Here is a 144179-nt window from a genome sequence, read left to right as displayed (position 1 = left end):
AAAATAGCACAAACATTTTGTTTATCACTTGGAAGTGCACCAAACGTTGACCTGTAGTTCTTGTGCAAGCACGTCTCTTATTTCCACTAAATAGTAGGCCATGCCTATCTAGGACAGATGGACCCCGTCATCCCGGAAAAGGTGGCTCTCGCTACCCGAGATGCTCTCATGTCGCAAAACCCCAATCTTCATAACCTTACAAAAAACTTGCATGGCTTTATTTAGTTTTCTCCTGGCCTTTTCGACTGCTCCTTGGGACCTGGCCTGCCGCCACGATTGTCTGTAAACAAACTCAGTCCAAAACACACGAGTGGTCGGCCAATTTATCCTCAAAACTGTCAAGTCAAGTTGCATTTGCTTGATGAGCGTGAGTCCTGACCTTTTAACCAAGTCATTCTCACCCAGATGTATTACCAGTTGATCCGGGCATCCTCGTACGTGGAACATTTGCGATAGAGTAGGAAACAAATCAACCCACTTCATTCCTCCTTTACCCTTCCATACTACCTCGTGCGTCGCGCTAGGGATACCCAATGACCGTCCATAGACCTGCTTCTCCCCAAACAGGGCTGCCCACTTTATAAACGAATGTCCCACCATCCAGGTCTGTTTCTTAAACTTCGAATTTGCACCCCGCACTGTACCTGGAATGAAATGAAAATTAGACCCACACAACCTATCAGTTTTTTAAAACTGTGGTAAATAAATAAATAATACCCTATTTTTGGATGAATGAATGAATAACAGATAGCTCAATAAAATAAGAGTCAAGATTCGAGGTAGTAGGAGTTTCTGCAGGTTTATTACAGCATAAGGACAGGATCAGGACAACCTGCATAGGAACAGGATGACAGGGGAAAAGAGGCCCGGCAGCTGCCGGGGCTTGGTCTGGGATGAGCGCGCTAACATTCAATAACAAGACATTCATTTATATACATAACGCAAACACATAGCATTACATTGCAGTAGGCGTAGCAGTGGGTGGAGCAGAAGGCATGACGTGTAGCAGTCGCGAGAGATAACAGTAAAAAGAGGTGTAACTGGGAGTTTACTTAGACATGTGAAGTAAAACGTAACAGAATATGTCATGAATGGGCGGACACATAGGAGGGGGCTACCTAAGGAGCCGGGACCTCTAACCTAATGGTGCGCGAAAACTGGCAATGACGTGTTACTAGGAGAAGCTGGGGGCTACGAACTCTGTGCTAGGAGCAGAGACTAGAGTCTGGAGGGTCGGAGCGACATGTACCTAAACCCTATCTGGTATCTAATGTTTAGGGAACATGTTGATATAAACTAGAAGTCATGAGGGGAGAGGCTAACTTGATTCTAAGACTGGACCATGCATTATTCTACATGAAATGCGTGATGAAGAATACTAAATGACCATTAAATACAGTATTTCTCTAACAGGGAGACGAGAAGGCTAGACAACGACGGAAACTATTGATGCAGTTCAGTAGCTTAGGAATGCAGAGGAGGAGGACTGAACTGATAGCTGGAACTATAACATACTTTTGACAGACTTAGAGGCAGGGCCGGGCTGCACCGGGCAGTGCGAGGCAGGAAGTAAGTGAAAGGTCGAGGATACAGGTGGGGGCTGTATCGCTCCTCAGCGAGGCTTTCAGGAGACAGGAGCTGAATCCAGGGTCCGGGCCCTTTTGAGGCCTAGAAACGGGGACTTTATAATGGAATAACGTGCACACTGAGAAACGTGGCAACATTATTTTACATAGGCCTGATATTCGTAGTATTCACGAGGACTGGAAACTAACATATTAGAGGTGGACACAACTGTAATTGCGTCATTAATCAGAAATGGGGAATAACATATGCATATTGGTCATGCATACATAACATATGATGGATGGGGCGTAGGGACACAGAACATGGCAAAATTTACTTTTCCACATTCCCTCCTTGTCACTACGTTTCCATCAGGAAACATCAATATTCATGATACCGTCTATCATTTCATACAGTACCATTTGCTCGTCTCGAATTGTCTTGGAACGGGATTTAGAACGGGGCTTGGGACTGGGAATACAAGAGGTAGCACACATGCTGCAAATCGCAGGGCCACATTGTATACAGAGGCAGCAGCTAAATATGATCGCTACTGCAATACCTAGAAAGGACAGGACTTTCCATCCCCATGCGGAAATTACATTCCAGAACCAACCGGACCATGTCCAGGTGCCTGGATCTTGATGTAACAGATGGGCAATTTTATGGAGTCTGGTTATAGCTGAATAAACAGACGGCGCGTTATTTGGAATGAAAATGCAACAACTGGATCCGAGAATTCTACAGGCCCCGCCCCTATCGGCCAGTATGACGTCAAGGACGAGACGATTCTGTAAAACGACAATTCTCATAAAGGATTGTTCTTCAGTTAAGTTACCTAGAGCAGAGGCAGTCTCATCTACTACAGCTTCAAGGGTTCTTGTTAACCTACGAATTAACTTACTATTTACAACTGTACCTAAATAAGGGAAAACACCTTTATCTATATCAATGAATTGCTCTGCGGCGGTTTCAGTATAATCGACAATCGGGAGATTTCTCTTGTGTCTAGTGTGTACTAAGAAAGAATTCCTATGATAATCAGGTGGGGCTAGAAAAACAGGTGGCAGTAGGAAAGCAATGTAACAGGTTCCCTCCCAATCGAGGGGCAGACGGACATATGCAGTTTGACCACAAACAAAATAAGAATGACGTGAAGCTATAAAAATAGATTTCCTACTGTCACTATACTGGATAACAGTAGTACATTCACTATGACCTATATGTACAGAACCATAACTACGGACACATAATTCGCCTTTGACTGGTAGTACTGAAATAGCGGGTGAGTCTGGAGTAGTATCAGACTGAACATTCAGAACCATGAAATTCGACGAATAATTTCCTAAATTATATACTTCATTTTCTAGATCTAAACCTGTTCTATGGGGGAAACCTTGCTTGTCTGGGAAACATGTACTGTTAAGAAAAGACATATCTGTTGAGGATGACGTTAGCGTAGACCATGCTCCACACGAACCATTGTGTGAAAATGGATAAGGAAACAGTGGCAGAACTCCCTTCGATGTCTGGAAAGGGGGGAGTCGACCACACACCCAACAATTAGTGGCATTGCTGGTCTGGTGTGAATAATGTAACATACGGATGAATGTGTTATTACGCATGGCGAGGCGGTATGAATATTCGTGAGGAGGCAGATCACTAAACGTGTGCTCTACTGTAGCATGAGCAGACATATTCACATGAGAAACTGGTAAATACAGATAGAAAGCATAGCTGGTGCAAGAAATCATTATGCTGATGAATAGTATGAAACTCAGAAAAACGATACATTGCAGTGAACTTCGACTGACTCTCTCACTATGGGGGTCTATTTTATACATGTCAGAAACAGTCTAACCGTTTCACCTAGGGGAGGACTTATACAATCAAACTGGCTGACTTATTAGACCTGAGCTTTAACTTATACTCCTGTTGCGGAGTTTTCTCTACCAAGGGAGGGGTTGTAATAAAGTCTGGTGCGGGACAGTCCTTTAAAACAATGTTCTGGCAATCCTTCGAATCCGGGGAAATGTTCTTGGCAATGTCTTTGAAGTCTGGCTTTGGTCCTTTGAAAAGTTTTACATGAGAGAGGTGGACCCACCCCTTCCTGCCTTCTAACTTGACGGCAGTTCGGGTGGTCAAGAGGACCTGACGTGGCTCCTTCCAACGTGGTTCCAGCGGACTTGATCTGTCAAAATTGCGGACCATCACCAAGGATCCTGGAACGATCTCGTGCGGTGCCACCTCTGTATTGTCTGGAAATGCGGCGGCAACCTGTGAACGACATGAGTTGAGGGCAGACATCAAGGAAGCTAGGTAATCTGTCAGCATATTACATGAAACATCGGTAATACTTCGGGGTCTAGGAGTACCCCACATGTTAGGGGGGCGGCCGAATACGACCTCATACGGGGACAGACCTGATCTGGAATGTGCGACCATACGCATGTAAAATAGAGCGACTGGCAAAGCTACTAACCAGTCCACACCCTTGTCTTTACAGATTTTTGCTATACGGATTTTCAGAGTCTGATTATGTCTCTCGACTAGTCCAGCTGCTTCTGGATGGCGTACACAATGGAACTTCCACTGGTACCCTAACAACAGGGAAACGTGTTTCATGAGTTCGGATGAGAATGGCTGACCATTATCAGAATATACGACTCTAGGGAGTCCGTATCTAGGGAAGAATTCACGAACCAGCTGCTTGGCAGTGGTCGCGGCTGTGTAATCTGGGACTGGATATGCTTCTGTCCACCTGGACAAAGCGCATACAACTACAAGGACATACTTGAAACCTCGACATCGCTCCATCTGAATATAATCCATCTGGAGGACCTCAAAAGGGTGGTCAGGGGGCTGGAAACCACCTTGTTCCACCGGGACACTTTTACCTGGATTAAACTGGCAACATATCATACAGGTACGGACTTTCTGCTTGGCTGCAGCTCGTAAATGCTTGTTGAACCAAATGTTCTGGATACTGTCTAACATAGCTTTTTCTCCTAAATGTGCTGGACTATGTGCGGTATTGATAATAACTTGAACCATAGAATCGGGGAGAAACCATGTGGCTCTACCCTTCGTTAACCATCCTTGATCTGTCTGGACCCCTCCTTGTACAGACCATTTCTTGATTTCATCGGGAGTAGCATGTGACTGAATATCTATGACATCTTGTGTAGGGTCCTTAACTGTCATGCATGTAATCAGATCTGGAGTATGTGTCATGTTTACTGGAATGTCTGGTGTCTGTGCTGTAAGCTTGGCTGTGCGGTCTGCTAGATCATTACCTTTGGGAAATAATGTCAGTAACTTTCGTATGTGCTTTGCACTTCATGATAGCAATAGATGTCGGTAAATGTATGGCATCTAACAGAGCTTGAATAAGGAGACCATGCTGAATCTTGGTTCCATGAGAAGTCATAAAACCTCTCTCCTGCCAGAGCACTCCGAAGTCGTGTACAACTCCGAATGCGTAACGTGAATCTGTGTAAACATTAACCTTCAGGTTCTTGGCGTGTATACAGGCTTGTGTCAGAGCAACTAGCTCTGCTGCTTGAGCGGACAGGGTATCAATACGGTGTGTTTCAATAACTTCAGTGTCAGTAGTCACTGCATATGCGGCGACTAGTTCTCCTGTACTAGTTCTCATACATGAACCATCCACATAAAGTGTCAGGTCAGGATCTGGTAACGGAATGTCTGTCAGGTCTTGTCTTGGCTTTGTCGTAACGTTAACTACTTCCACACAGTCATGTGTGTCTGGATTTGAATTAACTGATGGTAACAGTGTAGCAGGATTCAGGACATTGCAGCGTCTAATTTCTATGTGTGGCTGGAACAGTGTCAATTCATAACCTGTTAAACGTGCAATTGTCAAGTGCTGAGTTTGTGTTCGGTTTAAAAGAACTTCTACTGAATGTGGAACTTGTACTGTCAGGGAATGTCCTAAAACTATGGAATCACTTTGTCTGATAGCTAGTGCTGTGGCTGCAACTGACTTGAGGCACGCAGGCAACGCCTGGGCGACTGGATCTAATGTGCTTGAAAAATAAGCACAGGGCTTGTATTGACCTGCTTGATCTTGTGTGAGAACAGATAATGCTGTACCTTTGCGTTCTGTAACGAAAAGTGTAAAAGGCTTACTGTAGTTCGGTGTAGCTAGAACTGGAGCTTGGCATAGGGCTTTCTTTAACTCGTTGAAACTAAGTGTATGTTCAGATGTCCAAGGGAGGACAGTCGATACGGCTGCCTCCTGTGTCGTTAACTGTATCAGTGGCTTGGCTAGAAATGCATACTGGGGAATCCATTGTCTACAATAAGAAGTAAGGCCGATAAAAGCACGTACCTCCTTCTGGGTTCTGGGCTGGAGAAGATTCGCTATTAACTGGATACGGTCGGGTGTCAACTGCCTACCCCTCTTGGACAGCAAGTGTCCTAAGTATACCACTTGCTGGACACAGAATTGAAGCTTTGAAGGTGACACCTTGTGCCCCATCTCGGCTAGAAAATACAGAACTGTAAGTGATGCTCGCTCGCAAGCACGTTCAGAACGGGCTGTGATCAGTAGATCATCGACATACTGGAGCAGGGCAGTGTCAGTTGGCATGTGAATATTGTCTAGTTGTCTCTTGAGTGCTTGACTGTAAATACTAGGGCTTTCTGTGAAACCTTGAGGAGCGCGTGTAAACATATAGCTCCTTCCATTTAAACAAAATCCGAAAAGAAACTGGCTGTCTGGATGAATTGGAACACTAAAAAATGCATTCTTGAGGTCAATAACAGTGAAAAACATGGCTTCGGAATCAATGGCAGTTAACAGGGAAGAAATGTCTGGAACAACTGGATACTGAGGAATAATACATTTATTAAGCTCTCGTAAATCAATCACTAATCGATATACTGGGGGTGCATTTGGATCAGTACGTTTCATGACTGGAATGATCGGAGAATTGCATACATTGGAGTCAGTTTCTACAACTACTCCTTGAGCCATGAGCTCGTCAATAATTTTGGATAAGGCTGCTACAGCCTCAGGTGGCAATCTGTACTGTCTGATTCGGGGTAACACTACACCTGGTTTGAGAGTCACACGATAGGGTGTGATTTGCATGTAACCTACATCAGTTGGACCTTGCGCCCATAAATGCTGCGGAACATTAGACAATCTGGAATCAAAATCTCGTAATACATAGTGACCCTTAAAGTCACGTAGGAACAGACGTATTCCCTCTGGGGAACAGCAAATAACTGCACCTAACTCTTTCAGTGTCTTAATACCTAACAGATTTTCTGGACATGCCTTAGTAAGTAACAGATCAGTAGTACGGGACAATGGACCTACTTCTAGAGTAACTGGCTGAGATATTTCATTAACTATGGGTTTTCCTGAAAATCCAAGGGAAACATTTCTTGAGCCTGAGAGCGGAGCCCCTGGAACTTCGGCGTGACTAATTGTGGTCCTACTTGCCCCTGTATCGATCAGAAACTTTCTGTCTTTCCCTAATACTTGACCGTGTACATAGGGACCTTCTTGGTCTACAGGTATCTCGATGAGAGGCAAGCCTACCTCCCTCTCTAGGCTGTTTCATGAATATGACTGGTATTCTGGATACTCGGACTGTGCATACTGGTACATCTGCGATGTAACGTGCTGTGTTGCAGCAATAGGCTGCGGTACTGTAACTGTCTGTGGTGCATTCTGTGACTGAAGAATCTGTGAAACTTGTTCTTGTCTAGGCGGACGTGGTCTTTCTTTAGTCTTACCAGTAGCTATGTTATGTTTCAGAACTGCACACTCGTTTATAAAATGACCTGGCTGTTTACAATAATTGCAGTTCCCTTTAACGGGAGCCGCAGGATGACTGGCTTGAATCGGACCCCTCTTCTGACTGTCTTGAGGAATAGATTGTGCAACTAGCACTTTCATTTTCGTGTCTTTCATACGTTTTCTTTCGTGTTCTTGCTCTTCTCTAATTCTATTCTGGTGATACTGGAGCATCTGGAGCATCTGGGACGGAGTATTTGCTTGCCAGGTGCTTTCGACTTTCAAAACTCGGTTTTTAATTTGTGGACTTGAATTCTCGACTAATTTGGTAACGAAAAGATGAGGGTATGACTCACTACTTGTCTTAAGACCACTATTAATACTGAAACATTTCTCAAATCTAGAATAAAAATCACTAATGTCTTCATCTTGTTTCTGTTTACAGGCTGAGATGGCATCCCAGTCTTCTTTTCTAGTTGTCAATAATCTGGGTAAAACTTGAATCAATAATTCTGGTAATTCTTTACATTTATCTCCAAGACCGGTACCTGGTACTCGTGCCTTGTCTTCAGCTTCTAGAGCTGTCCAATCGATCTTTTTCTCTCCCACCTCCCATTCTTTTTCCTTTAACTTTTCATACACCCCTGCGGGTAGCAGAACCTTTAACATTTTAATGACATCTGGGTACGTGTATTCTCCCATACGGAGCATGTCTTTTAATTCTCTATGGAACCCTGCTGGATCTTTGTCATGACAGGGAATTAGCTTTTTCATTTCGAGGAGTTCCATCTTTGAAATCGGAGTGTATACAAACACTCGTTGCATTTCGCCACCCGTCCCTTGGACTGGGTGGACTTCTCGTAACGGATTCTGTCTGTCTATGTAGAATGGTTTACTTTCTGGGGGTGAGACGTGAACAAAATGCGGGTTCAGGAACGTTCTATACTTGTGACGCTGTTCTAGAATAACACTAATTAAATCGGTACCTAGACCTCTCCATCTGTACTGGAGTAACTCGTTCAGGATATCGTGTAACGGGCCTGGATCAGAGTGTTGACCCTCATACTGAGTAATGAGGTGTTGGATCATATACATACCCACCAGTCGTTGCTCGGCTGGGGGCAGTTTCAGAAACATTTGTGCCACTATTTCGTCTGGAAAAGTGGTAGAATCAGTAATCCATCGGACTGCTGATCGGGCTAATTCTTGTTCATGCATGGTGCTTAACTCGCTATAACCGACTCGTGATTTCAGAATGTGATCGGTAGCTTGAAATACTTGTTCTAGAGAACAAGGCTCTCGTTCTGGTGCTGGATGATGAAAAATAGACTTGGGTTCTAGACGTAAATGGCGATCTGGAAATCTGGATTTCCCTACATACGCTATTCTGGCGGGATTCTCGTCTTCCTCTTCAGGATCAGAGATACTTTCTTTCTCACTTACTTGTGCTGCTTTACGCTGTTCGTGTAACCTTACTATTTCTTTACGAATTTTCTTGTACATACTTTCCATGGCACTAATGGTCTTGTGCTTACCCTCGGCTATATTATCACTCCACCTTGTTAAGATTCTCATTTCGGCGGGATCTTTAGACGGGTAGTCTTGTTCTCTTATTAGACAATTGATCAGGAATTTTAATATCATGAGCTGAATCTCGGCTTTCCTTTGAGACATAATCTCGCCAATACTTTCTGGATCATCCCCTGTACGGATGAAACGATATATTCTGTCTAGATCTTCTTTCATATTTGGTAAGGTGACTAGATACTCGGTCACCCTTCTTACACGTACGGAATATAAAACCATATTATACTCGCCTGGGACTGTGTCATAGACACATTCGGCAAGGGCTTGTCTGATTTCTGTAACAGACTTATTACTTTTAGGAGTACGCTGTGATGCTTGAGCATGTAATTCGAGTGCTGATAAACGTTTGTGTGGCGGCGGGGTTTGAGGAGGACCTCCTCCTGCGGCCCCTAGACTAGAATCGACGACTGACATTCTTCGTGCTTGCAGGGTCGGTAATTGTAACGTGGGCTGAACTTGTATGGCAGGCTGACCCGGGGGTACCGTAACAGGTACTCCGGTGTCTGGAGGAACGGGAAGTGCCTGATTTACAGGGACTAGCGGAGCGCGAACAGGATTTGCATATTCTGGAACTGTGTCGTCCAAATAGGACGAAATAAAAATATCAGCTGCGGTCGGTTTGTGACGTAGCTTGGTCGGAACTAATGGTGGCGGGAAATTACTGGGTGCCTCTGGGGTCGCTTTTGGCGAGACTTCGGCAAGGAGAGGATACATACCCTTAATAAGGGCATGCCTCTGTCTGTCTGACTGTTCGGCTTTAACTTGTTCACCTATCTCGATTAATTCTCTTTCTTGGGTTCGTTCTTGGGATTCTCTACTTAACTCTGACTTTCTGACTTCCTTTTCCGTTCTTCTATGCGCTTCCTTACGCCATAACTCGATGGCATCTTTCTGTGACTGTCTGGCTTTCTTTTTCCATAATGCTTCTTCTACTCGCATGATACATTCGGCATCCCATGTACCCGATACGGGCCATCTATACTTTTCTTCTAACTGTTTGGTATACTCTACCCATAAATCTAGATACAATATGGCGCTTATGCCATGTTTCTGATACATAAAGTGACCTGGACTGTCCCTAGGCGGAACAGGAACTGCTGCTTCCAGCAGACCCTTTCTAGTTTTTAACTGACGTAACTTGGAAAAGAGCGGCATTCTAAACTTGAATCGGAACACAATACAATACACGAAAAACAATAACAATTGGGGAAACAATTCAGGCATACCACGACATTGGAAATACATTAAACAACATTATAAATAACAGTTCGAACAGAATACTACCTGAAAATACTGAAAACAGAACAGAATTCTCGAGAACGGAACAGACTAGAGTTACTGGATGCACTGCTATAACAGTACGGAACATACCGGTCCCATAAAGGAACACATCAAGACCCGTATCCACCTAGGTGAACACTTCGTTTGTGAGCTTGGGTACCACCAACCCACGGACCAGAGTCAATTTAGACTGACCCTGTCTAGACACTACCCCAGCAATGGTACTCACCGGGCAGCACGGAACGGAAGGCCTCGGACGGGACTGGACTACGACGACGAACTTCGGACTTCGGACTTCAGTTACGGGTGGACCTCCGGATACCTCGGACCTTGAACTCTCGGCTTGGGCTCTGGTCGGGACTCGCCGCGTTCCTCCACCGTCTCGTTCGGATGCTGGACCGCCTCCTCCGTCTCCTCCGTGGGCCTGAGGGATACTTGAAGCAGAAATATCTGCCAGGTGCACGGTATGGTTCCGTCACGACTGCAGAGGGTCAGGGGGTCGGCGTGGCTTCACCGACGCGTGGGGAAAGGGCAAGTCCCTATTCGGGCGCCATTATGTGGTAAATAAATAAATAATACCCTATTTTTGGATGAATGAATGAATAACAGATAGCTCAATAAAATAAGAGTCAAGATTCGAGGTAGTAGGAGTTTCTGCAGGTTTATTACAGCATAAGGACAGGATCAGGACAACCTGCATAGGAACAGGATGACAGGGGAAAAGAGGCCCGGCAGCTGCCGGGGCTTGGTCTGGGATGAGCGCGCTAACATTCAATAACAAGACATTCATTTATATACATAACGCAAACACATAGCATTACATTGCAGTAGGCGTAGCAGTGGGTGGAGCAGAAGGCATGACGTGTAGCAGTCGCGAGAGATAACAGTAAAAAGAGGTGTAACTGGGAGTTTACTTAGACATGTGAAGTAAAACGTAACAGAATATGTCATGAATGGGCGGACACATAGGAGGGGGCTACCTAAGGAGCCGGGACCTCTAACCTAATGGTGCGCGAAAACTGGCAATGACGTGTTACTAGGAGAAGCTGGGGGCTACGAACTCTGTGCTAGGAGCAGAGACTAGAGTCTGGAGGGTCGGAGCGACATGTACCTAAACCCTATCTGGTATCTAATGTTTAGGGAACATGTTGATATAAACTAGAAGTCATGAGGGGAGAGGCTAACTTGATTCTAAGACTGGACCATGCATTATTCTACATGAAATGCGTGATGAAGAATACTAAATGACCATTAAATACAGTATTTCTCTAACAGGGAGACGAGAAGGCTAGACAACGACGGAAACTATTGATGCAGTTCAGTAGCTTAGGAATGCAGAGGAGGAGGACTGAACTGATAGCTGGAACTATAACATACTTTTGACAGACTTAGAGGCAGGGCCGGGCTGCACCGGGCAGTGCGAGGCAGGAAGTAAGTGAAAGGTCGGGGATACAGGTGGGGGCTGTATCGCTCCTCAGCGAGGCTTTCAGGAGACAGGAGCTGAATCCAGGGTCCGGGCCCTTTTGAGGCCTAGAAACGGGGACTTTATAATGGAATAACGTGCACACTGAGAAACGTGGCAACATTATTTTACATAGGCCTGATATTCGTAGTATTCACGAGGACTGGAAACTAACATATTAGAGGTGGACACAACTGTAATTGCGTCATTAATCAGAAATGGGGAATAACATATGCATATTGGTCATGCATACATAACATATGATGGATGGGGCGTAGGGACACAGAACATGGCAAAATTTACTTTTCCACAAAACAACAGCAAAATCATTTTCTAACATAACGTTTGTAGCTGCTAGATTTCCATCTGCCTATGCGTTTTAGCACATCCACACCTAAACCCAACCTGCCAGCCTCTGTAGCCGCCCCTATCCGAAAAGAGTGTGTGGCAAAAAACTGCGGGTTTTCCCCCATAAATGTCAGCGCTTTTCTTAACACCGCTAAGAATTGAGAACTTGTAATCTTCCTCCCAGATTCATGTATGAAAATCGGTCCCCTCTGAAACTTGTCCCCAGAAGCAAAATGAACCCACTCTTGCACCGGGCAACAATCTGCTACCCCACTCTTGCTCAGAAAGACCCACGTCCCTCGGCCTAGCTGATCAGTTTTCGACCTCCTCACCCAAATTCCCAATCTGTGTTCTCTTACCGAAATCTCAGGACTGGATAAACCTGTGTCCTCTCCCACCCCCAAAACTTCCGACACCCTGAAAGCCCCAAAGAACATCCAAATCATAGCTAACCTAAAACGCCCCACCTCCCAAAGATCATAACAAATTAAACCCAACTGATCTAACAACTTCTGCAATAAGTCAAACGTGATGGGAGCTCGCGGCTGCTGAACAACACTTGACCCCCTCTGTACCCCTTTCAACATTCTTCTAACTAATTGGTCCTCAACCGGGTCAAAACCCCAGAACAACTGACCGTAAAATGATAAACCTGACAGTTTTCCTGCTATGGTTGTATGTGACAAACCTTTATCTATGAGAGTCAAAACAAAATCACAGATACTACCTTTGACCTTCCCCACTGACTCAGCTCTGCCCAAACTCTGTGTGTACTGTACAAACTCTTGACACACCTGCACATAGCTTCTTCTTGTCGAAGGGGCAATGGACTATCTGACGTATCCTCACTCCCCTAGGGCCCATATGTTGTGCGGCACTGATGTTTTGTGGAAATCTGCCCCTGGCGCCAGCTCGCGGAACTTCTGCCACTGAAATCGGGAAAGAGCATCAGCGATGGAGTTATTAACCCCTGGGACGTGTTTAGCCTTAAACATCATGTTGAAACTCAGACTTAAAAGCATAAACATCCTCAGTAGTTGCAACACTCTAACATCCTTAGCCTTTTGGTTATTTATCAAGTTCACCACTGCCATGTTGTCAACATGAAATAACACTGACCTGTTCTGAACTTCTTTGCCCCACACTAGCAATGCTACAATCAGTGGAAAGAGCTCCAAAAAGGCTATGCTCCTGCCTTGACTCTTCCAATGTACTGGCCAACCCTCTGCACACCACCTGCCTTCCCAGAAGATACCAAAACCATTGGATCCCGCTGCATCTGAGTATATTTGAACATGCCAAATGAAGTTGTCATCCACAAACTGTAAAGGTACACCATTAAAATTGTCCAGGAAGCACAGCCACACTCGCAAATCTTCCTTGATGTGTTTCGTCACTCGCACTCTGTGGTGTGGGAGATACGCTCCCGATAAAGCCATGCCTAGACGTCGACAAAACGTCCTCCCTGCCCTCACCACCCGGCAAGCAAAGTTCAGATAACCCAACAAACGCTGCACCTGCCTCACTTCAATCTTATTGGTATCCATAATCGTGAGGAGAAAAGCCTTAATTTCACAAATTTTACTCCGTGGTAGGCGCGCATACATCTGTGTGGTATCCAACTCTATGCCCAAAAAGGTTATGACTGTATCCGGTCCCTCGGTCTTGTCTGGTGCTAACGGGACCCCCAAAACTTCGGCCCATCTCTGAAAATGCATCAATGCCTGTTTACATTGCCCAGTGTTTGCTTTTCCTACGAACAGAAAGTCATCTAAGTAGTGACAACTGACACTCTCAGGACACGTCTGGGAAAAAATCCATTGTATGAATGTGCTGAACATTTAAAAAATCGCACAAGAGGCCGCACAGCCCATTGGCAATACCTTGTCGCCAAAATAATGTCCTTCAAAGAACATTCCTAATAGTTTAAAGTCAGTAGGGTGAATTGGCATTAAACGAAAAGCAGATTGAATATCACATTTGGCCATTTCAGCTCCCTTGCCCATTTTCGTCACAAGCTGCATTGCCTCATCTACTGTTGTGTAGGATACTGATGTGTCGACTTCTGATATAAAATCATTGACAGATCCCCCCTCTGGCCAGGATAAATGCTGTATCATCCTATATTCTCCAGCAGCTTTCTTGGGAATAACTCCAAGAGGGGAGACCATCAGATTCGGCAAAGGGCAATGCCGGAAAGGGCCCGCTATTCTACCAACTTCGATTTCAGTTGCAAGCTTCTTACGGACCACCTCCGGCAATTCCTTCGCCGAACGTAAATTGTCAGCCCACCTCTGGTGCCTGGGTCCCTGGTATCCCAGTTTAAAACCTTCTTGAAACCCCCAGAACAATCGAGCTGCTGAATCAGTATCAGGATATCTATTCAACCAGGGCACTAAGTTGTTCAATTTAATTGGAGTAGGCGCCTTTCGGGAAAGTATGGAAAAGGGCACCTCTGCCTCTTGTTGCCCAGCCCCCCTGCTCTGGGAACCACTGCTGGTCACCGCCTCTGTACCCACCGAAATTCCCTGCCGGTGCATTACATTGCGTAAGCGGATGCCGTCCCCCACAATGGGAACAGTCGTGTTTGAAACGGCATAATGGCCTGTTGCACATGCCCTTGTTGTAATTCCAGCAGGCTCCTGTACCTGAAGAGAAACCTCTTCCCCCTGTACCCGCTCCGAATTGAGCGGGACGCCATAGAAAGGGCCGGTATGGGACTGGCAAGCCACTCGCTGTATGCGTCGTAGCTGATGGATGAGACGTGGACATCCATTGAAGCCACAACTCTGAATCCACATCACCCCAAGGCTTTTCTACACAGATGCTAATACGAGCTCTAAATTCCTCGTCATAATTCAGCCAAGAGTATCCACCAAAATGTGAATGTGCCTTCCTAACTATGTCCATATATTTGTACAAGGCCACAGATCTTTCAGGATACCTTTCACAGTAGATGCTCGCATAAATCAAGAAAGCTGAGGTCCAGTTCTCAATCGTGCGAGGCACCCTGGGACGTCGCGCCAACTCCCATTCTTCCTCTTTTGACCCCTCTTTGGCCTGTAGATCTCGGTGAAGCAACTTGAATATGTCCACAAACTCGTGATTCCAAATTCGCTGTTTAGTTTTTTCTGATAAGTGGGAACCCAAAGGCATCGCCAGACCCATATAGGGAAGCTTCTGCCTAACATTAACAGTTACTCTTTGATCGGACGCCGCCTCCTTCGTATTCCCTCCCACCACGACCGGTAACTCCTGGGGTTAATCTAGCGTGCCTGTTGCTGCACTGGACGGCAGCTTACCTGGAACTGCCGCGGTACGCGGTACCACAATCTTTCTGCCCTCTCCTCGCCCCACCAACTCCACCACAGGTAGTTCCCTGACATTCACTCTGTCGCTCCTTCCCTCATCCCACACTGCCCACCATTGATGCTTACCGCATGGTAGCTGTCCTGTCCGCCGCTGTAATTCCATCGGAGCCATCCGCTCTTGATAGTCCCGTGGTGTCACATTTTGAACCGAAGAGTCCGCACTTGACCCCTGGAACAACAAAGAAGAATTTGTTGCCCCCTCCCCAATCCTGACCTCTTTCCCCACATTGCCCCCAACACTTTGTTTTGAATTTACACTCTTTTTGCTTTTCTTGAAATTCCTAGCCTGACTCCTGGATGCCTGACTAAACTCACCACTCCCTTGAAAACCAGCACTAGTCCCTGGGCAAGCCCCGTCTCCCACCCCCCCATCAAACTGGAGAAGTGGAGAAGTGTGGCTCAATGGTTAGAGCGGCAGACTCTGATGCAGAGGTCTGGCCCGGGACCAGGGTTCGATTCCCGCCTCGGCGGGTCTTGGGCTCAATTTCCCCGGACCTGATAATTCTCGCCTCGGTGCCTAGTCTAATCATGGGTCCCACTCTGTGACTCTGGGCAATAGCTTGCTTAATCTCCACAACGGCCCCAGCAGCGCTGTGGATGCCTGGCTTCACCTTGTGGGTGCCCAGGAGTGGACATTTCACAGGAAAGCCAGGATGGGTTCCGCAGCGGTATGAATACAGCGCTACGAGGCCTCCGGGTAGAAGTGCGCTATATAAAATACAAACATAAACACACATAAACTGTGACCAAATCAGACTTGAACTTCGCTCTTGAGGCCTATCTGATCGCACAAAATCCGCTCTGGATTCGCTAGAGTAAACTTGATCAAGCTCCCCAGTATACCTTGACACTATAGGGGCAGCCGCATTAACAAATGGCCCATTCAAAGAATTCACCATTTGCGCTTCAACCATGTCGCTCTGTGCTCTCGAGTTAGCCACCTCTCTGGAAACATGGCGCACATCTTGTTTGTCAGTGAACATTGGGCGCTCCACCCAAAGCAACTGACCGTCTCCGCTCTCGCCCCGCGCGCTCTTCCTGTGTGGAATACCATATGGTGAAGGGCGTGCACATGGAAAAACATATCGAGTGTCCCATTACCCGGCGTCTTGATCCCTAGACAAAAGTCCATGTCCTTGATCCTGCTCGCACTCTACTTCTGAGTCAGTCTCTTCATAATATTCTTCTTCTACCTCAGAATCCCTCACATCCTGAGTCCCCTGACCTGAGCCATCTCGCTGACCTGTCTGATGCCCCACCGCCGAATCCAATGGAGGCTTCCTCGCTCCAGTCTCCACCACTCTTGTCAACCTGGCACTATTCTGAGGTATAGGGATAGGAATCAGCTGAATGAGGGGGGCACTGGTGGGTTGCGTGTCATAAACTATTTCTTCTTCGCTGTCGCTTGAATACGCCACTAAAGAACCCAACCCACCTCTCGTGATGAAGTTCTGACTGGCAGAAATCTGCATATAGTCCTTGCCCGTCGCATCCCGCACGGGAAGACAGCTAAAGGGGTGGGAAAGTAATGCCAACCCCTGTTCACCTATTCCGTCTTGCGTAAGGGCCACCTTCTTAATCGCTTTTTCTTTCCCTTTTCTCTTCGGTGCTACCTGTGTACCCTTCGTAGCCGCTCCTGAAGGTACCCCCGCCACCTGCACATTTACCTCAGCTCCAAAGTCACTTGCTGCCTTCTGCCGTGTGAGGGAAGACGCTCTTCTCTCCTCTGTACCCCTTTCTGTCTCCACAGTTCTTAAGGCTGCTTCCGCACCCGCGCTCAAGGACCGAGCTCTCACCTTCTTCTTCTTGACAGAAGCCGGTTGACAGGCTTCAATGGCAATTTGAATCCCTTTTGCCGCTTGTCTCCGTGGTGGGCGCTTCGGGGGAAGCATTTCCTCAAGTGCTGCTTGTGTCAGCATGTTCTCCCTGCCTTCCTGCTGTGTTACCCTTAAGGCAGCTATTAAATTTTCACTCATATCCATTTCTCCCCTTCAACAAAAACCTCCCTTTCTCTCACTAAATACACTATTTTCTACCGTAATATCAATATAAACACTATCTACGCTCACTATTCTGTTTTTACTGAAAAAACGCCCTCTCTATCTACCTACGCCTGCTCTCCTCACTAAAAAACGCCGTCTAATCTGCCCTAACGCTCTCCCTGCCTCGCGCTCCTGGACCCTACCATCTGTGCAAAAATCCGCAGGGGGAGACTTCTCGCGCCGCTCGCCCCTGCGGAGCCAGAGAGGATGTGTCCTTTGTCAATTTAGGATTATCGCGTGGCGGTCTAAATAAATGAGAGAACGTGAAGGAGATCATCTCTGGATTATAAAGATGGTATGGTGAACAGACATTGAAAACTGTGTGGTGAGTTGGGATATTAGCACTGAGGGGGGTTTTTCTATAAGTTGAGGGCTCTTATCATATTGAGAGAATTTTAATGGGCCATGGAGAAGTCGATAGGCGAGCCCTGAAGCCATAAAATGCGTGCTATTAATAGATAGAGAATGGCACGACTGCAGAGAGTGTTTTTAGAGGAAACGTAGCATATGCATTACATGCGTGCTTTAAATAAAATTGGGCCATACATAGCGGATAGTACATACGGAATAACAGATATTTTGTGCGCATTTAGGGATCTCCATAAGTCACATAAGATTTTTAATTGTAAGAATTGTCAATATATGAATGACTCTTCAGTGCCCATATTTGTAGGACTGAACTTATAACGGGTGGTTTATCAATAAACAGGCTCGGAGCCACTATGAGTATTATAGTATGTTGATGGGAGAGACAGTAGTGTTGAAAAAGGAGTCAAGGCATGTATTCAGGATACAGGTATGGTGACTGATTGGTGCACCATATTACTATAGATAAGAAATTTTGATCAATCCTAGATTCCACATGAATGGGACAGTTAAAAAGCGGGCTTAATAAGAATAAGATATGGGATATGTTAATGCGGTGCTTGTATGTCTGGGTCCGTCAGCGCCTGTAGGGTCCATATGTACATAAACAACCAGAGAATAGTGAGGATTAAAAATGAGAAACATGTGTTGTTATGTTTCCAGGATAGATGGAACTTATCATGGCTCCCGGATTGACTATATGGTGAAGGATCAACAAACAGACGTTTCATATGTTTGAACCTTGGGAATTGCATTGTAGCTGAATCTTATATTGAGGTAAGATTCAAATGTATATATCCATGTGGTTGGTGTTCTTTGGAACTATGAGATGCCCTACATGTAGTATATAAAGCATAAAACATAGGACATAAAGACCATATTGTTTAATTTTTCTTACAGAAACATTGGAGTTTTTAATCAAAAACAAGCTGCGCTTACAACTGAATAGTGCATGATACGCCAGCAAAAATGTGATCAGGCGTGAATAACACAATGTCCATGCATGGATGTAAAGATTTAGGAACATAGTGACACACATTCAATCGGTATTTGCTTGTAATAAACATACAGGGTTATTTTGTGCTTGGAGTTCACATGCCCATTTTCTTACACCTTTATCACTGATGGGTTATTCTTTACTGACGGTACACAAATTAGCGTTCAATGCGATTCCGTGGCGGTGGTCTTGTTTTCCTTAGTGTGCAACACAATTAAGATGATATTATGGATTTTAGGAATGAACCTTAAGAGAAGCGTGGTACGCGTTTGAGCGGTGCTGGTGGTCAGTACTTATGTTTTTAAAGCATGGAAAGATGCATGAAAAACACACTATGTAACTAAACACATGTATATTTTTTTATATGTTCAAAAAAGTAATTAGAGTGTGTAGATTATAGCTTGTGTCTTTCTTTTCTATGTTATGTATGACGTACAACCTTGAGGAAGCCTCAATACAGCGAAACGCATGTCGGCTGTGGATCATTGTCGCATAAAGAAATAAAATTTGGATTTTCAACATCATATGGCTACTGGAAATGATAAAGTCGATTATGAGAAAGAACAGTGATGGATAAAGAGTGCTAAATTGCGCAAAGGATAAAGTGACTATATATGATGTGCACTGGTGTATTATTCTTTATATTGTGACTTTCTGCGACAATTTTTGTTGTGCAGGAGGTCTTTGTGGATGCTCTAGGTGGATGCGCATCAAACACCATTGTGGCACTCACTATTGAATGTGTTGATTTTGAAATTCTGGTTGAAGTGGACTTGATTAAGAGAACGTAAATTGATGTGCAGGTCCTTGTAGCAAATCCACCCTTTTGAGTATTGTGAATGCTAGGGAGGCTCTTGAGTGTCTAGAAAAACCTATTCACGATTTTGACACCAACACACAATCAGGCAAATTGGACAAATTCGCCAAAGATCAGATTCTACGACAAAAACATATCCTTACCTGCAGGAAGATTATTACAAACAGGACACAGAGAGAGCATATCCTAGGAAAGGACGAGGGGATTACTGCGGTTTCAGGAGATTCACCACCTGTTCAGACTCCTCAGGAGCAAGTAGCACAGGCAGTTTCTCGGAACAACCAAGTACAAGCTCAGGCAGATACATTCTAGGCTATCGGTGCCAGGAATAAAACCAGGCCCCTTTTTTAGGGGAGGGGATTGGCGACCACCAGAGGGAGGGGTCATGGGTTCAGGACCAACAGAGATGCTGATGATGGAGTGGGGGTCAAAACAGGGCCCCGAAGCAGGTCCACTTCCAACAGGAGAGTCACAGGGACATTTAGACACGGAGACAGCACTACCAATGGTAGCCATAAATAAAACCAACCCTGTCATGAATCAGTCTAAATATGAACTATATGAACCTGAGCAGCAGGTACTTACTAAACAACTATCCTTTGTTCCTACCAGTCTGCCGAATTCCTTTAACCTCAAATTAGAACTTCAAAACATTTTCAAAAAAATATGATTACCCTACTATTTGAATAAAGTTCCAACACTTCTAGCTCCCTCTAATACAGGGCTGCAAAATCTGTCTACTTTTACACCACCCATACACCTCATGTTCCTTAAAATAATTGCTTATGAACAGGAAATGATGCAAGATGTGATACAAATAAGCTCCCAAATGAAATATGTTAACTACAACATCTCTAAGGGAGAACGCAAAGCTCTGAGATCGTTGAAAGCTAATAAGGATATAGAAATAAAATCAGCAGACAAAGGTGTTACACTAAACTCACCTCTCACCCCACCAAAGAACTTACCAGACTTATCAAAGCCCTACACGACCAAGGCCCGAGCTACCTCAACAACCGGATCAACTTCTACACTCCCAAGCGCCTCCTCAGATCAACCAACCACGCCCTCGCCGCCGTCCCCCGAATCCGAAGAGCGACAACAGGAGGAAGATCCTTCTCCTACCTGGCCGCCAAGACCTGGAACTCACTTCCGACCAATCTGCGCCTGACCCAAGACCACCTCTCCTTCAGGAAGAAGCTCAAGACCTGGCTGTTCGAGCAGTAGCGGCACCCCCCCCCTCCCAGCGCCTTGAGACCCTACGGGTGAGTAGTGCGCTCTACAAATGACCTGATTGATTGATTGATTGATCAAAGCTACCAAGGACGTGGCACTAGAGGAGGGATACATCGCAGAATTGGAATATGATTTTCTTAACAAAAACCCTGTGCTGAAGCCACTAACACCTACCTTAGAGACATCATGCAAACTATTAGTTTAGTAGACAAATTAGCTTTCAAGCCTAAGAAACAACTTTTGGGTACTATGGACATTGTTTCGCTATACACCAGAATACCCCAAAGACTTTCCTTAGAAGTGATACAGATGATTTTAGACAACGGACCTCAACCGGCATAGGTCCCCACCAACTTCATCTTGGTACTATTAGAAATCGCAATGATGAAAATGTTAATATTTTTCCAGGTTGATTTATTTTTGCAAAACAAAGGTGTTGCACCATACATTATATGGATAACTATGAGGACAAGGTCATCTTCAATGAGAATAACCCATACCACAACAATATAGTGATATGGAAATGCTATATTGACGATGTACTCTTAATTTGGATGTGCAATGAGGGTGAAATACAGGCTTTCCATAGTTGGCTGAATGAGAAATCACAACACATAAAATTCATGATGTAATATAGCCCCACTAACATCGAGTTTCTTGATATCACTATAAAGGTAGATAAGTGAGAACTTTACACAGCACGTTTTAGAAAGTGCAGTGAAAGGAACACCCTTTTACACCTGTTAGCTCCCCAGAAACCTATGGGACAATCTTCCCTATGGGCAATTCCTTAGGTTACAAAGGAATTGCTTACAGAAAACAGATTATTTTCGAGAATCAGAAGACCTACAAAAAAGATTAGCAGAATGGGGCTATCCTCAGAGTATGCTGAGAAAGGCCTTTTAGAGGGCATGGTATAACCCCAGAGAAACACTCCTAGAGCCCAGGACTTAGGTCAATAAAACCTTAGATAGAATGATCTATGTCACCATGTTCTGCACAAGAGGTAATGCCAAACAGTGGATTGTAAATAAAAACTGGGAACAGATATCTGATGATGTCGACATGAGGGATCCACCCATGCATTCTTTTTGGAAGGGAAAAAGAGTGACAGATCACATATTCTGTTCCTTCCTTGAGACTCCCCCGCCACCATGATTATGCTCACTGTTGTCAGATAGTTGGACACTTCAGATGCGGCCACTGTAAAGCATGTGATCTAACAATTGAAACAAAACTTTTTAGTCACCACGAACAGAGAGTGCTGCGTAAAGATCATACTAATTGCAACAACACAAATGTGATTTATGCTATCTTATGCCCTTGCGTCCTACTTTACATTGCTCCGACACAACAAAAAGTGAAAACCCGGATACTTCAGCACTGTAGAAGGATACAGTGTAAAGTGCAAGGTGCCCCGCTGGTTGATCATTTTCATACACTACAATATTCAATTGAGAGCATGAAGTGGTTAGTCCTGGAGAATATGTCTTTAGGGCTGAGGGCTGGTCACCTAGGGGACACGCTGACTCTGCATGAATGCAAATGGATGCATCTGTTGGACACAGTGAACAAAGGTTTGAATGAGCAAGAAGAAACAAAAAGACAGCTTTCCCAGCTTAATACAGGCCAAATACCTTCAGCAACAGTCTCAAATGAGCGGCATGTACCTTCCTGTTTTTCACGAAACTAGGGGGTTTGTCAGGCATCACCATGGAATTTTCTGATGCCCTTATGGAGGCAGATATGTCCCCTTACCTTGCGACCTTACGTTTAAGTATCCGACATGAGGGAATTCAACGATCCTTTGTCTTGTTTTCAGGATGATAACATACATTGTTAAATTCCAAGGCCTTTGATGGTACACAAGGTTTTCTCATAATTGCAATCATTCTGGGCTTCAGATCGTTGTAACAGTGAGATATAATTCAGCACCATTTTACAGGTCAACAATATTGATTACACAAACAATTTTGTATTTGTGATCAATATTTTGTTTATAAATGCTATAGTATGCATTGTCCTCATTTTGTCATCATTAAAAGTTAGATTTTTTTATACGTATATTTTATTTTTTTATAATTCAAACTAATGTGGCCTCATTAACTTTTGAGACCCAAAATCCCGTACAGAATCATTTATGCTTCTTTCACTGTTGTTCCGTCACTGTGTGAATGTGCGGAAACACCCCTTTTCCTGAAGCCGGCCAATGCGTGACTTGACAGCAGATAGCGACTGTACCATTAGTAATTAGGTGCATGCACGCCGACTGGCCGGCTCTGTCACATTTACGTACATTTTTTTCGGGAAACTCTCAGTTAGATCCTATTCCCTTGGAAGACATCTTGGAAATTAACCCCTTCTATGCTAATGACGGCTTTGTTATGTTCCGTCATGAGCACAAGTGCAAATGTGCTCATGACGGAACCATTCCATCATGAGCACACTTGCAAAAAATCCCTCTGCTGTAAACAGCAGAGGGATTTCCCATTGTTTTCTTTTGACTTGGGAGGTGGAGAAGAGCTTCCCAACCTCCCAAGGCATAGTTTTGGTTTTCCTTGCAATGACGATCGTGAGCATGGCGTGCTGTCGTCATTACAATAAAAAGTTTCAGTTTCACAGTTTTGGTGCTCGTGGGGCTATATCAGCCCCCCAAGCACTGACATACATGAGAGGGGTATCATTGGAAAGGGAAGAATGTCCTCTTTCTAATGGTACCACTCCCTAGTGGATTCCTGCTTGGTGATCTGCCCAGGAGGGCGATCCCAAAGCAGGCATCTGCACACTAACAACCAGGGAGGGGGGATCGACCCCTTGAGCGATCCTCTCAAGCCATACCCCCCTGGACTCCCCTGATTATCTAGCTTTCAGAAATGTGTGGCTTTGGTAGGTTTCCCTAGATGGCCACCGAGCCCAAGGCCAAAAACCCAGGTGCCCCATTGCAAAACAAGGTATTTTTCTGATAGGTAATTTTGATTTTGAGGTCTCCTCAATATGTTTTGGGCCCTTGCCTGTCGCGGGTACTTGGTCCACCCATGGAAGTGAGGTACCATTTTTATCAGGACACCTGGAGGAACGCTGGGTGATAGGAAATTTGTTTCAGCCCGCTGATTCCACTACTTTCCCTCACATACATTTTGAGAAAAAGAAAACAGTTTCAGCTGAATTTGAGGTTTGCAGGGCATTCTGGGTAAGACAATGTTGGGGGGTCCATGCAAACCAAACCTCTATGGACTCCCCCGGGTGTCTAGTGTTCATAAATGTGGGTTTGGTGGTTTTTCAAGATGGCCGATGAGCCTGGAGCCAAATTCGCAGGTGACCCTCCTTGCAACATCAGGTTGTTTTGTGATAGGTAATTTGGATGTCCACTTAATATGTTTTGGGCCTTTGCCTGTCGCGGGTACTAGGCCCACCCACACGAGTGAGGTACAAATTTTTGGGTCGAGCCTTGCTCGAATTTTAGTAAAGTTTTTTAAAAAGTGCTACCTACTAGAGGCTTTGGCTGGCCTGAAGCATGAGTGCACATGCACATGCACGCGTGCAGCCGCCATTTGTCTCCTCCGTCACGGGTCATTACATTGCTTTCCCCTCTGCTTCCGTCCGATCACTTTAACTTTCACTTTCGTGGCTTGGCTTGTTTTTTTTCTTTTGCTTTCAGCACTCAGCTTCATTTGTGTCTTCAGCATTCAGTGCACGCTTCCACCAGGCACACACACCACCAGCTGTCAGTGCACGCTTTCACTGGGCACACACACCATCAGCCATCAACGCACGCTTTCACCGGACACACACTGCCAGACGTCATTGAATGCTTCCACAAGGCACACACACTACCAGCCGTCACACACTACCAGCTGTTGGTGCCTGCTTCCACCAGGCACACACCACCAGATGACAGTGCACGATTTCACCGGCCACACACACCACCAGCCATCAGTGCAGACTTTCACCGGGCAAACACACCACTAACCATCAGTGCACACTTCCACCAGGCACACACACCACCGGCCATTAGTGCACACCTCCACCAGGCACACACGCCACCAGCCATGACTGCACACTTCCACCAGGCACACACTACCAGCCGTCAGTGCACGCTTCCATCAAGCACCCCCACCGCCAGCCATCAGTGCACACTACCACCAGGCACTCACACCACCAGCCATCAGTGCACGCTTCCACCAGGCACACACACCTCCAGCCATCAGTGCACACTTCAGCCAGGCACACACAGCACCAGCCGTCAATGCACATTTTCACCAGGCACACACACTACCAGCCGTGGGTTCATGCTTCCACCAGGCACACACCACTAGCCATCAGTGCATGCTTTCACCAGGCACACACAGACTACCAGCCATCGGTGCACACTTCCACCAGGCACACACACCACCAGCCGTCAGTGCACACTTTCACCAGGCACACACACTACCAGCCATCACACACTACCAGCCGTCGGTGCACGCTTCCACCAGGCACACACAACCAGATGTCAGAGCCGCTTTCACCAGACACACACACCGCGAGCCATTGGTGCACGTTTTCACTGGGCCCACACACCACCAGCTGTCAGTGCACGCTTTCAGCAGGCCAACACACACCACCAGCCGTCAGTGCATGCTTTCACCAGGTACACACACTACCAGCCGTCGCATACCACTAACCTTTGGTGCTTGCTTCCACGAGGCGCACACCACAAGCCATCAGTGCATGCTTTCACCAGGAACACACACACCACCAGCCGTCGGTGCACGCTTCCACCAGGCACACATCACCAGCCATCAGTGCACCCTTTCCCCAGACACACACACAAGACCAGCCGTCACTGCAAGTTTTCACCGGGCACACTCACCACTAGCCGTCACTGCACGCTTTCACCAGGCACCCACACCACCAGCCATCATTGCACACTTCCACTAGGTACACGCACCACCAGCCGTCAGTGCACGCTTCCACCAGGCACACGCACCAAGAGCTGTCAGTGCATGCTTCCACCAGGCACACACACCACCAGCCGTCATTGCACATTTTCATCAGGCACACACACCACCAGCTGTCAGTGCACGCTTACACTAGACACACTCACCACCAGACATCAGTGCACGCTTCCACCAGGCACACTCACCACCAGCCATCACTGCACGCGTCCACCAGGCACACACACCACCAGCCATCAGTGCACACTTCCACCGGGCACACACAACACCAGCCATCAGTGCACGCTTTCACCGGGCACACACACCACCAGCTGTCAGTGCACGCTTACACCAGACACACTCACCACCAGACATCAGTGCACGCTTCCACCAGGCACACTCACCACCAGCCATCACTGCACGCGTCCACCAGGCACACACACCACCAGCCATCAGTGCACACTTCCACCGGGCACACACAACACCAGCCATCAGTGCACGCTTTCACCGGGCAAACACACCACCAGCCATCAGTGCACGCTTTCACCGGGCAAACACACCACCAGCCATCAGTGCATGCTTTCACCGTGCACACAAACCACCAGTCATCAGCGCACACTTTCACCAGGCACACACACTGCCAGCCATCACACACTACCAGCCGTTGGTGCATGCTTCTACCAGTCACACATCACCAGCAGTCAGTGCACGCTTTCAAAAGGCACACACACACCACCAGCTGTCGGTGAATGCTTACACAGGGCACACACACCACCAGCCATCAGTGCATGCTTTCATCAGGCACACACCCCACGCCGGCAGTGCACTCTTCCACCAGGCACACACACCACCAGCCATCAGTGCACGCTTTCACCAGGCACACACACCACCAGACATCAGTGCATGCTTCCACCAGGCACACACACCACCAGCCGTCAGTGCACGCTTTCACAGGACCCACACACAACCAGCTGTCAGTCCACGCTTTTCACCGGGCACACCCACCAGAGTTTCTTGATAAATATGTGTTCGATGCCTGGGAGGGAGTGGGTCGAGTTTCCTTAAGCCATGCTGATTATGCAGGTGCAGTGCATGAACTCCTGTGTGAGTAAGTAATGCTGCATGGGGCTCACTCACTCCACACTTGTAAATTGTGCCTGCACCAGGCTTTTTCTCATTTTCAAAGTTTGGCGTATGCGCACAGCTAGGCAGCCCCCACACCCCCGGGAATGACTGCTCCCTACAACCAGAATGGAAACAACATTCAGAGCAATGAAAACAAGTTCATTTGATGCAAAAAGCTGTTAACAAAAACCATGTCCAGCTATTGTAGATTTGCAACTTAAACAAAACAGCAACAAAAAACAAACTAGCATTGGCATAGCCAATAGATCGCGCTTTTTGGACGCTATAAGTATTTTGTTATGCAGCAGAATATCCTTGGTGCAACAACACCAACTGTTGCATGGCTAAAGACTTATAAGGTCCCAAATGCGAGACCTATTGGCTATGCCAATGCTTGTTATCTGAAGACTTTGGGGAATGTGGGAGGGCGGAATTGTGTGGATTCCAGAACTCTCTATCACAGAAATGTGAGGAAAATGTATTTCTGGGACAAAGTTTGAGGTTTGCAGGGGATTCTGGGTAACAGGACCTGTTTAGAGCAACACAAGTCACCCCTCCTGGATTCCCCTGGGTGTCTAGTTTTCAAAAATGTTTGCTAGGTTTGCTAGGTCTCCCTAGGTGCTGGCAGAGATAGCGTTCAACATCTACACCTAGGCACTTTGCCAAAAAAGGATGAGTTGTCACTGTGAAAATGTGGTGTGTCCACGTTGCATTTTGGGCCATTTCCTTTCAAGGGCACTAGGCCTACCCATACAAGTGAGGTATCATTTTTATCGGAAGCCTTTGGGGAAAGCGAGGTTGGTGAAATGTTTTGGATCCATGCTCATGGCGTGGTCCTACCCCTCCCGCATGGCGGGCCCAGGATGATATCCGCCCTTCACCAGACCTCGGGCGGCCCCTTCGGCCCAATCCTGCACGCCCCAACCCCACAGGGCCGGCTACCATCCCGGTCCACCAGCGCAGGCCTGACCCCAGCGTAGGCCCATCACGGCCTCAGCACGAGGCCGTGCCCGACTCCATCTTGGACCTGCCACGTCACAACCACGTGGCCTCGGCCCCAGCCCAGGCCCCAGGGAAGCCCCGACATCGAGGCACCAAGATCCACCCAGGTGGTCGAGTAGCCACTCGACAGATCACGGAGGAAGGGGAGTTTCGATGGGCCTCCAGCCGTCCCCGGACGCCTGGTATCGATCGCCCTCCGGCCTCCCTGGGCGCTGGCTCCACCCCCCTGCTGGGTGTCTGGACACCATCATCCCGGCCCCTCTGACCCCCAGGCGCGAGGGTCCGGACTTCAAAGACCTCCAGACCTATATCTGGGGCAACCCTGGATTAAGACTTCAGTTGTATCCTGGACTGGAAGCCCTGCTGACGCTGTCACTGCCGACACCAGACGAACTCATCCGTAACCCGACGACCTTCTGAGAGCCTGCTGGCGCTGCCGCGGCCTACCTTGCTGAACCTTCCGAGAGCCTGCTGGCGCTGCCGCGGCCTATCTTGCTGATCCAATCTGAGAGCCTGCTGGCGCTGCCGCGGCCTACCTTGCTGAACCTTCCGAGAGCCTGCTGGCGCTGCCGCGGCCTATCTTGCTGAACCATCTGAGAGCCTGCTGGCGCTGCCGTGGCCTACCTTGATGAACCTTCCGAGAGCCTGCTGGCGCTGCCGCGGCCTATCCTGTCGAACCATCTGAGAGCCTGCTGGCGCTGCCGCGGCTCGAGCATCTCGGAACCCCCCAGCTCGAGGATTGAGAGCTGTGCGTAGGGTATCCCTTCCTCCGCCCAGAGTAAGACTGTCCCGCTACCTTACCCCCCTTTAAGAGACTTTCCAGATCCCTCGATCTGCTTGTACATACTGCCAAGAACCAGCAACCGTTTATTCCCTATAAAAGCTTGAGAACGTAACTTCTTGTGTGGTGTCCATCTGTAGTGTAGTGATTACTCTGCTGTACGATCCTAGGAGAGGACCCTCATTCAGGAGGCATCTCAGCAACCGCTCGGCTACTCCTCGACGGAGAGGTGGACCTAGGGGTGGTCAGTCAGACATCTTCTGCCTCGCCCGGGGACGCCTTTCTAACATTGGTGGCAGCGGTGGGATCCGAGCCCACGCAGATCGTACAGAGAGTAATTCGCTCACTACCAAGAAAAAACCACTGCAACCATGAGCACAGAATTCCAGAAAGAGAAAATGGAAGACTACAGTCACAAGGAGCTAAAGCAATTCTGCAAGGACTTAGGCATCGCTACCACTGGCTTAAGTACTAAAGAAGACTTTAAATCGGCCCTGCAGGCCTGGGTGGACGCCGGCGAGGCGCCACCCCCGAGGGAAGATAACCCGGGCCCGAACTGAGGCACGGAGGCTGCGACGAACCCAGCGGGAGGGAGACCCGCAAACCCAGACACGGGCCTCTCCCACGAAGATGCCAGAGAACGAGAGAAGAACCGGCTCCACGAATTGGAGCTCGTTCGACTCAGGCAAGAAGGAGAGATCCAACTGGCAGAAAGGAAGTTAGCCCTCGAGCAGCTACGGCTAGAAGGAGACCTAGAAGAAAGGCGAAGACAAAGAGACCTCGAGGAGAAGAAACTCCTGCTCGAGCACGAGCGCGTCCTCAAAGAAATGGAATTTAAAGCCAAGGCAAACGAGACTGATCGCTCCGGGGGAAGACCTCACCTCCCCCGGGGGACACAAAGGTGCACATACCTAAGGATGTCATCAAAGAGTACTATAAGAACGACGACATCCAACAGTGGTTCAAAGCCTACGAGGTCGCCATGACCGCCCATCGAGTACCCCTCAAGGACTGGGGCGCCGGCCTGTGGGGGAAGTTTATCAACGAAGGAAGAGACGCCCTGCTAGAGCTCCCCGTCGACGAGATGACCTCGTACGAGCACATGAAGACCGCCCTCCTCACTCGCTATGGACTCACCCCCGAGATGTACTGGCAGCGATTCCGAGACTGCAAAAAAATCCCCGGTACCACGTGGGTGGAGTACGTGAACTATTACAGCAGAGCCTTCGAGGGGTGGACTCGGGCTGTCAGGTCACCACCTACCAGCAGTTGGTCGACCTCATTCTGTGGGAACATCTATCCAATAACTGCTTCATCGTACTCCGGCAACACCTCCTCGACAGCAAACTGACAGAGCCACGAAAACTCGCTGTCGAGGCGGATAGATGGGCGAGCACCGGAGTCGGCCGGGGTCCGATGGAAGACTCCGGCCGGGGATTTCCGGGAAACCACCGACCCCGAGGCGGCAGAGTAGGCCAGAGCCGGGGACGAGACGCCCCCCAGGGGTCTTCCCCTGCCTCCACGTCGCCACCCTGGGGCCAGAGAGGGGGCCCCCCAGCCAGACCAGGGCCCCGCCCGAATGTTACGTGCCACAGATGACAGCGACAGGGTCATTACGCGAATGACCCCCTCTGCCCGATGAATCAGCGACCCGGCACCACAGGGCACCTAGCCCGCCAGATAATGGCCGCGGCCCTGGGTGAAGAAGGTAGTGAGGAAGAGGACAACGGCCCCGAGCAGGCCGAGTGGGAGCCCGCCGCCATGACCTTAGCCTGCCTGGGGACTCACGACCTAATCCCCCGAGGCCCGATCCCCGGCAACACCCAGAAGTACCGCCAGTGGGTCACCATCAATGGTCGCCGAACCGAAGCCCTCCGTGACACTGGAGCCAGCGTAACAGCAGTCCGCTGCCATTTGGTGACCGCCGAACAGATCCTTCCTAACGTCCTGTGCCCAGTCCGGTCCGCAGATAACTCAGAGACTTTGTGCCAGATGGCCCGCATCCACTTCAAGTGGGGGGGAGTGTCGGGCATGCTAAAAGTGACTGTCCGCGACGACGCCCCCGTGGACTGCTTCCTTGGGAACGACCTGGAAAGTTCCCCCTGGGCAGGCGTCGAAAGAAGAGAGCACCTAGGGATGCTAGGCCTTCCCGAGTGGGTCTGCGCGACCACCCGCTCCATGTCCGCCCGAGCCTCCACCCCAGCGGGGGAAGCTTTGACTGAAGAGCCGGAGTGGCCCGCACCGCCGCCACCCGTCATCCCCGAGGACCCTGGCCTGGAACACGGCTCCCAAGAGCCCGACCAAGAAAACCTCCCCGAGCTCCAACACCTCCCCGAACTCGCGCAATGGCGCCAAGAAGGGGGTCCCACTCGCGAACAGTTCCGGCAGGAGCAGAAAACCTGCCCCTCCCTTGAGGGGGGTCTGACAGCAAGCCGCTACTCAAGCCGCGGGAGACCCCGCGGGGTCCCACTGGGTCTATTGGGACAACAACCTTCTCTACAGTGAACAGAAGATTGCCGAACTAGGGGCCAGCCGGGTGCTGGTCGTGCCCCTCCGATTCAGAGACTTCCTCCTAAACTTAGCACATGATGTGCCCCTGGCCGGGCACCTGGGGTAGGACAAAACTTACAGCCGCCTGGTGACCCATTTCTACTGGCCGAAAATGCGGAACGATATGCATAACCACTGCAGGACCTGCCCGACCTGTCAAGCCAGCGGAAAGAGCGGGGGGAAGGTGAAGGCCCCGCTCCAACCTTTTCCCGTGGTCACCACCCCCTTCGAGCGAGTGGGGATCGACATCGTAGGGCCCCTGGATCCTCGCACCTCGCAGGGGCACCGCTTCATCCTCGTCCTGGTGGATCATGCTACCCGCTATCCCGAGGCCATCCCCCTCCGAACCATCACGGCCCCCGTGGTGGGCCGAGCCCTCATGAGCATCTTCTCCCGAGTCGGCTTCCCTCGGGAAGTCATGAGTGATCGGGGCTCCAACTTTATCTCGAAGCATATGCGGTCCCTCTGGCAGCAGTGCGGGGTCGCCTATAAGTTCACCACTCCATATCATCCCCAAGGAAATGGGCTAGTCGAACGATTCAACAGGACACTGAAGGGGATGATCAAGGGCCTAGAGGAGCCCCTCCGGCGCAAATGGGATGTCCTACTGCCTTGCCTCCTGTTCGCCTACCGAGAGGTACCCCAGAAGTCCCTGGGGTTCAGCCCTTTCGAACTCTTGTACGGGCACCCGGTCCGAGGCCCCCTCAGCCTGGTCAAGGAAGGCTGGGAGACGGCAGTCCGAGATGCCCCACCTGATGTCTACCGGTACCTCCTGACCCTACGCAATCAGACTCTGAAGTTTCGGGAACTTGCCGAGGCCAAACTGGAGGCTAGTCAGGAGGAGATGAAACGCTGGTATGACCAGAACGCCTCGTCCATCGAATTCGAGCCGGGCCAGCAGGTCTGGGTCATGTCCCCGGTCGAACCTTGTGCCCTCCAGGACAAGTGGACGGGGCCCTTCAAGGTGGTGGAGCGCAAGAGCCCCGTCACCTACTTAGTGGACATGGAATCCCCCAGGAACCCCCTCCGGGTTCTCCACGCTAACCGACTCAAGCCGCACTTTGCACGCACTGAACTAAGTCTGCTGCTGGCGACCGATGACGGAGCGGAAGACGACTCCGACCCACTACCAGACCTCCTCAGCACCTCCGAGAAAGACGGCTCCTTCGAAGGGGTCCGGCTCTCCTCTGACCCCAGAGCAGCAACAAGACTGCCGGAAGCTGCTGGGGCAGTTTGCGGATCTGTTTTCCCTCACTCCGGGGGTCACCCGGTGGTGTGTCCACGATGTGGACACCGGAGACAGCCCGCCCGTGAAACACCGAGCTTTCCGAGTACCCGACTGGGTTTGGGCCTGCATCCAAACAGAAGTGGCCAAGATGTTAGCTCTGGGGGTAGTCGAACCCTCCAACAGTCCCTGGGCCAGTCCCGTTGTCCTGGTCCCTAAAGCCGCCGCCCCCGGGACAGGTCCCGAGCTCCGGTTTTGTATTGATTACCGGGGGCTGAATGCAGTCACCAGAACCAACGCCCATCCTATCCCCAGGGCAGATGCACTAATCGATCGCTTAGGAGCTGCCAAATTCCTCAGCACCTTCGATCTCACGGCGGGGTATTGGCAGATCGGCCTCACCCCTTGGGGACAAGAACGATCAGCCTTCTCGACCCCCGATGGCCACTATCACTTCAAGGTGATGCCCTTCGGCATGAAGAACGCACCAGCAACCTTCCAGAGACTTGTGAACCAGGTGCTGGCCGGACTAGAGGAGTACAGCGCTGCCTATCTCGATGACATTGCTGTGTACAGCCTTCACTGGGGTGAGCACCTGACCCACCTCTGGACGGTCCTGACGGCCCTTCGGCGGGCCGGACTCACCATCAAAGCCAGTAAGTGCCAGATAGGCCAAGGGACTGTGACCTATCTGGGACACCAAGTGGGGAGCGGCCACGTGGCTCCCCTCCAACCAAAGATCGACGCCATCTGGGACTGGGAGCCCCCAGTCACCCAGACCGCCGTCCGAGCCTTCCTGGGGCTCACTGGTTATTATCGGCGGTTCATAAAAGACTACGGGAGCATTGTGGTGCCCCTGACCGAACTGACCTCCAAGAAGCTACCAAAGAGGGTGCACTGGACCCCTGCGTGCCAAACGGCCTTTGAGACTCTAAAGACTGCCATGTGCACCGCCCCTGTGCTCCAGGCCCCCGACTACAGCAGAGAGTTTGTGGTCCAGACCGACGCCTCGGAGCACGGCATCGGGGCGGTCCTGTCCCAAGTCAACCCCGAAGGAATCGACCAACCTGTGGCCTTCATCAGCCGACGCCTGCTGGCGAGAGAGCAACGCTGGAGCACCATCGAGAGGGAAGCCTTCGCCGTGGTGTGGGCCCTCAAGAAGCTCCGGCCCTACCTCTTCGGCACCCACTTCCGAGTCCAGACCGACCACCAGCCCCTGCGTTGGTTGATGCAGATGCGGGGAGAAAACCGAAGCTGCTGCGCTGGTCCCTCTTGCTGCAGGGAATGGATTTCACTGTGGAGCATCGGCCCGGCAACGACCACGCCAATGCTGACGGCCTGTCCAGATTCTTCCGCCTTGGCGAGGAGAATCCCCAAGAAGATGGGTGACTCTCCCCTGCCTTCAGCTGGGGGGGACGCGTGTTGGACCCGGCCTCATGGCGTGGTCCTACCCCTCCCGCATGGCGGGCCCAGGACGATATCCGCCCTCCACCAGACCTCGGGCGGCCCCTTCGGCCCGATCCTGCACGCCCCAACCCCACAGGGCCGGCTACCATCCCGGTCCACCAGCGCAGGCCTGACCCCAGCGTAGGCCCATCACGGCCTCAGCACGAGGCCGTGCCCGACTCCATCTTGGACCCACCACGTCACAACCACGTGGCCTCGGCCCCAGCCCAGGCCCCAGCGAAGCCCCGACATCGAGGCACCAAGATCCACCCAGGTGGTCGAGTAGCCACTCGACAGATCCCGGAGGAAGGGGAGTTTCGATGGGCCTCCAGCCGTCCCCGGACGCCTGGTATCGATCGCCCTCCGGCCTCCCTGGGCGCTGGCTCCACCCCCCTGCTGGGTGTCTGGACACCATCATCCCGGCCCCTCTGACCCCCAGGCGCGAGGGTCCGGACTTCAAAGACCTCCAGACCTATATCTGGGGCAACCCTGGATTAAGACTTCAGTTGTATCCTGGACTGGAAGCCCTGCTGACGCTGTCACGGCCGACACCAGACGAACTCATCCGTAACCCGACGACCTTCTGAGAGCCTGCTGGCGCTGCCGCGGCCTACCTTGCTGAACCTTCCGAGAGCCTGCTGGCGCTGCCGCGGCCTATCTTGCTGAACCATCTGAGAGCCTGCTGGCGCTGCCGCGGCCTACCTTGCTGAACCTTCCTAGAGCCTGCTGGCGCTGCCGCGGCCTATCTTGCTGAACCATCTGAGAGCCTGCTGGCGCTGCTGCGGCCTACCTTGCTGAACCTTCCGAGAGCCTGCTGGCGCTGCCGCGGCCTATCCTGTTGAACCATCTGAGAGCCTGCTGGCGCTGCCGCGGCTCGAGCATCTCGGAACCCCCCAGCTCGAGGATTGAGAGCTGTGCGTAGGGTATCCCTTCCTCCGCCCAGAGTAAGACTGTCCCGCTACCTTACCCCCCTTTAAGAGACTTTCCAGATCCCTCGATCTGCTTGTACATACTGCCAAGAACCAGCAACCGTTTATTCCCTATAAAAGCTTGAGAACGTAACTTCTTGTGTGGTGTCCACCTGTAGTGTTGTGATTACTCTGCTGTACGATCCTAGGAGAGGACCCTCATTCAGGAGGCCTCTCAGCAACCGCTCGGCTACTCCTCGACGGAGAGGTGGACCTAGGGGTGGTCAGTCAGACATCTTCTGCCTCGCCTGGGGACGCCTTTCTAACACATGCAAATTCTAGGACTTTTCATCACAGAAATGTGAGGAAAATGTGTTTTCATTACAGAGTTTGAGGTTTGCAAGGGATTCTTGGTAACAGAACCTGGTGAGAGCCACTCAAGTAACCCCTTCTTGGATTCCCCTCTGTGTCTAATTCTCAAAAATGTATAGGTTTGCTAGGTTTCCCTAGTTGCCGGCTGAGTTAGGGTTCGAACTCTACAGCTTGGCACAGTGCAAAAAAAGAGCCTGTTTTCACTGTAAAAATGGGGTTTGTCCACTTTGCGTTTTGGGCCGTTTCCTGTCATGGGCACTAGGGCTACCTACACAAGTGAGATATAATTTTTATCGGGAGACTTAGGAGAACTCAGAATTGTACAACAGCTGTTATAACCTATTGACTTTATATGCATTTCTGCCTTCCTAATGTAACACAATGTGTAAAAAAGAAGTCACTTTGGAAAAATGTCTTTCAATTTACAGGCTAGTATGGGTAACCACAATTTCGGAGATGTACTGATTCTAAACTATATTTTGTTCCCATTTCGGAAATATGTAGGTGTCTTTGATACTTATTTTCCACTCTTTATATTTTACCAAATGAACTGCTATATACCTGGTACACAATCAAAACCCCTGCAAGACCTACTCAGTTATTGGCGCTGGGTTCCTCGGGTCCTATATATCCCCACAACCTGTAAAGTCCAGTGGATGTAACAGTATATTGCTTTTAAAAATTGTCATACTTAGAAGAAGGTGAAAAGGTGAAAATGTTGGCACAAATGGGTGTTTTTTTCAATTCATTTTCAATTTTTCTTATTTTCAACTCTTAATTTCCATTAAAAAAACTTTGAAGGGTCTATGCAAATGACCCCTTGCTGCATTCAGAATTCTGTATACTTTTCAGAAATGTATAACTTTCCAGGATCCAATATTGTTTTCATAACCATTTCTTCCACTAACTGGAAGTAGGTTGAGAACACAAAAAGCAGCAAAAATAGGCTATGTCCCAGTAAAATGCCAATATTGTAAAAATGTGGTTTTCTGACAAAAGTTTGATTCTTCCTGAAAGCTGGGAAGATTATTATTTCAGCGCCACAAACCTTTTTTTGATAACATTTGCAGGTAAAAAAACTGACGCTTTCTTCTGCAGCACTTTTTCCTAATTTTTCCCCAAAAACTAAATTTAGCTTTATTTTGTCTAATTTCTGGGTCCCCCCAGGGGAATCCACAAACCTGGGTACTTTTAAAATCCCTATGATGTTGGAAGAAAAGGGTGCAAATTTGGCATGGATCCCTTATGTGGACAAAAAGTTTCAGGGGCCTAAGCACAAACTACACCAAATAGCCAAAAAAAGGCTTAGCACAGGGGGGGGGGGGTAAAATACCTAGAAGAAAAAGGGTTAAAGGTATGTGCGAATCCCCATGGAGTGTTCTTTCTAGATTCAATTGGCTTGAATTGAATGTTATTTCAAGGCAATTGGAAAACCCTCTCCTCTGAAGCCTGACTAAACATACCTGGGTAATTACCCTCTGGTACACTTTACCACTGCATTCTTCCATTAGTCCGCTACCATTGTCCTATCCCACTCATATTCTGATTCCGGTGTTCCTTTATTTACAGCCACACCCCTGATAGGATCCCCTCTGTACCTCCGCCTCCCCTTTTCCATTTGTGGAACAGCATAGCTCTTAATTCAGATCCCTGTACGTCCGGGGTTTATAGTTAAACACACCAAGGTGAGTTTTGCCCTCAATTCTGCACCCTTTATAATTCATGTACTATACTTTGTTCTGGTTAATTGACGTGTCTTAAAATATTCCAGCCCATCCACAGATTGAATCGTTGCGTCCCATTCTTTGAAGTGATTTATCGGACCCCAGGAACCGTCTGGCCCTGAATGTGCGGTCCTCCACCAGTCTTTGACGGTGGTCTCTAGTTGAGTTTTAATCAACTTTAAGTAGTACCCTTGACAGACACCCGAATGATCTCCGAACTGATTAGATCTCCCCCACCTTACTTGTTTTACAGGTTGCTCATTGTCCTTTCATGATGAAGACCCCTGTATAAGGAGTTATTTGGCCTGCCTTCCTTTTGGGCTTGGAACATCAACATATATAAATCACCTGTACCAGAGATACGATCCTCTTCCTAACTTTTTTCCATAATATAGGTTTCTAAGTAAGCTGTTGGAAATTAGTTTTACAAGGAAATTCCAGACAAGATCCTCTTGTTTTGTATGAATCTGTATACATTTGTTTTATGTATATTGGCACTTATACATTTACCTTCACCTTGATTTCTTTCACGAGCACTCTCTTCAGTCACTTCTCACCTTTGAGCAACTTTTTTGTATGTGAAATGAATGCATACATCTGTATCAATTATCAAATTTATGATAAAGAGGTAAAACTGTTTTGCATTACTTAAGTGTCTGTTTTTTATATAACCAGTTTGGGACCAATTGTTTCTGTACTACTTTATACCCATGTCCTACGTCTTTTTTTGGGTTTCCCCATAGTTTAGTAATTGCTACGTGGTCTACAGTGTTGTAAATTGGCAGCAATGGGTTAGCATTAGAAGAAGACATCCTGTATTAAGAAGTTATCTTATCCGTTTTGTGAAAGCCATTTTGAATTTCTGGCAGCCATTTTGTTTGCCATGTGCTGCCACGTGCTCGTCATGTGCTCTGTCCTCCGTCAGTGTTGACTGCTCTTGTAATCTGCCTAGAAATGAACTATATTTAGAATCTCCCACCTTCGCACGTGCCCAGAAGGGCCTAGCTAGTAGAATGCACCTGCTTCTCTAGGACACTGTCAGGCTATTTTTGCTGCTGTATGGAGAAGTAACTCTCCTCCCACTTTACTGAGAAAGCAGATCTTGTATGCCCATCTTAGTCATTTTGCATGCTTACATGAGCCAAGACTGCCCCTTGGTTTTATGCTTACTATGTAACCCTAAGCATTTATAAGGCCTCTGTTTTCTGTACTCCTCAGACTGCCTCATTCAGTTGCTAAGGCTTCTGTGTGACGTAGTCTCACCTCATTTGAGGTTAATAAAGATGTTCTTTTAGAATTCAGCTTCTCTGCCAATTTCTTCTTTTTTGGTTTAAAAGGACCAAGTATCAGTGGGACCCCTAAGAAGGTTATTTGATTTCATCAAATTATGCGCTCCAACATGGGGCTCATCAGAGAAGTGGCTATCGAAGGGAGTGATCTTGTCAGGAGACAGAAATCTACTAATGAGGACAGGACAGGATTCTACTATGGAGGTACTCTGTGCACGGAGATTCTGGGGATTCTCTGTCTCTGCAGCCCAGTATATTTCTGATATTCCTGATTTTGATCCTCCACATGATGTCACCCCTGACTGAGAACTTTTCGAGTATTTTAAAAAAGACTGTTAGGTCATTCAGAACTTGGCAGTTAGAATTTGGACAACCATTTGTTTGGTAAGAGTCGTTCTGCAGCACTTGCTATTGGTTTTGATGCATTTGATTGGTAAGGTAGTTTCGTAACACTTACTGTGGCTAAGATTTGCGTTGGCCAACTTTTGATTAGTATGTATGTAATTTGTAAATTGCAATTTATGTAGGCAGGTAATGAGGAGATTTTTCTCTGTTTGACTTTGTTTGAACGACACAACGTATGAAGAGTACCTTAAGCGTTACTTTGATTATATAATATTTGCATATTTTGCAATATTTTTGGCATGCCTGTTTCAAGCACACATCGAAGAATGGGTTGCTTTTTGGAGGTACCATAGTGAGATGTGAAGTGAATTAGCTGGCTCCCCTGAGGGAATAGCTAGATAGGTTTAGGTATGAAAACATATTTCTTCCTTGGGGACTTATCCCCAGGGAATTAAAATATGACAGAAATACAGACAAGGATCCTTTTTCTACGCACGTTTATGAATGGAGATATGCAGAGCGATTATTTGGTGTTCTGCCAGCCAAAGCAAGTGAATTGAGTGTATTTTGGCTTCTTGGAAGTAAAACAGTTTGTTGGGCTGTTTTTTTTTTGCAGTCTTTTGGAATATTATTGAGAAGCGCTTCTTGTAAATATGACTTACAACTAGTATTTACAAATGGTTTGGTTTAAGTACAGTCTGTTGGCTGTCCTTTGTTTCTGTCTTAAGTGTTGATTTGTGGGTTAAATGTGTGTTTAAATTTCTATGTGGTTTTACATTGCAACTTCTGTAAGTAAATAGCGATTGCGCTCTTTGTGTAAGGATTGCTAGCCTTAAGCACGCTGGATTATGTGTCCTGAGTGTCTGACCCCTTCTCTATATGTCTAAAATGAGCTCAATGGGCCCGATTCACAGAACTAAGTTAAGACAAAATCCTAAACTTACTACTTTTGGTATTCACAGAAGTTAGGATTTTGTCTTAAGGTTGTCTTAAGACAGACTTAAGACAGACTTAAGACAAAATCCTAACTTAAGTCTGTCTTAAGTCTGTCTTAAGACAAACTTAAGACAAAATCCTAACTTCTGTGAATACCAAAAGTAGTAAGTTTAGGATTTTGTCTTAACTTAGTTCTGTGAATCAGGCCCAATGTGTGTGTTAGTGTTTTTTCTTGTTGTCATCAGTCTGTTATGCAAAATGTCATTTAATTAATATTAAATAAATATTTTATAAAAATCCAGAAATGAACCATATAATGTGCTGAATAATTATATGTTACTATTTAATTGATAAGAGTAAGCAATTATGCACATGTACGAACTGCCAATGCTTAAAAGATAAAATTAGAATTCACATTCAATTGGAATAAAATAGGCCTCAAAAACGAAATTGTGTGTTTTGCAATAAATAAACTTACAGCATTTGTATTAGATATTATCAGGCAAACACATCATCTGACTAAATTGGATGTTGATGAACTGCACACACATTTTAGAACTAGAAATGTCTCAGTTTTAAATATACTTTCACAGTGCTTACATTTCAACAATAAAAAAAGCTTTACTCAGCTGTGTTTTAACTGCCGGTTAGCAGCAGCTGTTGTTTTGATTGTAGGCCACGGAGAAACAGGAATGTTGCCTCAGTCAGGACTAGGTCAGTTAAACACAGGGTAAAATCCTGTATTTCAGAATGCTGTTTTAAAAAGTTACAAAAATCAGGTTCATTATTTTAGATATGAGGAAAACGTTTAAGGTAGGGATTTCCATTCCTAAAAGCCTTTTTTATAAGCATATTCGTGGTTCTGATGTTAAAATAATTGTCCTTTTAAAAAGTGGCATAAATGTGTCATGTTTCAAGTTAGGCTTCTGTGCTTAGGCTTGTGAATGAATGTGTCTAAATATGATAGGCAAGGGATGCAGCTTGCTTTTCATGTGGAATTATCAAAAATTATTGGTTTTATTAAAAATTATTTTTATTAATTATGAAAAAACTATTAAAAATAATTGCTTTTAAATTCGTTTTTTAATATTTATAAAGCTTAATACTCATACTGTGACCTCCTAGCATTAAAATTAAATTTAAGTTGTGTTGTACCGCATAATGAGGACATTTGCATATGCAATATCACTCTGTGCAGTCGTAATAAACAAATTTTTTAGGTCTCGCCTGTCAATGCGCTTGCGCATTGAGCTTGCGAGAATATAGGGGCTTAACGAGAGCTTAACCATCGGGCGATTTCATGCTGTGCCCGTGAAAAGCAAGCTCAATGCGCAATCGCATTGACCTGAAAAGCGCGTGCACATGAAAGCCAGCCATCTGCTGTGTCGCATTTCTCCTCCCCCCTCCCCACAGCATTGCCCTCCGTCTCATTTTGTGCTGCCAAGAGCTTGTTTTATTACCATTTGCTCCTGCCTCCAAGAGCTTCAAAGGGATCACGGCCGCCAGGCCGTGTCTCGCATTTCTCCTCCCCCCTCCCCACAGCAATGCCAAGAGCTTGTTATGTTAGGAACCGGAGAATTTGTTGTATGTTTTTTATGAAGCCTATCGCCATTCAAAAGCACCACACACCGCAAAGTGTAAGTTAATGTTCTACATTATGTACATTTGAATGTTTTATTACGTAGTTATTTCTTCCTGGCCGTGGTGCGGTTTACATAAATTAAAAGGGAAACTTTCCGGACCCATACCATTAAAGTGCAGTGCGTGGTGCCTTAATGGTGTGCTTTTGTGTTTCAAATTTGCGCCTACTGTACTAAAGGTTTTTCACTGGCACACAGGGCGAACAGAGTACCGTAGGCGTTAGGCGTATTTTAACATATGTTTCTACCAACCCAGCACTTTCTACAATTTCGAAGTGCTTCTGCAGTCTGGGCTTTCTCACAAACTGCAGCAGTAGTGATCCGGAGCCAGGACGTTGGCGGTGTATTATACTACCCTACTGGTCCGTGGTGCAACCGAAAACAGGGCCTATTCAGCCCAATAATTGTTACTCTATTAATTAGCAGAAGTGGTCCGGAGCCAGTACGTGTGCGGTGTATTATAGTACACTACTACCCCGTGCGGCGTGCCAAACCAGGGCCTACTCAGCCCTTCATTTTTATAAGGTCGAGCGCTTCTGCCAACATAGGAAGAGCCCAGTGCTGAGTTCAGTTCCCTCACCACCCCCTTCCCCCTCACAATACTATCCAGAGGCGCTGCAGTCGGTTGCAATGGTTTCACTGGCACACAGGGCGAATAGAGCACCGTAAGCGTTAGGTGTATTTTAACATATGTTTTTACCAACCCAGCACTTTCTACAATTCGAAGTGCGTCCGCAGTCTGGGCTTTCTCACAAACTGCAGCAGTAGTGATCCGGAGCCAGGACGTGGGCGGTGTATTATGCTACCCTACTGGTCCGTGGTGCGACCGAAAACAGGGCCTATTCAGCCCAATAATTGTTACTCTATTAATTAGCAGAAGTGGTCCGGAGCCAGTACGTGTGCGGTGTATTATAGTACACTACTACCCCGTGCGGCGTGCCAAACCAGGGCCTACTCAGCCCTTCATTTTTATAAGGTCGAGCGCTTCTGCCAACATAGGAAGAGCCCAGTGCTGAGTTCAGTTCCCTCACCACCCCCTTCCCCCTCACAATACTATCCAGAGGCGCTGCAGTCGGTTGCAATGGTTTCACTGGCACACAGGGCGAACAGAGCACCGTAAGCGTTAGGCGTATTTTAACATATGTTTCTACCAACCCAGCACTTTCTACAATTCGAAGTGCGTCCGCAGTCTGGGCTTTCTCACAAACTGCAGCAGTAGTGATCCGGAGCCAGGACGTGGGCGGTGTATTATGCTACCCTACTGGTCTGTGGTGCGACCGAAAACAGGGCCTATTCAGCCCAATAATTGTTACTCTATTAATTAGCAGAAGTGGTCCGGAGCCAGTACGTGTGCGGTGTATAATAGTACACTACTACCCCGTGCGGCGTGCCAAACCAGGGCCTACTCAGCCCTTCATTTTTATAAGGTCGAGCGCTTCTGCCAACATAGGAAGAGCCCAGTGCTGAGTTCAGTTCCCTCACCGCCCCCTCCCCCCTCACAATACTATCCAGAGGCGCTGCAGTTGGTTGCGATGGTTTCACACAGGGCAAACAGAGCACCGTAAGCGTTAGGCGTATTTTAACATATGTTTCTACCAACCCAGCACTTTCTACAATTCGAAGTGCTTCCGCAGTCTGGGCTTTCTCACAAACTGCAGCAGTAGTGATCCGGAGCCAGGACGTGGGCGGTGTATTATACTACCCTACTGGTCCGTGGTGCGACCCAAAACAGGGCCTATTCAGCCCAATAATTGTTACTCTATTAATTAGCAGAAGTGGTCCGGAGCCAGTACGTGTGCGGTGTATTATAGTACACTACTACCCCGTGCGGCATGCCAAGCCAGGGTCTACTCAGCCCTTCATTTTTATAAGGTCGAGCGCTTCTGCCAACATAGGAAGAGCCCAGTGCTGAGTTCAGTTCCCTCACCGCCCCCCCCTCACAATACTATCCAGAGGCGCTGCAGTCAGTTGCGATGGACAGCAAATACTTGACATCGGCATACAGCTATAATAGGGTGGTGATGTTGGTGACTGCGCACTCCTTCCAGGGGAGGAGCTGCTGCTTTGTACTCACTCTGCACCCCCCCTCTATCACTGGCTGGGGCCCTGCACAGCTGTACAGGCTGCTGTTTGCACTTCACTTAATGTGTGTTTCAACTCAAGTCTGCGCATCTGGAGGGGAGTCGCCCATTTCCCTACCCCTTACCTTATGCGAATTTATCAAGGACGTACCCAGCCCCCTTGCTTTCCGTATTTACAATCGTAGTCTGGACAAGGGTCGGGTTGCAGATCGCCCTCCCACCCCACACAACCCCACACGACCACGATGCTTAACTTCCCTGCCTGCCTTTCCAGTACCTTAGCAATAGACGTTTCAAAAGAGTGGTGAAACAGATGCATTTTCATAGCGACCTATTGACTTGTACGGCCTTATCACCCATGTGGCATTTTAAGAACTACAAAGAAAAACGTCTTCCATAGTCCATTCATTTCTCCTTGTTAATGTATTTTAGTTTAGAGTGCTCCCTGAAACACTTCCTATTCAGTGTTTCCGGGCATATTGGGACCTCTGCAACAGATCACCACAACGGGATGCGTGAGGAGACGCACCGAATCTTATTGCCATGAGACATGTAATGTGTCTTGTAAAGCGCACTGCTGCCCAGAGGCGTCATGGCGCTGTAGACCGCTGGGGAACCCGTCCTGGCTATCCCTGTGAGATGGTCCCTACTGGGTACCTCCAAGGTGAAACCAGGCATCCCCGGCAAATGTGGGGGGCCGTGGTAGAGATGAGGCAAGCTAATGCCCAGAGTTGCCGAGTGTGACCCTGGTTAGAGTAGGCACCGAGGCGAGAATTATCGAGTCCGCTGACCCTGGTCCACGACCCTGCAGCGTCGGGACTTGAACCCTGGTCCCGGGCCGTTCTCTGCTTCCGGGTCTGCTGCCTCTAACCAGTGAGCCACACCACTCTGCCTTGCCTTGCTCACAAGATTTCTAAGAAAACCACACTTTGATTTTAAGGGTCGGCAAATCTCCCTTCCCCAAAGCACAACGCAGGCAGCTCAAGTTATCCCAAAGCCACAGCAATGATAAATCCTATGCCGTGAAGTATTGTAAGAGGGATTTATTGGAATAAGAGTAATAATGCAACCGGTACAAACAGGGGCACAGAAATAACTGCCACAGGGAAGCATGGAACCTACCTACATCAAACAATCTATTGAGGTCACTGTGTTCCATGCTCTACCAGTGACATCACCACACTTCTCCCTTCATTCAACAAGATGATACCCTTTTTTTTTTTTAAATCATCCAATCTTTTTAAATGTTACTAAGACAAGAAATTTACAATTCTTAAATAAGTAATGTAACAAAACGTCATATTACAAAAAAATGGCAATTTCTTTTTTTTTCCCCACGTTTGCCATACAATTCTCAAATAAGTAATTTCATCACTTACATTAAATCACCACCATCTCCTTCTTCCTTTTTTTTTCTCCATGACACAATGTCATCTTGAATGAACATGTGTATTTCTCCTGCCTGTACGTATGTTGTCATTATGTTTGCATTTATCTTTCGTAGAATTCCTATGAAGTTCTGGATCAGTGAAACCTTAAATTTTTTTCCTGCGGTCTAAAGCCACACGTGATGTACTCTACCAAAGGCCATCGCCCAATTTGAAAAGCATTTCTATAACAATCACACATTTGTTGAGGTTCCCTGAACTTAGACATTCCCTTTTTCATCATAATAGGATTTATAACTTCAACCCAACAATTTACTCTCAACTTACCCACATCATTATTGACTTTAATGCAGTGTTTAATTTGCGCTGGTGGTTTCCAGTGCTCAGCACAAGTACTTCTTAGACATGGCACCACCACAGCACCACTGAGCGCCACCCCAGCATCACTCAGCACCACACCAGCATCACTCAGCGCCACCACAGCACCACTCAGCACCACCACAGCACTAAACAGCACCACCACATTATCACTCAGCTCCATCACATTATCACTCAGCACCACCACAGCACCACCACAGCATCTCAGCACCACCACAGCATCACTCAGCACCACCACAGCACCACTCAGCACCACCACAGCACCACTCAGCACCACCCCAGCATCACTCAGCACCACCCCAGCATCACTCAGTGCAACCCCAACATCACTCAGCGCCACCCCAGCATCATTCAGCACCACCCCAGCATCACTCAGCGCCACCCCAGCATCACTCAGCGCCACCCCAGCATCACTCAGCGCCACCCCAGCATCACTCAGCACCATAACAGCATCACTCAGCACCACCACTGCATCACTCAGCACCACCACAGCATCACTCAGCACCACTACATCACCACCCCAGCATCACTCAGCGCCACCCCAGCATTACTCAGCACCAAAACATCACCACTCAGCACCACCACGGCATCACTCAGCACCACCACAGCACCACTCAGCACCACCACAGCACCACTCAGCATCACCACATCATCACTCAGCGCTACCCCAGCATCACTCAGCACCACCACATTATTACTCAGCACCACCACATTATCACTCAGCACCACCACAGCACCACTCAGCACCACCACAGCATCACTCAGCACCACCACAGCGTCACTCAGCACCAACACAGCACCACCACAGCACCACTCAGCACCCCCACATTATCACTCAGCACCACCACATTATCACTAAGCACCAACACAGCAACACTCAGCACCACCACAGCAACACTCTGCACCACCACAGCACCACCACAGCAACACTCAGCATCACCACAGCACCACTCAGCACCACCACAACACCACCACAGCATCACTCAGCCTCACCACAGCACTACTCAGCACCACCACAGCATCACTCAGCGCAACCCCAGGTTATAGGAGTCACTTTTGCGAAAGGTATAACTATTGTCATTGTAAATGACAAAGCTATTAATTTAGCTATTTTCAAAACCAACACATAAATAAAAAAATTGTCATTTACAAGACCAATAGCTCAAACGTTCCTAATGCGAGACCTATTGCATTGCAAATGCTTGTTTAAAGGGTAATTATACTATATGTCTAATTTTTCATTTCTGGGCTATCTAAAAAACATTCTGATAATGAATATTATACAGAAAAATAATAGGATATTCAATTTTAAGTGCCCCAAATATCAAAGTCAAAATTTGGTAAAATGCACTATTTAAACAGCATTTTTCCCATTTAGAGTAGCTTTTAAAGTGCCTTAGGCTTCAGTAATTGCATACATTTAGGTATAATACAAATAGCTGACTTTTATATTATTAGACAAGTATATTGCACACTGCTTATAATTGAAAAAATGTATAAAAACCCAGCAGAAGTTATTGAACTGACAAACAGGGGAATGGGTCGGTTTTCTGCTTTAACTGTGACTTTGAATTAGGGAAAGCTGCATTTGCACACAGAATAGGACAGCTGGGAAGAGTTAAATGTCAGTTCTATATTTAGAAGCCTGGCATGGCTCCCAGAGTAAAGTTCTGCTTTGACATTTTGACATCTTTAACTTTTTGAAAGACAAGATGGCAGCGCAGGGAAAGAAGGATTGGGGTTTGGGTATTCATAGTCTTTACTTCCTCAAAAGTGCTATATACCTCCTATAACTTTGTTCATGGCCAGTTGCTACAAAATGGGGTGGATAGTGTTGACAGAAGTGAAACCTATTTCAGGTTTCCTACTGTCAAAATGAGGGAAGGAGGCTATCTCCTCTACAAATTAAAGCTAGGTAATATGTATATTGCTCTCTCCTTTTCTCAATTTTTTCTTAGCCTGTCTAAACTGTCTGTGAAATAGCAATGAGACATTTAATTGGCTAGTCAGTAATACTGTTTTAAACATTGTTAGCATTAATAAAATGAATAAATATATGTTTTATTACTGCCCATCCTGTTTGATGTAATTATGACAGAATGAGAAGTCTAGATTGATGTTCCCTTATTTTGACCTTTAAGGGGAATTAGATGTGGGTAGTTTTGTTCTACAAGTCTTAGGTGATAACACCATTATTGTAGTTTTGCAAGGGCATTGCTAGTTTTTTTATTAGCTTGTCTGTGTTAATAAACTGACAGCCCTTATTAGAGCTGATGTTGCATAGTTTGGATCATGAAAAGTAGAACACAGGGAAGATGCCCATGTGATCCTTAGCAAAAAATATTTTGAAGGAAATATTGTTTTCTAGATAGGAACTCCTGTTAAAGTATCATTATTAGATTTTTCTGCTGCTCCTATAACATGAGAGCATGGTTCTAAGCGTACAATCTAGGTGCTTTTTATTAAGAAGAATCATTTTAGAAGTGTCTACAGTCCTGTACAAGTAATGAAAAGTTTATGAGCAAAAGCGTATAACATTTCCTTTTTTGAGGGTTTTCAGATTAGTACACAGGAATACACCAATGTGAGGATTTAGAGTATGTCTGTGTTGTTTTTCTCTTTTCCTCTGAGTTTAGTAAATTAATACAGACATCCTTGGCTGCTTGGGATTGGGTGATGTATTACTCTTGTTCACCAAAGAGTTCCTTTTATATTTGCCAATAGGTCCAGGCTGTTGTTGTTTTTTGTACTCTCTTATAGATAAATGGAAGTGGTTCTTGCTAAAATATAGGGTGTCCCAAGACTAGGAAGTATTTTCTAAGTATCCTCTCTGTTGATAGACTGTTTCTGTGCCTTTTCTAAAGACCTTTTGTTCTGTCCACCAATAAATATTTGCTGCCTTACAACCATTGCCAGAGGGTCCCGGACATCAGATTCAGCCTGGGGAGTCAGCGTCAGCACCAGTCCAGCTTGAAGCCAAAGTGAAGATAACCAGCACAGGCATTGCTGGCAACTAGGACCTCAGGGAAGGCGGAAGCCCGCTGATCAAGTGTGTACCTCTGCCACTGTCTTGGGCAAAAGACGGGGTCACAAATCAGAAAGGAGAAATCAAGGATCATGCCCAGCTGAGAGTAACAGACTGACCAGAATGGCGAGAAGGCTTTGCTTGAGGTGACCCCTTTTGAAACAAGGGTTGCTTCAGAGATTCCAGCATCAGGCCTCTGAATTCTGGTCCTGAAGTGAATGCAAGTTTGCACCTTTGTTTGTTGGTCAAGAGATACCTGGGTACACTGGATGTAATGTTTTGCCCCAACGAATGAGCAGTGCGCCAGCAGAGCAATACAGGAGTTAGGAAGGACTTGAAATTAGGGTACAGGTGTTGTGTCTAAGGTGCTTGTTAGATTGAAGTGAAGAAAACTGGTGCACTGCCTGAGACACTGGACAGGATCGCTAAGAGCATTTGCCTGTTGGGTGACTGTCCTATCCTGAAAGAAGAGACTTTTTCATTGACACTGGACTGTGATTTTTGAGTTGCGAGTTGTGCAGCTCCACCGTGGAAACCACAAGAGCCTGCCTGTGAGGCTCAAACGGACACAGGGAGAAGACTCCCTTCTGGTTGGTTATACAGCAGCTTCAATTTCCCCAAGGACTTCTTCTTCTTCTTTTTTTTTTTCTTCAATAGTGTATCCCTTTAGTCGTTCCATTTTTGAGGAGGAGCAGCCCTTTTCAGCTCTTCGTCCAAATTCCTATGGCCCTGTGTGGTCCTCCTGGTCCCTTGGAGCCAGGATAGTTTTTGTAATAATCTGTTTAGTAGCTTTAAAATTTGCATTAGTTATATTTATTATGCCTGAAAACATTTTTCTGAGCAATTGAAAAATGTGACTTTGCCATTTCCTTGAATGTATTAAAATGATGTTCTAGCCCTCATAAAAAAAAAATGTAACAGTCAATTGGAAAATGTTTTTATTAGATATGTGCAGTTAGCTATTCTGAAATTTAAAATGAATAGTCACTGAAATGCATAGGAGCCCTCAAATTGTTTACTAGATGATTTTACGATTAGCTTTTGCTTAGGACTAGAAAGAGGGAAACAACACTTACAACGCAACTTTTACAACGCACAACCTTTACAACAAAACTTTTACAACGCAACATCCATTACAACGCATACCATTACAACGCAACCATTACAACGAATGTCACTACAACGCATACCACTACAACGCATGTCATTACAACGCAGTCATTACAACGCATACCATTACAACGCATACCTTCCCGGAGGGCTGGAAGCACGCCGAGCTCAGCGCTCTACTTAAGAAACCCACTGCGGACCCCACCGAACTCAAGAATTACCGCCCTATCTCGCTCCTCCCGTTCCCAGCCAAAGTCATCGAGAAGACCGTCAACAAACAGCTGGCCGCCTTCCTCGAGACGAATGGATCCCTCGACCCCTCACAGTCCGGCTTCCGTGCCAACCACAGCACCGAGACCGCCCTCATCGCTGCCACCGATGACATCCGAGCCCTGATGGACAACGGAGAAACAGCGGCCCTCATCCTCCTAGACCTCTCCGCGGCTTTCGACACTGTCTGCCACCGCACCCTAGTGCAGCGCCTCAGCAACGTCGGAATTCAGGGGAAGGCACTGGAATGGATCGTCTCCTTCCTCGACTGAAGAACACAGAGAGTCCGTCTACCACCGTACAAGTCAGAGGCCACCGGAGTCATCTGCGGCGTCCCTCAAGGATCCTCCCTGAGCCCCACCCTCTTCAACGTCTACATGAGCCCCCTCGCGACCATCGCACGCCAACACAACCTGAACATCATCTCCTACGCCGATGACACCCAGCTGATCCTCTCCCTGACCAACGACCCCGCCGCCGCCAGAGCCAACCTTCACGAAGGGATGAAAGATGTAGCCGAGTGGATGACGACCAGCCGCCTGAAACTGAACTCAGACAAGACGGAAGTCCTCATCCTGGGTTCCTCGCCCTCCGCCCGGGACGACTCCTGGTGGCCCCCCGCCCTGGGCACCGCACCCAAACCGAAAGACCACGCACGCAACCTGGGCTTCATCCTGGACTCCTCCCTCTCCTTGACCAGACAAGTCAACGCCGTCTCCTCGTCATGCTTCAACATCCTGCGCATGCTACGGAAGATCTTCCGGTGGATCCCCACCGAAACCAGGAAGACGGTCACCCAGGTCCTCGTCACCAGCCGACTGGACTACGGCAACGCCCTCTACGCCGGAACCACCGCCAAGCTCCAGAAGAGACTCCAGCGGATCCAGAACGCCTCAGCCAGACTCATCCTCGACATCCCCCGATGCAGCCACATCTCCGGACATCTGAGAGACCTGCACTGGCTCCCCGTCAACAAGAGAATCACCTTCCGTCTCCTCACCCACGCACACAAAGCCCTGCACGACCAAGGCCCGAGCTACCTCAACAACCGCATCAACTTCTACACTCCTAAACGCCACCTCCGATCAGCCAGTCACGCCCTCGCCGCCGTCCCCCGCATCCGAAGAACGACAACAGGAGGATGGTCCTTCTCCTACCTGGCCGCCAAGACCTGGAACTCCCTCCCGACCGACCTGCGCCTGACCCAAGACCACCTCTCCTTCAGGAAGAAGCTCAAGACCTGGCTGTTCGAGCAGTAGCAGCACCCCCCCCCTCCCAAGCGCCTTGAGACCCTCCGGGTGAGTAGTGCGCTCTACAAATGTCACTGATTGATTGATTGATTGATTGACCTACACTATCCAACACTTACCCTACTGTTGCACCCCCTGGAGTTAGAATAGTAATTTTTACCCCTACACTATCCAATACTTACCATACATGCAATGTAATGGTATGCGTTGTAATGGTATGCGTTGTAAATGTAGTATGCGTTGTAGTGGAATGCGTTGTAAATGTAGTTTCAAAGAATTCGTAGTAATGGCATGCGTTGTAATGGAATGCGTTGTAATGGATCTTGCGTTGTAAAAATTGCGTTGTAAAGGTATGCGTTGTAAAAGTATGCGTTGTAACTACATACATCCCTAGAAAGATGATAATTCTGTTTGTAATAGTGGTCATTACTCTCTCCTACGTTGTTAATATGTTAATTATGACCTGATGCTCCGTTCCCTTTGTATTCCTGCATATACCTCACATATACCTGCTTAATGAAATGTTTAGAATGGAAAATGCCCACCTAGTAATGAATTAGGAAATTGATAAAATTTTGAAAATTAATGTGCAAATATTTTCTTTGTTCCTAGGGGATCATAGGAATGTCTTCAGCTAATGCTAAAACGGTTGTCTGTTGTAAATTGGCAGCAATGGGTTAGCATTAGCAGAAGCCATCCTGTCCATTTTGTGAAAGCCATTTTGTATTTCTGGCAGCCATTTTGTTTTCCATGTGCTACCACATGCTCACCATGTGCTCTGTCCTCCCTCAGTGTTGCCTGCTCTTGTAATATGCCTAGAAACAAACTAGATTTAGCATCTTCCGCCTTCGCACATGCCCAGAAGAGCCTAGCTAGTAGAATGCACCTGCTTCTCTAGTATAACTGTCAAGCTATTTTTGCTGCTGTATGGAGAAGTAACTCTCCTCCCCCTTTGTTGACCAAGCAGATCTTGTATGCCATCTTAATCATTTTGCATGCTTACATGAGCCAAGACTGCCCCTTGGTTTTATGCTTACAATGTCACCATAAGCATATATAAGGCCTCTGTTTTATGTACTCCTCAGACTGCCTCATTCAGTTGCTAAGTCTTCTGTGTGACGTAGTCTGACACATTTCAGGTTAATAAAGATGTTCTTTTATATTTCAGCTTCTGTGTTGGTTTAAAAGGACCAAGTATCAGTGGGACCTATAAGAATGTTATTTGATTTCATCAACAGCACCACATTTGATACAGTTGACTGGGGAATTTTATTGCACAAATTACACTCCTGGGGGATCCACCTCAAACTTCTCACAGCAATAACATCTCTTCACCAGGGGAACTGGGTTCGGATAAAACCAGTGCTATGACAGTGACTGCAAAAATTCCATCAACAACGGCCTACAACAAGGCTGTGTGTTAGTCCTGCTGCTCTTCAATCCCTACACCACTGATCTGCTTATGACTCTGGAAGGTGCAAGTCTAGTCACCCCAAAATTTGAGAGCTTATGCCTCCAGACTATGCAATATGCGGACAACATCGTCTTCATGGACCAAACAAGAAAGGGTATACAGAGAGTCCTCAATGCCCTCCACACATATAATATGATGAACAAACTCCTGGTGATTCACTCTAAAACCAAAGTAATGGTCTTCAACAACTATTAACTAAAGAAATCTGCGCACTGGCAAAAAGGAGATCAGCGAATAGAAACCTGCACCAGCTACAACTACCTGGGTGTTTGGCTTAACACAAGGGCAAATCAAGCGGCTCACCTCAAACACCTTAGGTCCAAGGCAGCAGGGGTCATACTCAGCCTGAGACGCTTAAACTCCCAAGTACACAAACTAAAAGCCTAGCCAATATTAAACATTTTACGAGCCAAGCTGTTGCCAGCACTGTCCTAGGGTCATCTAGCCTTTCCAGGTAAAGTGGGCCCATGCCTTATGAACTACCAAATAATACCTGAATAGAAAACAATATTCTCCATTCTCTGGCATGCAAGGAGGTCTAGGATAAGTATGGAGCTGGGCCTGGTAAGCGCAGACCTCCACTGTGTAGGAGACATAGTGAAAAATTTCATCTGCATCCTGCACGCCCCAGCCCTATCACTAAAAGCTCAATCACAATCCATATTTGCCAACAAGCTTTCCCCATGGCACTCGCAGCTGCAATCAGCCATCAGTATATTAAAAGTTGAAAAAACAAACTTGGTCAATCCAGCAACCTCCCTGTCAATGTGGAAAAAACAATAAATGAGCAAACCACTCAAGCATCATACGAAAGGGGCATTGAAAGACTTCAACACAAGCCCCTCTTTACAGCTCTGGACGCCTTGTACATCATGGGGAAAGCACAACCATACTTTGAGCACCCCCTTGCAACACAATTCTCTACATGAGGCTGCTAGATCTTCCAATTCATGATTTCAATCCTCTCTGGGCACGCAGCGATGGGCAGCAATCACACAGGCTATGCAACTACCACCTTGAGTCTTGGCTACATCTGCTGTGCTACTGCCCCCAATTTACGAACAATCGACGTTGCCTCATAATTCCACTCTGTCGGGGTGACACCTACAGGTGCTGCGGGGAATTATAAAATGTAAAAAAAAAATGTAAATTGATACTTGTATAGCGCACTACTCACCCGCAAGGGTCTCAAGGCGCTTGTACGAATACCGCTGTGGAACCCATCCTGGCTTTCCCTGTAAGGCGTCCACTCCTGGGCACCCCCAATGTGGAGGCCAGGCATCCTTAGCGTTGTGGGGGCCGTTGTGGAGATTAAGCAAGCTATTGCCCAGAGTTGCAGAGTGGGACTCAATGATTGGAATAGGCACCGAGGTGAGAATTATCAGGTCCGTGGAATTTTTTAGCCCAAGACCCGCCGAGGCGGGGAATTGAACCCTGGTCCCGGGCCAGACCACTGCATCAGGGTCTGCCGCTCTAACCATTGAGCCATACTTCTTATGCCTCACCAACAAGACAGCACAAACCCTCACAAGGTTGGGGTAATTCACCAACATCAACCAAGCGGCACTGCACACAGCCCAGCACTGCAAACATTGATAAAGGCAGGAGGAGATATATTCCTGCGGAGGACCGTCCAAGCACTCTTCAATATCCTGACGCGCCACCTGTTAAACTCAATGAGCAATATAACTTTATTTGGACTGCCTACATTTCACTCATACACTTTGTCTTATCTTTAAGAAAACATTTTTGAATGTATTATTTCAATTTTACAGCAAAATAAACGATTGTAATGACTGTTTGTAAAACTTTTTAAGTGGCTTTTAATTACTGACTGGCATTCTGTTTTTATGGGCAATGGCGTCATCCCATTTACCCACATATAATGGTTTTTAATAATCGAAAATGTATAAACAAATACTATAGTGAGTTCCTAGTCAGTCCCTGGTGCTTGAAAATGAACACGCACCTAAATGATCTGAATAATTACTAACCAAAGAAATTGAGCTGAAAACGTTATTAAGTCATATGCAGTGAACTTTATTGCTTTACAGATTCCAATCGCGTGAAACAAAAGCACATGCATGATTTAGGATAAAATACAAAGACGTTGGTGTACATGTTTTAGCTAACTTCTGAACAATAATGGCATACACAATGATTAACTCCTACTTAACACATTGGGCCTGTGGAGGGCTTGATCTAGAAACCTTCTACTATGCAGGGAGAAGTTCTGAGGTAATGGTGCTTTAAATCCAGAATTCTTGGTCAGGGCAAGGCAAGACATTCAGAGGTACCTGATACCACTTTGAGCTCAAAGGCTGGAATATCTGAGACGCTATTGAGTCCAAGAACAAAGGTAAGTGACTTGCCTAAAATTGTAATATAACTGTATCTTGAGGTCTTTTAATTGTAGGCTTCAAGGACAAAGATACTTAACAGATCTTTGATTCCAAGGCTGAGGTATTTCAAATGAATGGTCATGTATTTAGAGCGAAAGACTTGATACACCAACTGTAAAGGGCTTGCCACCAACACCCATGGGAATGAAAACATCTTCACCAAGTGACTCCAATTCATTATTGTTTAAGGCAAACTTCAGAGAATTAAACATGAGTTAAAGAGAATATGTTGGCCTCTTAGAAATATTCAGATGTGTCTACAACCATGTTACTTGAACCCTTGGCAGCGCTGGCCCCTGCATTTACAACCTCCTTGATGCTCTTCTTCTCTTCTGCTGATAAGGGTGGGATGGCTGCGGCCAGCTGGCAATTGATTTTCGCAACTCTTGCCTCAATACCAAGGTCAAACTCTTTTCTTTTTGAAATCACCAAATCTTGGATTGACTTTTGTGCCTCTTCACAACCACTTTGTAACTTCTCCCGCTCAAGCTTGAACTCTGGGCTTGAGGAAGGCATAGTAAGAAGCCTTCCTAACGCGCTTACGCGGTTCATCAGGTAGCGTTGGGACACCTCGCAGTAGGTAGAGGAGATCATGTTGACTAAGTGGGCAATGTTGCTGGCTGCGAAGGCTTGGTTGTACAACATGTCTTTCACAAAGGCATCAGTGGAATAGTTGGGAATGTTCTGCACCGATTTGGCAGACTCCACTAATGTATTGACATCTTTTGAGAGGCAGGACTCAATGAGGCTGGATATCATCTGGAAGAAGCAGATCATCTTCTCCCACTGCTCCTTTACCTTCCCCAGAGATTTCAGGCCTTCAATGAGCATATTTTTGGCTGATTCAAAATCAATCTTTTCCAGATTATGGCCCCTCATTTCAACCAGGATCTTTGTTAGTTTCTCATTTTCTTTTTTAAGGGTCTCAAAGGATTCCTTGTGCATGTCCTGAGTTCTTTGTAATTGAAGTAGGGTTTGGTCCACTCGTGCCTGTGCCATTTGTGCAGAGTAAGTGCCTATGCCGACATTGTCTTGAGTGCTGGCTGCATTCGGTGGCTTTTTCTGCACAGGCTGAGAATCAGTTTCTGTTTTGCAATAAGTATCAACTTTTAGTGACCTGCTAATTACTGAATTTATCCTTTGAACAATTAATTTTAAGTCGCTCTCGTCTGTTTTATTAGACAATGCAGCTCTTTCCAAGTCTTCACATATAGCAACAGTAGATTGTAAAACAGAATCCATTAATGTTTGTGCTTTACACTCAGCCTCATCGGCTATATCCTCTTTCAAAGACAATATCAGTCTTTTTACATAGTTTGTTGTCACTGAGTTCTCTCTCTCATCATAAACAACCGTTATGTTAATAGTTGTGCCTGTACTATCCAAGACTTTTCGAAGGCCTTCTGTGATAGCTGTCATTTGATTGGACTGGGAGCAGATATTGTTAGTCGCCTGGATGGTCTTTACATCACCTGTACCAGCAGCACCAGCAGGGCTGTTCGTGTCAGTGCTTCTGGGTACAACATTGTGTGAAGACATAGTCAGTTTGTCAAGAAGGCCACCCACAAAATTAGCAGCCAAGGTATCCCACACAGAGGGCACTTTATTCAGAGCATCCTTGTAGGCCACTGCAGCATCTATTAGTTGCGTCTCGGTCATCTTCTTGAACTCCTCTGCCATTTGCAAAGATTTGTTTGCAGATGCTTCTCTAATGCTGAGCTGCTCCAGGGCGATCTTCACATCGGCCAACTTCTTCTCGTAGCCCCTCTTGGAGTTCACACAAGCTTCAAGCACCTCCTGGACTAAGTAAATTGTGTTAGCAAAGCTTGCCTCCACAGACTGAGCCAAGGATGTGCATTCCCTGGATGAACTGAGAAAAGCGCTTAGGCGCTGTGGGAGCAGGGCATTAACAGTGGCAGTGGGCTGGAACAGAATTTTCACTATTTCTTTAGCAGCACTTGGCATGGCACCTGTGAGGAGCCTGATCTGATCCATGTTTTTGTTTGCTGTGCTGAAGGAAACCCAGGCTTTATTGCAGACCTGCATTAGGGTGGCAGCAAAGGACTCCGGGTATTGCATGTGCTTGAATCCACTTTTTGGTGGATTCAGGTTGATAGAGAAGTCCCCACTGGCTGATGAAATGGCCGCCAGCTCTCCCAGGATAGCGATGGAGATGGGGGCCGGCATCAGGAACTCCTCCCAGTTAGCGTACGGCGCCATCTTCTGTGCAATATCCTGCCTCACGTCCTCTGCTTTGGTGATACTCCTGATTGCATCGTTGAGATTTGCAGCTGATGTTTTACACTCAACTTCCCTCTTGAATCCTAGAGAAAACACATTGCAGAAAAAGTTGTATTAATTAAGTTAGTGACCATTATGCATGGGAGAACACCAGGGGTAACAACTAAAATCTGGTGTAAAATATGTCCAGTGGGAAGGGCTCTCACATTATTTCTAACATTCAATCACAACAAAAATAATCTTCCTATCCTGCTACTGAAGTAATCTCCCTCACAACTAGACTTCAATTGTAGTGATGGAGCAAGGTTTTGCACGTAAAGAGACTTGCTTGGACTCAACCCTCTCTAAATAAACAGTATTGTATTAATTAACATGTTTTGTTTAATAATAATTGCACCACAGAACATTTCTAGTATCTAGGGAAAGCTTTTCTATGAGCTTTTACTAACAGTAAGGCAAATGCATTAAAATGGCTGCTGCAACGCAGGAATTTCACTGCCAGTATGACAGTAGGACCAAGGTTTATCTTCTCATTTGAAAAGATATTTATTTGGGACAAATGTAACATTTTATCTATAATACATAGCAGCAAGAAAGCATGGGTAAATAAACACTCTACACACTTCATTAATATAGCATAACTAGATCAATCTATTTCTCTTGCATGCAATGGCGATGATAAAGAGTATATTCTCTTCCGTGTGACACAAGTGTACATCTTGTCCAATGGCTTCTCCCTCTTTGATGCCTTAATTCATGTATCGGCATGCCCTGATTGAAAAAAGGGACTACTAGAAAAAGGAAGCATAACTTAGACATAAGTTATTGTAGCAGTGAATGTGAGATGCTACTGCTAGGATCAATGGTGGCTTCTGGCAACATAAAGTGCCTTGGCAGCGAATAGGGAAATAATAAAGAAAAACACTCACCTGCCTCTGCCACACTGCTGCCGGCCGCCTTAGTGCTCCACTGCTCCCGGTGGCCACACAGCACAAGCTTCCAAACTCCCCACCCAATTCAGACACTGCTCTTCTGCTATTACCCAGAATGAGAGCAATGCTGAGATTGGCTTGAGCCGCCTAGTTTAATGATAGCTCAGGCACGGGGAGTGTGGGCCTTATATATACCTGGCTGTACAACACCGCGGATGTATGACATTACATCGCGGTTTTTACAACGCAAGTCGTTACAACGACTTGCGTTGGAGGGTGCTGGACTTAAGAGTAGTATAATTTACTATTCCAACTCCAGTCTACGTGCAGTAGGGAAGGTGTTGGATATTAAATTATACAATTCCTTGTCCTAGAGCGCCATCCAGCGCAAGTCGTTGTAAGGACTTGCGTTGTAAAAACCGCAATGTAGTGGCATCACAAAGTAATCCCCGCGTTGTAAACAATGTTTCCCCTACACAGCTGGCTTGGAGAAATCAAAGTGTGTATGTCGGTTTGGCCATCCAAAGATGGGCAGCCAAACTGACATGTGCACTTACACTGCCCACCACTCCTCCTTCAAGCTGTCCATGGAAGATGGGCTGGCCCTGCCCCACCCTACACTCGTGGCATTGACTCTCTCAGTCAGAAAATGAATAATAAAATGAAAATAATATCGTTTTGTTATCATTTTATTTTTCATTTGCTAGCTCTGAGTGAGCCAAGGCTGAACTGGCAGTAGTTGGCACCAAGCATTTTTCCAGTAGGCCGTCAAGGTGTGGGCTGGTTTTTGACCCATGGGGGCAGTGCTGCAATATCACCCCGTTGTAACAAAAGCAGCAGTGGTGCTTGAAACTAGCACCAACCCCCCCACCCTCCAGGCTGGCGCTTCTCTCAGTATCCCCCCCCCCCAGGCCAGTCGAGCAGTATTGCCTGGGCTGGTTTCTGTTCGAAATCCGGTGCGCTGAGCAGTAAGGCAACGCTCCTCCACCATTACAGAGAAGTTTCCTCTGGTTAGGAGAATGTAACTAAGAGGTCATTATTGTGTCAGAAACAGTTAAACATATTAGTAGACATAGGGACCCTAAGACAAGACTAAGTATGGGCTGAAAATTCGTTCCGCTCGTGGAATTTGCGGATTTTCCGCAATTTCGCGATCCACGAATCTCGCGGTAAAATCTGCGAATCCGCGAGCGGGATGAATTTTCAGCCAAGCACTTACAGGGTTACAGCAGCAGGTGCAAAAGTTGAAGCAAATTTTTTGTAACCTTTTACAAAAGGGTTACAAAGAAATTAACTTCAACTTGGGCACCTGCTGCTGTAAGCCTGTAAGTACTTCCTGGCGCCTCGTTGCCTACTTGCAACTATTCTCTGACCCTGCTCTGACCCTTGAAGCAGGGTCAGAGAATAGTTACAAGTAGGCAATGAGGCGCCTGTCACGAAAATTAAACCTCAACAGGAAGCACTGACAGATATAAAAACAAGCATTTGCAATGCAATAGGTCTCGCATTAGGAAAGTTTAAGCTATTGGTCTTGTAAATGAATTTTTTTTTAATTTATGTGTTGGTTTTGAAAATAGCTAAATTAATAGCTTTGTCATTTACAATGCCAATAGTTATAACTTTTGCAAATGTGACACGTATAGCATTTGTAATGCAACATGTTATGTATTTACGTGACTTAGATGTATTGATATTACAAATTAGGAATGGCTTTTAATTTTTTTAAAATAATTAATACTTAAATAAAAGTGATTTTAATTTTTAATGGCAATAGCTTAAACTTTTGTAAACAACTTTTGTGAAGATTATGATCAGTGTATTTTATTGTGACGAAAATTCAAGAACAGAAGTGAAATATGAACATCTTTTTGTGACATTTGTAATAAAGCTTGAAACATTGAGAGAACATATTTGAACCAGTTGTTGTTGAATGGTTTCGCCGATTGATGCTGGAGTGGCGCTGAGTGGTGCTGTGGTGGTGCTGAGTGGTGCTGTGGTGATGCTGAGTGGTGCTGTGGTGGTGCTGTGTGATACTGGGATGGTGCTGAGTGATGCTGGGGTGGTGCTGAGTGGTGTGGTGGTGGTGCTGAGTGATGCTGAGTGGTGCTGTGGTGGTGCTGAGTGATACTGGGATGGTGCTGAGTGATGCTGGTGTCGTACTGAGTGGTGCTGTGGTGGTGCTGGGTGGTGCTGTGGTGATGCTGAGTGATGCTGTGGTGGTGCTGAGTGATACTGGGATGGTGCTGAGTGATGCTGGGGTGGTTCTGAGTGGTGCTGTGGTGTTGATGAGTGATGCTGTGGTGGTGCTGAGTGATGCTGTGGTGGTGCTGAGTGGTGCTGTGGTGGTGCTGAGTGATAATGTGGTGGTGCTGAGTGATAATGTGGTGGTGCTGAGTGATGCTGGGGTAGCGCTGAGTGATGATGTGGTGATGCAGAGGGCAGAAAGGCACAAAAAGCAGTCTAACAGAGGGCAGAAGGGCAGAAAAACAAGGGAAAAACGAGTCTAACAGAGTGCAGAAGGGCACAAAAAATGAGTCTAACAGGGTGCAGAAAGGCACAAAAACGAGTCTAACAGAGGGCAGAAGGGCAGAAAAACAAGGGAATAACAGAGGGCACAAGGGCACAAAAAACTAATCTAACAGAGGGCAGAAGGGCAGAAAAACAAGGGAAAAACGAGTCTAACAGAGGGCAGAAGGGCACAAAAACAAGTCTAACAGGGGGCAGAAGGTCAGAAAAACAAGGGAAAAACGAGTCTAACAGAGGGCAGAAGGGCAGAAAAAAACGGAAAAACAAGTCTAACAGAGGGCAGAAGGGCACAAAAACGAGTCTAACAGGGGGCAGAATGAATCCCGCCCTGCGTGTTTGTCCACGAAGATGCCACCGTTTTGTGCAATACTTCTACTCAACTGGAGTACTTTCTACTGTCTAATCAGTATGTGCTCCCTCGTTGGCTAAATGTATAGGGGCAGATTTGCAATAACTGTCGCATCCCCAGGGATTCGCCAGTTATTGTGCGCCGCAGCTCCGCCACCCATGGTGCGCCGCATTTACAATGCGGCGCACCATGTGGCAAAAACGGCACAGATGCGTCACGCATCTGTGCCGTAAAAGCAGCGCATTGCTGGAGCTGCTTCGCAAGCGCGACGCAGCTCCAGCAATGCCCTGGGGGGCCCTATCTCCCCAATGCTGCGCCGGAACGCCTCCTGATGGCGCAGGGGGGAAACAGCCTCAATAACGAAGTCTTAACAACGACTGAACTGAACAACGAATCCAAAACAACGACCTTTATATGAACCACGACATCATCAACCACGACTTACACGAAGAACTAAACAACTAATTAAGCTAACAACGACTTCACCTACCTCTAAATGCCTTGGGAGTCTGAGAAATCTGATAATGAGGATGACGTCAGACCAGTGATTTGAGAGCATTTATACTTGTAGCCATGTGAATTGTCTATGGTGAGCGTTTTTTGCGCAGGAGATTTCCACCTCGTTTTTTTAATGTTAATAAAATCATGCATACATGTTATTTACGTCTCCGTTTACCATGGGAGGTACCGATTTTGTCGTTCAATACCATTACTGAAACAGTGCGCACTGGAGGTTTCATATTTTTCCCCAAGTAGTGCCTAATTTGACCAGGTGTTGGCCACCAGCACCTATTTTTGGGGACCAGCACTTTTTTCCACATCAGAAATTTTCCGAGTGCAGGAAATGGAAAACACATAGATCGGAAAAAAGAGGAAGAGAAGGAAGGCAACACTGTCCCAAAGGAAGAAAGCAGGAACCTGCGAGGCCGCGAAAAAGGGGCAGGTGGTGCCTGGGAGTGAATTAAAGACTTCCAGCCATTGTATTTTACTCACCGATGTTCAAGTGCAGCGGCCGCCGACTTTTGAACAGAGCCTCGGGCACCGACAGTCTTTCTTTCACAAATTAAGCGTTGTGCCCCGTAGCAATCTGCTGTCAGTCAGAGAAAGTGCTGCGGCGTTGTGACAATTTTGTCTGCGCTGCATGCATAGATGTTCTTTAATCAAGAATAATGCCCGTGGCATAAATCGGAGTGCCTTTCCCTTACTCATTTGGTAATGTATACCAACGTGGAGGGTCATCTACTCACGGTAATACTATGGTAATGATTGGAAAAAGAATACTGTGTGCAGCTGAGGAGCTAGAGGGAGTGTTTATTTAATGTTGAGGTCTGCCCGGTACTACTGAAACCAGCGTGAGTGTATTAAAAAAGCACAAACATGAGTTCTAACTGGTTACCTCGAGCCTTAGGAGCCGTGTAGGAGGCTGGATTCTTCTCTTTTCTTCTGCGTGACGTTCCACTGAGCTGCACGCCGGCTTAGTTGTGGATGAAGTGACATTTCCCCGTTTTCATCTGACATGCAGAAAGCAGGTTACTCATGGTATGTTCCGTTTTGAACATAGTGGGAGATTCGGGAAATATGTGAACTAAATATATTTCGTGGTTCAGGAAGTCGTGGTTCAATACATTAGTGGTTTGCCTTTGATCGTTGTTTAGCCTTCGTGGTTTAGGCACTCGTGATTAACGAGGTAGTTGTTTGATCATATAACCGGCGCAGGGCTTTACAACGTGACGCATCTCTCAGATGCGTCACGTTGTTAATACCCAGCCCCATGGCGCATGTTTTGTGCTACCGCTGCGTCACAAAAGTGACGCAACTGCGGTGCAAAAGAGGCGCAAGCTGTTTGTAAATCTGCCCCATAGTGCATTTACAACACTGCAGCTGTGTAAAGGGCCAGAAGATGTGTCTCCAGTGACCATGTGTGCCTGTGCCTGTGTTACAGGCACACATGGTCACTGGAGACACATCTTCTGGCCCTTTACGCAGCTGTAGTGTAGTAAAAGCACTATACATTTACCCAATGCGGGAGCACTTAATGGATTAGCCAGTAGAAAGTACTCCAGGGCAAATCGCAAAAAAATCTGCGGAAAAATTCACGAATTCAAGGATTTTTTTTGCGATTTCGCAGGGAAATCCGCTAATTCGCGGAACGCGAATTCGCAAATTTCGCCCATGCTTAGACAAGACAGATACATAGTAGGCATGAGAAAACACTAGTACACCCAGGCATACTTTACATAGACATAATACACATAATAAATGTACATAAGCAGACTAGGTGTACTGATCCCACTTCACAAAGTCATTTTCACTTGTAAAAATCATTTACGAGAGAAGTATCAGGATTTGCAGCTCATCCTAATAATGGTGGGAGGTTTTCTCCTGTTGAGCGAGAATTTATTTCCAGGGTAAGAAGAACACCCCCAGACTTCAAGCAGTGTCAGGTAAGGCATTCCCCAAGGGAAATAATAGGTTCCACTTGGAGAACAAATATAAACAAAACTTCAACTCAAGCAAGCCTAGAAAACTTCAATGTTGCCCAGGCTTCTAGATGAAAGTTTTATGAACTGGAGAAAGTAGAAACTTGACCACTGTGCAAATGTGTAATTTTCATACCAGAAGGTATGTTCATACTAGACATATACCAAGTAATGTAATTTAATGTAATGTAACCAGAATTTATAAAGTGCTCTATCACCCTACGGGTTTCCTGGCGCTGAAAAGACAGAGGTTCCTCTACACACACAGAGATTACCCACCACAGGCGATGCAGGCACTACACCCTAAGGAACAGGTACGTTTTAGTTTCTTCCTAAACTGTGGGAACTTCTCTACTTATCTGATATAAGGTGGGAGGCTGTTCCATAGCTGTGCTGCCAAACAGCTGAAGGCTCTGCCTCCATATCTGGAATTTCTTGCTCTAGTGGATCAGATGAGCAGAAGAAGAGCGACGAGTTTGTGACGGGGCGTGCCAGACAATTATTTTCTGCAGAGGTCTGGTTTTCATAAATGTATGGGTTTACTAGGTTTCCCTAGGTGCAGGCAGAGCTAGGGCACAAAATCTACAGCTTGGCACTTTGCAAAAAAATTGTCAGTTTTCACTGTGAAAATGTGGTGTGTCCACGTTGCATTTTGGGCCATTTCCTTTTGCGGCCACTAGGCATAACCACACAAGTGAGGTATCGTTTTACTTGGAAGACATTGTGGAATGCGGGGTGGGTGGAATTTTGTGGATCCACACAGATTCCAGAAAGTTTCACCACAGAAATGGGAGGAAAATGTGTTTTTTTAGGACAAATGTTTAGGTTTGCAAGGGATTCGGGGATACAGAACCTGGTGGGAGCCAGTCACGTCACCCCATTATGAATTCCACTGGGTGTCTAAACATCAAAAATGTATAGGTTTGCTAGGTTACCCTAGGTGCTGGCAGAGCTAAGGTTCAAAATCTACAGCTTGGCACTTTGCAAAAAAAGGGTCTGTTTTCATTGTGTTTTGGGACATTTCCTGTCACAGGCACTAGGCCTACCCACACAAGTGAGATACCATTTTTCTCAGAAGACTTTGAGGAAAGCAGGGTGGGTAGAATTTTGTGGACCCACGCAGGTTCCTGAACTTTCCACCACAAAAATGTAAGGAAATGTGTTTTAAAAAAAATAGGTTTGCAAGGGATTCTGGGTAACAGAACCTGGTAGGAGCCAGTCAAGTCACCCTATTCTGGATTCCCCTGGGTGTCTAGTTTTCAAAAATGTATAGATTTTCTAGATTTCCATAGGTGTTCGGCAGAGCTAGTGATGAAGCAAGGTTGCACACGTACAGAAATTTGCTGTATCCAACCCTCTTGAAATAACTAACTAACTAACTAATATATTAATCAACATGTTTTTTCCATTAATATTTGTATTACACGACAAATTTAGTAAACTGGGGAAGTTTGCGTATGTGCTTTTATTAACAGTAACCCGAGTGTCCTAAAAATGACCGCCGCAAACGTGGGAACTTTACTGCACATGCTTCCGCTACATCTACGTGGTATGACCGCCCTTTGCTTTTGGTGGGAAATTTCTTGATTCTGTGCACTAGTGCCAGAAATGGCCGCTTCAAACTTCACATGCTAATGCTTATGCTGCTGCTTGTACTAGTTCTGCTTAACTATTAATGCAAAAGTTAAAATAAAATAATGGGGATAGAGTAGAGATAAATGTTATACGGTGCAATCATTTATGTTTGTATTCTAATATGTTTCTCTTTGACTTTGGTGATAGCTCGTATTTGGGCATGAGGGTAACCTGAAACACCATTTTGAGTATACACAGAGCATGTGCAGGGAGAACTGAAAGACCTCGAGCTGTGGCATTGAAACAGTGCCAAGGACTGTCTTACCTGTGATGCACTTGGAATCCTCACCCCAAGACCTGTGAAAAGGGTGACAACTTGCTAATTTGTACAACATTGTATGCTAAAATGAAATGATATTGGTGGGCGGAATAAAGTAATGAGAAAATAAACTGGGGGTGGAAACTTGATCGATATAAGTCAATTGAAATGACCTTATCTTAGTATGGTGTGTTGACCATTCCCGTCTCTCTGACCAATCACTGAAAGGCAACACATACATTTGCAACATTTAGGGGTGGTACATTGCCCTGGAAATGGTATAACTAAGGTAGGCTTAGATAGAGAAATTGTCCGGCTTGTCCGAATAGCTGACCTGTCACTGACACTGACCCAATGCACGCTATAGGAGATGTAGAGCAAAGGTGCTGGTGGAGCCCTCTGTCAGAAAATTGGAGGTGTTTGCGGGGAAATGATTGATTACCCGATTGGGGTACTTTGAATTGGCTTACTGAGAGAGAGGGTGTGACGCTGGCGTTGCACTTAGCAGAGGTCACCTGTCCTGAACTGTACCTGGCTTGTCCCATGGGCACCTGATTAATTGGGAGCCTGGTCTTTTTGCCCCAGCCCGTGGCCAGGATTGGTCCTTGCACCATTCTAGGTAAATATAATCCATGTGGTATGTCCTTGTGCTATTTCCCTTTCTCACCCTTTCCAGGTACCAATGTCTAAAGGTGTTACTGTGATTTCGTGCAAACTTTAAATCTTATTAATCACATATTACTTATGAAATGTATGGTCTCTGTAATTTGGCTGAAGACTCACTTAAACTTGCATAGATAAAGCATTTAAAACTTTCCCCCGAGTCTGTGGTTATTACAGGAAAGGCAATACTGTTTAAATACTGCCTGTTTATTCTAACTCCTTATTCGATCCCTAGGACATATAGCAAAGGTGACGAGGATTGGTAAGTCATGGTTTAACCGGTATAAGTCCTAAAAGGACTCATTTTCATTTCATTTCATTAACTTTTATTCGATTATAAAATTTGTATAATCATAAAAAGTAAAATTTTATAAAGATCATTAAGTAAAAATAAGTAAAAAGATCATTTACATAAGACGCTTATAATGTTAAGAAACGATTTTGCGACGGGTTATTGTTACTGTTTTTAAGAAAGTCGCTACCAGTTTTGCTTCATGTGCGTTTTTCGGTGTCTGAAGATAAGCGAGTGCTGGATATGTATGTCTATGTCCACTTAAACGGAGGAGGGGCAGAATCCATTTTTTTCTTGCTGGTCTATAATATTTACAGAACAAGATGACATGGACCGTAGATTGTTTGGAAAGTCCGTCACAAGGGCAGCATGTCAGGTTTCGGGACCAGTTATTCAGTTCAGGAAATGAGACTATGCGGAAGAAAAGGTCGAACCGTAGTCTTGTCAATAGGAATTTTTCATAATTCGAAAGAAAAAACGTCAAGTAGGGCTGCATCAGTTTCTCTGGCTGCAATATGCGGATTTTTTCATTTTGTGTTTTAACAATCTCTGCTTGGTTGCGAAGCTCTCTTAGATGGCCCATGCAGAGTTCTTTAAGCTGTTTCTTTGAAATGTCTTCTATTGAGGGTGGTTCAAGAAAATATTGCTCGCGATCTAGGTCTTGGAGAAATTTATGGATGTAGTTGAGCCACGGTATTTTTCTCCAGTGTGCTAGGCCAAGGCATTCAGTGATAAGGGAACGTGTTATATGACTTGCGGGATTACACCATATGCGGTGCCAGAGTATGAGAGGCTGGCATCGTATGGTGTCTGTTACATATTCCATGCCCAGCTCCCGATGTGTTGATAGAGTCGGGGAGCTTTGGGGAAGGGCTAGGATATATTTAATAAAAGCATTCTCCGTTACCTGGAGTTGATCAATGCGTCCGTGGCCCCAAATGCCTGCTCCATACGTGGCCACACTATGGCATTTTGCGTAATAAATCGTTAGCAGTTCCGCTGGGGCAGGTTTTCCAAGTTTTCTGGAAAAAGCACTTAGTGCTGATACTGCTCGGCGAAAGTTGAGGTTCCTGGCTTCGATTGCTTTGTGCCAGGTCATTGTATCTTCCACAAGTATGCCCAGGTAAGGGTATACCGATGTTTTTTCCAGCTTGTTATTGTTAATAAAAATTGATTTTGAGGCACCCCGTTTTGGTCCGATAGTCATTGTGAAAGTCTTTTTAATGTTTACTTTTAGACCCAGGGAGTCCATGAATGCCACGTATTTGTTCAGCTGTCGTTGGAGTTGGTTGGGGGTCCGAGCCAGGATGACCGAGTCATCGGCATACAGAAGGATGGGTATCGGGCGGCGTGCTATCTGTGGAAGGTCCTGGCTCCCTTCCAACATAGCCTGTTCAATCCCGTTGGTGTATAGATTGAACAGGAAGGGAGCCAGTACACACCCTTGCCGTACTCCTCGTGATATTTTGAAGGGGCGTGATAGTTCGCCGCCAGTGCCATAGCGAACTCGGCCTTCAGCGTTGGTATATAATTCCCTGAGAAAGGCTAGTAACGATGGATCCACTCCAAGGCTAGTCATGGTCTGCCACAGCTTTGCATGCTGAACGCAGTCAAAAGCCGCGCTCAGGTCTACGTAGACCAAGTAGATGTTGCCTCCCTTCGCGCGTGTATATTTTCCGGCCAGGAGGATCAGGTTTAGGGCCTGTTCCACCGTCCCCAACCCCTTCTGGAAGCCGTATTGCAGGTCTGTGATGGTGTTATTTTCCTGGGCCCAGGATTGTAATCGGTCCAGGAGTAGTCGACCTGCAATCTTGCCCGTGGAGTCCAGAAGGGAAATTGGTCGGTAGCACGCAGGGTCATTACGGTCCCCTTTCTTGAATATTGGCAAAAGGGTGGATGATGACCATGATGGAAGAAGTCCGATTTCAGTGACTGCGGACATTACCCGGGTGATTATTAGTGACCAGTAATCGCTATTGTGTAAAAACAGATCCATAGGCACCCCGTCTGGGCCGGGAGCCTTACCGGTTTTTGAGGCTTTGATGGCCTTTCTAATTTCAGCAACTGTGAAGCGTAGGTTAATGGGGTGGAAATTGTTCTTTACTTGTTCCCGAACTTCTGATTGGGGTGGATCCGTTGTTGAGCCAAAAATTTTTATAAAATGATGGAGCCAGTCATTCTCGGTTATTGCCACGTCTAAATGATGGGGGTCAGTGATGTTATCCAGAAAAGGTGATCTTATTGTCTGCCAAAACGTGATACTATCTTTTTTTAGTGCACTCTCATGTAGTTGGCGCCATAGGTCTTGCTTTATCTGTCGCCTACGGCTTTTCCGTGCGTTGTTGTACTTTTTCCGCCGGTATGAAATGAGTAGGGCGTCTCTAGGTTTTTGTCGGAGAGCTTCTTTAAGAGACGTGAGGGCCTTTTGGCAATCAGAGTCAAACCATCTCGTCATGGGGGGTTTTAATTTATTTGATGTGTTTTTGAATAGCTCTTCCCTTATTGCTCCTTGGATGTTGTTAAAGGAGGTAATAATTAATTCGGGGGATGCCTCTGCAGACAGACAGTCCGTTAGCCATATCTGTGTTTTTGCGAGTATCTTTTGCGTGGTCTCTTCTGGGTCAATCTTTGACCATTTGATGGTGTAGCCGTTCTTTTTCTTTATGGCCAGTGATTGTTGGTCAAGAGAGGTGGCTTTTGTTAAAGATAAACCTACTTTTCCCATAAGGAGATCCACACTTAGGGGATAGTGGTCGCTGATTGGACTGGATCCTACTTTATAGTTTTTTAGTAAGCCTTTGCAGGTGTTTGAGGCTAAGATAAAATCTATGATTGTCATGCAGCCTCGCCCGTGAAAAGTGGGTAAAAATTCTTGCGCCGGGTTAACTAGCTTATTGACAAAGTCTAAGTCCAAAGTGAAGAGAATTTCATTAAGCTTATTTCCGCCCGGAGTGTGAACAAAATGAGGGATGGGATTTCCAGATTCGTTCAGTAATCCACAAATCCAACTTTTATGGTTTGGGCATAATGCTTGATTAAAATCGCCTCCCCATAAATAGTTGAGTGTTATATTGAGATTTGCACTTTGTAGTGATGATATGAATGTCATCATTTCATCTAGATGGGAGCAGCATTCTAGAGCGCCTGCATTGTTGTAATAGTTTATGAGTATGAATAAATTTTTCGTTGCTGCCACCTGATGAGTAATTTGAATGATTTGAAAGGTAGATGTTTCCTTTAATAGTTTCACTCTGAGTGGGACGATGTTAGAGAAGTAAATCATGAGTCCACCTTTTGGCCTTCCCATGGCGCTCGGTGTTGCTTTAGTGAAGAAGGTCTTATAGCCCACTAGGTGAAGAGGGGTTGTGCGCCAGGTCTCTTGGAGGCACAGGATTTGGTAGGTCCTCGCAGTATTCAGCCATAAAGGACATGTTATTTTTGCGGTTAGGCCTGCGATGTTCCAATAGGCTATGCCTACGCTCGTGACATCTTTATCTTTCGCGTTGATGGATAATGACATGTTGTTGGTATTAGATTCACTAGCTGTATCTAGCTCATTATTTGATCTTTGGCTGATATCCGCTTCTGCTGGGAGGGTACTAATCCGGAGGTCATTTAGGTGGGGTGATGATATCTCAGGTGTAATGGGCAACTCTGGTCGTACTAAATGTTGTTTATCAGACACAGAGTATTGTGTAGTGTCAGTTTTATGGTGACTAAGTTTGTCCAGAAACGGTCAGTCGACCATTTCGAGGCAATCGAATCGATTTTGGGTTGGGAAGCCCTGCCATCCTTCGTATGCTTGGTACGGTCTGTCCTGCCAGTAAGGAATTTGTCGTTCTATGTACCTTTCACTTGGTCCACCCCTGACTGGATAGTCATGCGAGTATTCCGCCTGGTTCCATGGTACTTGGTGTCGTGGATCGTGATTTCGTGGATATTTGGGATGGTGGTGCCATTCCCACAATGGAGGGTTACGATGTTGCTTCGCTGGGGGGTAGAAGAAGGAAAGGTGACAGGCATCTATTCCCCCTTTCTTGTCGAGTTGAGGCCAAGCGCAGATGTGGTCTACAGTTGCAGGGTCTCTACAGGTTACGATGATACAGTCACCGCGTATTGTTTTTTTCGATTTGCCTATCCAGGCTACCCTTCGGGCTGCGGTGATCCCTCCCGAAAGGTGAGATTCGAGGGGTCTGTTGATACTAAGCCACTGCATGGCCTTATTTTTAAGCGACCATGCAGTTTCCGATGTATCATCTGTTAACTCGGGTACTCCTGTTAGAACTATTGTATAGGGAGTAGCTTCCGGGGGCATGTGGGCAGGGCGTCTAGCTGTGAAAGGTTTTTTTGGTGTATTTTTGGGTGTATTTTTAAGTGTTTTTTGAGGTGGCAGGGACTTCGATGTATGCGATTCGGACTTTCCTGGGCAGATTCTGCTAGAATCTATGTTTGCTGCTGGGCATGGAGTGCCTACCGTAGTTGTATCCATTGGTGCTGTTTGCTGTGCTATTTTAGGAGGGGGTTTCTCCTTCTGGGGATGAGGAATATTCACATTAGGTTTGGGTATTGTGGTGGTTTGTTTTGGATTCCTCTGGGCTATTGAAGTTGGGTTTGAGTGAACGACTGTTGTCTGCGTGTGCAGTTGATTTTGCTTTTTGGGTGGATGCACGGTGTTACGCTGCCCCTTTATGTCTATCCGGGTGTTTGAATCTAGAAGGGTGGCCGAGATTATCGTTAATTGGGCTTCAAGGTTTCTGATGCTTAGCTGAATTGGCTTTAAGTATTGATATAATAAGTCTTTAGTTGTAGTAAGAACTTGCGAGGTGATTCTGCAGGTCTTACATTGGTTAGGGGTGGTATCATTTGAGATTGCCTTGTGTGGAAGAGTTGTTTCGGGGATGTATAGTATGCTATTAGACGTTGAGGAGTTTGAAAGAGGCATTGGATGTTCCTGACACTGTAGACTGTGTGTTTCTCCGCTGTTTATTAATCGGGTTTCCGGTATTGCTCCTTCTCTAGCACCTTGCTGGGGCAAGCTGTCAGTGGGTTGGAAATCTCCCTGGGTTTGGCAGCCAGCTAGGTCGGGAGTTACTTCCAAGTCATCCGATGTTATGGAGAGGTCCGACTCGGAGTGCGTGACTGACAGGTCAACTACCGATGGTACAGTGTTTAGGTCAGGAGCTGGTAGGGTCACCGGAAGGGAGCTGTTTTGGGTGTTAAAGTTAATTGGGGAGGCGGCGTTTGCTATAGCACCTAATGAGGATCGCTTGGCATTTGCGCTCATAAGATCTAAAGATACTCTCTTCTCCATTAGAGCTATGCTTTGATTTATAGTCTCGTTGACCCGTGATATAAATAGGTCAATGGGGCCTGTTACTTGTGCTACCTCCTGCGCATGTTTGGATTTGGGTTTGGAGGTACTTCTTGTTTTGGCTGGCATGTTTGTTTTGTTGCTAGGTCGTTGATGAACGAGGAGTGGCCCGGACCGGACTCTATCGGGCACTAACGGGCAACAACGGGCCCGCCCTTGGCCCGGGCTTCGCCCCGGGCTGCGTCCCGCGCGCGTCCCGCGCAGCGGGTGTCGCGAGAAGTTGTAGTGCTTCGCTGGGGGCGGGGCACTGGAAGGGGGCGCGGCTCTCACAGGAAGAGGACCAGCTGAAGATGGTGAATGCTGGTCCTCGCAGTCCTGGGGCCGGCGCCTCGTCCTCCTCTGCGGCCTCACGCTCCCGGTCGCTCAGCGGGACTTTAACTGGAAAGCTGTGCTACTCCTGTAGCTAGGGTCGGCAGCAAGAACACAAAGAGAGTCTTTAGGCGGTGAGTCAGTCTCCACGAGTGGCACCCGCGCAGCGGGTGCCGCGAGAAGTTGTAGTGCTTCGCTGGGGGCGGGGCACTGGAAGGGGGCGCGGCTCTCACAGGAAGAGGACCAGCTGAAGATGGTGAATGCTGGTCCTCGCAGTCCTGGGGCCGGCGCCTCGTCCTCCTCTGCGGCCTCACGCTCCCGGTCGCTCAGCGGGACTTTAACTGGAAAGCTGTGCTACTCCTGTAGCTAGGGTCGGCAGCAAGAACACAAAGAGAGTCTTTAGGCGGTGAGTCAGTCTCCACGAGTGGCACCCGCGCAGCGGGTGCCGCGAGAATTTGTAGTGCTTCGCTGGGGGCGGGGCACTGGAAGGGGGCGCGGCTCTCACAGGAAGAGGACCAGCTGAAGATGGTGAATGCTGGTCCTCGCAGTCCTGGGGCCGGCGCCTCGTCCTCCTCTGCGGCCTCACGCTCCCGGTCGCTCAGCGGGACTTTAACTGGAAAGCTGTGCTACTCCTGTAGCTAGGGTCGGCAGCAAGAACACAAAGAGAGTCTTTAGGCGGTGAGTCAGTCTCCACGAGTGGCACCCGCGCAGCGGGTGCCGCGAGAAGTTGTAGTGCTTCGCTGGGGGCGGGGCACTGGAAGGGGGCGCGGCTGTCACAGGAAGAGGACCAGCTGAAGATGGTGAATGCTGGTCCTCGCAGTCCTGGGGCCGGCGCCTCGTCCTCCTCTGCGGCCTCACGCTCCCGGTCGCTCAGCGGGACTTTAACTGGAAAGCTGTGCTACTCCTGTAGCTAGGGTCGGCAGCAAGAACACAAAGAGAGTCTTTAGGCGGTGAGTCAGTCTCCACGAGTGTAAGTACTGATAGGCGTTAATAGTAGTAAAGGCAGGTCCACTAGTTCAAAGTGTGAATGTTTATGGGCACAGGTGAGTATGGTGAAATTGAGCTAATGGTCCTGCGTGCTATAACTAGGAATTAAAAGCTACAAGTTGGCACTTTGCAAAAAAAGCGTCCGTTTTCACTGTGAAAATGTGGTTTGTCCACGTTGTTTTTTGGGCCGTTTCCTGTCACGGGCACTAGGCCTACCCACACAAGGTATGTACCATTTTTCTTTGAAGACTTTGGGGAACGCAGTGTTGGTGGAATGTTGTGGATCCACACATATTCCAGCACTTTCCACCCAAAAAAATGTGAGGAAAATGTGTTTCATTTTTACAAATATTTTTGTTTGCAAGGGATTCTGGGTAACAGAACCTGGAGGGAGCCACTCAAGTCACCCCATCCTGGATTTCCCTGGGTGTCTAGTTTTCAAAAATGTATAGGTTTGCTATGTTTCCCTAGGTGCCAGCAGAGCTAGGATTCAAAATCTACAGCTTGGCACTTTGCAAAAAAACGGTCAGTTTTCACTGTGAAAATGTGGGGTCCAGGTTGCATTTTGGGCCATTTCCTGTTGCCGCCACTAGGCATACCCACACAAGTGACATTGGGGAATGTGGAATGGGTGCAGTTTTGTGGATCCACGCAGATTCCAGGACTTTCCACCACAGAAATGTGAGGAAAATTTGCCTTTTTGGACACATATTTAGGTTTGCAAGGGATTCTAGGTAACAGAAGTTGGTGGGAGGCAGTCCAGTCATCCCAATTCCTGCCCCAGGCACTAGGCCTACCCACACAAGTGAGGTACCATTTTTCTCTGAAGACTTTGGGGAACGCAGGATGGGTGGAATTTTGTGGATCCACGCAGGTTCCTGAACTTTCCACCACAGAAATATGAGGAAAATGTGGGGTTTTTTTTTAGGTTTGCAAGGGATTCTAGTGACATAATTTAGGGAGTGTGGGGTGGGTAGAATTTTATGGATCCACGCACGTTCCTGAACTTTCTACCACAAAAATGTTAGGAAATTTTGGTTTTTTTCTAATTAGGTTTGCAAGAAGATTCTGGGTATGTGAACCTGGTGGGAGCCAGTCTAGTTACCCCATTTTGGATTCCCCTGGGTGTCTAGTTTTCAAAAATGTATAGGTTTGCTAGGTTACCCTAGGTGTTTGGCAGAGCTAGGATTCAAAAACTATAACTTGGCACTTTGCAATAAAAGCGTCTGTTTTCCCTTTGAAAATGTGGTGTGTCCACATTGTGTTCTGGGCCATTTCCTGTCGCCGGCACTAGGCCTAACCACACAAGTGAGGTACAATTTTTCTTGGAATTTTGTGTGTCCACACAGGTTGCAGAACTTTCCACCACCGAAATGTGAGGAAAATGTGTGTTTTTGGCAAATATTTAGGTTTGCAAGGGTTTCTGGGTAACGGACCCTGGTGGGAGCCAGTCAAATCAGCCCATCCTGGATTCTGCTGGTGTCTAGTTTTCAAAAATATATGGCTTTGGTAGGTTTCCCTAGGTGCCGGCAGAGCTAGGGTTCAAAATCTACAGCTTGGCACTTTGCAAAAAAAGGGTCTGTTTTTACTGTGTAAATGTAGTGTGTCCACGTTGTGTTTTGGCTATTTCCTCTCGCAGGCACTAGGCCTACCCACACAAGTGAGGTACACTTTTTCTCAGCAGACTATTTGGAATGCAGGATGGGTAGAATTTTGTGGATCCACTCAGGTTCCTGAACTTTCCACCACAAAAATGTGAGGATTTTGGGTAACAGAACCTGGGAGGAGCCAATCAAGTCACCCCATTCTAGATTCCCCTTGGTGTCTAGTTTTCAAAAATGTATAAGTTTGCTAGGTTCACCTAGTTGTTCGGCAGCGCTAGGAGTCAAAATCTACAACTTTTCACTGTAACAAAATCATCCGTTTTCACAGTGAAAATGTGGTGTGTTCACGTTGCGTTCGAGCCATTTCCTGTCTGGGCACTAGGCCTACCCACACAAGTGAGGTACCATTTTTCTCAGAAGACATGCGGCAACGTTGGGTATGTGGAATGTTGTGGAACCACACAGATTACAGAACTTTCCACCACAGAAATGTGAGGAAAATGTTTTTTTTGTAAAATATTCAGGTTTGCAATATATTCTGGGTAACAGAACCTGGTGGGAGCCAGTCAAGCTACCCCATCCTGGATTCCACAAGGTGTCTAGTTTTAAAAAATGTATAGGTTTGCTATTATTCCCTAGGGGCCTGCAGAGCTAGGGTTCAAAATGTACAGCTTGGCACTTTCAAAAAAAGGGTCTTTTTTCACTGTGAAAATGTGGTGTGTCCACGTTGTGTTTTAGGCCATTTCCAGTCATGTGTGGCCCCATACTGGATTACCCTGGGTGTCTAGTTTTCAAAAATGTATACATTTGCTAGGTTTCCCTAGGTGCCGGCAGAGCTAGGGTTCAAATCTACAGCTTGGCACATTAAAAAAAGGGTCAGTCTTTACTGTAAAAATAAAGTGTGTCCACGTTGCGTTTTGGGCCATGTCCTGTCGTGGGTTCTCAGCCTACCCACTCAAGTGAGGTACCTTTTTTATCAGGAGACTTAGGGTAACACAGAATTGTAAAGCAAATGTTATTAGCTATTGACTTTCAATGTATTTTTGCCTACTGAATGACAGACAATGTGTAAAAAAGAAGTCATTTTGAAAAATAACCTATAATTCTCATGCTTGTATGGGTACTCCCAATTTTGTAAATGTGCAAATATCTACTGTTTCTAAACTCTATATTTTGTTCCAATTTCAGAAATGCATAGGTGTCTTTCATACCAATTTTTCCATGCATATATTTTTCCAAATCAATTTCTATATTCCCGATACATAATGAAAAAACATTGCAAGAGCCTGCTCAAATGTTGCCTCTGGGTTCATCAGGTTCTTGGTGAACCTACAAGTCCTATATATCCCCACAACCAGAAAGGTCCAACGGGATTCATCGTCGACCCTGCGGGAGTGCTGTGCTCTCTTCCGCCTGCCTGTTTGCACAGCGTCTTTTCCGGGCACTTCGCCGCCACGCCTCGCGGCCCCCGCTCCGCGGGAGCCGCTCGTAGGCGAGAGACTTTGTTGTTGTTGGGGATCCAGCCCCGGTCCAGAACGTGCTAGGAGCACCATCGCCATCTCAGGGAGCGCACCACAGGACTGCAAGCACTGAGGCGGGACTGCGAGGACCAGCGTGCCCAGCGGCGTTGATCGGCCGCAGCTGGTCCTCTTCCCGCCCCTTCTGCCTATCCTCTTGCCTGATAAGCAGCAACAGCAACGCGCACGCGGGACGCGCGCGGGGCAACGGCCGGGGCGAAGACCGGGCAAAGAGCTGGCCGTTTGAGGCCGTTCGAGTACGGCAGAGTCCGGCCTAGGCCCACCCCCCCTGGACGCTAGGAAGACCATAGAAAATGCCATTAAGATCAGGGAAGGAACGTACTGTCCAAATTAATACCACCAAGGGCGTCGTTTCTGGTCCCCTTGACGCTTTTATAACACGGGCCACTGGTATTCTGGAAAAGGAAATCGCCATGGTTGAGAAAAGACTGTCATTAGACCTAATTAGTGGAAAGCGATCCTCACTGGGGGCTATAGCCACATCTATCTCTCCTGCACCCTCTGCACCCCATGCTGCCTTCAATTGTGTCCATACCACCTTTACAGACGCAATAGTCCACTTAGAAAACATTGGGGGCAGCCCAACAAGAGATAAAACCACGGAAGAAAGGAATAGTATAAACGCTTCCCAAGACAGTCAGGGGGACGGGGAGGAGGATAATGATTCCGTGATTAGTGAGGAGCAGGATTTTAGCCAGCTTTCTGGATCTCCTCTCCTCAATCAGTCCATGTCCAACCCTGTCGAAAGTGTTAATCTCCCTATATCCAATCGCGGCCCCAATACCAAAAAGAGAAAATGGGATTCTAGATTGTCAGGGGAAAGAGACCTAAAAACTAGTAAAGTAAATAAAGTCCAAGAGGTAGGGGGTCAGGGGTCCGAGCCTCATTTAAACCCACTAATACCCTCTGTGCCTAATAACATGTTATGGTTATGCCCCTCCCTTTTGGCTCTGGGCTCCTCAAGTACTTGTCCTATGTGCCTTAATAGTGACGAGGTTTTGTTGGCAAAAATGGAGGCCATGATTAAAACATTACTCTTACCAGTCCTGGAGCGGACTAGGCTCATGACCTCTAAAATTGATAGTATGGAGGATTTGATCCATTCAAACCATACGATGCTTCAAACATTACTTGGTCCAAATAATACGGGCGCTATTATTAACACATCAGTATCCGGCAAGGCATCCAGTAAGGTAACCAGTAACAACCATATGGAAAAGGGTAATAATTTCCCTAATAAAACCATAGGAACGAATAGCACCATACTTAAAAGGGGCCAAGAAATTAATACCACCCTTATTACCTCTTCTAAAATAGGAGCTAGCACTCACATTCAGGTACCAAAGCCCCAATCGAAACCAGCAGCTAAACAAAATACTGGTGGGCGACAAACAATGGGACCACCCACACAACCTAATTTAAATCTTCCACCGCCTTGTACCTCAAGAGCCCCACGTACCGCCTCCACTACCCATAGGGAGGGGGGGCGTAAAAGACCAATTGTTCCCAGTGTTGATTTACCACCTGAAGCAGCCCTACACACCATCGTTCTGACAGGTGTAGCACCTTTAAAACCGGGTGCAAGGGAATCCTACAGTGACCTTCGCAATAAAGTCACTTTTTGGTTGAACAAAAATCGCCCGTTACCGCCCTCTACCCCCACGGAAATACTATATGTGAGGAGAGTAGATTGGGTGGGGCCGGAGGTAAAAGATTTAGAAGGAGATTGTATACTCATCTCGTTCAAAGATTCATGGGTGGTAGATGCTATTAAACGAGAACCCAGGTTTGCTAGGCTGGGGGATGTACAAACCTTAGCTCTATCCTATTTTTATCCGCGCAGGCAAATACCCTTTCAGTCTTATCCCCTGTTTCGTAAAGGTCCTGCTGCAAGACATCCCCTGGCATTAACCCCGCTTGACTGCCAGCGTCCCTTCCTTTTCAACCATTTTGGTCCCCTTTCTGGCCTTGAAGCTATAGACTGACTCAATGTCCCATCTAGTGAGTCTCTGATTGGTAGTGTAGTAGCCAAAGAGCCCATTGACCAAAATATGGTCTGCCCAATCCAAATCACCAATCGAGTAGATGGGGAAGGAGGTCAAATGTCTTTGTTAACCAGCTCTTTACCATATGTAGCTACTCAGGGGTCCTTGACCGAGGACAAGATCACAGTCCCAGCAGATCGCGTTAAGCATTTAGTGGTTAATGATGATACAGGGGCGTCTCATGGACCTGTACAGCCCCTATACCCTATGTTGCCAGACAACTTGAAAGATCATTTGAAAATTTTGTCCTGGAACATAGCAGGTATTAAGGCGCGCCTCGTGTCCACTGATTGGTTGAACTTTATGGACAATTATGATATCATCCTGTTGCAGGAAACATGGGCAACGGAGCCTGTTCATAAGTTGGGTTATATTAATTTCTTCAAACCCGCAATAAAAGGAGGCAAAGGGCGGGCCGCTGGTGGCTTGTTGATCTGGGTGAAACAATCCTTGGGTTTTTATCCAATGGAATTCCCGGTGGAGAGTCAGGATCTCCTCTCCATCATAATAAATAAAGGGAACAAGCAAATCATGAACATTGTTAATATTTATGCTAGAGGTCTGTCTGGCGGTCGAAGCTCACCCCTGCTGAACCTTGTTGATCATATGGTTAAGAAAATGGACAGAGGCATTACTACCATTCTTGCTGGCGATCTAAATTGTACTATAGAACCTGTGCTAGATATGGGAGATACCTGGATTATGGCAGACGATTCGGTATGGGGTATCCCGGATTTACAAGTGGAGAAGAGGGCTAAAGCAACAGAGGCTGCAGTTTCCTGGATGGCTTTTTGTTTACAAAATGGGTTCCGTGCATGTAATGGCCGCTCTGCCTCGGATGTGAAGGGAAATTGTACTTTTGACAATGGGCAGAGGCAGAGCCGCATTGACTATATCTTACTGAACATGGAACATTGGTCTTTGCTAATAGACATGGTAGTATTAGAGCGCCCGGAAAGTGACCATAATCTACTATCTCTATCGCTGAAGACACCGGGTCTAAATAGACACGAGGAGCCATCTGCCACCTATACAGGGGACGCCCAACTTACCAATGACAGGAGGAGATTGAAGTGGTCACGGGTTTTGGAAGATGAGTGTTTACTAGATAATATTAATGCTGTGGTGGAGGATGCGCTTAATGAAATGACGCAAATAGATTTGTTGGGGGTGGATATTGGATTAGCCAATAATGTGATGGGTGTCCATATTAATTGTTTTGATCGCCTAAAAACTCTCCTATCCAAGCCATGTGGGAGTGCTACCACTAAAACTAATCCTTTGCCCCAAAAATGGTATAACAAGAGATGTAGGGAGGCGCATGCAGCTCTCATTTCAGCCATTAAATCTCGGGATATGGCTGGAGTGAGAGCTGCAAGGCTCCACTACAAAAAAACCCTTAGTAAAGCTAAACGGGAGTGGGAGGATGGGTTTTGGACAGACCTTTTGGAGGCATCGTCCACTAACAACCAGAAAAGGTTTTGGGATTTGGTTAAATGGGGTAAAAACGTAGGCTCTTCAACCCCGGGAAATAATGTGCCCATTGAGGATTGGGTTTCATTCTATTCGGCCCAATTTAGAGCTGGTGATGATGAGGCTATAAATCCCTTGGGCAATGCACCCCTGCAGGTCCCAAAAGGTAAAAAACTCACCTTTACAGTTGCTGAGGTTGAGTTGGCGCTGGCATTTACTCTCCGAGGCAAAGCCCCCGGTATGGATCTGATTCCGGCAGATCTGTTTAAGTCTAATCCTACTTTGTGGCTCCCGTATATTACCAGGATAGCTAACACTTTGGCCCTTGGAGCTACAGTTCCTAAATCATGGAAAGGGGCCGAAATTGTCCCAATTTATAAAAAGGGTGATAAATCCATTCCGGGCAACTACCGCCCTATCAGTTTGATCGATTCGATTCAAAAGATAGTGGCACGCATGGTCCTAGGACGGGTACAGGGATGGATGGAAACTGAGAACATTCTGTCACCTATGCAGGCGGGCTTCAGATCGGGAATGAGCACCATAGATCAGGTTTTTAGATTCTGCCTGATCTATTGGAAGTAGGTTTGGTTGGGTGGTGGCACCATCTATGCTGCATTCATCGATCTGAAGTCCGCCTTCGACCTAGTGCCTAGGGACAGGCTATGGGGTGTGCTGAAAAATCTGGGGTGCCCGCTAGAATTATTGGACCTTATTGTAAGATTCCATGAGGACAACTTTGCGAGGGTGAGGTGGGGGGGTCAGGGACAAGTGACGGAAACATTCCCCGTAACTCGAGGTGTCCGCCAGGGGTGTGTCCTGGCCCCCACCCTCTTCCTCCTTTTTATCGACCAAGTTGTAAAATTTTTCATGGATACCCCCACTGATGCACCAATGCTGGCGGGGATGAGGTACCCTTTACTCATCTTCGCAGATGACACTTTAATCCTCTCAAAAACACGCAGTGGACTCCAGCGGGCTCTCGACCGCTTTGAGGAGTACTGTGCCATCAATAATTTGGTAGTTAATGTGGGGAAAACAAAATTTATGGTCTTTACAAAAAACCATTCAGTCCGAAGCTCAGTAAAGTTGAACGGAGTAAACCTCGAACAGGTCGACACCATGACCTATTTAGGGGTTACCCTCGATAGCCGTTTAAGATGGAAAGACCAGATCAATATGCAACATCTTAAACTTGCTAGGCTGACTGGCTGTCTTGTTAAAGAGCAGAAGGAATCAATTACAAAACGGGTCCTACCGGCCCTTGAGATCTATGATGTTAAAATCTCTACAGCCATCTTATATGGCGCGGATCTGTGGGGTCACATGGACTTGCTTAACCTGTTTAAAACTCAATGTAGATTCCTTCGAAATCTTGTAGGCCTCCCACAGTCCACACCCTTGATCCCCCTCTGTTTGGACCTTGGTTCTCCACCTATTAATGAGATGGCAAGATTTAGGTTAGTGGCATTGTGGAGACGGATATGGAAATCCCCAGATCTATCCCTTTTTGCAAAAGAATTGTCGGAAGTCAGGTCTATTAGGGGTTCAGGGAAAATACCCTGGCTTTCTGCTGTTAAATCAATCCTTAAAGATATGGGTTTAGAACATCTCTGGATATCCCCGCAATCTAATATTTTCCCACCTAAAGATGAGTTCAAATCATTATATTGGGCTACAACTCGCTTAAAAAGAGTCTTGCTTTCCAACAAAAATGGCCTTACAGGCAGGTTTTTAACATTCAAACTTGACCTATTAAGAGAGCCATATTGGGATGTTATATCTCGACCGTTAGATAAGAAGTTATACCATCAATTTAGAGTGGGCGCTCTGCCCTTAAACACCTTTCTAAACAAACGGTCTACAGGGATATCGCCCTACTGTACATGTTGCCCAGGTCATATTGAATCTGAAGGTCACTTCCTTTTTGCCTGCCCAAGGTATGGCGCACCCCGAAAGAAATGGTTAAAACCTTTGTTCCAAAAACTACCATTTAAAACAGCAATGGAGGCCATATGGGTGCTTAGGACAAACTCCTCAGAACTCTTTGTGGTAACTTTGGCAAAGTATTTGGGATGGGCTTGGCTCCTAAGACTAAAAACCAGCATGCCCTAGCACCAAGTACAAAGGTGATTCGCAAATGGCCATAATCTGTTTGATTATGTATCTGATAATCATTCCACGGCTTTGTTTCATCATTTGTATCCCTTGTTTCTTTCCCTTTTTTTGCCATAATAAGGATCCGTCCACAATGATTTTGAACAATGATTTTGAACTGTAATTTTGAAATGTAATGTTGACTTTTTAATGTACATTTATTTATTCTCATACAAAATTATTCAGGTTTCTTTATTCATTAATTGCAATTTAATCCTGTTTTATCTGTTTTACCAATTTGTCATGAAATGTTCTTTATTCTTATTTGTATACTTATTTTTGTACTTTTTTTGTTAGTGTTTAAATTTCTTCTATAGTATTGTTTTTTGGCTGTTTTAATTGAATTGATCCAGTTATATTCTTTTGTATTTATATGTGTCTTTTATGATTTGTTAAAAATCGAAATAAAGACTTTAAAACCTGAACCTGAAACCTGTCCAACGGTATATTGCTTTAAATTTTTCCTTTATTTAACTGTTAATTTCTATAAAGAATCATTGAACAATCTACACAAATGACCCCTTGATAGTTTCAGAATTGTGTCTACTTTACTATAATGCATAGCTTTCCAGGATCCATTATTGCTTTCATATCCATTTCTACCATCAACTGGAAGAAGGTTGAAAGCACAAAAAATAGCAAAAATAGGCTATATCCCAGTAAAATGCGAAAACTGTGTAATAAATTTTGGTTTTCTGACAAAAGTCTTTCAGTCCCAAAAATCTAGCTAGGAAAAAAGCACCTGGACCACATGCTGGCAATGTTTGTCTGATTAGAGAATATTAGAATAACAGGTGTTTATTAAGTCAATATATATTAAAATCGACTAATACTTGCCACCCAAGTCATTCACATAGCCTCGGGATTCTCAAATAGCCTGAATTGTTACACTTGTAGGGTGTGATGTTTGGTGGTAGTGTTGATTCTGTCGTTGGCGGCGCTGGCAGGAGCAATTGGATAAGTGGCCTCTTAAGGAGGTCCGTGGCATTTAATTTTTTCACAAATTAAGCACTGCCCCTTCAGTGCTGTTATGACAGATTGATCAGCCATTCGAAGGGGCCCGATTCACAGAACTAACTTAAGACAAAATCCTAAACTTACTACCATTTTGGTATTCACAGAAGGCACTTACTCATTTTGGTATTAGTTAGGATTTTTCTCAATTTAGTAGTAGTAAAATTAGGACTCCTAACTTTAGAACTCCTAAATGCCTTCTGTGAATACCGAAAGTCTTAAAATTTGGATTTTTCTCAGTTTAGTAGTTGTAAAGCTGAGAAAAATCCTAATTTTAAGACTTTTGGTATTCACGGAAGGCCTTTAGGAGTCCGAAAGTTAAGAGCTCCAACTTTACTACTACTAAATTGAGAAAAATCCTAACTTTAAGACTTTTGGTATTCACAGAAGGCATTTAGGAGTCTTAAAGTTAGGACTCCTAACTTCTGTGAATACCGAAATGAGTAAGTGCCTTCTGTGAATACCAAAGTGAGTAAGTGCCTTCTGTGAATACCAAAATGGTAGTAAGTTAGTTCTGTGAATCGGGCCCTAAATGAGGATCTGCTGGTGGAGTGCAAGAGTATGTGTACTGCTTTGGAGGATAGAGTTTGTGATAATGCCATCTTGAGTAAAGCAATGCACCGTCTCTGGATAGGTTAATAGCTTTTGCCCAGAAAAGTGATGGGTTCAGTGGGCACAGAGCACCAAGGCTGTGCTAATCATGATGGACAGTGTTCTTAAATGCTTCTTTTTCAGGAAGAGCCACGAGTTGCTTTTGTCTCTTCCTCTGAACTGCGAAAACCATGACGTATTGATATACTGCATGCAGAGATGCCACATGGCTAGACTTCCTTTCTGTCAACTACCCAATCCAGCGGCTTATACACACACACCGCTTTCTTCCCTGTATACTAACTTATCAAATTCAAATTCAAATTCAAAGATAGCTTTATTCGGTATTTGACAAACACCATATAAGCAAACATTACAAAATACAATTAAAACACCAAGGTTAAACATTTAAGTGCAAAAATTCCTATTCGTTGCGCTGGTCATTCGATTTAGTCTAGTATTAAAAGTCATAAAAAAGTTTTCTAAAAACATTTGGTACAAAAATTAATTCATTAACTTGATAGGAGGTTGAGGTAAATATGACATATTTATGTATTATATGGTGTTATTAGGCACAGAATAATACTCCTACAAACCCTCAGCCTTCTACTCGCTTCTCATAGACCCTCTACATCTTATAATGAACGACAAGAATTTTATCATCACTATAATAGTAAGCTCGTCTTGGAGCAAATACAATCTATGGAGGGCTGCTTTGCAACTTCTCACACCCCACAGCTTTAGTAGTGGCAGCAGGTGTTTTTTTCTCCCCCAGTGATAGTACTTGCAGAATAGAATACAATGTATATTAGTCTGGGTAGCTACTCCATCACACGGGCATTTTGTCAATTTCACAGACCAGTCATTTGGGACAGGGAACGTTATTAATCTGAAGAAAGGATCTGTCCTCAAACGTGCTAAAAGCATTCTGTGATAACAGGAGAACTTTGACTCCAAGTAAGGATGAAGACCATGATCATGGAGTATCTGACGATGGGCTATGATAGTGGACTTATTCCCATCCAGATAATATCTCCTCTCCTCCAGTAGACCAAGGCATGTCTCTTTTAATGCTTTTTTTGAGATTTGGGCACATGAGGTTGGGTCTAAAAAGAATTCTGGTTGGCCGATGGAGTTCAGAAATTTTTTGACATATGCCAGCCATGGCTGTTTAACGCCATTCACTTGCTGCAGACAATCTTGAATTATTTCCCTATTAAAGGTCGTGTCCTCGCATGTCCAGATCTTGTGCCACAACATGACTGGGGCTATCTTTATCAGATCGCTAATATGGGATCTGTCCAGTTCGTTGTGGCAGATTGTGATAGATGTGGAACGCGGGACTCCTAGGAGATACCTCAGGAAAGCATTCTCCACCCTTTGGATTTCAGAGCTATCTGCAAGTCCCCAGATCCCCGCCCCATAGACAGCTGTAGATACACATTTTGCTGCGTAAATCTTAAGTAGTGTGTCTACCGGTTTCCCGCCAAGTTTTTTGGCAAATTGCTTAAGCGCCCCTATTGCGCGGGCAAAAGCCAGGTTTCGTGAGGTAATCGCTGCAGACCATGTCCCTCTATTGCTAAAAATAATCCCCAAATAAGAAAAAGATTTGGACATTGCTATCTTTGAATCTTTAACATAGGTTTTGCAGTCAGGTACTTTTTTTCTGGTGGTGCATGACATCGTAAAAGTTTTCCCCACATTTAATATTAGGCCTCTAGAGCTCATAAAGGTTGCGAAGCCCGTTAGTGCCTTTTGGAGACCCCGCTGAGTGCGGGCCATAATCACCGCATCATCAGCGTATAACAGTAGTGGGACTGCGAGTCCATTTATCTTAGGATAATCAACCTCCAGATTGTTCATGAAAACTGCTACCTCGTTTATATACAAATTAAATAAAAACGGTGCGAGAATGCAACCCTGGCGGACACCCTTTGCTATTGGAAATTTTCTGGTTTGCTCGCCATTTTTGCCAAATCTCACCGTGGCGCCTGCGTCTCTGTACAGTTCCTGGATAAAACTTAAAATGTTTTTATCTATCCCCATTTTGGTCAGGGTTTTCCACAAAATTCCATGGTCCAAACAATCAAATGCCGAGGTTAAGTCGACGAATGTTAGGAACAGGTTCCCTTTTTTTGATCCAATGTATTTATTTATTATGAGGGACAGGTTTAAACCCTGCTCTATGGTTCCCACGCCTGACTTAAAACCATATTGGAATTTTGATAGTATCCCATTGCTCTTGGACCAGGTTTGTAGTTTGGTTAGCAACACCCTGCCTGCTACCTTCATTAGATTGTCCAACAGGGAAATGGGGCGATAACATTTTGGGTCTTGTCTGTCCCCTTTTTTAAATATTGGGATGACTATCGCTTCATTCCATGTGTTGGGAAAGCCTAGTTTGGTATAAGCATTGAGGACATTTGCTAGTAAGGGGGCCCAGAGGTCTACGTTCCCTTTAAACAGATCAATGGGGACTCCATCAGGCCCCGGGGCCTTTAAACTTGCGCTCTGGGCGATCGCTTGTTCCAGGTCTGTAGGGGTGAACATTACATTTAGTGGAAAATGTCCCTGTGACTGTAAAGGAAGCTCTCTCCCCGCGTCCATCTCCTCTTGTGGGATCAAATCAAGTGATTCTTTCTTGTAGAGGGAGGTAAAATGATTGACCCAGACGTCTTCCGATATGCCTATTTCCATGGAGTCTACCTTCCTATCCTGAAAGAAGGGGGCATTGATTTCTTTCCAGAAAGACGTGTTGTCCCTTAATGCGCTTGCCTTTATCAAAGCTTCCCAAGCTGCGTTTTTAAGTTCTTTCTTCCTAGTTAGGAGGATCAGCTTATAAGCTTTTCTGGCCTCCTTGACTCGTCCGCTATCCCTAGGTACGGTTTTTAGGGCCTGTAAGAGTGCTTTGTGTGCATTAGTACAGACTCGATTGAACCAGCCATGTATTCTCGTTTCATCCCCTGCCTTTATTTTTTTAATTAGCTTCATATTTATTGTGGCTTTAATCTCATCATATGCCTGTACAATTTGCTCGGGGTTGGTACTTAGTTCCAAACAGGTAGTAAATTGTCTAGATTCTTTCTGTAATAAATCTTTTAGAAAATTTGTGGGTTCAATTTTTGCCCATTTAATAGCATAACCATTTTTTCTGGCCAGCGCCACTGAACGACCATGCAGTGTATTTGTGGTACTTATTTTTTGGGTATAAGGTTTCCCTAGTTTAAGGGAAGCACTGATGGGAAAATGGTCGCTTATTGCTAAGCCCTCAGTGTCAAAACCCCCCACCCAGCCTTGGTTCCTATTGGAGACTAGGATAAAGTCGATTACAGTGCCTGCCCCATGACCAAAAAAAGTTGTTTGAAACGCTACGGGTGGCTGGCAGAGTTCATTTATAAAGGCCAAATCCCATTCATGCATGAATTGGTTCCACAAATTTCCCCCTAAGGAATGGTCAAAATGCGTAGTGGGATCCCCTTTTAAATCAAAGATGCCACAGTTTTTTGTCTGACTATAGGGACATAGATGGCAGTTGAAATCCCCTGCTATGAGTAAGCAATCTGCCGCCTGGCCGCCTCTCTTTAGCAGTGAGTCCAGTTCCGCTATTAGGATTTTAACCTCAACTTTTGGCACGTTATTATAGAGGTTTATCAGAAAAAAGGATCGCCCATTTGATTTAATGAACAGGCCTTGTAGTGAGCTCCCTACACCTGTTTTTGGCCCACTTGCCTCATATGTATTCTGTTCTAAGTTACAGAGGTTAGAAGTAAAAATGCACAGTCCCCCAGAGCCTCTGCCTCGGTTACCCTGGATCGAAGGAACGTAGAAAGTGCTAAAACCCTCAATATGGGTCTCATCTGGGTCCCAGCACTCCTGTAGGCAGATTATGTCCTGCCTCTCCATAAAGGTTAGGAATAGCTGGTCCCGCGCTTTTTTCGCGAGCCCAGCAATGTTCCATGATGTTAATTTTAGCGAACATTTCCCCTCATTGGTTGGCCGGGGTTCTTCCTGCCTAATAAGTGAGACAATGCCCACGGGCGGGGCTTCAATCTCGTTATCAATTTGGGTCTCGGTCCTGTCTACTTTGCTCAAGTATGGGATTGTGCTGCTAATTTCCATTGTGGGCCCTAGACCTCTCTCCCTGCATGGCATACTGGGTTTTTCTATTAACTGCTGGCCTAACCAGTTTCCACCCCCCGTGTCTTCCACTGGTGTAATCTCTGTTGTCACGGGTTTTGTGTTTTTTACCTGGGGGGGGACATCATGGGTCTTTAATTGGGCGACATTGACTTCTAATACCCCTGTGATGACCTTTATTGGTCAATCGACCATGTCTAAACAGTCGTATCTGTTCCTTGTGGGAAACCCCCCCCCAATAGTCAAAATTTGGGTTGCCTCTACTATGGTGCCAGGGGCGGGAATCCCAGCCTCTGTTCCAGCAGTTATTGGTGTTCCTATTTCTGCTTCTATTGGTGTACCCCACCTGTGTCCAAGGCCAGTCTTGGACGTCATCCCAACCAGTTGTATTCTCATAGTTGGGAGTATTTAACGGTGGGTAGAAGAAGGAAAGACGCTGTACGTCCACCCCCCCCCCTTTTTTCAAGCGCTGGCCAAGAAGAGATATAGTCAACCATGGCAGGGTCGTCACAATTGACTATAACACAATCACCCTGTAGGCTTTTTTTCGTGTCCCCAATCCAAAACACTCGTTTAACTGAGTTGATTCTGCTGAGATGCGATGGCTGTATAGGTCTGTTTTGGCTAAGCCATTGCAGAACTTTATTCCTCAGTGACCACGAGGGCTCGTCCGAGCCGTCTGGCAATTCTGAGACCCCTGTTAGGACAACAGTGAACGGGGTAGCCTCAGGTGGAAGGTGGTACGGCCGCCTGAATCTAGAACCCGACCTCTGTTTCCCCTGAGCTTGAAGGGGCTGGGTTTTTTGTGATTTATGTAAGGTCTCCTTTAGATTGGCTAGCTGAGTATTTAAAGCCACTAGGGCTGGGGTGGGTTGTACGTTATCACTGGTGGTAACGGGTTGGCCCTTCCCCTCTACAATTTGGGGTTTGGGGGTGTTTTGTGGGTTTTGTTTGACGCTTTTAGTAGTCTGAGTGTTTCCTTCTTTGTCTTGCCCACGGGGCTTTGGGCTCACGACTGGTAAAATGGGTAGTTGAGCTGGTTTAGCCGGTTCAGCCGGTTTACTTGGCTGTTTATTTTTCCCCTCCCCCATATCCAGGGTACTCAGTGACTTCTGGGTGAATACAGGAGTATTTAATTTAGCGAGTTGTTTTTCAATTATCCTTATACTTTTCTCCAGGGGTTTCAAATGGTATTTTAACAATTCCCCCATACTATTAGTAAGAAAGTCATGTAGTGTCACACACGTGGTGCATGGTTTTTGTATACCACCTACTGCACCTAGTGTATCTAGGTTCCCCATTAGCATGTTATTCTGTGGGGGCGTGTTAATAATCACACTATTGGTTTGTGGTGGGGTTTGCAGCATTACGATATTGTTACTATGCTTATTCAGGTTACAGGGGTTCACACCATTTGGTGGAGCTGATGTAAGCTCATGTGGGTTCAACCCCTTGTTTAACTTCTTAGGTATGGCACCCTCCCCATCCCCCATGGAGTTGGGTTCTAAAACCATTTCATGATTGTGTAGGAGTTGTAAATCTGGTGTTTTTTCCAGATCCTCCACAGAATCAGAATCTGAACCTAGTGATAACTGTGTTGCTGACAGGTCCACAGTGTTTGGAACTGTGTGAACTAATGCACTTACTTGATTCAACAGGGGTATGGTCGGGCCCTTTTGCATTGGGGCTTGTGCTAAGGCCAACGGGCCCATTGATGATCTTTTCCTGGCCATCTCCAGTTCGAGAGACACCCGTCGATCTATTATTTGGATGGTATTATCAATGACGGCATTGGCCTTATTTATGAATAGGTCAATGGGTCCAGTTATATCATTAGTTTTATCTGCCTTTTTGCTTCTGGTGGCCCTAGTCATGATCGTACGCTAAACTTCTCGTTCTTGAGGGACAAGACGATAGGGCACGAACAGACAGGTCTCACTATAGGTTTTCAAATAATAAACCCCACGATTTCTATCAGAACAAATCTACAGATAGCTAGGAGAGAAAATTCAAATACCGTGGCCCAGTCCAGTCTCTCACAGTCTGGAACGGGCTGAAACGGGCCCGCCCTTGGCCCGGGCTTCGCCTCGCGCTTCTCCTCGCGCACGTCCCGCGTTGCGTGTAATACACTCCAATTTATGGGGAGGTTGGTACAAGGGGGCGTTACCGCCGGGGGAAGAGGCACCAGGTGTTTGAAGCAAAGGCTTCTGGGCCTCGCAGTCCCCCGGTGCAGGCAACCAATGAAGATGGGGTCCAGCGCTTGCTGGGAGCTGACAGCCTCCGTCGAGCACAGGAGAGCTCCCACCAGCAGCGCGACCTCGATGAAAACGGGATTCAGGCAAAGAGTTTACACCAAAAGCGCTCCTCGCTTCTAGCGCTGTAGACGCTCCCTCGCAGGCAGTGGTGAGTTTGTGAGTGGCACCCGCGAAGCGGGTGTCACGAAAAGTTAAAGGCAGCAGGTAGGGGGCGTTACCGCCGGGGGAAGAGGCACCAGGTGTTTGAAGCAAAGGCTTCTGGGCCTCGCAGTCCCCCGGTGCAGGCAACCAATTGAAGATGGGGTCCAGCGCTTGCTGGGAGCTGACAGCCTCCGTCGAGCACAGGAGAGCTCCCACCAGCAGCGCGACCTCGATGAAAACGGGATTCAGGCAAAGAGTTTACACCAAAAGCGCTCCTAGCTTCTAGCGCTGTAGACGCTCCCTCGCAGGCAGTGGTGAGTTTGTGAGTGGCACCCGCGAAGCGGGTGTCACGAAAAGTTAAAGGCAGCAGGTAGGGGGCGTTACCGCCGGGGGAAGAGGCACCAGGTGTTTGAAGCAAAGGCTTCTGGGCCTCGCAGTCCCCCGGTGCAGGCAACCAATGAAGATGGGGTCCAGCGCTTGCTGGGAGCTGACAGCCTCCGTCGAGCACAGGAGAGCTCCCACCAGCAGCGCGACCTCGATGAAAACGGGATTCAGGCAAAGAGTTTACACCAAAAGCGCTCCTCGCTTCTAGCGCTATAGACGCTCCCTCGCAGGCAGTGGTGAGTTTGTGAGTGGCACCCGCGAAGCGGGTGTCACGAAAAGTTAAAGGCAGCAGGTAGGGGGCGTTACCGCCGGGGGAAGAGGCACCAGGTGTTTGAAGCAAAGGCTTCTGGGCCTCGCAGTCCCCCGGTGCAGGCAACCAATGAAGATGGGGTCCAGCGCTTGCTGGGAGCTGACAGCCTCCGTCGAGCACAGGAGAGCTCCCACCAGCAGCGCGACCTCGATGAAAACGGGATTCAGGCAAAGAGTTTACACCAAAAGCGCTCCTCGCTTCTAGCGCTGTAGACGCTCCCTCGCAGGCAGTGGTGAGTTTGTGAGTGGCACCCGCGAAGCGGGTGTCACGAAAAGTTAAAGGCAGCAGGTAGGGGGCGTTACCGCCGGGGGAAGAGGCACCAGGTGTTTGAAGCAAAGGCTTCTGGGCCTCGCAGTCCCCCGGTGCAGGCAACCAATGAAGATGGGGTCCAGCGCTTGCTGGGAGCTGACAGCCTCCGTCGAGCACAGGAGAGCTCCCACCAGCAGCGCGACCTCGATGAAAACGGGATTCAGGCAAAGAGTTTACACCAAAAGCGCTCCTCGCTTCTAGCGCTGTAGACGCTCCCTCGCAGGCAGTGGTGAGTTTGTGAGTGGTTATCAAATCATGACTTTACGCACATGGATACGCTCTTCTCTGTGACCCTGGGGCTCCCATTTAACAGATGCTAAAGGGTACAATTTTCTGTTGTGTCAATTTGTTAAACACAGTAATAAGTTCAACCCTCTTTAAATTAGGAGAAATTTGAGTGTGGAAAACAACCTGCAGGAAAATAGTGGACCTAAATCGGGTGCAAACTCCTGAACCATAGGTAGAGCAGCTCAGAGAATAAAGCCTCCTGTGATCATCACCAACCAAGAGCATGGGTACTATGGAGACATCATTCAAGCTATTTAAGCTGCAACATGTGTCTAGTGTGTCATTGACTTCATGAAATCTAAGGTACCTCCAAAGAATGACTCCACCACTGAGGTGGGTATGATCCCTTATTTGTATTACCCTTTTTAAGGGTGAGATGGCCTTCAGTCCTCTTTCTGTGGAGTGAGTGTGTCTAATAGTGTCATGAGCACCGTTATCACTGCATGAAGTCACTCTTTATTATAACATAAATCAGACTCCTGTGACAGACAACTTACTGTAAATGGCAAGTGGACCAGAATAGGAACTTTCTAGGATGGAGAGCAGGATAACCAGTGAGTAAATCAGTATTCGGGTCCCCATGGTGCAAGGTTTGAGTGATCTGCTAGCCGTGTCTTCTTCCTGCATAGGAGAGAAGAAAAATACCATGTATCACTTATGTAGGATACACAGACAACTTTAAACCCTAAATATCTGAAGCAACGACTATCAAGAACAGTATTATGCCTAAAATTTGACGAGATGGAAATTTGTTCTTGGAAAGGTAATAACATTTGCAGGAATTTGCCTCTCGCTCAGCTCATCCAATCTGCTGAAGAGCTCCAATATTCTGATTAGAGCCTTAGCATATACCCCTTACTGTCTCAGAAGCTTTGTTTCCTAGTTTAACAGAGGTTATATACATTTACTGCCCAACCCTTCCGCGCCGGATATTCAAGTCTTCCCCATTTACAGGACGGGTTTACAGTAACTACTCACCTCCCTCCCTGTGTCTACTGTGTTCGTGGCATTATTTTAAGGAGTTATATACAAGCATTGTGAACTTGTATAATGAGAGGGAGCTGTCTGCATCGGTCTACTACCTATGACACTGAAGTTGTGATATAAGACATAACCCAAGGTGAGGCTATTTCCTGTCACCATTTTCATAGAGATTGGCATCTGAGAGAGGCTGCAATCTGGTCCAACTCATAATTAAAGTTTGGAAGGCCCAGGAAATGATCCACTATTCCAACATAACAAAGCCACTTCTGCACCTGTTTGCTGTCTGATATCTGCTTATTATGGTCCAAGCAAACCAAAGAGAGCAAGCTCTATGACTGCAAAATACCTTTTTTCAGCTTACCAAGATTTTACAGTGGCTTTAAAGCTGGCCCATTGTTTATTATTGTTTTGCCTTTTTGTCATTTTGAGTTACTTTCTTCTCATTCAGTTACTAGGCTTGTCCATATTGTGTTTGTTCCTCCCCTAGATAATAACATCTTCACTTGCATTCTGGCACTGCTCACTTTCAGGTGAGCTACTTTTTTATTTGTGCTTGAGCACTCCACTAGAGTGCATGTATTTTCCACCTGTCGTCCTCATGTGAAACAGCAAAAATGAGAAGAAATTAAGCATTTCTCCTTGTTTTGCCATTTTTAGACCAGGTTTTCCCTGGTCCTAATTTTGGCACCGCCTCCTATTTATGCTACCCTTGTAAATAGGAGGCAGCAATAAAATCAATGGGTATTGCTGTGGAATGCCCACCGCAACACCCATTGCACACCCATTTCAGGCTAAGTGTAGTATAAAAGGGGGCCTTATTACAAGGTGGTGTGAAGCCACTTTAAGTGGCAAAATGCCACCTTGTAAATAAGGCAAAGGTTTTATCGCCACAGGAACGACATAAAAAGTGACATTCCTGTGATGATAGGGACTTGTAAATATGCCCCTAAGTTTTCAAACTTCACAGTCTCTCTGCTTCATGCACAAGCACCTTTAACATGTGATGCCTGCTTTGGGGCACTGGAATAATACAGCAATGGAGGACAAAATTATGTTGCAGTGTTGACTAAATTATGCAGCAAAAAAAGGCTGCAGCGTAATGCGGTACATTTTCTGATACTCTATTATTTGGTTCTTTTATACACATTCTACCAGCCTCTACAATGATTTTGCCTCATTAGAACCAGTGTAACATACAAATGCAGCAGTGACAAAAGTGACCAGTCAACCTTTGCAAAGGAGCCTCCACTTCACAGCAACACAAATCACAATTTTTAGTAACTGATGACCCATTTGATCGACGACTGGGTATGATAAGATTAGTTATCTTGCCAGAAACATCTTTTTTTCTTTATTAAAAAAACATGAAATGTAGTCTGTGGCTATTGTGAAGTTCTTCTCTTATGTCTTGGAACAAGCTCTGTGCTATATAAAACTGCCAACGTAAAATAGTGACTACTGTCAATATTAGATTAGATTCTACTGGTTATCTGCGCTCTAATCTCATCCTCCTAGAGTTAAAGCAAATTGTTAAAGTTTGATGGTGAAAACAGATACCCATCTAGTGGTGCTATTCCTGCATGATCAAATTGTAGGATCCAGGGTAAGTACTGTATTTCACTGAGCCTCCTGTTTCTGCCGTAATGTCTATAATGTTGCGCTATCTATAATAATGATTTACACTACATATAGGTTCCACATGAACCTTGACTTGTCTCTTAGTTCATAATTAGCATTTGTAATTAAGGTGGGGGCAGGAATGCTTCCCAGTTAATGTTCAAAAACATTCACATTCAACAAACACATCCTGATGCGGTGGTAGAATGTCTGACAAAATATCGAATTCAAAAATATCGAAATACAAAAATATCGGAACAAAAATATCGAAGTCAAAAATATAGGAATCCTATCCCTAACAAGGTAAGTACAAAAATATCGAAAAAATAATATCGTAGTACAAAAATATCGATATTAAAAATATCGTTTTTTTAAATGTATTAATAATAATGTAAAAATAATTATAAAATACATATAATGTTACAAATATTAAATAAAAATATTAAAACATAATTAAAAAATTAGAACTAATACATATAAATTTAAAATAAATTAAAAACTTAATAATTTAATGTAATTTTATATTTTTTAATTTCATTTAATTGATTTAATTTAAATTTATTTTATTTTTACCCTGTACGACTGTACCCCAAAACCCCAAAACTGACCCTGAACCCTAAAAATACCCCTTTACCCAAAAACCCAAAACTGACCCTGAACCCTAAAAATACCCCTTCACCCATGAACTGAAAACTGACCCTGAACCCTAAAAATACCCCTTTACCCAAAAACTGAAAACTGACCCTGAACCCTAAAAATACCCCTTTACCCATGAACTGAAAACTGACCCATAACCCTAAAAATACCCCTTTACCCAAAAACTGAAAACTGACCCTGAACCCTAAAAATACCCCTTTACCCAAAAACTGAAAACTGACCCTAAACCCTAAAAATACACCTTTACCCAAAAACTGAAAACTGACCCTGAACCCTAAAAATACCCCTTTACCCATGAACTGAAAACTGACCCAGAACCCTAAAAATACCCCTTTACCCAAAAACTGAAAACTGACCCTGAACCCTAAAAATACCCCTTTACCCAAAAACTGAAAACTGACCCTGAACCCTAAAAATACCCCTTTACCCATGAACTGAAAACTGACCCTGAACCCTAAAAATACCCCTGTACCCATGAACTGAAAACTGACCCTGAACCCTAAAAATACCCCTGTACCCAAAATTAATTAATATTATTTAATTACCAATTAATTATTAATTAAAATATGTACAAACATATATCAATTAATTAATTATTATTAAATTACTTCCCACCCTATTCCCCTATAAACCCATAACCCGCTACAGAACATATTTATCTATTAATAAATTAATTAAAAATAATTAAAAATTAATTCTCAATTAATTAATTAATAATTCCTACTAATTAATAATTAATTTAACATAATTAAATTACTTCCCACCCTATTCCCCTATAAACCCACAACCCGCTACAGTAGTAAAAGACAATATTTAATAAAATAACATTAAAAATAAATAATAAAACATAATAAATACAATATAATATACACTAAATTTATTTAAAAATTGATATTAGTAACATCAAAGTTATTAATTTCGATATTATTAACATCGATATTTACAACTTCGATATTACTGATATCATGCCAATATCGATATTTAGACTGTCGATATTACTTACCTTCGATATTTTTGTATATCGATATTTAAACTTCGATATTTTTGCATATCGATATTTAAAAATCGATATTTTGTCTGTGTACCGCGGTGGTAACATTGGATGTGCTAAAGTAAAATGCTTCCACATGTTAAAAATACACCTTTTTGAATTGCCAGACACCTTATCTTTTTCTAAAATCATTTTTGCTGCAGGATGTACATGGCTAATATTTTCATATCTTGGTTCTGACTAGGCTTTCCCACCAATATTGGATTGTGTGTATATCACTCAGTAAGTTACTGCTTTTAACTAGCAGAGGCCTATCCACACTGGCTGGGTGGCCATGCCCCCCTTTTTGCAGACAAGAAGAGTGTATGTCAGACTGAACAAAGGACAGCCTGACCGGCACTCTTCGTGTTCAGCTCAGGCAGGCAGGAGCAGGACATGTGCTAAATGCGCTGACTCCCGGCTGCCTGAGCTGAATTTTGCCAGGCTGATGATTTCACAGCCCTGTGGGCGTGACATCCTCAGTCTGGCAAAAGTGCCTTGAGGCCCTCCCCTTTGCGATGAAGGGGAGCACCACTGATTACCTTGGACCTGGGCACTTCAGTTTTAAGCCCTGACGTGCCCATGGCAGAGTGTCAACCAGTGGCACCTTGTAACTCAGTGAGGTAGCGTCAGCAGTCTCACTGACCCCATCCCGTTCCGTGACCAGCTTGGAATGGCTGCTTTCCAATCAACCAATGAGGGAAGGCAGAAGTCCTAGTCCTTCTGGGACCTCTAAGGCTTACCTCTCGGAGAGCTGCAGTTAAGGTAAGTTTGTGCATTTTTGTATGTGTCATGCATGTATGTATGAATATATGTGTATCTAGCTAGGGCTATATACAACTCTCAAATAAATACATTAATAATATGTTAGTGTTATGAGTGTGTGTGAGTGTGTGAATGCACTTGTTTATGTGAGGTGAATGTTTGGCCACCACCCCCCTACCTGGTAAAATTACCTGCCACCACTGCTTTTAACACAGAGATCCTTTTGTTATTTGTAGCTAATATGTCACAATCCTATATTAGCACAGAGAGCCGACATCAAGGAACTTCACGCAAACTGAAAGGCATTACTTTAGAAATCAGTATGTGAGTATGCAGGGTGATCAGTATGTGGGTTTCCAGGGCCACAGTGTGTGAGTGTGCAGGGCCAGCAGTGTGTGAGTATGGAGGGTAATCAGTATGTGGGTGTCCAGGGCCAGCAGTGTGTGAGTATGCAGGGTGAGCAGTGTGTGAGTATGCATGGTGAGCAGTGTGTGAGTGTGCAGGGGGAGCAGTGTGTGAGTATGCAGGGTGAGCAGAATGTGAGTAAGCAGGCTGAGCAGTGTTTGAGTATGCAGGGTGATCAGTATGTGAGTATGCAGGGTGATCAGTATGTGAGTATGCAGGGTGTTCAGTATGTGGGTGTCCCGTGCCAGCAGTGTGTGTGTGCAGGGTGAGCAGTCTATGAGTATGCAGGGTGATCAGTATGTGAGTATGCATGGTGATCAGTATGTGGGTGTCCAGGGCCAGCACTGTGTGAGTGTGCAGGGTGAGCAGTTTGTGAGTATACAGGGAGATCAGTATGTGGGTGTCCAGGGCCAGCTGTGTGTGAGTGTGCAGGGTGAGCAGTGTGTGAGGGTGCAGAGTGAGCAGTATGTGGGTGTACAGGGCCAGCAGTGTGTGAGTGTGCAGGGTTAGCAATGTGTGAGTATGCAGGGTGAGGAGTGTGTGAGTATGCAGGGTGAGCAGTGTGTGAGTATGCAGGATGAGCAGTATGTGAGTATGCACGGTGATCAGTATGTGGGTGTCCAGGTCCAGCAGTTTGTGAGTGTGCAGGGTGAGCAATGTGTGAGTATGCAGGGTGAACAGTATGTGGATGTCCAGGGCCAGCAGTTTGTGAGTGTGCAGGGTGAGCAGAGTGTGAGTATGCAGGGTGAGCAGTGTGTGAGTATGCAGGGTGATCAGTATGTGGGTGTCCAGGGCCAGAAGTGTGTGAGTGTGAAGGGTGAGCAGTGTTTGAGTATGCAGGGTGATCAGTATGCGAGTATGCAGGGTGATCAGTATGTGGGTTTCCAGGGCCACAGTGTGTGAGTGTGCAAGGTCAGCAGTGTGTGAGTATGGAGGGTAATCAGTATGTGGTTGTCCACGGCCAGCAGTGTGTGAGTGTGCAGGGTGAGCAGTGTGTGAGTATGCAGGGTGAGCAGTGTGTGAGTATGCAGGGTGGCAGTGTGTTAGTGTGCAGTGGAGGAGTGTGTGAGTATGCAGGGTGAGCAGAATGTGAGTATGCAGGGTGATCAGTATGTGTGTAGGCATGGTGATCAGTATGTGGGTGTTCAGAGCCAGCAGTGTGTGAGTGTGCAGGGTGATCAGTGTGTGAGTAAGCAGGGTGAGCAGTGTGTGAGGATGCAGAGTGAGCAATATGTGGGTGTACATGGCCAGCAGTGTGTGAGTGTGCAGGGTGAGCAGTGTGTGAGTATGCAAGGTGAGCAGTGTGTGAGTATGCAGGGTGAGCAGTGTGTGAGTATGCAGGGTGAGCAGTATGTGAGCATGCACGGTGATGAGTATGTGGATTTCCAGGGCCAGCAGTGTGTGAGTGTGCAGGGTGAGCAGTTTGTGAGTATACAGGGTGATCAGTATGTGGGTGTCCAGGGCCAGCTGTGTGTGAGTGTGCAGGGTGAGCAGTGTGTGAGTGTGCAGGGGGAGCAGTGTGTGAGTATGCAGGGTGAGCAGAATGTGAGTAAGCAGGCCGAGCAGTGTTTGAGTATGCAGGGTGATCAGTATGTGAGTATGCAGGGTGATCAGTATGTGAGTATGCAGGGTGTTCAGTATGTGGGTGTCCCGTGCCAGCAGTGTGTGTGTGCAGGGCGAGCAGTCTATGAGTATGCAGGGTGATCAGTATGTGAGTATGCATGTGATCAGTATGTGGGTGTCCAGGGCCAGCACTGTGTGAGTGTGCAGGGTGAGCAGTTTGTGAGTATACAGGGGGGTCAGTATGTGGGTGTCCAGGGCCAGCTGTGTGTGAGTGTGCAGGGTGAGCAGTGTGTGAGTATGCAGGGTGAGCAGTGTGTGAGGGTGCAGAGTGAGCAGTATGTGGGTGTACAGGGCCAGCAGTGTGTGAGTGTGCAGGGTGAGCAGTGTGTGAGTGTGCAGGGGGAGCAGCGTGTGAGTATGCAGGGTGAGCAGAATGTGAGTAAGCAGGCTGAGCAGTGTTTGAGTATGCAGGGTGATCAGTATGTGAGTATGCAGGGTGATCAGTATGTGAGTATGCAGGGTGTTCAGCATGTGGGTTTCCAGTGCCAGTAGTGTGTGTGTGTGCAGGGTGAGCAGTCTATGAGTATGCAGGGTGATCAGTATGTGAGTATGCATGGTGATCAGTATGTGGATGTCCAGGGCCAGCACTGTGTGAGTGTGAAGGGTGAGCAGTTTGTGAGTATACAGGGGGGTCAGTATGTGGGTGTCCAGGGCCAGCTGTGTGTGAGTGTGCAGGGTGAGCAGTGTGTGAGTATGCAGGGTGAGCAGTGTGTGAGGGTGCAGAGTGAGCAGTATGTGGGTGTACAGGGCCAGCAGTGTGTGAGTGTGCAGGGTGAGCAGTGTGTGAGTATGCAGGGTGAGCAGTGTGTGAGTATGCAGAGTGAGCAGTGTGTTAGTATGCAGGGTGTGCAGTATGTGAGTATGCACGGTGATCAGTATGTGGGTGTCCAGGTCCAGCAGTTTGTGAGTGTGCAGGGTGAGCAATGTGTGAGTATGCAGGGTGAGCAGTATGTGGATGTCCAGGGCCAGCAGTGTGTGAGTGTGCAGGGTGAGCAGAGTGTGAGTATGCAGGGTGAGCAGTGTGTGAGTATGCAGGGTGATCAGTATGTGGGTGTCCAGGGCCAGAAGTGTGTGAGTGTGCAGGGTGAGCAGGGTTTGAGTATGCAGGGTGACCAGTATGTGATTATGCAGGGTAATCAGTATGTGGGTTTCCAGGGCCACAGTGTGTGAGTGTGCAAGGTCAGCAGTGTGTGAGTATGGAGGGTAATCAGTATGTGGTTGTCCAGGGCCAGCAGTGTGTGAGTGAGCAGTGTGTGAGTATGCAGGGTGCGCAGTGTGTGAGTATGCAGGGTGGCAGTATGTTAGTGTTCAGTGTGAGCAGTGTGTGAGTATGCAGGGTGAGCAGAATGTGAGTATGCAGGGTGAGCAGTGTGTGAGTATACAGGGTGAGCAGTATGTGAGCATGCACGGTGATGAGTATGTGGGTGTCCAGGGCCAGCAGTGTGTGAGTGTGCAGGGTGAGCAGTTTGTGAGTATACAGGGTGATCAGTATGTGGGTGTCCAGGGCCAGCTGTGTGTGAGTGTGCAGGGTGAGCAGTGTTTGAGTATGCAGGGTAAACAGTGTGTGAGTATGCAGGATGAGCAGTGTGTGAGTATGCAGGGTGAGCAGTGTGTGAGTATGCACAGTGATCAATATGTGAGTGTCCAGTGCCAGCAGTGTGTGAGTGTGCAGGGTGAGCAATGTGTGAGTATGCAGGGTGAGAAGTATGTGGATGTCCAGGGCCAGCAGTGATTGAGTGTGCAGGGTGAGCAGAGTGTAAGTATGCAGGGTGAGCAGTGTGTGAGTATGCAGGGTGATCAGTATGTGAGCATGCAGGTTGATCAGTATGTGGGTGTCCAGGACCAGCAGTGTGTGAGTGTGCAGGGTGAGCAGAGTGTGAGTGTGCAGGGTGAGCAGTGTGTGAGTAGGCAGGCTGATCAGTATGTGAGTATGCAGGGTAATCAGTATGTGGGTGTCCAGGTCCAGCAGTGTGTGAGTGTGCAGGATGAACAGTATGTGAGTATGCAGGGTGAGCAGTGTGTGAGTATGCAGGGTGAGCAGTGTGTGAGTGTGCAGGGTGAGCAGTGTGTGAGTATGCTGGGTGAGCAGAATGTGAGTAAGCAGGGTGAGCAGTGTTGGAGTATGCAGGGTGATCAGTATGTGAGTATGCAGGGTGATCAGTATGTGGGTGTCCAGGGCCAGCAGTGTGTGAGTGTGCAGGGTGGGCAATGTGTGAGTATGCAGGGTGAGCAGTATGTGGATGTCCAGGGCCAGCAGTGTGTGAGTGTGCAGGGTGAGCAGAGTGTGAGTATTCAGGGTGAGCAGTGTGTGAGTATGCAGGCTGATCAGTATGTGAGTATGCAGGGTAATCAGTATGTGGGTGTCCAGGGCCAGCAGTGTGTGAGTGTGCTGGATGAACAGTATGTGAGTATGCAGGGTGAGCAGTGTGTGAGTGTGCAGGGTGAGCAGTGTGTGAGTATGCTGGGTGAGCAGAATGTGAGTAAGCAGGGTGAGCAGTGTTGGAGTATGCAGGGTGATCAGTATGTGAGTATGCAGGGTGATCAGTATGTGGGTGTCTCGTGCCAGCAGTGTGTGTGAGCAGTGTGTGAGTATGCAGGGTGATCAGTATGTGAGTATGCATGGTGATCAGTATGTGGGTGTCTAGGGCCAGCAGTGTGTGAGTGTGCAGGGTGAGCAGTTTGTGAGTATACAGGGTGATCAGTATGTGGGTGTCCAGGGCCAGCTGTGTGTGAGTGTGCAGGGTGAGCAGTGTGTGAGTATGCAGGGTGAGCAGTGTGTGAGGATGCAGAGTGAGCAGTATGTGAGTGTACAGGGCCAGCAGTGTGTAAGTGTGCAGGGTGAGCAGTGTGTGAGTATGCAGGGTGAGCAGTGTGTGAGTATGCAGGGTGAGCAGTATGTGAGTATGCACGGTGATCAGTATGTGGGTGTCCAGGGCCAGCAGTGGGTGAGTGTACAGGGTGAGCAATTTGTGAGTATGCAGGGTGAGCAGTATGTAGATGTCCAGGGCCAGCAGTGTGTGAGTGTGCAGGGTGAGCAGAGTGTGAGTATGCAGGGTGATCAGTGTGTGAGTATGCAGGGTGATCAGTATGTGAGTATGCAGGGTGATCAGTATGTGGGTGTCAAGGGCCAGCAGTGTGTGAGTGTGCAGAGTAAGCAGTGTGTGAGTATGCAGGGGGAGCAGTATGTGGATGTCCAGGGCCAGCAGTGTGTGAGTGTGCAGGGTGAGCAGAGTGTGAGTGTGCAGGGTGAGTAGTGTGTGAGTATTCAGGGTGAGCAGTGTATGAGTATGCAGGGTGATCAGTAGGTGGGTGTCCAGGGCCAGCAGTGTGTAAGTGTGCAGGGTGAGCAGTGTGTGAGTATGCAGGGTGAGCAGTACACGGGTGTCCAGGGCCAGCAGTGTGTGAGTGTGCACGGTGAGCAGTGTTTGAGTATGCAGGGTGATCAGTATGTTAGTATGCAGGGTGATCAGTATGTGGGTGTCCACGGCCAGCATAACAAACCCCTTGTGACATGAATACGGGTGCAGTGTCTTGCATGTCAGGATTACTACCTCGAGATACCTCATTACCTTAAACTCGACTCTGCCTTGAGGAAACTCATTTGTGGCGGGCCTTTTTTGGCCCGGGTCCCTCCTGTATGAAGGTTTATAGTTTCCAGCACAATCCACTTGTCAGCAGTCTGCTATATCATCGGAAAGCTAGGACTTGTGCCGCCTCCCTACAGCTGGTCTTTAGCTTTAGCAATGTTGTGCTGTATTTTTGGGTGAAACTACCATGCTGGTGGGTCTTGTGGCTCAAAAATTGATTACATGCATGTATGGAATATCTGCAGCATTCTCTTGGGTTCGTTATAACAGATATTACATGTATTTGTTGCAGGTAAGGTGGAGTATTACTTCTATCCCGGTCTCCTCATCCCCATCTGATGTCCTATGAACCTTTGTCAACCAAGGTCCGACAAGGTACATCTACAGATGCGAGCAATCATTTTGAGTTCAATTTGGTATCCTCAAATCGACCTTCAGATGACTTGATCATCTGGATGGGAGGGTGCAAGGCGATGGTCAGCACTCTCCAGAAGTGGTGTGCAAGATCATTTTAGGCTGATGCATGTTGCACCACATTGTCACGGGGTGGAGCTTTCTTGTAAAACTTACCCCTGAACTACGGCCCTATCCTGGTTTGTGGGATGGGGACACATACCAGTGGTCAGGGTCTGCAGGTGTATGATTAGTGGCTACACATTGCACCTGAGCTTCTAATTGGAGCACTTCACAAAATCACCAGTTGCATTAAACAAGGTTAGATTATTTTTTTTGTTTTTAGGTGCATGGAGATTTAGTGTTTCCAAAGCCTTCCCTGTTTATTCATTATTGCCCTTCTACCTAACAAATGGAAGCATGTTGTTGTTGCTATGTCCAGTGCCCCTTTACCCAGGGTCTGGGACAGAGGGCAAAGCCGGGAGCTTGCTGGTAAACAGATGGTACAAGCAGTGTTTTGAATGGAAAACTCTGGAGAAATATGCCTGGCGAATACAGGCCTTGGGGAGGAGGGATGTGGCATCTCTGCCATTGGAAAGTACTTCACAGCTTTTTTTCATAGATCATTCAATACTGTAGTGATGATGCCACACACAGAATATTATAGTGCTGTTGACTTGCCTCGAGGCACTTATATTTCTGTCTGTGCACTAAAAAGCCTTGTTTTCATAGGCTGCTCAATACTGTAGTGATGCAGTTGCATAAAGAGGGACTATTTATGATGTCTGTCCATAGGCCTCTGGCCGCTTGTCGGAGGCTTACCAACAGACATGGTAGGCTTACATTCCGACCGCTGAATAAATTATGTCGGCGGTCAGAGTGTTAACCGGCTGAGGAAACCGACTGAGTTCTGACAGGCTACAGTCGTAAGCCGCTCATAATCCCTTATGGACGGCATTTCTGCTTTCGGGATTATGATGTTGGTTTCCGACAGCCTTCCCATGTTGGCCTTTCTACCATGGAAAGGCTATCAGAGAGTGACTTTGAGGGCCCCTTACACGGCAATCTTCTCCTCTGGCCCTGGTTGGGGATCTGAGTTGCCCCCATTACATTCCTGCACCAAATGGCAGGCACATCATCGTGAGCAGCCTACACACAGGCATGGATGTGCAAAACCTTACAAATTTTAGGATGGGAGCTTGAGCTACGGTCGGTTTTTGGAACACTGCACAAGCTCCCATTGTAAATTGCACGTTTGCACCATGTGCGGCCGCATCCTCATTCAGTAAGCGGATCTGTCGAACTATGGTCGGGTGGTTCCCTCACCAAAATGGTATAAGGCAGACGCAAGTCCGTCCAACATCGTAATGAGGGCCAGAATGATATATTGCTGTTGACTTGCATCGAGTCGCTTGCCTTTCTGTCTGTGCATTAAAAAGCCTGGGAATGTGTACATAAATGTTTCCTGGGGCAAGCATGCATTCCTGCATCAATCTGCAAGTCCCAGTATGTAGTAATTGTATAGCTCTTCAATCCCTGGTGGCACAGCACCCAGGATAATGTGCCGAATGGCTGAACACTTATATGGTCCCAGAGGTGAGACATATTGTCTATGACAATGCTTGTTGTGCTTCTCTCCCACATCCTGCACTCTGTGTTTCCCTCTCTTGCCTCTGTGTTTTCTCCCTTTTGTGTTTCTCCCCTCCTCCCTAAATATTCAGCTTTTCCCCTACCTACCTTCCACCCCAAACTTTCAAGAACAGTGGTTCTTTTCCTAAGTGGCGTTTTTATGCTAAAAATCTACGGGCATATTAAGGAGTCCTGTGCACCTTTGTAGGGCCAGTTGTTTTGATGCTCGGGTAGTGGAAACTCCAAAATCATATTTATGAGGTCACGCTAAGCCAGTTTATGTGGCTTTGAATGGCCTCGTAGATGTGGAGTAAGGTAAGGCAGTGCAAATCTCTATGTTGTCTTATTCTGCGCTAGGGAGGTGCTCCATGAGCATCAACAGCCGCCTCAACTTCTACGCTCCCAAACGCCAGCTTCGATCGACCAGCCACGCCCTCGCCGCCGTCCCCCGCATCCGAAGAGCCACCACAGGAGGAAGGTCCTTCTCCTACCTGGCCGCCAAGACTTGGAACTCCCTTCCGACCCACCTCCGCCTGACCCAGGACCACCTTGCCTTCAGGAAGCAGCTCAAGACCTGGCTGTTCGAGCAGTAGCGGACCCCCTCCCCCCAGCGCCTTGAGACCCTCCGGGTGAGTAGTGCGCTATATAAATGCTCTGATTGATTGATTGATTGATTGGTAGGTTTTCCCATGCAACACCAATGAGTTTTGGTGCTTCCCCAGATTTACAAAACCATGTAAACACGAGGTTGTGCCAGTTGCTTATGCCTCCCTAGTGGAGGCACAACAAGGAGAAATACATTCATTTCTTCATCCTTTTCTTGGCCTGGGCGGTAAATTCCGTTCCGCTTGCTGAATCTGCAGAATTTGGGTAATTTTACGTTCCCCGGAGAACGCGAAATTGCCCAAAATTCTGCGTTCTGTGGCTTCGTGGAATTCTTTGCTTGTTCCTGTTCTCAAAATGTGTGTTTGCAAGATATTTCCCCTGAGCATGCAAACAGCATTCGCAAACAGGAAAAAATCATTGCGAACAAGCAATTCTGCGTGTTGGTGGAATTTCTGTGTGCTCGCAGAGATTTTTTACTGTTTCCTGGAGCTTTGCATGGCACGACTATGCAAATTCCGCCCACCCCTACTTTTTTCGTCTTTTCATGTGTGCTGCGTTCTGCAAGTACACATAGAAAGAGGATAAAGCCTGCTAGGATTGTTGTTGTACAGGAATGTGGTCCTTTCTGCACAAAAACAATTGTTGCCTACAACGCAGGCACCCTTGCACCATGGTGCAAGGGTGCCTGCTTTGGCGGTTGGCTGCTGAAAAGAGACCAGCACTGGGGGGAAGGACAGGAATGCTTTATATTGGATAAATGTAATGCATCCTGCCCCTTCACTTTGACGTAGGGCAGTGTTGCAAGGTGACTTCAGGGAGTCCGCAGAAGTTCACCACTACACCCCCTTACTCCTCTACACTTAGGATAGTCATGAGCTCTTGAGGGGGCAGCCTGTGTGAGCAAAGGGGTGCAATGCAGAAGAGGCGCACCTCCCCCTTCCTGAAGTGGGCCTACCTGGGTGTAACAACATGTTCAACTGGCGCAGATGTCACAACATCTGTCCATGATGAGGGGTGCCCTAGAATATGTATAATGCAAATTTACTGAGGTGATTACTTGCATATTATTTGATCATTCTAATGAATGAATGCGTTTTGCTATTTTTGTGAATAGTCTAGCCCAGCCCAATCAGAAGGTTGGTTAGCAGCATTTTGAGGTCATTAAGACAGCAGTGATAAGTGCATGGAATCCGCTCTCTAGGTATGCCCATGGGAGATCTTTGGCACCAGAAGCTTGTGTGTATCTACACAACAGAACTTGTGTGAATGCAGCCCATTTTGCACATTTCCAGATTTGTTGGGCGCACCCAAATGGCCATAAATCATTGTTTTTCTTGATGTCCTATCTTGATCCAGCCGTAACATTCAGTAAAGAAACTCTAAACACAGGGACTTTTTGGGCAGGTGGGTCAATACAAAGCTAGACTTTCAAGAATCTTAAGTCTTTGAGTTACTCAACAAAGGATGAAATAAAGTATGCGTTAATAGGCTACATATCTACGCACTGTACATTACACAGGCTGCTATGGATGTAGGGCTGGAAGAGTGTGTGTTAACCATGGGGGTGAGGACGTGGACTTCATTATTATTATTTTTTGTGCAGTTGTATGAAGCGCAAACTTGGCCTAAGGGCATCATAGCACTTTACATGAGAATTAGTAAGATTACAACACATGCACATGCTGCTTTTTTAAGCACATTATTTTATGCACTAAGCGCATTTTCAGAGTCAGAAATGGTAAAAAGAAGTTTGTTAAAGAGTAGGCAGTAGTCCAGGGGATCACGGCCGTATCACAAGTAAATAAAAGAACAGAGAACTGCTCTTTTTAAACACAGTTCTGTTTCCTTTAAAGAATACAGGCTGCATTAATAATATATGGCTTTATTAAAAAAAACAATCGCAGGGATGGTGTTCTCCTGTCCACAACAGGCCACCATCCCTGTGATGGCCTCTAATCATTGTGAGTTGCAATTTGCGACCTACCTAAATCATGAGGTAAGTCACATTCCTACTCACTACTATTAGGAACAGTACATCTGGCCCCTACTTCCTCAGTTCCGAAGCTCTCGCCCTTCTGCCACTTTTTCATGAAGGAAAGTCAGATTTGGGTGAAAATGTAAAATATGTAAACTGGAGATAATGTTACCAGAATTATTGTTAGTATTTGATAATGAACACATCATGTTTGCAGTGGCAGTGAGTATTTTATCTGTGACATTATTCCTAAACACAGAAGAAGACAAGCAACACCCAAGAAAAGGCCTATTTAGCTCCATCACATTTCAACCATCTTGTCAGGACAATGATACACTAGTTTAAAAGGGTATCTCATTGGAGCAAGTAGTACATTAAGAGGCATATGTATAAGGAAATGGCGCAGCGCTGCACTGGGTCATTTCCATAATGCAGGGAGCCTCCGTATTTACAAGAATATGGTGCACCTGTATGTTTTTCCCTAGCACTGGCGCTAAAAATAGCTGCCTACCACCAACATAGACAACGTTGAGACATTGTGCAAAGGGACACCTTCCTGCTCAGAAACAATAATTATTGGCACTTTGCCCTTTCTATGTGTGCTGTAGAATTCAGCACACTTACAAAAAATAAAACAATGTATTCCTCCTGCCTGCACCAATCTAACTCCTGTTTTTGCATTTTGTTAGTTTGTGGTGCTGCCTAAGATTTACACATCCTTGTAAATCTGGGACAACGTCAAAAAGCCATGGGTGTTGCGGCGGAACGCTCAAAGCAACACCCATTGCACGTCACTTTCATGCAAAACCTGGGTGAAAGGATACTATATTTACGAAGAGCCATGCAAAGTGTGGTAACGCCACTTTGTAAATATGGTGCAGGGCATTGTGCCACCGGAACGTTGGAAAAAGTGATGTTTCGGTGGCGCAATTCTCTTGTACATATTCCCCTAGGTTTGTGGTGGGGCTTTGTTGCACTAATGCAACAAAGCATGATTTCTTGGTGAATTTGGTGCTCACTGCTGTTGTCTCTGTTGCGTATATGTCACAAGTTGGATGTTTGTCTAGTCCAGCTTAGCCGTTCAATATTCTAAGACTGATGAATTGAGTAACAAACAAGTGAGTAATAGTAGCTTTGATTATTTACAATACTTAGACCTGCTAACATTTGCTAAAGTAATAGTTTTACAACCAAGCTTTTCGCACATCTGGCTTGCCTGCAGTACCCCAAATTCAGAGGGTGGCGCTATTGATCCTTGATTTAAAATTGTGAAGCAGAAAGTAACTGTGGCCACCACATCTGCAATATGTTGTTTCTCTGGTAGTAGGGAACTCATTAATGCTGTCACCAGACAGCTACAGATGTGTGCAGGCAGGTGCTGACAATGTATTTATTATTAAAAGAGGGTAATGCCAGCAGGTCTTCACACCACCTGCTCTTAGGCACTCATTTCCCAGGATTGATGTGTGTCCACTATCTTGCAGAAGGGGAATTAAATGCTGCTTTGTGATAGGGCGGTTGCAGATTTCACCAGAATGACATATGCTGTAGGTCAATGTAGGCTGATCTCAGTAGCATTTTAAGACCCACAAGAGACCCATCCCAGCATTGCTCAACAGATCAGACATGCATTGCAGGACTGCACTGACATGTTACATGTGGACAGTACTAATGCGCCTCAGTGGAACTGCAGTGCAATGGACTGCTGACGCTTCCGCGTGTGAATGCCATGTAGACGCTAATACAGTGCACAGACTTTCTCAGCAGAGCTATACTGGTGATATAGTCACAGTGTCACTGTGCATTGGTGCAGGGTGCCTAGAACACAAGAGTGTGCTATCACAAAAGTGCTAAACAGCACAAATTCCTCCTGTAGACTTACATGTCTACAAATTTCCTACATATTTCTTGCAGAAGTCGTCATCTGCATAACAAAGGTTTGCAATGTACGTTTCATTCAAAACATGTGTTGCAAATTCGATTTCTCTTATTTTGCTGTAGATTCCCCACACAAATAAACATTTCCTGCTGTGAATTCTGCTTTTTTATCTATTTAAACTACACAAAGTTGCAAAAAATGAAACCTTTCTACATCCTTTCTGCTTACCTTCTGTCGGATTACTCGCCTTTGCCTGCTGCTCTCTTCTGTGAGCTCAGGAGGGATCCCCCACACTCAGTGAGTGATGGTGTCGGGTCTCGCCTCTGCCTGCTGCTCTCTTCTGTCAGCTCAGGAGGGATCCCCCACGCTGAGTGAGTGATGGTGGAGTAGAGCTCGCTCTAGATATAGAACCTGCAATGCAAAGTAAGGGGGCGGTCTGGAAGGAAAACATTTTTCCACAGAAATAGAGCCATCAATCACCTGCAACGAGCTAGAAGACAGTGAGATATCTCGGCAAATATTTGATAGCAATTATGTTGTTTTATCACGTTTAGGCCTGTCATGTGCAGCTCAGACCGGACTGTAAGAGTAAGACACGCGATTCGAACGCGAACAAATCCAAAATGGGTCTCACCCCTTGTTTAAGAATAGCAGCGCCCTGCCTGTGCATTATATCATATTTACCCACCCCAGTGAAAGGTGCCCTCTCCAAACGAGTCTCTTAATGCTGCCGATGCAGCTTCCGGGTTCATGGAGTAAGGATGTCACCCAAGGTTCTGGAGTCCAGGACATGTATAACATTCTGGAAGACCGGAAGTGACATCGAAAGGCAGGACATGTTTAAGCATGATTTTAAACTGTGACTTAGCACTAAAACATCATTTGAACTACTGATTTGGCCACCCTTATTCATTTTTATTGCGTTTCATACAAAAGGGCCTAATCACGCATTCCTTAGTGTAATGAACACCTAACACTCTGGGTCTGGGTTTCTTTGTCATCCGTGGCCGCATTGCGCCGAGGTGCGAGTGTGCGCGTCATTCTGCGCAAATCTCAATGCAACTGAGACTGGCGGGAAAGTGGAATTGCGTCAACTTTACATGGCATATAACAGCAAAAGGCTTTGCATTAAGATGTGTGTGTAGTGAGGAGTCCACAAGAATGACTCCTTAAAGTTGAGTTTATGTTATACAGATACGGGCGAGCAGGGAGCACGCGCGTCCTTCACGCACCTCCCCCCCTAACATTCCAACAGAACCGACACAGATTCATGAGATAAACGTCTGCACCGAGCAGCTCCACAGTGTGAAGCCAGGGCCGGCTTCAGCGCTGGGGGCGCCCAGTGCAATCATTGTTTGACCCCCTCTGCCTTGGACTCCCTCACTACCACCCTTCAAGGGTGCCCCTCAAGCCGCTATAACCACTCTCTCTCAGATGCAGTTAATTAGGTTTACAGCACCGCTCATACCAGTGTAGGGTTTCAGAGCACTTTACCTCACAAACAATAAACAGAGACGATCAATCATGGTAGGCATTATATTTTAAGAGTGCTTGGTCTGGAGAAGCACAAACTCAGAATTTAAAATGTAACAACCTGGCTGTGGGCTCTCTTAAATAATCAGAACTGATCTCGATCCAAATGAACCATTTTTCCAACATTATTATAATGAAAGATGGTAAAAATTCATAATACTCTCATCAACACCTTGGCAGTTTGCATGCAGCTCTTAGATTACAGTTACTAGCTCACGTTCGAAGTTAGGATTTTAAGTTATAAACTGCAAGTAAAACAAGCATTTGCAATGCAATACGTCTCACATTTGCGTGAGTTTAAGCTCCTGGTATTGAACATGACAATGCATTTTATTAATGTGTTCAAAACCAACTCATAAATAAGAGACATTGTCATTTACAACAGCAATAGTTTAGACTCTTGCAAATGCGAGACCTATTGCTTTGCAAATGCTTGTTATATCATACTAGCTGCATTGTGTGCTATCATACTAGCTGTACTGTGTTAGACAGAAGTACATTTTCTATACCCTGATTGATATTCTGCACTTTTACCACCAGCTGAAGTTTATCCTGTCATAACAATCCTAATATGTCCTAAGTGCAACTGTAATATGAATTATGATGTTAATTGAAGCAGCCCCTGTGCTGCACCTGTTCAATATGTCCAAGGTCACAAGGGATGCAACGCACAGATAGGGCAAACTGAGAGTGTGCATGAGGGAGGCGAGTCCGAGAGAGAGTGTTAAACAGTGTCTGTGAGTGAAGGGAACCCATCTGAAAGCATGTGTGAGAAATGTGTGAGAGAAATATGTGTGTGAGAGAACTTGGGTGCGTGTGTTTGAGAGAACATGTGCGTGAGAATGTGTGTGATAGACAACTTGAGAAAAAGTTAAAAATGTCTTTGAGAAAATGTGTGTGTGTGTTCATGTGTGAGAGAGAGGGGGTTTAGAGGTTGAGAGGTGAAATTGGTAGTAGTGCAGCCGGATAGTTTCAAAGTGTAACCGGAAATGTACAGCCCATACAGAACCCGTGGAAACGCCCCACCACGAGCATGTACCCCAACATGCCACTAAGTCACCCCCACCCCAACAGCCCCCACACAAGGGAGTTGTAAACTCTGCTCCTTGCTTTATAATGGGTGGCAGCAGTGGTAGAAGTGGGCGGGAACGGAAGGGCACGGCATGCCCCTACTTCTAAAAATTATTTCAGTCCATTCCCCTACTTTTTTTCCCCACTTCGACCACTGGGTGGCAGTAACTGGTCATTGGCGCAACTCCTCGGGTCTCAGCCAAGGTGCCAAGTCTTTCGTATGAAAGTAATGCTACCCCTAGGGGGCAGATTCTGAGCACCCCCTGTATGGCATCTCCGTCAGAACTTCACAAGACGGGGTGCAGACGCAGGCAGCAAAAACCGACTTGCACAGAGAGTACAGCAAAGGAACCTTGTGCATAAATGGAACATTGTATTATCACAGGAAAGAAAAGAATCACGGAGGTACGCTGATAGATATAAAATAGAGGAAACTCATGGAAAAAAGAAAGAAACAATTAGTGATCTGAAGAAACGGCGATAAAGAAAAAATTGTAAAATAATCAAGCACATGGAGCAGTGCACACGCCGGGCACCTAGAAGTACCCGCGTTTTACACGCATGGAGCAAGGGGGAACAGAGAGGGTTGAAAGGGTGCCACTCGGAGGATGCTTGTGGTGTGCCACCACATGAGAAGAATAATCAAACACAACAATTGCCAGTGCTGAGAACCTCAATTGAAAGCTAACAAGCTGAAAAAAATGGTTGTTATGAATATAACATAAACACCTGCTTTATGAATTGCAACATGTGAGTTTTTTAATACTTTTTTTTGAATTTTTCAAAATATGTAGACACACATTTGTTTCGTGCATGGAAATACAAAAACATTTATATACATAATATATACAAAATAGTTAACAAAACAAACACACCCTTGGACAATTTCACAATTCAGACACTCTTGGCCATTCATTCATCCAAAACCATTCAGACAAACAAACAAAAAAAAAAATAATATACAAAAATTGGTCTCGGTGTCAATGGAGCTTTAGACATATGCCATGGAAAGAAATCCTTCTCGTTTTCAGCCAATGTCAAGTTTTTTTTCCAAAGTGCAAATCACTAGAGGATAAGAATCTCTTGCTACTCATAAACCATTGTTGTGAAAAGAATGTTTTAAATGACCCGAGACCGGGTTGGTCGACGCGTTTCAAACCCCGCCAAGTACCGGGGTTCTCCTCAGGACCAATATTATCACTGAAACAACAGAAAGACATGACTTTAGGACTATGATCTGTACTAAGAGACTAGACCCCTGTACTATACATGAGCAGCCCCACTTTGCTTCATGGGTCACAGATCCAATCTCAGAAAGGTTGTATCTCCACTAGAAGTGCGCGAGGGGGCTGGGGAAAGGAAAAGAACACACACACGCTACATTTAGTCATTGCAGTCAACCGCTCTGTTACCTGCAAGCTGATACACTCTCAAAGGTAACGCTTACCCGCTATAGAGAGGATGCCTCAATATCCAAAATTCTCTAGTTGAGCCGACACAGTCGCCGAGGACGGCTCGCGACTGACTTTGTTATCTCCGCTGCGTGGAACAAACGGGGGATGTTACTGGCTCAAATTGCGGTGGCAAACAAATAAACCCACTTCCCTATCCACACTAGTGGAAACCTTAAAAAACATACCGGTATTCACAGATAAGGCACTTCTGACGGGAAGGCTCAGTGCTTCACCTTCATTCACTCGGACGTAGTGAATGACACGGCAGTTACTTCCTGGTTAGTTAAAGAGTCCCTGTGGTGGTTCTGGGAAATGTAGTTCAGGGCTATCGCCTCAATGAGTTCAGATGTCATGGAATGTGGAGCGCGTGGGGGCTTAACATCTTAAGCCGGTGGCAGGTTTCGAATGGGGAATTAGGTAACAACTTCAGCTGTGACGGGGGATCCGCGCTGTGGAATGTAATGGGTGGAAGTAGTCGCGAGAGAATGTTCTAACTGCTAGGTTTATATATCTCTGAGGGTGTGCAGTCTAAATATCGAGTTTTTTTTTGCGAAAGGACATAATATCGACTCCAGAATATCGAAATGGCATTAATATCGAGGTAAGTAATATCGAAGTTTTTTTTATCGATTTTTATGTATGTTAAAAAATATCGATAGATAAAATATCGAGTATGTAATATTGTTAGTAAAAAATATCAATATTTTTAGTAGTTAGAAAATATCGAAAGTTGTGTTATCGACAGTCATGATATCGACTGTCATGATATCGACAAATAATATGGATATAAATAATATCTAATAGTTAAATGTACACTGTTTTTATGTTTTAAAAATACATTTATTGTTAAAATATATGTTATTTATTTATTTATTTATATAGAAATAATTTAAAAAATTATTAATAATTTTAATAAATAAATCAAATACTATAATAATTTCTAGGAGCGGGTAGTGGGTTTTTAGGGGAATAGGGTGGGAAGTATTTTTAATATAATTATTTAAATATGTAAATTTATTAATTGGTATTAATATTTAATTAATTGTTAATTATTTTTTTTTTAAATATATAATGTTTAATTGGTAATTAATTAAATTAAATACATTAATTGCTAATTATGCTCATTCAAAAAATGTATGTTATGTAGCGGGTTGTGGGTTTATAGGGGAATAGGGTGGGAAGTAAATTAATTATAAATAATTAAATATGTAAATTAATTAATTGGTATTAATATTAAATGAATTGTACAATAATTAAAATATGTTAATTATATATAATTTATTTGGTAATTAATTTAATTTAATTTAATAATTGCTAATAATGAAAAAGTTAATATTTTATGTCATGTAGCGGGTTGTGGGTTTATAGGGGAATAGGGTGGGAAGTAATTAAATTTTAAATAATTAAATATGTAATTTCCCTAATTGGTAGTTAAATTAAAATAATTGTTACTTAAATCATATATTTAAATCATATAAAAGTTAATTGGTAAATAATTTAATTTATTAATAGCTAATTATGTGAATTTATAAATGTTATGTCATGTAGTGGGTTGTGGGTTTAAAGGGGAATAGGGTGGGAAGTATTTTTATTATAATTATTTACAAAAGCTTAAATTATTAATTGGTAGTAATAATTTAATAATTGTCAATCAAATAATGTATTGAAATTATATAAATTAAAATGGTAATTAATATAATTTGATTGAGTAATTGTTAATTATGTTATTTTAAATAATGTATGTGATGTAGGGGGTTGTGAGTTTATAGGGGAATAGGGTGGGAAGTAATTTAAATATAATCAATTAAATATGTAAAATTATTACTTGGTAGTAATATTTAATATAATGTTAATTAAAAAATTATTGTTCACTAATTAAACTATAATTGGTAAATTATTTTATCTAATTGATTATTAGCTAATTATGTTACATTAATCTTTTACTTTTCTGTAGTGGGTTGTCTGTTTATATGGGAATAGAGTGGGAAGTAATATAATAATGAATAAGGAAAAATAATATTTACTTAAGGTATACAACGTTTAGCACACAACGTTTAAAATGCAATACCTTTACAATTAAACTTTTACAACGCTAAAACCATAGCAACGCATGTATTTAGATCAAATGTTTTTAGTTTGCAGGTATTTTTACTACGCATACCATTACAACGTAAGTGTTGGTAGGTATATAATTATATTTAAAATCTTATAGCTTTGGATTGTTGGCTAAAGGGGTATTTTTAGGGTTCAGGGTCAGTTTTCAGTTTGTGGGTAAAGGGGTATTTTTAGGGTTCAGGGTCAGTTTTCAGTTTGTGGGTAAAGGGGCATTTTTAGGATTCAGGGTCAGTTTTCTGTTTTTGGGTAAAGGGGTATTTTTTGGGTTCAGGGTCAGTTTTCAGTTTGTGGGTAAAGGGGTATTTTTAGGGGTGAGGGTCACTTTTCTGTTTCTTGCTAAAGGGGTATTTTTAGGGTTCAGGGTCACTTTTCAGTTTTTGGGTAAAGGGGTATTTTTAGGGTTCAGGGTCAGTTTTCAGTTTGTGGGTAAAGGGGTATTTTTATGGTTCAGGGTCAGTTTTCAGTTTGTGGGTAAAGGGGTATTTTAAGGGGTGAGGGTCAGTTTTTAGTTTTTCGCTAAAGGGGTATTTTTAGGGTTCAGGGTCAGTTTTTAGTTTGTGGGTAAAGGGGTATTATAGGGTTCAGGGTCAGTTTTCAGTTTGTGGGTAAAGGGGTATTTTTAGGGTTGAGGGTCAGTTTTCAGTTTCTTGCTAAAGGGGTATTTTTAGGGTTCAGGGTCAGTTTTCAGTTTGTGGGTAAAGGGGTATTTTTAGGGTTGAGGGTCAGTTTTCAGTTTCTTGCTAAAGGGGTATTTTTAGGGTTCTGGGTCAGTTTTCAGTTTGTGGGTAAAGGGGTATTTTTAGGGTTCTGGATAAGTTTTTAGTTTTTGGGCAAAGGGGTATTTTTAGAGTTCAGGGTCAGTTTTCATTTTGTGGGTAAAGGGGTATTTTTAGGGTTCAGGGTCAGTTTTCAGTTTGTGGGTAAAGGGGTATTTTTAGGGTTGAGGGTCAGTTTTCAGTTTCTTGATAAAGGGGTATTTTTAGGGTTCAGGGTCAGTTTTCATTTTGTGGGTAAAGGGGTATTTTTAGGGTTCTGGGTCAGTTTTTAGTTTTTGGGTAAAGGGGTATTTTTAGAGTTCAGGGTCAGTTTTCATTTTGTGGGTAAAGGGGTATTTTTTGGGTTCAGGGTCAGTTTTCAGTTTGTGGGTAAAGGGGTGTTTTTAGGGTTCAGGGTCAGTTTGGGGTTTTAGGGTAGAGAGGTAAAGGGTAAAAATAAGGTCAATTTAAATTTTCATTACATTAATTAAATTTTAATACATTTTATTAAATTATTTTCTATTAATTTACATTAAATAATATATTATATAATTATAAATACTTATGTTGTAATGCTATGTGTTGTAAAGGTATTTGCGTTGTAAAAACATTAGTTTTAAATAAATGCGCTGTAATGCTATTTGCCTTGTAAAAAAATGTTTGTAAAGGTATGCGTTGTAAAAGTATGTGTTCAAACGTCATACATCTTTTATTTTATTGTATTTAATAGAAAAAAATGTACATTAAATTTTTTATTATCAAAATAATTATTGGTAATTAGTTGTAAATTAGTATTAATAGGTAAGTAATAGAAATAACGATAGTTATTTAGTAATTTGGATATATTAATTATTATGTTAAATTAAATAGTTAATCATTTGTTAACAAAATTATATTGATAATATTTTGTTATTTATTTATTAATATATGAAGTATTGACTTTCCCTACTGTTGCACCCATTGGAGTGGAAATAGTAATTAGTATGGGTTCAGTGTCCAGCACCTTCCATGACTTTACAATTGGTGAAATGGGAATTGTAATTTGTATGGTTTTAATGTGTAGTATGGTTTTGTAAGTTTATAATTGGTGCAGTGGAAATAAGAAAACTTTTTTTATATAAAAAATTATTATTGGTAGGATACTATAATAAAGATTTTACAGTACATAGAAAAATTTGGTTTTAATTATAATTATTGTTATTGTAGTACTTAAAAGATTAATACATTTTTACAAATATTAAATTTTAAAATGCATTTTTATATAGAATATTTCATATGCAATTTATATTTATATACAATAATAAAGAAGGAAACATACACAGGGTTAAATGCAATAAATGAAAAACAGTTTATTAACATTTAATAAATAAATTGTAAGTAGAGATTTATTTTTTCTTTCAATTGAAATTTTTAACTAAACAGTTTTTATTATCCCAAAAAATATATGAAGTGCATATATATGTTTTTCACACATAAATGATATTAACATTATTTTATGTTTATTAACATATATTGTAATTTAAATAGGTAAAGAAACAAATTGGTAATATGTACTTTTCATTTAATAACAATTATTTTATTCACATACACATTGAATATATTGTCATAGATAAATATGTACATTTCTTTTATAACAGTTACATTTTTGTTTTTTACAAAGAAATCATATATTTTTCAAATTAATATTATGAATATTGAAAATATTTATAATATTAATTTTTACATAGATAAACACAAAAATACATTTTTATATACATACATAATGTTTCAACTAATATTTGCTATTTTTATAAACAAATTATTTGTAACAAAGTTATAGATGCAATTTTTTTACATATAGATTATTTTCAAAATGTATATATAAATCATCAAATATTATTTCAAGTATCATATAACAGTTGAATAATTATTTGAAAGGAATGTATATTTAAGAAATAATTTTCTACTAATTAAATAATTATTTACACTTAATATATTACTCAGTGTATTTTTTTAAGTGTTGGAATATAGAAATTAAAGAGGATTTTGCTGTATACAGGGACTACATTTTAACCGTGTAATGCTACAAAGGCTTATTTGGTGCTTCAACAGATCGCGGTTGGATGCTGCTTCGCGTTAGAGAGGGTAAGTTTGTTTTAATTGTATTTTACAAGTTAATGAAGTTATTGTTAGTGTATGTGTGGTGTGTTTAGGTTTATGTAGATAGGGTTATTAAGAGAAGATTGTGTGTTCGGTGTTAGGTAGAGTGTACGATATTTAATTTTTACCGCGTTTTTGTTGTAGGTGTGTGAGGTGAGGTAATATGTTTAAATGATACTAAGATAATATGTTTGGTGTACAAATATGTGTATTTATATATGTATGGGTGTTTTTGTGTGGGTGGGTATGTATTTTATTTTTTCCAGGTTATCGTCGCGTTTTACTGTTTTTGAGGAGGTCCTTCTTTTTCGATCAGAGTTGTGTGACGAGTATTATATACTCGTATTTTTTAACACAATTTTTAGGGATTTCAAGTTATCCTGGAGCGTTTTTTTTTCAACATTATTTTTTTCGGGTTTTCTATCGTATCTCGTGTCTATTACATTGGAAAGGAGTCGCTATGGATTTTCTTGTATTTTAGCATTTTTGTTTGGGCTTCCATGGATTGTATGGGTTTTTGCAATGGTGTCGTATGGATTGTTTGGAATTGGATTACGTTTGAAGCTGCAACAGAAATGTAAGTATTTTCTAATAATTTTATGGGTGGATAAACTGTTTTAAATTTTGCTTTACTTACGTTGTATGTAACATTTTGTAAATACATTATCTAAATACATTTTATATATGTTAATATTATGTATTTGAAAATTTAATTGCAAATTGTTACATGTTAAAATCAAGGATTTTAGAAAAAAAATGCTTAATTTAATGTGTATAGTTATGTAATGTTTTAAAGAATAGTTTTGGCAATCATTGATAGATATTCTAGTCCTTTGCTAGTTGGATAGAGGGTAACTTGACTTTGGAGTGTGTTATACATTTTTTTACTTTCTTTGGTGAGTTTAGGTCCGATCAAAGTTACTGATTGCTCCATTCGGAGCTCCTGGTAACTCTGTTCTTTTTGTAAGGATTGTTTTAATTTGTGAAGGGTAGGCGTTCCTCGGCCTGTATTTGCTTGGAAGGCATTGTGCCATCCTTCAACTGCATTGTTTGTTTTAGCTTCCTTATTTAGTGTGCTAAGGTAGACATTCCACCAAGCTATTTGGTATTTGGGTTGTCTTCTATGGCCTGATCTGTGTAGCCTTCCTACCCATGTGTCTTCGAAGTAGTCAAGCATAGGGCTTAGTCTTTCTTCGTTTCTTTTATAGTAGGGGCTGTCTATTAATAAGTTATAGTGCTCAGTTACATCTGTTAGTGGAACATAGGCTAGGGCGATGAGTTTTTTTATTTGATAAGCAAATGTGCTATCAGTGGCGTATTGGATACTCAAGGTTGATTTTTGTAGATGTCGCCAGATACATTGATTAAAATGGTAATAACAACCTTGTATTGCTGTGTGTGGGTATGTTTTAAGGATGCTGTTTATCATTGCTTTTTCAAAGTCAATGATAATTTTTTGTGGAAAATAGTTGTTAGTATGTTGAATGACTTCAGTTAGTATTTCTTGATAGGTAGCTTGCTGTTTGTTTGGTAGAAGGGCATAAAGGAATGGAATATTTGCATTTTGGAAATGACCATGGATGGTGTATAATTGATAAAAAGGTTTGGGGCATACAGAAAAAGTACCGTCCATCATCCAAGTTTGGCATTGGGTAAGTTTAGTCATGTTGTTTGCTGTGGCAAACACTATCATTCTTTTATCTTTAGATTTGTTGTCATAGAGTATAAAATTATCTTTATTGTGAGTTACAGAGAGTTCAGGGGGAATTTGCACTTCTTCAAAAGTTTTTGGTGTGGGAGGAGTAGTGCATGTTGCTCTTTTTTGTCTAGCTACAGTTCTTTTAAGGGATTCGATAGATGGTAATTGGCTAGAAGCATGTTGGGGAAGTACACTTAAATGGTGTTTCAGAATAGCAGTTGTTGGTTGATCTGTTCTAGTACTAGCTTCTTTAAGGGAATCTAGCATTTGTCTAATCTCTATTTCTGTTACATTGGGTGGGTGATTATGTTCTTTAGTATAAGTAACAGTAGTTTCCTGAGTTATAGCTCTACCATAACATTTGTTGGCATAATATTTCGTACACTTCCAAAACACTTTCAAATCTTTTTGTTTCTCTTGAGTGTAGACATATCCCATGTAATAAAGAAGCATTTTCCCTTTTTGTGAATAAATGAATTTAGCTCCTTCAGTCATGATAGTATTGTACTTCTAGGAGGTAATTAAAAGAGAATGTCATTACAATTTTAGAAAAAATAATGTTGTATTCTAATAATACAGTTTAATACATTTTTAATTTACCTGTAATTCTTTTGATGAATTCAAGTAGTTCTTTTCAGGTGTTGATGTTCTTTAAACTGTTATTTTCTGTGTATATCTTTTTGTACCTGTGGAAGTAGGGAAAATGTGTACAAATATTTTATTACTATTTATGATATTGTGATAGAGGTGTTTTAGCTACTTTCTATTTAGTTACCTATCTATTAAATGTCTAATTTACATTTCAATTATATACTTACTTATTTATATTAAACTTTTGATGTCCAGGTGTTGTGTAGGTCTTCTGTATTTTCTTTTTGTCTGTAGGATAAGTAGTAAAAAAAACCAACATATTTTAGGTATTTGGCTTTTAAACATAGGTGTGAGATTTGAGAGTTACATTTTGGATGGCTAATAATGTAGTAGTACTTACTTTAGATAGGTGTAGCTGTCTTTATGTTGAAGTCAATCAGTTTTCTTTCAGAAATCCTGCAGAGTTTCGTCTTCCTTTAGTTAGGAGATGTAGCCTGCATTTTTAGTTTGTTGTAATCTTGTTTATATAGTATTAGTCTAATTGTTTCAGAAATAGGATTGGTTGTTTAAATTGATAGTCTGTTTTTATTTGTGGATTTGAATTTCTTTATCTGTTATGCTAATTGCTTTCCTTATATGGGTGACGCCAATTAACGTTTTTGTAATGTGTAAGGCCTTATTTAGTATACGTAATGTTATTTTTATTTTTGTAAAGTGGAGAAATATATATAATTTGCAGTAAGAAATGTTTAGTCGTCAAAACATTGTTTATGTATTATAAAATGTATGTTTGTATTTATTGTGTGTTATAAATGTTAGGAAAATATATAATATATTTTATAAATTTATATAAACAATATTTGAATAATTATGATTAGTATGACTCAATTTTAAATAATAAAGTGATTTATTCAAGGAAATAGTAATGTCGATATTTTAAAAAATCGATCAATTTGCTATCTATATTTTTGTATTCGATATTTTGACTGTTTTTCATTTAAATATGTGATTATCGATGTTTTAGAAGTCGATATTGTTGTTAGTCGATATTGTTGTAGTCGTTGTTTTTTTTAGTCGATATTGTGGTTTCGATATTTTTGTGGTTTGTTGTTTAAGTATAGGCAATCGATAATTTTGTTGTCGATAATTTGTCATCGATATTTTGTCCACTCGATATTCGGTCTGTCGAGGTTATGTCAGTGATCCATCTCTGAGACCTCATTAAGTCCCCTTGTGGCAGTGTTAAATTTCATAATTAACAGCGCTTCACGCTGATTTAACCTTGCTTCCAAGTCCCCTCCACGTGGGTCCCTTTCAATTTTAGAAAGGACTGTCCATCTCAGGTCAGACTGATCATGCTTTTTGCCCATCCAATGATTGACTAATGGGGCATTCTCAATTCCTCGCCGAATCCTCGATTTGTGCAGTGTTATTCGATGTCTCACTTCTTGCGTTGTTTTCCCTATGTATACCATCGGGCAAGGGCAGACAATTGCATAGACTACATTTCGGGTCTTACAATTAGTGAAAGTTTCGTGTTTCCAGTGGATGTTATCAAATGTGAAAACCGAGTCTTCCATTGTCTCCTCACAACACATGCAGGTGCCGCATTTATGATGTCCTTTTGTTGGAGGTAATCCAAATAAGCTTCTCAATGTGGGGGCTTTTTCAATTGGAAGGGCAGCTCTCACAATATGGTTAGCCACGCTTTTTTCTTTTTTGTAGGCAAATAATGGAGGGGCTGTAAAATCTTCGTGGAGATCTTTCAACAGATGCCAGTTGGATGTTATGAGTTTTTTATGTTGATTTGCTGCTGGGCAAAAAGTGGTGACACATACCAATCTTTTCACATCTGGTTTGACTTTTTTCTCCAGCAATGTCTCTCGTGGTGTCCACCACGCTCTTTTAAGGGAGTTTTTTAACAGTTTTTTTGGGTAGCCTCTCTGGATGAGGCGATCCTTAAGTTGGCCAGCGTGTTCGAAGTAATCCTCTTTCCCTGAACAATTTCTGCGGATCCTGAGAAATTGTCCGTATGGAAGGTTCTGTCTCAGACTCCGTGGGTGGTTGCTCGTGTAGTGTAAGGCTTTATTTCTGTCTGTCGTTTTGCGGAATAAGGTGGTACTTAAGCCCCCTTCATGAGGCTCCACTTTAACATCCAGAAATGTGATAGATTTGTTAGATGCCGTACAAGTAAACTTGATGTCATTAGTCATTGAGTCAAGCCAACCGACAAATTCGTTGAGTTCTTCATGTCCTCCCGTCCAGATGAGGAACACGTCATCTATGTATCGCATGTAACTAGATATGCAATTACTGAAGGGATTGTTATTATATAGGAATTTATCTTCGAATAGTCCCATAAACAACACTGCCAATTCTGGTGCGAAGGGGCATCCCATCGCTACCCCCTTTATTTGGTAAAAAAACTCAGAATCGAAGGTGAAAAAGTTTTTTTGTAAAGCAAAGGTGGCCAGTCCTAGGATAAAATCCGTCGGTACTCTCATAGGTCTTTCCCTAGTATCCAAGAAGGCTGTCAGTGTCTCCAGAACCTGTTCTTGCGGGATTTGAGTATAAAGTGAGACAACATCTAGTGTGACTAAAAGTTGTTTATTGCAGTCAAACTAGATTGTCGCTATTTTGTTAAGAAAGGCCGTGGTGTCTTTAAGGTGTGCTGGAATAGTTTCAATAAAGGGTTTCAAAAAGAAATCAATATACTTAGCCACTGGTTCGATGAGAGACTCACACCCAGAAACTATGGGGCGGCCTGGCGGGTCGTATTCATTTTTGTGCATTTTAGGCAGCACGTAAAACACCGGAGTCCTGGGGTTCTTATTTTGTAAAAAAAATACCAGTTCCTTCAGTCCCACGATGCCTTGTTCAAAGCCCTTTTGGATCATGTCAAAAAGTTGATTTTTTAGTTCCATGGTAGGGTCTTTTCCAATGCGTCTATAGCATGTGTTGTCATTCAATTGTCGGTGGACTTCAGTTTTATATTTATTGATGTCCCAAATCACAACTGCTCCTCCCTTATCGGCCTGCTTAACGACCACTGTTTTGTCATTCTTTATAGTGAATAAGGCGTCTTTTTCTGCTTTCGGTAGGTTGTATTTAACATAACATTTCTAATTCTCCATTGCAGATATTCCTGATAGAACAGTGCGTTCAAACATCAGTACTTCCTTTGGGATTTTAGACCCTGTCGGACAGAACGTAGATTTTCTCTTAAGGCCAGTTACCTCCGCTTGTTGTTCATCTTGTACTTCTTGAAAAAATGTTTTTAGCCGAATTTTGCGACAAAACTCTAGTGTCTCCAACTTCATCTTCACAAAGTCTGTTGGTCTAGATGGGACAAAATTGAGACCTTTGGTCAAAATAGCCGTTTCTGCTGTTGTCAAGATCCTGTCAGATAAGTTAAAAATAGGTGATTTGTTTAGTTCTTGTAAAATTGCCGACGAGTCCTCATCTCCCATGGCTGGGCAAAACGTATCCGGCCCCTGCCTCTCTGTTGGCCTCGCCCTAAAAAAGGCGTTTGATTTTGTTGTTGTTGCTGCTGTTCTGGTTGATTGGCCTTTCTGTTCTGAAGAGCAGTATTATCAGATTCACTCCCCGACGATGAAGACGTATCAGAAAATGTCAAAAACATCCGGCGTGAGCGGCCTTGATTGTCTTGTAGGAATCTTCGTGAATCAGAACGTGTATAAAAATCCTTGTTCAAGTAGGGATAGACGGACTCCAAAGAAAAGTTTTTTTTGTCTAAATCAAACTTGTTGTTTTTTTGTGTTACCGTGAAATCTTTAAATTCCAAAATTTCTTTATCAATTTTCTCCAATAGTGTTTTCGAGTCAGTGATCAATTGGTTATTTTCGATTTCTCTCTGCCGAATTGCGATCTCCTCCAGTTCTTTTAATGATATTCTATGTGCAGTCTCTATGGTGAGGACCATCAGATCTCTACTACATTTAGTTTCGATTCCGCTAAAACCTTTTTTATAATCCGGATCGTCTGGCACAGAACCGGTAACCCAGCGGTGTCAGGGAATCAACACCCAGAGACCTCGGGTTCTCCTGAGTCAGACCTACAGAAACTCAGAGTCTTCGAGGTGAAGTCAAAGATTAGTTTATTGGCTGCAACCAAGGTAACAGGGTCCTAGAAGTACAATACGGGTATATTCTCAGGAGACTGCACACTTTCACGAAGTCAGGCTTCTCTCTTTATACATGATATTCAGCCTTGGGCAAACATTCTTTGAATTCGTGGTATTTCATTTATAGTTACTGGTTACAAAAGAAAAGCAGAGTCATGATGACATGTACATATTTCACGTCGTGATGCCCATAACAAATCATCCGGCAAGGCCCAACATTTCATCAGATATCGCTGGACCCCCAATAAAAATGGTCACCTCCCCATCATAAAGCAAGTAAAGAAAAGGAGTGGAGAAAAGATGTGAGCGAGATATGGCAGGTGTGCGCGCTGAAATGGTTTTATGGCTGGTTGAGCCTAGATGCTATCTTGCTCGGCCACTGGGAGGGAACTGACCTAACGAGTCCGGCCTGGGGCAATGGTTCTAACTTGTACTGAGGTCAGGGAGAAGTCGATTAAGGAGTATGTGTCCTTGTGGAATCAAATTCAACTGGATTAAGGCCTATGTAAAGGGCAACATGTAAATAGGGAGCTAAGGGTTCAGAATGTAAATGACGATTTCGAGGTGGAATCGTCACTCGAATACGCCGAAAATACATGTACATGATGTACTCGTCATTCTCGGTCTTTTGATACCAAATTCGTCCTATTTCGACGAAGTTTTTATTCTCGAGTCCAGTACTATTATATGAATCCCGATTTTCAGAACCACAGACCCTCCTTTTGCCCTTACATAGGCAATTAATCTATCCTCATGTTAGTCTGAGTCCACATCTATATTCCTAAAGTCATTGAGATGTTGCTGTAACATCATTCTAGTGCTTAGTTCATTTCTTGACACAGGCTTCCTTACACATGATGTAGCACAGAGGCCACATATTGCAGGAGCACACTGTTTGCATAGACAGAACAGAAAAAGAATGGCTAAGACCATCCCAATGACCATCAGAATTTTCCATCCCCAGGCAGATATCAGTTCCCAGAACAATCCCATTAACGACCAATCTCCTTTATCCACATGAATAGATTCGGAAATCTTATGTAGTTTGGAGATGGCCCTGTACACTGTTGGAGCATTATCTGGGATGATTCTAATGTAGAGGCGTTCCTGCAGTGGCCTTCTAATTCAATTATACAATTAAGTTAAAGAATATCCAAACCAGGTGACAAAAGATAGATACTATACTGAAATTATTCAAAAAGTATAAAAGTTTATTTTTTCTCTTTTTATCTTTTAATTCATATAAATTCTGTTATTAATCAGAAATCACAAGACAAACATTTTTCAATTCATATCAAAAAAGTTTTTTTTCCAAAACAAGAATAATTGAGTCATAAATATCTACAACAAAGAATATATAATACACATACAATATACAAAATAATTTAATAATAGCCCTTGGTAACAACCATATCTCTCAACACACTCACGTGCTAACACTCATACCACACTCAAACTACAAACTAGGATGGTAAAAGGAACTGAATTAATTTTTAGCAGGATGACAATGCTAAAAACATGGGCCAAGATGTAATTTAAGGCTCCCGCAACAGGTCTACGCGCGTTTCGGCAGCTTTAAGCCGCCTTCATCAGGACCTTTTTCATCGTGACTGTGCAGATACCAAGGGATCTGAAAAACATATATATATGTATTTACAAAAAAATATATAAGCATATTGTCACCACCAAAACGTTTAGACAAGTACATTTTGTTGCGAAACAACAGGAGCTCAACAACATGACCACAGTGGGAAGGGATCTAAATGGTACAAGACCTGAATTAATTAAATAGTAAGAACATACCTAATGCATTTACCCAAAGTCCTAGTAATGGTAATATGTCTGAGACTGAGCCTTTAGTACAACACCCATTGTCATTTTAATCAAGGAGGTAAGTCAGTGGTACTAAACTATCAAGCAGTAAACATAAAGCGAGAGGGTCTCTAACCCTAAGTTATGCCCTCAACTAATCACATCAGTTACACCACAGGACATAGCCCTAGAGCTTACCAGTTGCATCAAGCAGCAAAGATATCACCAAACGTCTTCAGTGCATATAAGGGGACAAAGCATCCTATGCCGCCAATAAGTAACTGCAGGGAAGAGATATCTCACATTTTATCCTTTATAGACATTAGAGGTAAAACTCATTGCACCCACTAGAGTGAAATCCATTTATTATAAAGCTCAAAAGCTACAGAAGGTAAAGTACCTTTTTTTTAGCCTTTAAGAAATTTATTAAATATTTGAAAAGTGCGCAAATTCGCCGTTTGTTCACAGAAAATTGAAGTCAAGGGGAGGCTTAGGGCTTCAACGGTCTGCTGTCCTGTTTTACACCATAATCTATAACAAGAAAAAAAATGTGGTAATCGATCTAATTAAACTTTCTGCCATACAGTAGCACCGCCTAGACTAGCACAGATTCGACAAGTACATCCCGGTGTCCAGCATAGTCTTACTTCAATATACGAGGGGAGTCCTTTATATATGTTAAAGTTGCTCCACAGTCAGTCCCCTGAAAAATAGAATGAGAACACGTTGTTGTATCCGATTGACGCAGCATAGCTCAAGGTGTACTAATATTTGCTGTAAGATGCGATCCTACCCCTGGTCTAAGTTTAGATAATAGACCTGTAGTTAGATGTTTGAAGTGTTTTCTAGCTCAAGCTACATTTAGGGGATTTTGCACCACTTTAAACGGGCCACTTGAATTATGTGGCACTGCAACCGGCCGGCACAGGGACACAAGGTCTAAGGACCAACTTAATTAAAATAATTCCTCTTGGTAATAGGCAGCTGCTCGACGGCATGACAGCCCGAAACGGCCGAAGGCATAATTATGACTCATGGGCAGCCGAAATAGCCAATAGTTAAGTTTGGCATACATTGCAAATGCGGCATGCTAGCCCGAGACGACCACAGGCATAAGTATAACTAATGCTTGCCCGAAGTGGACAGAGGCACGAGTCTATCTAACGGGCAGCCGGGAAGGCCAATGATTAAATGTGGCATGAATTACACAAGCGGGTCTCATTCCCCTCGAAACGAAGGCTCACTTACCTCGTAAAAACCACAATTGGGGCCGTATATCAGCACCGCACCAAGCCTTCTCCGCCAAGAGCTGTCAGGCATTAACTGATCCTTCGTTTTTAAATAGATCCTGTCGGGCTAATTATATCACGTGAGGTCGCTTTCTGTGCACGTAATGCCGACGCGTCGCCTCATAGAAATAACAAAGGGACTAAGTTACAAACATGGTCCCTCTCCGTCAACATAATCCTACCACCAATAAAAGTAAAGGCAGGACTATTTAGCTGTTAACGTCGACTGTGATGGCTAAAAGGCATCCGACGAAGCTGCGAGTGACATAATGGAGAAGGTACAAAAGTGCTAGTGTCCTAAAAGGATATAACTGATTTAGACAAAACAAAAGGGGCAATACACGGGTAAGAGACCCAACCGCCAGAAAGATCACAAGATCAGGGTACTCCAAATAATTCAGTGTGGCAATTATCATAAGAAACCAAATTAATAAACTCGGGGTGATAATTGCCTTTTTATAAGAGAGAAGTCAGACTAACAAATCTCTAAGGGTGCAAAATAGTTGAAACAACAGTATTATAAAAAAGCAACCCTGAGGTTAAATCAGAATTCAGTAAATCATATCAGAACCAGTACAGATGTGTCTCAGGCACATCAGAGGTAATCACTTGGTCACATACCAAGCAAGTTCTTCATTCAGTCCACGTTTGACACTGTCCAAAAGGTAGATCCAAAAAGTTTCGCGTTTTTTACGTGTGATCTCATTCGCTTGACCTAACTTAGGTGTCACTTTTTCCAGGATACACCATTTCATCTCATTTTCGGTATGAGATTTCTCCAGACAGTGTTGGACTAAGGGGGCTGATAATTTTTTCGTCCTGATGGCAGACTTATGTTCGCTGAATCGGGATCTGGGATGAAAATGCAACAACTAGACTGGATCAATTTGCATACTCCACCTCGGTCCGCAAGTATTACATCCAAAGCGACCCGGTTCTGAAGGGTCATAAGTCGATCCGACTGGAGCTCAGCAGTCAGGTTACTAAGGGCACCAGCAGTTTCAGTCACGGTGGATTCAACTACCCTTGTCAATTGCCTTATGTTCCTGCTGTTAGCCATGGCTCCCCAGAACGGCAGAAAACCCATTGCAAAGTCACCAAATTCTTGACCTGCAGTGTCTTCTTTACTCAAAACACCTCTAACTACCCTTGTCCGATGGTAATCCGCCGCTGCTGTGTAGGTGGGAGGTAACAGGAATGAAACAAAACATGAGCCCGAGAAGTCAGGGGGCAACCATGTATAGGCTCTATCATGGCAGATGAAATAAGTACCCTTAGCGGCTAAAAACGCAGGGGAAGTCTGAGATCCAAAAACATACGTTTCTGTACAGATACTCTTCCCTAGCTGAGCTCTGGGATTCTTGCCAATACCTTGCAGACACAGGTGACCTTGATGGGGTACGATCCAGATAGGGGCTTGCTGTTTCTCACTTAATGTAGTGCCATATCCGGTCACGTTCCAACCTACATATGCAAGTATCTCATCATCCGGGGTATATTCGTAAGAGGTTACTTCCTTGATCATGTCAACTATACCTTTGACTAGGGCGCTAGTCTTGAGGTTGTCTTTTACAGAACATAGGGGTTGGATTTCTCGTGCATATATGAACATTGTCCTATATGCCCATACTGAACCATTGTGACTAAATGGCAGGACCAAATAGGGGATACCTTTGTCCGTTGTGTGAGGCATGAGACCACACACCCAACAGTTAGTTGTGTTCATTACAAGTTGGTGTTGGTGTAATAACTGATCGAAGGAGTTATTAATGAACTCTAATCTCCTATTTGATTCGTGGTCAGGCAGAGGGTGGAAAGAATGAGAGGAAACAGTAGGAGGAGGTATGGGTGATGTAGTGGGCGCAAATGTCACATGAAAAGAGAATAAAACATAGCTTATCAAAAAGACCATTACGCTGGATAGCATGAAAATACACACTATTATAAAACTTTTCTTCGTCATCGTGTAAAAAAGTCTCTGCTTAAAGTTCATTTGTTTGGCAGGCCTCTCCACATCAGGAAACTCCATCCTCTCTAAGGTGCTGCCCGCGGTGGTAGGTTGCCTCTGCTAAAGGATGCGTCCGTCAGTCTAGGGCAACTCCCTTGGACCGACCAGAACCAACGACCTAACGTCGTCAGCTGCACCCAAAAGTCTTTAATCAACCGCGACCCTAGCAGCGGAACCCGGATGGCGGTTCGAAAAAACAAAAATAAGCAAGTTACCTAGATGGGAGATCTGCACTTGTTAAAAAAAAAAGGATTTGGGGAAAATACACATTTTATTAGTTCATGGGGTTTTCTCTCGAATCACAAAAGGAATCACTTTTAATTAGTCTGTTTTTCTTGGTCGCAAATTGTAGCGTCTTTTCCCGGGTACTGTCTGGTCCAGAAATAGTAGTTCAGGTTCCACAGAGTTCAATTGTTCTGGTGGTGGCACAGTTTCTCGAAAAATGTTCTCGCTTTCACAGTCAGGGTTAGTTTCTTTTACACGTTCATCAGTTGTGCGCTCTGAGTCAGTGCCTCCTTTCTGGACCCATTGGTCAGTTGGCAGAGGGAAGGGTGTCTTCTTACAATGGATCCCGTGGACCCAATTGGCCTTCCCCTCTACCCTAACAGCCGACCTTGTAGACAGGAGGACGAGGTGAGGCCCGGTCCATCTGGGCTGGTCGTTTCTTGTTCTTTGAAAGTTGTGGACTAGGACCCATGAACCGGGTTCAATGGAGTGACCCGGAGTCTCAGTGACCGGAGGCAAGGTGTTGTGGACCTGTTGATATAAAACACGCAATTTAGCCGTCAATTCATACAAGTAATCAAGCAAAATAGGGTTTTGCAGCTCGCTGAATTTCGTGGGCCTAGGCACTCCCCATATGTTGGCTGGCCGACCAAAGATGATTTCATAGGGGCTGAGTTTCACTCGCGAATGCACAGTCATTCTGGTGGATAGGAGTGCTTAGGGTAGAGCGTCAGGCCATTTAAGACCTGTGCTCGCTTGGATTTTGGCCAATTTAAGTTTAAGCGTGCCATTGTAACATTCCACTAATCCAGCTGATTGGGGGTGGTTTGCAGCGTGGAACTTCTGCCTAATGCCTAGCCCTTCACACACTCCTTTCATCACACGACCCACAAATTCACTTCCGTTGTCAGACCAGACCATTCTAGGCATTCCAAACCTGGGGAAGAACTCTTTCACAAGGGCTTTTGCTGTGGACAAGGCAGTATTGTCTTTATGGGGATAGGCTTCTACCCATTTTGAGAAGGCACAAACAACCACAAGCACGTATTTTAAGTTGTTGCACCTCTCCATGTGTATGAAATCTAGCTGCAAAACCTCGAACGGATACGTAGGAGGTACAAAATGACCAGCTGGAGTTGGGGTTCCCCTACCAGGATTGTGTTTCAGACATACCATGCAATTCTTGACAACGTTCTCTGCACACTTGGGAATCCCTGAATTCTTCCACACTGGGGCTAACAACTCGCAAATCCCTTTCGCGCTGATATGGGCCATTCCATGAGCCATTGTAACCACTGCAGGCACATATGCATCGGGTAACAACCATCTCTGTTGCTCTGTCAATTCAATCCAACAACCATTTGTATCCATTCTCCCTGTACTTTCTCTCCACATGCTTAACTCTTTCTCCGTGGCCTCAGCTTGGATGGACTTCACACTTTCTATCGTGTCTTCACATATTCCAACATCACCAGTCCATCTTTCTGGGCTCGCAACATACATTTGGCTCATCACATTCTTTGCAGTTTCCTTAGCGGTTTCATCAGCAAATGCATTTCCACGACCAACATCATCAGTCACTTTCTTGTGAGCACTACATTTCATGATCGCTATTTGCAGGGGCAACGTCAGTGATTCAAGAAGCTCATTCACCAACTGACCATGCTGAATCTTAGCTCCATGCGAAGTCAGGAACCCACGTTCTCTCCACAATCGTCCAAAACTGTGAGCCACTCCAAAAGCATACTGGCTGTCGGTATAGAAAGTCACTTTCATTCCCTTAGACAACACACATGCTCTCGTCAGTGCAACGAGTTCTGCGGCTTGAGCTGAACCATGTGGTATTCGCGCAGTTTCAATGACTGTGTGCAAAGTTGTGACAGCATATGCTGTAGTCACGTTCCCATTTGGGAGCTTAAAGCATGAACCATCCACCCATAATGTACCATCACATTCAGCAAGAGGAGTGTCGAACAAATCAACTCTCCCTTTCGTCTCTTCCTCTGTTCTAAGAAAACAATCGTGCTGTTCTAAAGCATCTGATTACTCTGCAATTGGTAACAACGTGGCTAGATTCAAGGTACCGCACCTTTTTATATGCACATGGCTCGCTAGCAGCGTCAATTCGTAACTGGACAGTCGAGCACTAGTTAAGTGCTGTGTCTCGGTCCTATTTAACAATGTGTCTACTGCATGCGGGACCATCACGATTAGTGTATTATTCATTACTAGACCAGCAGACTGTCGAATGGAAACAGCTGCTGCTGCTGTGGCCCTTAAACAACTTGGCAATGCTCGTGCTACCGGATCCAAAGTTGACGAAAAATAGGCGCATGGCCGCTGTCTATCTCCGAATAACTGAGTCAGCACAGACAATGCACAGCCTTCCTTCTCGTGGACATACAATGTGAAAGGCTTACTGTAGTTGAGGGTACCTAACACAGGGGCCGAACATAATGCTGTGCGTAATTCGAGAAAACTTTTCTGACATCCTTCCAAACAAGGAATGGGATTGGGTGTATTTTTACACGTTAATGCCACCAAGGGTTTGGCCAATAACGAAAAATTTGGAATCCACTGTCTACAGTACGATGTAATGCCCAAGAAAGCACGTACTTCTCTCTGTGTTCTTGGCACACTCAATTTTGCGATTGCCTGAATTTTTTCTGGGGTCAGTTTCCTTCCCTCCTTCGATAAGAGGTGACCTAAGTAGGTCCCTTCTTGTCGGCAATATTGGAGCTTGGAAAGTGACACCTTGTGATGCAGATCACACAGATGACGCAATAATGTCAATGTGGCCTTTCTACAAATTTTCTCAGTGTCTGCAGCAACGAGCAAATCGTCCACATACTTTACAAGAGTAGCACCTTTTGGTAAAACAATCGTGTCAAGTTGTGTTTTCAGAGCTTGACTGTATATTGAGGGGCTTTCACAGTAGTCTTGAGGAGCGCGTTTAAAGCGGAAGACTCGACCTCCTAAACTAAAGGAAAAAATATCCCTGCTCTCCTCGGCAATTGGGATGCTGAAGAAAGCATTCTTTAGGTCAATCACTGAAAACCATTAAGCAGAAGCTGGAATCATAGTTAATAATGTGGTAATGTCGGGGACAAATGGGAATTGTGGCACAACAATTTTATTCACCTCTCTAAGGTCAATCACAAATCTGTACACAGGTGGCTGAGAAGGGTCAGTTTGTTTTAAAACAGGCAGAACAGGACTATTGCAGACATTGCCTCGTGTTTCCTCAATTACATCCTTTTCAATCAATTCGTAAACGATCGCTAGCAAAGCTTTTTCACCCTCATTAGATATTCTGTATTGGGGAATTCGTGGCATTCTGACATTCGACTTCAATGTTACAACATATGGTGGAATTTCTAAAAGACCTACATCGTTAGGACCAGTAGCCCAAAGAATATCTGGGAGAAGTGCCAATTCTGCTGGAAGTGCATCTCTCGACAAATACATAGGAGAAACCACTTTCTTGCCTAAAGTGAGTTGTGCTCCTGAAGGAGAACAATACAAAGTCGCATACAATCTCTTTAACAAATCCAATCCTAGCAGATTCTCACCACAACCTGTCATCAGAATAAGGGGTGCTTCGAATTCATAAGGACCAACAGAAAGAGATAAAGGGTCAGAAATCGGATTTCTAACTGGGGCGCCAGAAAAACCTACAGAAACGTTCATTTCGCCAGACAAAGGTGCGCCAGGGAGTTTGGAGTGCATAATAGAACTCTTTGTAGCACCAGTATCCAACAGAAAAGGTTCTGACACACCTGATGTAATCACCTCAACGAATCGCAGTTTGGCTTCCGCCGATATCATGGAACTGAGACCGCTCTGGTCAAAGCGGCAGACGACATTAGATCCATCCGGGATGCAGGAGGCTCTGCCATCCTGATCCTACTGGACCTATCGGCAGCTTTCGACACGGTCGACCATACCACTCTGGTCGACCGTGTCGAGAGTATAGGTATCCGAGGCAACGCCAAAAATCTTATTGCCTCTTTCCTGGCTAACAGGACCCAGGTCGTCACTGTGGGACCTTTCGAATCCTCCCCCTTGTCATTACCTTGCGGAGTTCCTCAGGGCTCATCCCTCAGTCCGACACTCTTTAACATTTACGTGTCGGACCTTGCCAAAGTCATCAGGGCACATGGGATGAGCCTGACGTCCTACGCAGATGACACCCAACTGGTCCTAGCTGTTAAGAACGATGGGCCACAAAAAGCCAATATGCTTAATCAGGGCATGCAGGCAATCGGCAGTTGGATGGCCCACAATTGCCTGAAATTAAACTCTGAAAAATCAGAAGTTGTAATCTTCGGCAATCTTTCCCCGGACTGGTCCTCTTTATGGTGGCCTTCGTCTATGGGCCAGCCTCCAGACCCGGTTGATAAGGTTAGGAACCTGGGTGTCCTGTTTGACCATCGTCTGAACTTCCTACCTCATGCTAACCAGATCTCCTCCTCAGCCTTTTACAAACTCCGGCTCATTAAGAAAATTCTGCCCTTTTTACCTGAACATCTCGCCAAAACATTGGTGAGCGCCCTGGTTCTCTCCACCCTAGATTACTGCAACGCCTTGTTTCTAGGTGCTCAGGAGAGAGTGCTAGCTAAAATGCAGGTTATCCAGAATGCAGCCGCAAGGCTTCTAGGGCGTATCTCTAAATACCAACCGGTCTCACCAACCATAAGACAACTTCATTGGCTCCCGGTGAAAAAGAGGATTAAGTTTAAGGCATTATGTCTGATATACAAGGCCTTACATAATGCTGGACCAGTGTTCTTCACTCAGAACCTAACCCACTACTGCCCTTCCAGAACACTGCGTTCCTCTAGCTCCTCTGATCTGGTGGTCCCCCGAACTAAAACTGTTAACTGGGGTGACAGACGATTCCTGGTAGCTGCACCGAAACTGTGGAACACACTCCCTCACTCAATTAAAACCAGCACCTCCCTCTGGTCTTTCCGGAAAAACCTTAAAACCTGGCTTTTCAATCTTTGATTTCCTCCTACCTCTGTACTTCAGCGCCTCCATGGGTTAAACACAGCAGTTATCTAGCGCCGAGATGCCCTAGGGCCGTCGTTCGCGCTTTACAAATGTTGTTATAAATAAATATAAAATAAATAAATATAAATAACGTAAGGTCCACTCTGATCTACTGGAACTGAAACAACTCCCTCTCTTTGTCTATGGCTGTCCTAGCAATCCTCATTTTCCCACTGCTCATTTTCCGTGTAATACTCATCAACGTAGTATTGAGCTGGCCTGTCAGATATGTTATTTTGCTGATCAAACCTGTTCATAGAGTTTTGTGGCGGAAGGGGACGTGTGTCCTGTTGGGCGTTTCCACGCCCTCTACCTCTAGGCGCTTGCTGACTGCCACGACCTCTTACACCAGAAACTCCATTCGTACGTTGTGGCAGGGCAGGACAGTTATACTTGTAATGACCCTCCTGTTTGCAATATAAACACTGGTTAGGACCTACACGGGGTTGAGTGTAATCGAATCTTTGCGAGTTTCTCTGGTACTGTTGAGGCTGCTGAAAAGTATTTTGGTAGTGATTCTGACCATTATTATTTTGGTTACCACCACCACGTGGCGGATAGGCTTGCTGTAGCAAAACCTTCGTTTTGAGTTCTCTAGTTTTCTTTTCTACTTTATCTTTCTCATCTTTGTCTCTATTCTCGTAGTATTGTGCAGTAGCTAATATCTGCGCTGAAGATGAGACTGCCCTAGAACTTTCTGAATCTTTTAATTTTCTACACAATTCTGGAAGCAGATTGTGCACAAATTTATCGACAAACAATCTCTGACCACCTTCTGTGGTCATATCTTGACCGCTATGGTCAATGAATGTTTCTTCAAATCTGGTGAAGAAATCTGAAACAGTTTCTTCTTTCTTTTGCTTGCATGCAGATAACTTATCCCAATTTACGCGTATTGCAGGCATTATCGTTTTCATGTAATCTACTATTCTACCAGGTAGTTCTGCTATCAGAGGCTCAGGCTTGGCACCAACAACTTGTCCGGCATCTGTAGCAGTAATATTAGCCCACGTGTCATCTAATTCCTGGTCATGATCTACATGACGAATTTTACCCCATAAAGGCTGTGGAACAACGTTCCCAAATAGCATATCGATATCGGCTAAATTCATTATACATGACCCAGCAGTTTGTGACAATTCTTTATAGTACCCTGCAGGATTTTTACGCGGATCTGGTAATGTTTGTTTGAGTGCTAAAACTTCAGCTCGCTTCCATGGGACATGTACCCATACACACTGAAAGTGTGGCAGGACAGGTGGGACAGCAGTCGCGTCACCCTCTCTCCACTGTGGGGGAACTTCTCTCATAGGGTATTGTCGTGCCTTTTTCCTACTGGATGTATTACATTCAGATGGTGACCCAGAACTGTTTCCCTTACTCCGATATGATAACAACATTTCAACTGCCTTTTCCACATCTGGACCTACAATCATACACTCTCCAAACTTAAACCGTACACAACACATTTCTTGTGGGATGCATTCTTGATCATTGTCTTCCAAATCCTCGCCAAGAAAGACACACATCTGTTCGAAAACATATCTCTGTGTCGCTGCTTCCCATTGATGAAAGACTTCCATGACAGACTGTACATCATATTTTGCAGTGTCCATGACCCATTTCCGAGCTAAACTATTCAGGGAATCTCTCTCTTGATAATCAGGCAGTTGACTTCGCAACTGTCTTCTTCCTATGTTAGGGGTCGTAGCAGGCGACCCGAAAAGAGGTAAAAGAAGATTAGTAACAGTGCTGGCCATTTTCTGCCAAATGGAAGGTGAAACTGAAGGACAAACAGATGGAAAAACGGGGTGAGATAAGGCGGGGGTAGAGATGGCAGAAGAGGTATCAGGGAAAATAGATGTGGTACTAGGCAGAATCGTAGAGGGAGCATTAGGAGATGTAAAAAGTACAGTAGGCAAAATCGTAGAAAACACAGGTGAAACAGAAGTGGTCGGTGGGCCTGGAGGAGGCTGCACCGAAGAAGTAGGAGTAGAAGTAGGAGCCAGCTGAAGAACAGCTGGTGGGTGCTGTGGAAGAGCAGGAGGCGCAGCTTGTGCAACTAAAGGTTGCGGGGGTGCTGTGGCATTCTGCGCATAGGGGGGTGGTGAAGTTAATAATTGCGACATTAATGGGTCTTTTTCACGCTCTTTTGCTGCCTCTTGCTGAAGAGACGGCAAAACTGGATAACACTTATCTATTGCCATTTTACGTTGCCTGTGCAACTGCTCATTTATCTGCTCTTCTTCATTATCTTTAAACTGCACGGCTGCTTGCATTACCGAAAGTCCCCCTTCTCTCTTATTTTTCTTAGCTAATTTAATTTCTTTTTGTTTGGCTTCTTTGCGCCATAAGCGGAAAGAGTCAAACATCGCCGGCCGGGCTTTCTTTTTAAAGAGTTTCACTTCAAGGTTGTCTAAGATTTCAGAATCAAAGCTACCATATTGGGGCCATTTTAAAACACCATCTTTCCAAGTGTATTTAATCCATACTTCGTTGTAAACGATGGGGCCTACCCCATGTTTAACATATAGCTCGTAAGTCGGAGTTCCAACTGGAGGAACCGGACATGAGTCCTCCAATCGGGAGTCCCTATTATTACTACCAAGACAAAACAAATTCCCAAGTCTAAGACTAGGCATCCTCGCTCTCTAGTCTAGTTCCAAAACTTCAAAGGATTTATCGATTACGATATTTCTCGTGAATACACGAGTCCTTCGGTTATGGTGCTTGCAAGTACCAATACAAAACCTTTTGTATCCCAAAGATACCACAAAGTAAGTCCAACTAAGGACTGGGAGACGCTCCACTTATACTTAACTGAAAATATCGATGGCGTCACCAGAAGACTCGTCTCAGTGTTTCGCTCTACCGAAAATTTCAAGGGTCCAACATCAGGGCGATAGCCAGGGCAGCAGTCCTTGTAGCCGTCGGGAAGCGGGGAACCTCGCAGCAAAGACCTTCGGACCACGTCGACATGCAGGGGTCGATGAGGTGGTGGGCCCTCCTCCGGAATTTCCACACGAAGCTCCTCACGATCTTCAGGCTGACTGGTACCACTGGAATCGCCCCAAACGCTGGGCGCCAACTGAGGTACTGGGTTTTTAAGAACCGGCACATAACCGGTAACCCAGCGGTGTCAGGGAATCAACACCCAGAGACCTCGGGTTCTCCTGAGTCAGACCTACAGAAACTCAGAGTCTTCGAGGTGAAGTCAAAGATTAGTTTATTGGCTGCAACCAAGGTAACAGGGTCCTAGAAGTACAATACGGGTATATTCTCAGGAGACTGCACACTTTCACGAAGTCAGGCTTCTCTCTTTATACATGATATTCGGCCTTGGGCAAACATTCTTTGAATTCGTGGTATTTCATTTATAGTTACTGGTTACAAAAGAAAAGCAGAGTCATGATGACATGTACATATTTCACGTCGTGCTGCCCATAACAAATCATCCGGCAAGGCCCAACATTTCATCAGATATCGCTGGACCCACAATAAAAATGGTCACCTCCCCATCATAAAGCAAGTAAAGAAAAGGAGTGGAGAAAAGATGTGAGCGAGATATGGCAGGTGTGCGCGCTGAAATGGTTTTATGGCTGGTTGAGCCTAGGTGCTATCTTGCTCGGCCACTGGGAGGGAACTGACCTAACGAGTCCGGCCTGGGGCAATGGTTCTAACTTGTACTGAGGTCAGGGAGAAGTCGATTAAGGAGTATGTGTCCTTGTGGAATCAAATTCAACTGGATTAAGGCCTATGTAAAGGGCAACATGTAAATGGGAGCTAAGGGTTCAGAATGTAAATGACGATTTCGAGGTGGAATCGTCATTCGAATACGCCGAAAATACATGTACATGATGTACTCATCATTCTCGGTCTTTTGATACCAAATTCGTCATATTTCGACGAAGTTTTTATTCTCGAGTCCAGTACTATTATATGAATCCAGATTTTCAGAACCACAGCGTGTCTTTTTCAGCCATCACACGACTGAGCACACAGTAAACACTTTAGACAGACACACAGAAGAAAAGGTGGAAGAAAGAGTAAAACCGAAACCACCACCCTACACACAATTGTCCAAACATGGACCAAAAAACTTTACAACAACAATTCTACCCTGTGGCAGCCACATGAGAAGAAGCACCCCCCCACGGGCATGGCACCTTAAAGCATTTTCATGTGCACTAATGTGTGTGCACTCCTCCATTTGTCACACCACACGAAGGGCATAGATGGGGGAGGGAGAGGGTACAAAGGAGGAAGCCTGCTTCCAAGCAGGTTTCTTTAATTAAGACAGTGCCGGATTCACAGGAGTCAGAGCAGCTGGGGAGGCAGGGTGCATATTGGAGCATATTTAAACAATAAACAAGCATCACGTAAACAGAAAACAGATCAACAGCACAAGATGAATCAATGTGTACCTACACGTAATGTGGACAGCATACCGGTAAGCAGGCACCATAGGGAATCACAAGCAGGTAATATACCAAATAGTCCCTGTGGGAAAAACTAACCAGCTGCAGCGTAAGTAAGCTGTAGTTGGGTAATAAGGAGCCAGGAAAGAAGAGTGGCGGATGAGTGAACCAATCCCAAGCAGCAGGCGGGATTACACTCAGTATAGTGTTTACTGTAGGTCTTGAGACCGTGCATGCACTGTCTAGGCTCAACCTAAGAAGGATCCCTCACACAAAAGCAAGAACCCACTGAACTATTTACGCTATACGCACTTTGTGATCTGCATGGTACAGGTTCTGAAAACTTCTACTAGACAAACCTCTAATTTCTCCCTATGAAGAACATTTATCCTGGAGTTATCTTGACGTTTTTATTGTCGCCTGAAAATTGCTGGAGGCCAGGAAAGCTGGCAGCAGGTGCTTTTAAAACCATAATAAATTTGCAAACGTGACGCCCCCAACCAAAGTCATTGCCCTGTGCAGTAACACCAGTTCCACCGCCCTGGAGACGGCCCTGTGTGAAACATCTGTCTTGTGCACTGATCTACGCCATAGCTGCACGCCTTTACTATGCGGACCCACTGTACAAGTATTCTAGGTTATTTTTACAATGTGACAAGCTCCAGGACATTGCTTCTGCCAAAACTTCCCACTTTTTAAGGAAAGCAAGAGAAAAACCCTACGTAATTAGAGTTTGCATAATAAAAACCCTGCACTGATCTACTTGCGATGGGCAAATTTAAATTCATAAAGGTTTTTATTTTACTGGAAATCATTTTTTCATAAAACTTAGCCCAATCCATAAACTTTACAAATATATATATTTGCAACTGTTGCTTACCTCTGCCAGAGAAGTTCTTCATTTTAGTTTTCTTTATTTTATTTAGAGTGTTTCATAAAGCGCACACATGACCCAAGGGTATCAGAGCTCTGTACATAGGGTTGAATTAACAAAATGATAGGTATAGACAGGTACATCAAACGTAAAGAGCCACAATAGGCCATTGCAACAGATATCACATTAAACGACTGTCATTTCATTAATATTCCCTTTGTCCACATTGATCTAGCATCTTCATTGTGGTTATTTGCTGCAGCTCTGAACTATTCAGATCCAGGTACCCAGACGTGTTGCCGCTGGTTCTCCTGTAAACGACATACATCTGACCAAACTCGAGAATGCTGAAATTGTGATGTCCTTTGAACCCTGGGGTGGGGCTCTCCGAGAGTCTATGTAAGAAATATATTCATTAGGATCTTTTAATTTCTCTTTTGAAAAAGTGGGTTGATAGGTTTAAATGCACCATGGGTGGTAAGGAGTTCCAGATCCTTGGCGCCGCTCCCAAGAAGGAATGTGTGTAAATGTTTTATTTTCTGAATCTAGGAGGTTCCAGCCTGAGAAAGTTAGCACTTCTGAATGTAGCGCCGGCCACCGGAGATTCAAATCTTTTCTGCCAGGTAACTTGGTTCGTTAAAATGCAGTGCTTTGTGTGTGAGGCGGGCAATTTTCAATTGCATTCTTGCCTCGAGGGGAAGCCAGTCTAGATACCTAAGCGATGGAGTGATGTGGTCAAAGCATCTAATTTCCTGTTATTACCAGTCTTGCTGCAGCATTAAGAGTCATTTTGAGAGGGTCACTGCACCATATTCTATTCTGGAGACTACAAGTTTTGTACTGCTTGTTTTAAGTCTGAAGGTGGTAGAAATGGTTTCAATTTCTTCAGTAGTTTGAGTTGGAATGAAGAACTGTGTGTGGTAGCACTGATGTGAGCTCTCATGTTTAGACTCTTGTCCAGTGTTACTCCAAGGGATTTTGTGGAGTCAATAATGGTAGGTTTGCAGTTGAGGGCGTGTAGGTGCTTGAGCCAATCTTGGATGGGTGTGGAGCTGTTTTGAGGGGAGAAAAGAAGGAATTCAGTTTTCAAAGAGTTCAGCTTGAGGTTGTTTTTCGAGAGCCAGGACTGAGTTTTGACTAGAGAGAAATTATCGCTCTGCTTGTACTTAGTAACATCTATGCAGTATATCAAAACAATCTCCATTTCTTGCGGTGAACCTCCTGCCATGTCCACCACCATCCTCTGGGATCTAGCACTCTTCCTGTTCCTCACGTGCTGGAATCCTGAAGAGGGGGCACACACACATCCGGACACACATCCGGAACTGCTCCCTTTTGGTCCTGGCCTTGCATACTTCACAGTACATAAGACATATATCTACTTTTGGTATCTAATGCGGATCCTGCCCTACCTCTCTTCTCCTCATTGGACAATGGAAGGGAATGCTTTTGTCTCCACCATGCATTGTGCCTGATTACACTGGTACAAGTTCTCCTAAACATGTGTAAATGTGCGGGTTATGGAATTCACAAGCATTCACAGTAGGATGTTTGAAATACTGTGCCTTTCACAGCCTTTTACGTGCACTACAAGGAATGTCATGTGCCAACTGCTATTCTCCCAATTAGATACAGATATCCTGTGCAGACACATAGAAATTAAACATATGATATGGCAGTCTCTGATACTGGAGGAAAAAAGTAATTGAAGCTAGTTGATCTCGTAGCTTTAATGTTCGTTGTGGAAAACGCCAGCCAACACGTGTTTCGTCACAGTACAATACACTCTGACTCTTCAGGGCTACGTCCTAGTAGAAACGAGAAAATCAATCCGCCACAACCGGTGATAATTCCAACCCGGTTTGGGTATGTGTAGATTGTTAAGTGGATGATGAAAGAGAATCGAATGTTCCGCGGACACACATCGCGAGCAGAACGCCATGACCGGGGTCGGACAGACCGCCAGGCTGTTACAGAGGAGTCGTTACTACTGAAATTCATACTTTGAAGTTAACATTTTCCTGATTCTACATCCAAAGATTTACTCACGTCTGTCCCGACCCGGCTATCACTCAAACAATCATTGAGCACACCGCTACAGCGGAACATTCGATTCTCTTTCATTACATCCATAACAAACAATTCACCATCAGTGAAGTCATTTCTGCCAGCTAGGTATCATTTTGTGGATTCTGCTGAATGTTAGAAATTTCAAAATATTCGAAATGAATGATTTATGACATCTCACCCACCCATACTGTATTCAAGCTTTTTACAATGTATACTTTGAAGCATGCATTGCTCGATCAGCTTTGTGTTGCGTTGCTAAGTCACTAAATGGGGCCTTGCATGACTTGGTAAATCTGGCTTTTTTGTTGCATTGTGCTTGTACCCCCTTGCGTGGCACAAGGCAGACACATTAACAATGATAAATAAGCTCCTATCACTCTTTAGAAAGCAGACTCAGTAAGCCAGTTTCAGATGTATATAATTACCCAAGACCATTTACATTTTTTTTACATTCTCATTCATGTGCGGTGGTGAAACAAGGGTAACGTGAGCCATAATGAGTACAAAGCCCTTGTGCTCCCGTTTGGAAAGACCCTTGAACCCATACTGCAGTACTGTGTGCTGCACTAGTAGCAGCGAGCCCTGCCTCCAAACCGGCTATGTGGACAAATATCTCTAAACACATATATACAGGAATCATCCTTTACATCGCAGTGACTACACCGCTATGCAGTTACAACGTAGTTGTTACAACGCAAGTCGTACATCGACTTGCACTGGATGGCGCTATAACCTAAGGAATAGTAAGATTTACTATTCCAACATCTTCTCAGTCCTTTTATTCATCCAGGGACGACAGGCGCATCGCTGCCGGTGGATATAACGCGGACCCATATCATATTCCCATCGTAGCATTCGTGGATATCTGGCTCCCAACATATCGGAACAAACCCATGGTACCATTAAGACAATTGGCCCAAAACCCTTTGATTTGCAAGTTCCGCTGAATTTTTATTGTAATTCTAAAAAAAAAAACTTCCATTTCTAAATCGGGGAATATATACCGTATCTCCTCAAGGCATTTATAAATTGATTGGGTTAAATACCAGGCAAATCTATTGTTGTAGTTCTTTTGGAGCGATGCCGGAGAGCCACACCTCCGGGTGATCGCAAAAAGCCACGCCCCCCCCATGATGGCGGTTTTCGGCGTTACCTGGTCAGCGTGTAAGCTGACGAGCTCCGTGAATGCGGCGGTTTAAGGTTGGAGCGCCGTGGCTGAGGTCGAGAAAAGAGGCGGAAGCGGCAGAAGATTGAAGACGGAGATTGTTAGGCATTCTCCGTGACTAAAGTCGGGTTGTAGTAACAGTGCTGTGCCCTGGATGCGGGCATGGCGGAGAGAGGCAAGGGTGAGTGCAATTTGGTGGAAGCTGCGATACGGATTTTGGGCAGCGGCGGCTCCTTGGAAAAGGGAGTTTGGTGGGAGCTGGCGAGGCTTCCAGGAATCCGCCCTGGAGGAGGCGGAGGAGGGTTTGGCTTTTCGGCGGTCCAGGGCTTGTGGGAAGGCGGAAGAAGTAGAAAGGAGACCAGGTGAGGAGTATTGACTGAGTATACTGCGCTGTAATACCGCAGCAGCAGAAAGATAAACAAAAATAAATTAATTGGCGCCTGGAGGGGGAGAAGTTTATACCAGCATTAATACAAGGCAATTGGAAATTTGACATTGGAGTATATGAACACTTGAGGCAGCTGGGTGTTCAGTACGATTTTTGGGCCAGGTTGGATTAAGTAAATCAGATTAAGATGGGGAGGCGTGATAAATTGGGTGAGTTGGTGTCTAGATGAGACGCGTCCACCGCCCTAAAAGTAAAAACTAGGCTGGCGAAAGCGCAGAAAAACTTGACACTGGGAGGTAGTAAGGCAGGTATAGTGGGGGAGTCTCACGTGCATAACTCCAGTTTTGAGATTTCAGAAGAGGAAGAGCTACCAGTGGAAATAGCAATAGAATCTCCTGGGAGGTCTTTGGAAGTTAGAACTCCCCCTTCAATTTCTGCTAGCAAACCTGAAGCTATGGTGGACCTGACAGAAAAATGCCGAAATGGGGGAAAAAAACGATAAGAAAGAGTAAGGGGGAGAAAGGAGTTCCCCCTCTTCGCGAAAAAACGGTACAACCTACCTCCCAACGATCTACTTTGTCACCTTCGCCATCTCAGAACGCAGGTCCTAGCTCTGATCTTGTCTCTCCAGGTCTACTCTCAGTTCCGCTAGACCTAAGTTTGTCAACTCTGGCATCACCTGAAAATTCCAATCTGACGCCAGTTATTCCAGGTAATCAAAGCCCGCTACCTTCATCTTCAAGCGCTATCCTCATTACTGCAAAGCAAAAAAGAGGCTTGAATTTGTTGAATAAGGCACACCCGGTCTCTTTGGCCTCCTCATCTGGTGGTAATTTAGAGCAAGTCTTAACCCAGTCATCAACCTCGGTCAACCAGGACAATCAGGTGAACCAAATGAATCAGATGCAGATATCAAACAGGAGCACTTCAGTCCTCTCTGTACAAACACAGGTCGCACAGAGACAGCAGATATTTAATCTTCAGCAGGACAAGGAAGCAACAAATGTATTTTCTGAGGATCCGGAAGCAGCAACTGGGGCTATTAAACAAATGGAAATTAAAACATTACTTAATCTTATCGTGGAAGAAATTAGGGAAATGAAGAAATCCCAAGAAAATAAAATTGCTTCTTTACATACAAGATTAAATAAAATAGAGGAGGCAGTTACATGTCTTCCAGGCAGAGTACAAAAAGCTGAGTCACGGATCTCCCAGTTGGAGGACCAGATGTCGGGATTGCTCACTAAATTGCACAATGTCAATAAGGACACGCTTCTACTAGAAAACAAGCTTGAGGAGTTGGAGAACCACCCGCGTAGATCGAACCTCCGCATTTTTGGGGTGCCAGAGAGAGTGGAGGGAGCGCAGGCACCACAATGGGTGGAATTCTTTATTAGAGAAAAGGTCCTTCCGGAGTTTAGTGGAGACTTAACTATTACAAGGGCCCACAG

The 144179-nt window shown here is 44.9% G+C and overlaps 1 protein-coding gene across 1 annotated transcript; it reads right to left on the bottom strand.

The window, feature by feature from the left end:
* Nucleotides 1-54097: 54097 nt before the first annotated feature.
* LOC144817800 (uncharacterized) lies at nucleotides 54098-108311 on the bottom strand. The gene is made up of 3 exons (XM_078674629.1): nucleotides 108152-108311; nucleotides 91271-91394; nucleotides 54098-56807 (listed from the first exon to the last, which is right to left on the bottom strand). Exons 2-3 carry the CDS (start codon nucleotides 91353-91355, stop codon nucleotides 54721-54723), a joined length of 2172 nt encoding a protein of 723 aa, XP_078530755.1. The 5' UTR covers nucleotides 91356-91394; nucleotides 108152-108311; the 3' UTR covers nucleotides 54098-54720.
* Between the last annotated feature and the right edge of the window lie 35868 nt (nucleotides 108312-144179).

Source organism: Lissotriton helveticus, chromosome 2_1 (genome assembly GCF_964261635.1).
Source record: "Lissotriton helveticus chromosome 2_1, aLisHel1.1, whole genome shotgun sequence".
NCBI lineage: Eukaryota > Metazoa > Chordata > Amphibia > Caudata > Salamandridae > Lissotriton > Lissotriton helveticus.
Note: the sequence above shows the minus strand (reverse complement) of the source record. Positions and strands in the feature narration are given on the sequence as shown.

Coding starts and splice junctions, on each gene's coding strand:
- LOC144817800 (XM_078674629.1), bottom strand. CDS start 91,355: ATGGGGACCCGAATACTGATTTACTCACTGGTTATCCTGCTCTCCATC. Junction 56,808..91,270: donor TGGTCCACTTGCCATTTACA/GTAAGTTGTCTG, acceptor TGTTTTCTCTAG/GATTCAAGAGGGAAGTTGAG.